The following is a 144,179-nucleotide window of genomic DNA, read 5'->3' as shown; positions in this document are numbered from 1 at the left end:
GAACTGAAGGTAGTGGACATTTTGGTTGACAAACTGATAAGGTGTCACCTTCAAAAATATATTTAAATATGTGTAGAAGTCACAGGAAAAAATCCTCATCCTAGTTCTGCTTTGGAAGATAGGAAGTATAGTTCTGCTCTGCAAGGGAATATGAGCCGTGAGCTGAGCACAACAATAGCATAGGTGGGAGTAGTGACCTCACTGACAAAGCAGCAGGGCACATAACAGCCAGTCTGGGTCAGGATAGAGTCCACAGACTGATCAGCAAGTCTGCAGCGGTGAGGCAGGTCCAAGGCCAAGCCAGGATGCCAAACCAGTGAGTCTGGATCAGGTTCGCGGAGGTACAAGATCGGGCACAGACATAGGTGCTACACAGCTGTGATGTAGTACAGGCTGGGGCAGTACTAAATTCTCAGTTTACAAGCAGCTCCCAAGGGAAAGGAGGGGCGGGCCCTTGCTTCTAGCTTTCTTCACAAGAGCTCTTATCACCGAAGAAGCCAACCTTGGACTCAGCCAGCTAAACTCCATAACTTCTCCAGCTGAACTCCTAGAAGGGAGATGTGCTCTGGGACCCAACAGTCAGAATGCAGGAAGGCTTGGAAAAAATCACAAAACAAGTATGAGCCTAATCTACCTCTGGGAAACAAGTAATTTCATCTAAAATTCTGAAAAAGGTAGCACTTCCTCCACAGAGTATGCAAAATTTCCAAATATAATCTGTGCCAATATTGTAGCTGCTTCATTAAGGAAACATTTATTCTATCACAGTGAAAACTTATTGGAAACAAAAAGAATAAGGGTGACGGGGCAATGAAATATTAGTAGGTAAAGGGTTAAATCCCAAGGAAAGGCTATTGGTTTGCAATAGAAAGATGATAAAACAGAAATTGCAGGAAAGCACAAGTGGAACAGGATGCACATGTGAGAGTAGGAACTGCAGGCTGGGAGTGTTTGCTTAGCAATTGGCTACCATGTACAAGGAAAGAATGGGGAACATACAGATTTTTCCTTTGGGCCATTGTGCTTGTTAAGTGGAATAGAATGGCTAATAGCATATGTTTTGTTTAATAGGACTTGAAAGAGCAGGAAAACCCTGGTTACTATTAAATTATGACAGAAAAAAACCCCAACTTATGTCACTGCTTAATCGCTTATCTTTAAACTACGATTTAGGTTGATTGCTCCTCTGGAAAAAAAATATCCATTTCTCTAATACAGGCTGATGTGATCATTTGCCAGCCCAAATTTAGCCTTTTTGTACAATGGTGTTTTTCTTCTGACAACTAGAAACAGATTATTTATTTGACAACTTGGCTTGAATATCTGTTGCCTTCTGTTTAAATCTACCTTTGGCCATGCAAATTGCTCTTTGTCCTGGGACCTGCACAACTCTCCAGTTACACCCCCTCCTGAGTTCTTGGAAAGGTAAAGGAGAATGTTAGGGGTGTCTGCATGTGCTCTTGACTCTCGTCTCCAAACTGCTCTGTGTTAGAAGCAAGCAGTTAGTGCAGTTCCTCTTTAGCATTTATTTTCTCTCCAGCCTCTACTTCTCTTAGTAAGTGAGTCAGAAACATGACAGAAAAGTCCTGTTGCTATAAAGTTATCACAAGAAATGAAAGAAAACTCAAACAGGAGTTTTCATTCCCTCCTTTCATCCCTTCCAGTTTTTGTTTGCATGGTCTTCATTATGTTTTTTGAAAGATAGGTGGAAAATGTAATTCACTCTCATATCTAACGTGAAAGGAAGCTTTCAAAAGGCTAATGAAACAGAGAAATTGCTTTAGATCAGCCTGTTCTTGCAAAAATAAGACCACCTGTAACAGTGCTAAAGCCAATGAAACTAGGGACCTGCTGCAGAATTTAGCTGCACTGCTCAAAAAGTCTTCATGGTGTGTTTTATTAGCTTTGTAGAAGCTAACATTAGAGATGCTGTTCACTGCTTGTGTTTGAAAATACAGGAACAGCCACATTAAAATGCTGCAGATCAGACTGCTCTTCAGGGCTTTACTGAAGAATTGAAGTGGTCTTGAAGCACTTTTGTGCCTGTCCAGAAATCTGTCTGCATCAACCTCTCATCCAGATGACAGATCCTTAACATGGTCTCCTTCTTGTGGTTTAGAAAATCCATGAAAAAAAGATTTTCTTCAAAATCAACATGCTTGGAGCCTGAAAACTGAAACAATTTCCTTCTCATAGACACATTTTTTCTCTAGCCTTAGGAAAAGAGATTGCTCTGTTGATCACAATAACGAACAGCATATATGCACAGAGAAAGGCATCAGCACAGTGACTTGAATAACACAAGCAAGGGAAGGTTTCCTGAAGTTCAAAGCATCCTTGTCACCTTGCAGCTGTGCCTTTGTGATGGGAAGCCACCAAATCGCTGCTCAGGATAGCCCCAGTCCAGATGCCTTAGAACAGCACCGAAGGGGAGGGTGCCAGGGCTCCCTGTGGGCCTTCATATGGATCCCCATGAGGCAGCAGGGCAGGACCTGGCAGCCTGGGCCTGTCCCACCGCCCCAGCCAGGAGCAGCGCTCCGGGGGCACCAAGATCAGCCCCAGCCCCGGGCATCGGGCACCTCCCTAGGGATGGGGATGGGAAGGAGGCGAGGACGCGCTGAGGACCTGGCTCGGCAAGGCCCAGGGCTGGGCAGGGCAGGACTGTGGGGAGCTGGAGACCAGCCCTCTGTGGCATTGCTGTGGCAGGGGCTGACGGCCCCAGGGGACTGACACAGGGTCCTGGGCCATGGGCAGGGTGAGGGAGACCCTGAGGAGGCTGGCAGGGCCAGTCAGACCCATCAGTGCCCTCAGGGCCCTGGCAGAGGGAACGCCAATTGTTGTCAGTTATCTGCAATATCTCATCACTATATCCCTGCACTCTTACTGCTTTATAAAATCTTTGAATCCCATACTCAGTTAATATTTGGGGTTTATGATTGAGTATTTTATGGCTGGCAAGCTTTTTTCCAGGAATGCTTGTGGGGAACAAGAAGAAGTACAGTCAAATAAAACTTCTATATAAAATTGAGTAAGTATCTGTAGAAAATGCTTTTCAGCATTCGCCCTGTCCTAATAAAAACAAAAACATTTTTTTTCCAGAGTTAATTTACTGCAGAAACAGAATTGTACAGAGTCTACACTAAAGGATAGAACAGAATGTGGAGATGAAAGATGATAAAGACAAGATATATATTGTAAGTTTTAAGGTAAAAAATGAACAGAAGTTCAGACAAATGTGATACTTTCAAACACAGAATGTTCAAAAGACATTATATTGAGATATGACACATAGTTGTGACATTTGGGATATTCAAATATATCAAACCAAATTTATGAATGTCATATGTATCTTTAGGGCTGACTAGAGACTATATTCCTGCTTTAATAGGTAAGTGTTTCTTACAGGAACCAGGGTGAGTGAATGGTAATTAAGAAATATCCCTAGCACAAGTAATATTTCTGTAAGCTATTAAGTAATACCTCTCTAAGTTACATACATAGGAACGCATGCATGCTTAACCACACATACATTTTGCTGCCCTAACGAAATAGCATTTTGGGGTTTGACCTGTTTCAAGGAGACTGGTGTGTAAGAGATTGCTGTATCATAAACCAAATAAACTGATTTATGATGAAAAGTCACAATACAATGATGCAAAGACCACAAGATAGAGCCACATGCAAGGCATTTTAGCTGCATCAGACCAGTGGTTGCTGGGTAAGCAACTACAAATTTGTCCATATTTTAAGATAATAATATTTTTGACATTATTAGATAGCTCATAGGAAAAAGAATAACAGAGGAACTTGCCAGATATATTAGATATCTATACACTAGCGCAAAGTGTATTGAGAGCAAACAATAACGACTAGAAGTCCTAGTGCACAAACAAAGCTTAATTGGCCTCTCAGAGACTTGATGGCCTAAATCAGAGATACAGAAAGACAGGTAGGGAGAAAAGAAACCTTTTTACTGTATAACAAAAATATTTATGTTTTCTCTGAAGCTCAGAAGTAATTGAGAAGCAAACCTGTTAAAAGCCTTCAAATAGAGATAAAAAGGGGAATAGAACAAAGTAGCATCATAGTAAGAGAGAATAAGACTGATGCACCTTATTTCGGATGTCTAATACCTGAAGGACAAGGCCTTCTGATAAAAGGAAAATGCCTGCTGAATGAGCATTATAAACAGGCACAGCCTACCAATACATTATTGAGGACAATGCTGAAAGCATTCTTTTTTTATAAATACTAAGAGAACTTAGGCTGTGCTATGTGAAAGATGCACCTGAGTAAAGGGAAGGAAACATTTTTAAGTAGGTATATGGGTGAAACTGTAAAAAAATTATCAAGTTAATAATTGTCTGCAAATTAATGTAAAAGCGGAGCAGAATAATAGCTATAGATTAAAAATGCAAACTTCAGCCAGGAAGATGGGCTTCCATAAGAAGGACTTCTAGAGAGGAAGGAGATAATATTAAGTACAGAATGAGACTGCAAATCAGAAGGGCTTATTCTGCAACTGGGATGTGGTTTTATAACAACAAGCAGATAAACTGGAAAAAGCACAGAGGAGAAAAACAAGAGTGATCAATGGCTTACAAGTTAGACTTCTGAGGAACTGCTGGAAGAAGTTGAATTGTTCTAGGAAAAAATCTAGTAAAGAATAGTTAAATCTTCAAGTACATAAGTTTTCTCTAAAAAGGATGTGTGATGAGTTCCTCTTCATGTCTACAAAGGGTAGACTAAAAAGTGACCTGCTTAATATGTGATGGGAAGATTCAGAAATATGTTAGTTAATCAGTTAGGTATTACGTAGTAAGACATTAGAGAATCTTTTTACCGTTTAAGTTTGGGGACAAGTTTTCTCACTAGATTATGTAACCCTAAGCACTTCAGGACTACACAATAAAATGGGTAAATCAATTTTATTGATTTAAGTCATGGATAACCTCCCATTTTTTTCCTGCATCTGAAAGACAGGTCACTTTATATTGTGGATTTTGGGGGTTTGGTTTTGGTGGGGTTTTTTTTGTTTGTTTGGGGGGGATTTTGCGGGGGGGGGGGGGGGGGGGGGGAGACACGACAATATTTGCTGCATTGAAGCTGAACAGTCCAAGATTCAAATTCTGATTTCTCTGCTGGAAGAGTATCATCGGTTTTGTATCAAAATCAGACATTCTAAGACAGCCTTATGCAATTCTTGAATTCTGAAATGCAAATTTTTGGTCTCAGAAGAAAGCCAAATATGAATTACATCCATGGAAAGTGTAAAAGACTTGAAAATTAGTACAGTCATTTGAATGGAGTGTAGCTGATGATGTTCTCATTTACTGTAAATCAGTGTATTGCCACAGAAGAAAAGTTACTCCAGTCAAGAATCTGATTCAGACATACATCCTTGGGTTTTGTCAAAGTAAAAATTAATAATAATTTAGTAAAACAAGTCATTATCACACTTCAGGTAGAAGATATTCAGATTCTATTTGGTTATGCTTCTATTAATATATATTTATGTATTATATGATATAAATAAACCCACTGTGCCCCACTCCCTTGTGTATCACACCTCTCTTTTCCTTTTCTTTCTACATTCCACTTTTTCTGTTCCCCTGTCCTTCACATGCACATACACACCAATGCACTCTCTCTGGCTCACTCTCACATTTATATATTTCTGGCATCAAGATTATTTTTGAATGGAAGAGGAAACAGCAAGGCAGTTGGAACCCGAAGGGCTGTACCCACACTTCAGCTACCCAGAGAATTATAAATTCCTGAGTCATGACAATGTCAATATTTTTAGCACCAAATGCACTAAAAAATATCAATAGAAACTGAAAATATGTCATGGCTGTGTTTGGCACAGTCTTTAAGCAGGAGACTTACACTAGTGCTAGCATTTTGCATGAAATCCTGTTTTCTAATCAGAAATGTCAGACAGTGGATGAAGATTTAAATGTTGTCACATTTGACTTTACCTCTATAAACCTACTTAAGTGTGCAAGAGTTACATTATTTCTTTGTTTATACATGTATAAACACTGCCTCACTCTCAACACTTAGCTGTTATCAAATAGCTTTTAAGATGGATTTTAACATTACAACTTTGATTGCTTCTTGATTTCCATAGAAGATTGTATTTTTATCCCTCATGATTCACAGATCAGAAAGTGATTCACAGATCAGAGAATAATTTGTGATGAACCTTTCCCTTGATTCATAGTGAATTAAAATGAATAAAAAATTTTGGATCCCAGAAGGCTTTTCTGAAAATGAAATATTTCTAATTAGATTCATCTCAAGCTGCAGTCTGTATTTTAAATTGACATCTTTTGCATACTCATGTGAACAGTACATTTGAATATGATAGGGATTTGGTAAGCATTCTCATTATTTTCTTTCCTATCTAAAATTCTCTCACTGTTTAATTTTTGCACTCCTAGAGAATAATCAACACTACGAGCCTCATTTAAGATTTGAAATACTCTGACTTGCATTATCCTGTAAAAAATAATGAAACTTGGAAACAGAAAAGACTGCTAGCCATCCTTCGGTCTAAACTTTAACGTACAACTCAATTCAGTCCTAACTACAGATCTACAAGCAGTATATCCATCATTGCATGCTAGGACTTTTGTTCTTCATGTTGGTTTGTTTCATTTCTGAGAATAACATAAATCATACTGGGGAAAAATAAAGACTGGTTTGTAAGATTCTCACTCTATCTTCAAAGAGTTTTTGAAGAATATGAGATGTGGGTAAATAGATATTTTTAGTGACCTTGCATTCAGTTGACATGAATAACTATCTCAGGCAGAAATTGTGTTCTAAAGTCTTCCACGAGATACAAACTCAATGAGATATAGACATCAGGCTTTATCTGGTATTTATGTAATTTTCCCAATGGCAGCCAATCATATATCAAGACAACTTCCAAAAGAATTCAGCATGTGCATAGCTCTTGCTTCTCAAAATTTTACTCAGCTAGTTTAAAATAAGAGGAAATTAGTGTTTTGTCAATGGTTAGTGGTTCATCATCTATTTGCTCAAATGAGGATATTGCTTCAACATCTTGATAAAGTTGTTCATTGTCTGCTACAATATTTATCCAAGCCTTTTTTTCTAACCATTTTAAATTGGCTTCAAGTTTTATTTAAGTCCCCAGACTAACCATGATTAAATAAGTATTTTGAAAATATATTGAAGAGTTAATCACATTCTAAATAACCTTAGCCAAGGGAGAGAACTTGTTTCTTGCTTTGTGGTAAACAACTAAACAGTAATTTTTTTTTCCTAAAATCCCTTTGTATGCCATTGCAGAATTGTGTGCATATATGGAGACAGACAGAGAGAGACACAGATAAACTTTTCTGAAAGAAAAAGTATTAAAAAAAAAAATATATTATGACCCTGATGAACACTAGAGTAGTAAATAAATTTTTATTTGGTAGAATACACTTATCTGGGTAATTCTGAAATGAAACTTAATGATAAGTAAAAGAAAACTATTGAAAAATGTAATTCTTGTTGAAAAATATTCTGGAAAGGCAACTCAGAAGATTTCTGTTTTTCAGATAGATTAAAATTTATAAAAAAGATCTGCCTCTGAAAAAGTTTTTTCTTCTTTAGATTCAAACACTTTTTAGTTTGCAAAAATACCTGGTTTTCTAGATGCAAAACTGGATCTAAGGGCGGAACACCAATTATAGTGGTGATGAGGTTATAGTTCAAATTGCAATCTCAAATTCTCAAAGCTACCCACATAATCCAGAAGGCAGTAGAAATGCTAAATGCAAAGTCACAATTCTTACTATTCATGACACTTGTGTAAATTTTCTTTCCAAATTGCTATGCAGGATGTAATTCCTTCAGGCAGACTTCCCCTTCTAGATATTTTGATGTAAGCTAGATTAATGCTCTCCTATTTCTGTTGCTGACATTCTATATCACTTATCTTGTATTCAGTGTCAGGTCCCTAATTCAGTCAACTACCTCCTTCAAGACTTGTCTGAAAGCCCTGTTGCATTCCAGATAGAGGAAAACAAGAAAAAGAGAAGGTTCAAAGCAGCTTTCCTGAATTAGTTCTGAAGAGACAACCACTTGACTAACTACAGGAAGAGTCTTTGTTTGGGTCATGGTACTAGAACAGTTATTCAATTTGATGAACAAATGTTTTTTGAATGAAATAGCACATATCAAATAAACAATTTTCTTAATCTATGGAAAAAATCATAGATCCTTTTAGTGCTTAAATGATGAGCTATATAGTCTGACAAGAGAGTATGTAATAAAATTAAAATGAATACAAAGGTATGAAGAATCAGATGTATTAGAAAAGAAAGACAAGGATGGAAAAATCTTGCCCATTCTATCTATTGCTAAACTCAGAGTTTTAGGATCTAGCCATTCAGACTTGTTCAGGATTCATAGAACTAATACGATTTCATACCTTTTTTCTGATTTCATTGTGGCAAGACTAAATTAGACCAAATTTGAGCCGAAAAAATAATTTGAGCCAAAAAATATTTTTGGCTTTGGAAATATTTTTTTTAGTTATGCTCTTATTTTACCTTCACTCTCATTCCTTTCCTTTACATTATCCATAGGAGTTTGAAGGTGATAAATACTCTGACAGGTATTAAATTACTAGCCAATATCACAGTGCCAGAAATCCTGTAAAAGTGCTTGTGAAAGTAGGCTTCCAGCCCAATTTTGTCTGTCAAAGCAACTAGCATGATTTGATTTTTTTTTCTTTCTAAAATTCAACTTCAAACTTTGTCTGGAAATAGTACAACTAACAAGTCTTTGGTTGCGCCCTGCTGTTCATCATCCAGTGGTTTGGGTTTTAAAATATTCTTAGTGCTTTTTCAATTTAGCTCACTTTTTTTTGTCCCTACATAAGGATTCAGAGTTGAGAGGAAAGTTAGACATGTCTGTCTGTCTTTAATAAAAATATCCAGAAAAAAAATCTGTGACTGCTCAATGAAACATTACTGTTTCACTAAATAATTGTATTTGGTTGATTTCCAATGAGAAAGAAATGGTCTCCTTCCAACCACAGAAGATACATGGTCTTCACTTGTTGAGAGAACAAGGACTTTAACTTTCACTGAGTCAAAGCAGAATTTTAATTTGAATTTCTGACATCACGGGCAGACATCATAATTCCTTAGCAATTAGCTACCCTGGGCTATGTGGGTTTTTGTTTTGCTTCTGCCTCCTCAATCTCACTCATGCTAGTTTTCCACAGAAAATACTCCAGAGACTGAAAAAGGTCATCAGAAAAGTTTTAGTGAAACTCATGCATTTTCATTAATTATTTAAATTAAAAATTTCTTATGTATTTAACTATTTGATCAAGTGTAGGATTTCTTTTGTTAATACTAGTATATGTGTTTAAACCATGAAAAGTCTAGTCATCTTCTATATACTGGCAAACTAGTAAGGATCTACAGCAAAAAACTCCAAGCAGAATTGACTGTAGATGTCTAAGAAAGATACGGACTTTGGGATATAGTTATAAAGCGAGTGACTGGACAGTGTCCTCCATATCTTTGGAAATACTCAGTTCAAATCCCTTTTCTTGGAAGTCTTGCTCCTATATTAAGCAAAAGTAACACTCTTATTCTTTTGAGAGTTACTTTTCACTGCTATTAGCTGATCAAGTGCAGCTTGACATATGTAAATGAAAATACTTGTATACGTACACTGCTGTGCTGACATTCATTACATATACATTCAATGATCAATTTTGATGCATCTCTATGTTAAGAGAAAAAAAATGAAAGAAAATGCTGTCAGCTTTGAGGGGTATTAGGTTCCAAAAAAGTACCTTAAATTTGATGAGAGTAGTGTTGATAAACTCAGAAAGATTGGCTCCCAGACATGTAAAATAGGAAATGGATAGGTATAGAAATTTATATTGGTATTTTTTTTCTTAACCTAAAGTTCAGCATCACTAGAATAATTTATGCAAACTCAGAGTAAGATTAGCAACATTCCAGAGGTGTAACTCACCTTTGGGTGAATTGCTGTAATAACCTTCCATGGGTACTCTTCTTGCTGGAGTGCCACAGTCAAACTAGTCACAGCGCTCAGGAAGGACAACAACTGCAAATGAATGCAAATGAGTATGAGAACTTTTCATAAAGGGATTTCAAAATTAAGTGCTCCTGAACTACTGCTAAGTGTCTGTTCAGAGAGCTGCTGTTTATTCCACTAGGCAATTTTATGTCCCAAATGAGTGTACTAAGAGGACAATGGAAAAAAAAGTCTGCATTGTAATTTAGTGGTGAAATAGGATAATTTATTGTTTCGATAACCTCTTATAAAAGTATTACATATTTTATTCTCCATATAGGTCATGAGGAGGAAATAGCAGACAGATTTCATGTTCAGTAAACAAAATATGTATCACAGACAGAAAAGAAAATGCTTGTTTGCTCTGTTTTTCAACAGATGCCATTATGAAACCTACACACACCCTTTACTGAGACCCCTGAACTGAAACTTTGCTGACATTCAAAATCATCTTCATCCATTCTGATTAAAAAAAAAAATTCTGCTTAGTTCAGTTCATTCACTTCTGCACCTGTTGCTTTCTATTCATTTCAGAGAAACAATTTGATGAAACATCAAGAAGTATATCTTTCAGCATTTTCCTAAGATTTCAGTGTATCAGGAACTCTGGGCTGATTTTACTTGAAATTTCCCTGCCCTCTGAAATTTAAAGGAAGTGGTTTCAGATCTCCTTTCGCTTAAATTTCTTTATTAAAACTACCATTCCCTTCTCTGTTCATATATTCAAATGATTCGTAATGGTTTTGTCCACATTATCTTTATAAGACTAGAAAAAGGAGAAAGCTACTGGGGGTATAATTCCCAGTGTAACTCCTCCATGTTTGTGTTGCTTCCTAAAAAACATCCATCATTCACGCTGCTTGTGTACTTAGCCTGCCTTAGAACTAGCTGGATGTCGGCTGCCAGCACTTCTATCAAAGCACGACTCAAGAAGAGTTGGTCTGAATGCCATACTTGGAATATGCTGCTTTTTTAATAAAAGTGACCAGTAACAAGAATCAACTATTTGGGGGGATCGGTTACAGAGGTTAGACTTTTATTGTGCAGAATGAAGAAAAACTGAATTAAACTTTATTATATCATTGTTGGTTTTTTTTAATTAAAAATGATGGTAGGGAAAAGGGAAAATGTTTTCAGCTTTATACACTTTCATATGAAAATTATTTTAATATTACTGTCAGTTTAAATATGAATTCCATGTTGACTGACAAAAACATACTTTAAAATAAAAAATTATTTTTTTGTCAAAATTGCATCATTTATAATTAAAATCCACAATTTTAAAAAGAATAAATGCTGAACATATATGGTAAAAATAACTTTAGTTTTATATTATTTTAGCATTAAAATTGAATTACTAGAGTTTTAAGGAGGGGTTTCTTGACTGTTCTCTCTCTTTTAAAAAAAAAAAAAGTGGTCTGCATTAGTTACTCCCAGTTTGTGGGAGTTTATTAGGTATTGCTGATAGAAATATACCAAGTAATTTTGTATTTTTTATAATACTTTTCTATTCAGTCTCATTTTATTGTTTATTCAGCTCTGGAAGTTTTAGACAGTTTATTACACACCGTTGCTTCGCATTTGATAAAATCCAACTACTTGTTACCCAAAAGAATTTTTAGGTCATGATTTTCTTGTGAACAGATAGATATGACAATGTGCTTTATGGCCAGGACCCTCCTTAAATGGCATCAGAACAGATAATTCTAAAAAAAATACAGTAAAACAGAATAAAAAAAAATATTCATAGAAATATCATTACTTACTGGTTCTGTTAGTACAACCATAATTTTGCCTTTTCTTGAATCTTATTAAATATTCATAATTATTTAAAAATTCATTATGTTTAGTTAATGTATTCATATAGCTATAGTTTCATTTCATTGGTTGGGACTGAGGGTTTTTTTGGTAAGTTAATTGTTTATTCTAATTCTTGAAGTCACTGCTGAATGTTTCTGGAAAATATCTGTTCCTGGTTTCTTTCAAGTACCAAAAGTATCACAGAAGGTAGTATAAAAAGACATTTATTCAAAGTGTGTATATATTCAACTTGAAAAATTGCTTCCAAACTTCTGTTTTACTTTGGCATTCTATATTAGTTATTTTTACTCCATGTATTAAAATGTGCATATAAATATTAGTTATATTGATTTTTGTCTTTTATTTAATATCTTTTAGGAGTCCTTTACTGTAATTTGTAAGAGTAAAAATTATACGCTGTATATGTAAGAACCATTTGACTAAAGGGTACATAAGCTACAAAAGAGTATTGTGAAAATAAATAAATCTCTCTCCTTATACAACACTAATCTGGTAGTCTTACCTTTGCCAGGTATTTACAATTTAGAAAGGATCTCCTCAATTAAAGAAGTGTAAGAAAACTGGTTTGAGGAAGTGAATTCACAGCTAGAAATTAAACTATTTCATGAATATGCCTTTAGTAGCTTCCAAAAAAATAGTAAAAAGAAAAAAAAGGAAAAAGTCTTTGGTAAAAGCTCACAGAAATATTTCTAAAAATAATCTAATGTCATAATTCTTTAAACACTGAGTTTCTATGGCTTGTATTTTATAAGGACGGAATATTTTGCTCTTTAAGTGTTCTCTGCTCTTTGGGTGTAAATACTTTCTATCTATGTGCTGAAGCACTGCAAAATTAATAGTTTGAAATTTTTTTATCTGCAAGTATAACAAGGTTATTTGATTCCTGGGACAGAGTGAACACATGCACTTAAGGAAATATAGGTAGGTGGCTCAAATTAATCCTCATTACTGGAAGAGGATTGTGGCATGAGACATATCTAAGAACTGTGAAAACCAAATCCAGCTCTTCTTAGAGGAAGAAGGGGTGTTTTGCCTGATAGAACAATTTTTTAAGATAAGTGGGAGACTAAATTAAAATCTTGAGAGTAAGGTAATGTGCTTGAGGATAAAATGGGTCTAACTGAGGCTTTTTTAGAACACCTTGGAGGTGGTGGAGGAGTAAAAAGAATGTGAGTTTGTGGGTGTAAACAAGTGTTTTGTGTTGGGAAGAGATTGCTATTTTGTTAGTTTTATGTGATGTCCTGCCTGAAGAAGTTTATGAGGAAAGGGAGCTGTGAGCAGGTAATGATTTTTTGCTTTATCTTGATTTCTGATTGGTGTCAATTCTTAAGGCAATTTACTTTTACAAATTTCGTTCTGGTGTTTTTTCCTAATTCCTGTGTGGGGATTGACCATGTGATATCTGACCACTTCTTATGTGGAAATTAATGGCAGGATGTTTTGCTAAAGACACTCAGACCTGTTTTACTCTTCCTCGGAAAAGGCGATCTTTGAGACAGAGGTGTCTTTTAGATCTGTAATTTGGCAGCTGTTATTGGTGTCAGCACAGGAGCTTGTATTGAAAAAAGGGAAATAAAATTATTTCCTGGATTTTATTTTTTTTAATTGACATTCCACTTCTGCCAAGGTGAGAAGTAAATAAAGTAAACTTTAAACTTTTTTTCTTCTGTCTTGGCTATGTACTGCCAAGTACTCCTGGAAAGGAGATCGGTTTCTTCCTTCAGGAGGGGAAAAAGGAGGATATAATCCATGTATGAAATATATTGATGTAAAGTAACTGTGTTTATATATGCAATATTGAAAACCAATGTTGTTTCCTGGTTTGGTCTCAGCAGCAGGTGTCTAGCAAGTGGAATTTGAAACAAAGGTTTAAACATCTGATATTCCAGGAGGAAATATAGTGTATCTGTTTCTGAAGTGCCTAAGCTGACTTCTGTCAACTAGTTTTTGAGCTCTAAGGAGGCACGTATATGTGCTTCTGTCCTTTTTCTTCCTCTCCTGTTAATTGTAGCAAATTTGCTATGGTAAAGTATAGGAGAGGCAGATGTTTGTAATAAGGAAAGTTGAGCCAAGACAAAATTCCTTCGTTAAAATCTCTTCTTCATAACATCACTAGAGAGATTTAAAAATGAAAAATAAACCCAAATTCTACTAAGGAAGAAAGTAAGCAATTCCTGTTTTTAATTTAATTATAAACTTAGCTTGAGCTTTGTCATTGGACTCAGATAGTCCAAATCATTAAAATGAATCCACCACTGAGGTGTGAGGCAAATCTATTTACAGTGTCCAAAGCAGTTAGTCTTTTTCTTCCTAACCCATCAAACGTGCCAAACATTAGACCAACTCTTGTAGGCTTCACACATTCAAAAATGTATAGAACTATTTTTGTCAATGTGGGTAAAATAGTAACCAGATATGTTGTATGTATACTGTTTAGTTCACAAGTGTCATCAAATATGAGCCAGGATATCTTTGCTATCTTTCAGAAAAAAAGAACCATTTTCTTTTTTGCTGTGTTGTTGACTTTTCCAACAAAACTGGATCTTTTTTCTCTGACAGCATGTTTGAAAGGTCAGAGTTTGTAGTGGCAAGGCTATGGACATACATTTCTGTAACTGAACAGTAGAGCAGCATGCCAAGCATATGACATGGAAGCAAGTTTTTCAAAGCAGGGAAAGCATTCCTCTCATGAATCCCTGATTTATCTCAGTGATATAGCTATACTATCTCTCTTGGGATTCTAGACAGCATTCCCATTATCCACTCAACTTATACAGTCTTGTTAACGTGCTTCTGCTGCTGTTAGCTGTCACTGAATTGGTGATGTGTAAATTGCAGAGATTTCACAGCAAATCCTAAAAGTGAATGTTTAGGTAAACCCTTTCCCCCCTCCCCTTAACATAAACACAGATTCTCCTCATCACATAATCACCACAGGCTGTGCTCAGACTGCAGATTCTAATGGCAGTGAAAGAATGATAATTCCCCCCAGACATGCCTCTCAAGAAATTTTTGCCTCCCCACCCCTTGTTTGTTTACAGATAGAAAAAAATATCATTGTGTGACTGCATTTAGAGCTTGATATACCATGTTTGTATTGTAATCACCAGTCTGTTCTCATGTCATCATCTATTTAATAAGGAAAAATTGTGAAGACAAGAAGCAAGCTATCTGCAACTCAGACAGTATTAAACCATATTCTCATGGGTTGTTTTGTTATTTTTACCTATGATGTGTTTGTCATGATTAAAGATATTCTCCTGAATATGTTAAAAAGAACACAACTGCTTGAGAATCATAGTTGCAGGTGTGTGTCCTGTTCCTATTTCCCACTTCTGTATGCTTCAGAAGAAAGAACTGGAAGATGCTGGAAGAAAACAAAAACTGTCATTTTGATATTATGTGTGTCCCGAGAATCCACTGGAGAGGAGCAATATTTAATTAGTTTTACTCCCTCCATTTTGTTTCTATTTTTGTGTGCGCCTCTGATGATTCAGAACTTTGTTTCTTCAGGCTTACTTTCTAGAAAGAAAGCTAATTTAATTAAACACCAGGTACCTTTAGACTTCTATCTGGATTAATAGAGCAGAATGGATTTTAAACTAAACAGGCATCCCATGTGTCCACTTGGTCAATCACTGAGAATTTGTCTAGCAAGCTGTTAAAAAAAAAAAAAAAAAAGGCAGTCACAGGATTCTCATTCTGTGCTGATGCTCTTGTCCAGCATCTTCCTTCTGACTACAAAGAAAGGTCTCTGTGCCCATTTCTGGTGATTCTTCTTGTCACATCAGAGAAAGCTGTTCCTATTCTCAAATCTCACAAGGTGACTGTACAGTTTTGCCCCTGGTCTCAGCAAACTCCCTGTCTCTCACTGAGGAGAAAATAATATTAGCTGTTGAAGTAACTCAGCCTCCGTAAGTATCTGAAGCTGCTCACTTAAAAAAACCCCTACACACACACATATTCCACGCCCCCCCCCCAATAAATAAATAAATAAATAAAAAAAAGTATGAGGTAAATCTGCTTTAGATATTAGGGGATTTTACATCTAAGAAATATTGTCTTTCATTTTTACAGTATAAATACCACCATTTATTTCTTCCCATGTTTTTCTTGTGGCACTTGGCAAGTCATAAGCACTTAATGAATAATCCTTCATCATTCTCCACCACTCACCAAGAGTAAATCCATAAGATTAAGTCTTCAAGATTATCGTCCAATCATTTGCAGATAGTCATCACATGTCAAACTTGGAACACTGAACAATTTGATAGCCTGTGTAAAGTTGTCTCAGCCGTATATTACATGTTTTAATTTAATGCTTGTCCCTGAAAAAGTGAGCCTTCCAGTTTTGGACTGGGGCATTTCATCAGAAGTAGGAGGCTGTTCTGGTGGCAGTAATTCAGAAAACTATTTTGATCTGCAGAGCTGTTCATCTGACATGTCCTACAAACATGAAACTGACTTTTAAAAGCTTTTCTTAAACAGTTCAACATTTTTGTAACCCTCGAGTACTTAATATTTCACCTTTTAAATCTGTACAGAAAGAGGAGTGTAGAAAAGTACTGTCTGGGCAGACATTTGAAACTCTGACTTTCTAATTGCACCTCTGCATGCCCTGGCAATGCCTTTGTATTTTTCAACAGATATTCATCTGCTTTTCCATCTCTGGTATGCTTCTCTTTTGGGTTTGAGAAGACTTAGAAGCTTGCAGTTAAGCCAAGGGGGTCTCTTGCTCCGCCTACTTCCCTTACCTTTAAAGGGGATGAACTGGTTTTGTGCTTCCAGGAGCACGTTCTTGGAAAAACTACCAGCACTCACTAGCTGCTTTATCCTCCATGGAGGCTTCCCACAGAATCCCTCCCAACTGATCTCTGAGTGAGCTGAAGTTTGCTCTTCTAAAATCTAAAACCTTTGTCTTTCCTAGTACCAACCTTCAGTGTGCTCAGCAGGATCCCAGACTCCACAATATTGTGATCACTGCAGCCAAGGCTATCACTAACAGAGATATTACAAAGCAGGTTTTCTTCGTTTGTGAGTAGCAAGTCCAGCAGTGCCTCATTCCTGGTTGGCACATCTAACATTTGTATGAGGAAGCAGTCCTCTACACATTCCAGGAACTTGATGGATGACATGTAAGCTGCTGTATTGTTCTTCCAACAAATGTCTGGGTAGCTGAAGTCACCCATAATAACCAGGTGCTGTTGACCCAAATATTGCTTTGTTGGCCTTATCGTCTTGGTTTGGAGGTCAGTAGCAGATGGCTACTGTAAGATCCGCCTTGGAGATGACCCCACTGCTCTTGACCCAGAGGCATTCAACAGGGCTTCCACAATCACCATAGTTGACTTCTATACATCCAAGTTTCTCCTTAACATAGAGCACAACTCCTTCTCCTCTTCTTCCCTGCCTGTCTTTACAAAACAGCCTATAGCCATCCATCGTGATCCTCCAGTCATGTGAGTTATCCCACCATTTTTCAATTACTCCTATGAGAACATAACTTTCTGACTGGGCACGGAGCTCCTGTTCCTCCCATTTGTTCCCTAGGCTGCATTGGTATACATACAATTGAGGTGGTTGGTCTTCTGGTTCTCATCTTGGGAGGCAGCTAAGGAACATTTGTCGCTGCTCTGGTTGGCCTGGCTTATTCCGCAGTTGGTTAAAATGGCAAGAGCATTGCCACTTTGGACCCCTCTCACTAAGTCCTTCAGTTTAAAGCCCACCTCAACAAGGTGGCCAGCCTGCTGCCAAAGATTCCCTTGTCTCTTCTAGACAGGTGGATCACATCCCTCTCTAATAGGCTATAGTCATCAAAGAATGTCTGGTTGTCATAAAAGCCAAAACCCTCAGAACAGCACCGCCACAAAGCCAGAAGTTGATTTGCATTACATGTCTATTTCTGGCTGCACTCTTTCCTCTAACTAGTAAAATGGAAGAAAAGATAACTTGGGCACCAATACTTTTTGCTTGCACCTCTGGGGCTTTGTAGTGTTCCTTGATTCCTTCCAGGCTCCAGCTTGCGGTGTCATCTGTGCCCACATGAAATAGTAGCAATGGATAATAGTCTGTGCTCTTGACAAGTTGTGACACCCTCTCAGCAATATCTCAGACCTTAGCTCCTAGAATGCAGCATACCTCTTGTGACTCCCTGTCAGGCCAGCAGATGGGCGCTTCAGTGTCACCCACTTCAGAAAGTCACCCACCGTGAACACCCATTTCTTTTTGAGTTATCCACTGTGTGCTGCTGGTACAGTTTCTTCTGGCAGATATTGCCTGTGGGTGTCTACAGCTGTTAAAGCTTCATATCTGGTTTTGGCTGTAATGCTGGAGGGTGGGGACTGAAGCAGGGTCCTGCTTTTGTGGGTCACCAGGGTCCAAGGTGCATCATACTCTGTGGTATCTGCCACAGGAGCATGGTTCTGAAACCACTTACCTATCTCCGTCTCAACCCCTCTAATACTGTGCAGCCTTTTAACTGTTTCCTGCAACTTATCCACTTGATGCAACAGATCATCAACCTGTGCACATCTTTTGCAGGTACTTACCTTTTCTTCAGGAGAAGGTTCTGGGCACTCGTTGCAACCTACCATCTGTGCTGAGTCTCCTTCCTTACCAGTTCTGTCTGGGTGGAAGTATCAGACATCTCGGGGGCTTTCTCCGTGGAAACACTGGTTTTAACTCAGGTGAGCGCCCACCATCCTGGCAGAGACTTAGAGCACTCCCCTGGGCTGTGGGCCTACAAGCAGGGTGCACAGCCCTTTCAGGCACCCTGCTGTGAGAACTGCTGCACAAACTGCGGTGCCGTCTCTGTGCGGCCTCTTGATCCCTGTTTGCAGGCCCTGGTCGCAGCACTCCTGGTGGCTAGTGCTCTCTAGGGCCATCTAAACCTCCTGCGGCTGCTCCTCGCAATGCCCAAGGGCACCAGCCTCTCTCATGAGAGATGTCAGCTCCTGGTGGGGCTCCCTGCTCTTCCTCGGGTTTCCTTGGCTCAGGAATCCCCCTGTACACCTCCATCCAGTGCCCAGCCGCAGGACTTACTATTGCCGCTTCCAGGGATGAGGCATCCATGACTTCTCTGGGCAACCTGAGGATGATTCACCACCCCCATCACAAAGAATATCTTCCTTATATCTAGCCCAAATCTACCCTCTTTTAGTTCAAACCCATTACCCCGTGTCCTATTGCTACAGGCCCTGCTAAAAAGTCTGTCCCCATCTTTCATATAAGCTCCCTTTAAGCATTGAAAGGCCGCAATAAGGTCTCCCCAGCACCTTCTCTTCTCCAGGCCGAACAGCCCCAACTCTCTCAGCCTGTCCTCATAGGAGAGATGCTCCAGCCCCTGATCATCTTCATGGCCCTCCTCTGGACTCGCTTCAACAGGTCTATGTCTTTCTCATGTTGGGGACCCCAGAGCTGAACGCAGTACTCAGGCGGGGTCTCACAAGAGCAGAGTGTAGGAAAAGAATCACCTCCCTTGACCTGCCGGTCACACTTTTGATGCAGCCCAGGATACAGCTGGCTTTCTGGGCTGCAAGCACACATTGCTGGGTCACGTTGAGCTTCTCATCAACCAACACCCCCAAGTCCTTCTCCGCAGGGCCGCTCTCAATCCAATCCACTGATCACCCAGCCTGTATTTGTGCTTGGGATTGCCCCAACCCATGTGCAAGACCTACTCCTTACAAAAAGAGTAGAGCAAATATTTCTGAAATATAATGTATAAAATGCAACAGTAATAAGGCTTGAATTCTCTCCTTTTTAAGTACTAAATTTTATCCATGGGGCTTCATTGAGGAGAAAATCAGTATATAAAGAAATTTAGAAAAGCAAATTATTTTTGTCTTTGAATTAAGAGTACTAATATCCCATTTCCTATTATATTTTTTCTACTTTAACTAATAACTCATGAGCCTCTCCTTTGACTCCCAATTATCTCCCAATAATCTCCACTTTTTGTTCATCTTAGGACTTACAACTACTTTGTAAGCTTTAATGACTCTATTCTCTGTCATAAATTCTACCAGAAACTCATCATCCATACTGCCTCATAATACTTAATATTTATATGATTTACAAACAATACCAGTACAAGGTTGGAATACCCCATCTTAGTGGAAGACTGTATTGGTTTTGTGTGGCAAGATTTTGGTAGCGGGGGGGGTTACAGGGGTGGCTTCTGTAAGAAGTTGCTGGAAGCTTCCCCTGTGTTCGAGAGAGCCAATACCAGCCAGCTCTAAGATGGACCCGCCGCCGGCCAAGGCCGAGCCAATCAGTGATAGTGGTAACGCCTCTGTGATAACATTTTTAAGAAGGAAAAAGTTGGGACAGGCGGTATTCGGCAGCCGGAGAGAGGAGTGAGAACATGTAAGAGAAACAACCCTGTGGACACCAAGGTCAGTGAAGAAGGAGGGGGAGGAGATGCTCCAGGCGCCAGAGCAGAGATTCCCCTGCAGCCCGTGGTGAAGACCATGGCGAGGGAGGCTGTCCCCCTGCAGTCCATGGAGGTCCACGGTGGAACAGATATCCACCTGTAGCCCGTGGAGGATCCCACGCCGGAGCAGGTGGGTTTCCCGAAGGAGGCTGTGACCCCGTGGGAACCCTGCGCTGGAGCAGGCTCCTGGCAGGACCTGCGGATCTGTGGAGAGAGGAGCCCACGGAGCAGGTTTTCTGGCAGGACTTGTGACCCCGTGGGGGACCCACGCTGGAGCAGTGTGCTCCTGAAGGACTGCACACCATGGAAAGGACCCATGCTGGAGCAGTTCGTGAAGAACTGCAGCCCGTGGGAAGGGCTCATGTTGGAGAAGTTCGTGGAGGACTGTCTCCCGTGGGTGGGAGCCCACGCTAGAGCAGGGAAGAGTGTGATGAGTCCTCCCCCTGAGGAGGATGAAGCGGCAGAAAACAACGTGTGATGAACTGACCGTAAACCCCATTCCCCGTCCCCCTGTGCCGCTGGGGGGGTTGGTAGAGAAGCCGGGAGTAAAGTTTTGCCCGGGAAGAAGGGAGGGGTGGAGGGAAGGTGTTCTGAGATTTGGTTTTCTTTCTCATTACCCTACTCTGGTTGATTTGTAATAAAGTGAGTTAATTTTCCTCAAGTTGAGTCTGTTTTGCCCGTGACGGTAAGTGGTGAGTGATCTCTCTCCTGTCCTTATCTCGACCCACAAGCTCTTTGTTATATTTTCTCTCCCTTGTCCAGCTGAGGAGGGGGAGTGATAGAATGGCTTTGGTGGGCACCTGGCAACTAGCCAGGGTCAACCCGTCATACATAGCTAATGAGAAAGCGAAGGACCAATTTGAAAAAAAACTATGCTCTGCAGACTGAAATTCTGATTTTTTGTAATAAATATCAAAAGATATTTTTAAACAACAGCAGCTATGTACATTTGGCCTGAATTTCAACTGTTTTTTAAGTGAGTTCCTAAAGGAAACAACAAAAAAGGATATTCAATTTATAGATATTTATAAAGAACACTTTGCAAGAAATTATATGAAAATATTGTTCCTAAAATAATTCTTGTCAGATTTCTTGGGCAAGACTATAGTCTAATTAATACAAAAAAAAAAGGTATCGAGATATGGTTGTACTGTGAAAACATAACATTTCTCTATTCCATTTGATTTAATACCCAAATCAATAAACTGTGAAATCCTTTTTTTAAAACTTGGACTACAGGCACATTTTGAAGAAGATTAAAATTAGCTATAAACAGATTTTTAGTTAGCCCTTAATGATCATTTTGGACTGATCGTACAAAAACCACCTGCAAAATCAGTTGCTGGGCAATACTATCCAATATTTTATCAGTCTTGTGAGTATAAGATCTTTTTTAGGGCTTGCAAGATAGACTGCTCTGGGCATACATACGTAAAGTACACAAAGAGGACAGAACTTAAATGGTGGAAGATGAAAAGATCACAGCTGAATGAACATCTTCCTAATATAGCCATAGTCAAACCAGCTCATCTTGGAATAAAAGAAATTACTAACTGTACAGTTTGGGACACTCTGTAGTAGAAACCCAGGGCTGAGAGAAGAGGTTCAAGGGAACTTTTAAGCACATCTTCCTACCCCTAATGCCTGCTTTACATCTCTGCTGATTGCGTGCTGACTGAAGATAGGCTGTACATGCACTCCTGGCAAAGGTAATCCAGCAGATAGGCTCAGGTACATTTAGTCTGGCATGTTTCAGCCACACCTAAATTTGCACTCTTTGATTCTCTATTTACATGACAGGTTAATCTGACCACAACTTAATCTTTCAGTATAGAACAGGAAAGCCCAGTGACATGGGGGCTGGGAGTAAACATTTAATCATAAGCTTTTAAGACAACAGATAAAGTTAAGATCACAGAAGGAGATCACAGAACGTATGAGAAAGGAACACATCAGGTAGCAACAGGAAACTCAGTTTTCTTCTGTATATAGCCTTTGATAAAACAGCAACTAGTCCAGTTCTATAAGAATATGAAAACACTAGAATTCAATAAAAAGTAATGAAAATATCTGGAAAAAAATACAACACTGGAGCATACATATATGTGTGTGTGTATGTATATCCATGGTCTGTACAACTTTGCACTTAAAACTAGATGAAAGTCTCAGAATAATAGTCTTAAATTTCAGAACAGCATTATGGCAGATGGGGTAGACTTGTCATGTCAGGAACCTGTGGCTGTAGTATATGCTGAAGAGTCATGCTATGTATTTTCTGTAAGAAATTCTATATTCTCTGCATAGAGCAAATCAGACTAAAACAGAGTATTAGTCAGTTCTTGGCACCTATGAAGGAACAGGGCAACTATTTCTTACTTGCTAAGATTATTTTGTTGCCAACAGAAAGTAATAGCTAGTATCTTATAAAGAAAGGGAGAGGAGAAGAGGTGCTGATTTTGGATCCATATATCTACTTGTAATTGCCTGAAAAGCTTTAATATAGTTTAGCAAATGTTTAGTAAAAGCAATATATTTTCTTTTCCTTCCTTCCTTTCTTTCTTTCTGCACTTTTGCCTTTCTTCCCTCCTTCCTTCTTTCCTTCTTTCTTTTTTCTTTCTTTCTTTCTTTAATAAAAGTACCAGAATAATGCATTCTTTTTTTTTACAAGTTAATATAATAACTGTGGTGTGTCATTCTTGTACTGCTTTGCTACTATACTGCATTAAACCCTTGAAAACAAGAATAAAGTAGCATTTCTTTAGTACACACATTACTAATTACATTAGTGTGTACGTTAGTCTTTGACTAAGCAGACTCCAGTCACCTCTTTTGTAAAATATAAGTCTAAATGTGTTTATATCTGGCTGTAAAAAACATTAAAATGTCAGTCATTAAGGAAGTATTAGTTGTATTCCAGGAATTGCTACAATCATGCTAGTCAGCTTATTCATTCTTATGTTTTTATTATTATTTTATCAGCTCTTATTTCAAGTATTTAACTTGCACATTTATTTAGTTGATAGCATTACATTCAAGTTGATGAAAATTTTACCTATTTTATGGATACTATGTAATTTTCAAACTGTATCAAGTAGGTCCATAAATGAAAAATATAAAATTGCAGGAAGGTATCAGTCTAGAAAGAATTTTCAGTCAGATTCAATGTATTTCAGGATTAAAAACAATGGGTAACAAAGTTCCAAATGTGCAATATCGAGCAACGCATTTCTAGAGCATGTTTCTCTGAAAAAAAAGCATCTCTGCTGGTTTCTCTTTACAACAGAAGTATCTCTAGCATATTTGTGAAGAGTCAAAAATAATCTGTCAAAAAATTAAAGCTTATGGTATCACTAAAGAAAGGTCTGCAATTCTTTCACTGGAGGAGATCAGTCCACTTTCCATTAATATAATGCTGCCATAAAACACTTTAATGAACTGGTAATCCAAAAGACAGAGATTTAAAATATCTTATTTTAGGTTGAAGGTTCACTTACAGTATTAACTGACAAACAAGTTTCTGCTAAGTAAATCGATGTGAATTTTAATGATTCACTTATAGTCAATTCCCCAGAGAATGATCATAACTTGTGATAGTCTATTCTCAGTTCAGGATTGCTGATATCACAGTGCAAGACCATGCACACACAGATGCTACTTTCCTACTGTCGTGGTTTAACCCCAGCCAGCAACTACCACCACACAGCCGCTCACTCACTCCCTGCCACCACCCGGTGGGATGGGGGAGAAAATCAAGAAAAGAAGTAAAACTCATGGGTTGAGATAAGAACAGTTTAATAAAGCAGAAAAGAAGAAACTAATAATGATAATGATAACACTAATAAAATTACAACAGTAATAATAAAAGGATTGGAATGTACAAATGATGCACAGTGCAATTGCTCACCACCCGCTGATCGACACCCAGTTAGTCCCCAAACGACCACTCCCCTGCCTCCACTCCCCCCAGTTTATATACTAGACGTGACGTCACATGATATGGAATACCGTGTTGGCCAGTTTGGGTCAGCTGTCCTGGCTGTGTCCCCTCCCAACTTCTTGTGCCCCTCCAGCTTTCTTGCTGGCTGGGCATGAGAAGCTGAAAAATCCTTGACTTTAGTATAAACACTACTTAGCAACAACTGAAAACATCAGTGTTATCAACATTATTCTCATACTGAACCCAAAACATAGCACCGTACCAGCTACTAGGAAGACAATCAACTCTATCCCAGCTGAAACCAGGACACTTACATTAAGTTTTTTATCTCCCGAAACCCAGATTACCTTGTAATTGCATCTTAGTTCCTATATTGTCAGCCAGACAAAGGTCTTTCCCTTTTTCCCTTTAGCCTTTATTATTAAAATGGGCACTAATTTTGTATTATATAATTTTTAACTGGTTGTAATTATTAAAGTAATACCAAAAACCTGAGTTTATGGAATGTTCTTTTTTTTTTTGTACTTGGTCCTGGAGAAGTAGAATCATTATTAGTTCCAGACAAAAATAATTTTTATTTAATTACACATGGTATCTGTACAAGTAGAGCAAATAAAATGATAAAAGCAAATGTCTTGAGTTCCTCACATATAAAGGAGAGGGAGAATAGGAAGACTTAAATTAAATTACATTAAGGTCAAGAAAAAGCTTACTTTATTAGACACTGTCTTTGGGCCACACAGGGTGTATCCACAAATGCAAATAAATATGACACTGCATAATGAATAACTTGCAAAGCTAGCTACAGACATCTGTTTCTGTGGAACCATACTGTCAGCTTCACATATCTCCTGCCGAGACAGGTAGGATGGAGTCAGTATATATTTACTCAGAGATTGCTTTTTACTTAGGACTGTGTCCTGGCATTATAGAAGAGCCAGAATGGTTCTTCACTTTCAAGTGGTCTCTGAAAAACTCTGTGGCAGAGAGGGTTGCCAAATATCTCAGATAACATGAGTTGTCTTTTTCTGTTGCTATCTTCACACTTCTAAAGTGTCTCCTCAAGGGAGAGAGGATGTAATGTTATGATTTGTTTGCTGTGTGACTTCAAATATGGTAGTAGGCTCACAGGGTCTTTTTAGGTTTCATGGCTTGCTAAAGTTGTTCTAAAGGTCTCTGTATGGTAGAGGAAATCAAACTTGATATGACCTTATCTATGTAGCCTCTTGGAGAAATCTCTAAAGTTCATCACTGTCTGGTTAAGCATCATCTTGGAGTGACAATCCTAGACATGAGCTATTAGATATGCAGTCTGCATATTAATAGATCAGGGAGCAAAGAGTCAAGTTAAATTATTTGCCAGTTGCAGACTTAACCTGTATGGTTGGTGCCATATCCTATGTGAAAGACTGATAGGATACAGCTATGGCTCTATATTCATGACAACTGCCTGTTTTAAAAACGCTCAGCAACCAGTAGGAAAAATGGCAACTGTGCATAAAGAGATAAATAGAGTCTACGCAGTTGACCTGCATATGTAGGGAACAACTTCATGTAGCACATTACATGAGCTCAGTACCTTGGATTTCCTGGGTATACAAAAAGCTGACCACACATGATTTATTTGGCTATGACTATCATAGATATCAACACATAAAATGAACGCTGGTTATTAATTACCTATGTATATAGTAGTCCATAATCACTGGTCATTCTCAAATAAGCGTGAAGGAATCTGAAGTCATTTTTACAGAATGCATTATGCCATGCACATGACAGATTACATAATCACTATGAAGACAGATTTTATAAAGGAATAAATGTTAATTTCTTCAGGGACAGAGGAAATAATTCATTTTATTAAATGGCTTGTTAAACCTATTCTGCCAATGCTTTTATCTGTTTGATTGGCTTGGCAGTAGAGCATGCTAAAAACACATCTAGAAAGGATTTTAAATAAGGACTGGATTTTGCTACTGTAATACATTCAAAGGAAAGCCTTCTACTTCAAATAGTCCTACTCTTTACACTGACCCTTTTCACAGAGAGAGTTGATACACAGCCCTTGTAAGTAGATTACCATATGGTCTTAAATTAATGAACAGTATGGACTCTGATAACAGTGGGTGAAACTCAGATGTTTGGACTTGTAGAAGTACCTAAATCCTATAATGAGAAGTCAAACTCTATTCAAATATTGTCTGATTTAAATACTAGAAGAATAAGATTTCTCTGTTTTCTTCTTCTAGTACCAATAAGAGTAATATGTTTGTCTTTAAGCTGCATAACAAAGGAAAAAGAGACAAGTAGAATTTCTCTTTCTCAGGCAAAAATCCACACTTGAAGACATTACTATACTAAAAAAATTATTATGCATACATAGGACAATATGAATGCTAAAATGCTATGCTATAGAGATAGCCGATTCATTATTTTTCAACAGTGCATACATATTCTAGTGAATATGGTCTACTGTAAAATCAAGCCAGTGAAGAGTAAAGAATGTGTGAATGATCCCTAAGTATTCATGAAAATGTTTACCAGCTTTACAGTTTGATGGTATTGTAGACCATTGACCTGATTTTGCATGGAGGTCTCCATTTAAAACCACAAAAAATTTTTGAACCTGGACGTCCTATACAAAGTAACTTTAAGGGGAAACTTTGGGGAAAATGTTCTTTTTTCTTCTTGTTTTTTTTACTTTTGGAACAGTAATCCTATGGAGTATTGATCCACTAAGTGAGGTAATAAATTCAGTTGTGGATATAGGGACTATAGCACTCAGCTGATCAGGTCTGAATCCCACCAATGGAGTGCAGCAGTTTGCCCATCAACTTGACTGTATTAAGATATCCAATTCACTCATTCTGGAATTCTTTGATGCACACTTATATAATACTCATTAACCTCAGTAACATCCCACACTATATTCCTACTTCATGCTTATCTTGAATATGTAATTCATCAGAAAATTATCCCTTGCCAGAGCAATATAATCACATTACACACAATGGCATCCCAGGAAACACTGCAAAAGCTACAATTGCCACTAAAAATGCCATGTTAGAGTTATCAATTTATAGATTTGGGGTTTTCTGAGAAATACAATAAATTTTCATTGCAAGACCTAGTTTTAAGATTCTTATTTCTCCTGTCCAAAAGAGCAGAATGCCTAAAAAAACTCAGGCAGTTTTAATACACAGTGAATGTCAGTCCTTGATAGAAAGCTGTCCTTAGACAAGCTAATCAATCTTCTAATAGGGCATCAGTGACTACAGGGTATTTCCTTGTATGTATTAATAATGATATTCAGCTTGCCAATACTTATTTTTACGAACAAATATTGAAGTTCTTTGCGAAAGATATCAATGTCATTAATCCATTTTGCAGGTAAAAAAGTGCCAGCCAATACACAAGAAAAGTGACTTGCCATGGCCACGCAGCAACTGCAAAGACAGGACTGGAACTTAGTCCTGGTCCCCACTGCAGATAACACTGAACTCTGCTCATTTCTTGTGTTTTCACTGACTTTCAGCTAGGAGATATGCATGTTTATTGCACCACAGATACTTCTAGAAGGAGAAATTAGTCCAGAAGGAGAAAACATTATCCCGAAGTGGAGTCAAGATGACAGCTGGAATGCATTCTTCCCATGCACATTTCCTGATGATAATCAGTTTAGCATGTGGGCACACTGTTTTTCAAAGAACTATTTATGAAGCTAGTTCTCTCTGCAAGTGTTTCAAGACAAGCCCCATCAGCCAGTCCTGCCCTTCAGTGTTACTTCCAGAAATGCTGAGCCTGAACTACTGGGTTTCAAAATGGCTTATCTGGAAATTATTATTGTGAGGTGAATAGAACTAAATTAATACCACCATTGCGGCTTGGAAAGAATGTGGCAGTGCTTAATAACTGCAGTAGTGCCTTCCAAATTCTCTCACAAATTGTTCCAACCAGTAGCTGTTACTATTACTATAATTGCAAAATACGTTCACTGTTCCATTAGTGGTATTTCAATGTCACTTTGGAATGACATGAAATGGCATGGGATAGAATGAGTCAGTAACATTATATTATTGATTTTAGTACAGACTTTTTTCCTCACAGTAGCATAATAAAGAATTAGGAGACATTGAGTCGGATCCTCTGAATTATATTTAACAGAAAAAGGGTTAGAGATTACAAACATTATTTAAATACATCACTGTAGCTACTGAATTTCATGCGTATTTACCGACACCCTCGGAATGAGTTGAGTGTAGGTTTGACTTAAATCTATAGTATCCAACCCTGAAATAAAAAAGACATAGTAGAAACAGCACTAGAGTACTGGGAAGGGACAGGTAAATATAACAGCCACTGTCACAGTTCTAGTTCAGTTGAGTCCTCTTCCTGGGCACAGTCAACATCTTTGAAAGATACATGTTTGGGCTAAGTAGAATCAGATGGGTTAACTCAAGCCTTGCTACTGAACTAAGTAAACTTTCCAGATTTGGCTTGAAGCAGTAGTGTTCACACACATCTCTCCATCAGCAATAGCGTGGGAGAAAGAGAACTTCTCACAGAGGAATGGATAGCAAGCTGAAGGTTGTTAATACCTTCAACCACCACAGCTGTTTACAGAATGAACATCTGCCTATAGCCTTGTGTTCCAAACTTTTACAGTAATGAAGAAACAGTTAAATTGCTTTTAGTGTGATTTTACACAACAGCAGGAAAAGGAGAGCCAAGCTTCTTTTAAAACCAGGAAGATGCCATTTTTGCTCCAGTTCAGGGAGAGCTTTTGGAAAAGATACTGAAATCTTGCATTTACTTTTTGTAGCTGTGTTGTTCACCTTTTTCATGATCCGGCTGGTTTAGAAGGTAAACCTGGACTTGTTAGTTTTCTTTCTAATTTATTTGTAGATGAGGATTAATACCAACTATAAAATTACTTTATTATCAAATTATGCTCACTTTCTTTTTTAATTGCATAATATGTCCTAATTTCAGTCTCCCAGAGTAACAGAGTGCTTTCAGAGAGAGTTTTATTTTTGTGTGTATTCCAGCCACATGCACATCATGCAGTCTTGATGGGAATAAAATGCACCTTAAAATGTATTAGTCACTTGACTGAAGAAACTGGAATCTGGATGGAAATGATAAAATCTTCCTTAAGAAAATGATCTATCTACAAAGTAACCAATGTCTTATGGAAAGATAGGGTAAATAAATGTCCATAGTCAGAGGAAAAGAGCACCTCAGTATTTAACCAGTCAAACAGATCTCTGGTATTTCCAAACCTACTGAAATCAGAATAGATGAATGTTTGACTATGTCAAGCTTTCATCATACTGTTGCTGTGAATCAGGGCACTACTGCTACTTTTAACTGTCCAAAAGTTGCTGAGAAACGTGTATGTTCAAAACAGATGGGACTCTGCATTATACCAAATATTCACAGAGTCAACTTTTATTTTCCTTTGTTTTCTTCTTCTTTTGGGAGGAGGGGGAAGAGAATGGAGATAATTTTTTTTTTCCTTTAAGTAGATTGTCATGGTTTAACTCCAGCCAGCAACTTCACAACACACAGCCACTCAGTCACTTCCCCCCCACCCACAGTGGGATGGGAGAGAGAATGGAAAAAAAAAGTGAAACTCATGGGTTGAAATAAGAACAGTTTAATAGAACAGAAAGGAAGAAACTAATAATGATAATAATAATAAAATGACAATAATAATAATAATAATAATAATAATAATAATAATAAAGACTGGAATATACAAGTGATGCACAATGCAATTGCTCACCATCCACCAACTGATGCCCAGTTAGTTCCTGAGTGGTGATCCCCCCCAGCCCCACTCCCCCCAGTTTATATACTAGACATGGCATCACATGGTATGGAATACCCCTTTGGCCAGTTTGGGTCAGCTGCCCTGGCTGTGTCCCCTCCCAACTTCTTGTGCCCCTCCAGCCTTCTTGCTGGCTGTGCCTAAGATGCTGAAAAATCCTTGACTTAGTCTAAACACTACTTAGCCACAACTGAAAACATCAGTGTATTATCAACTTTATTCTTATACTAAATCCAAGGCGTAACACTATACCAGCTACTAGAAAGAAAATTAACTCTATCCCAACTGAAACCAGGACATAGATCCTTTATCTCAAAGGAGATCCAGTTCCTTCCATTCAGACCAATGAACTGATGTAATCATTTCACTATCATTATGGGTTCTGGCTTTATTAATTATTGTAAAAAATTGCTTACTGGCTACATTCCATCCTACAAAATAATTCTGGGTTGCTTTATTAAAAAAAGTCTTTTAAGACAAGATTTTTTTCAAATTATTATTTTTTTGGTTTTTTAGATATTTAATTAGTGGGTTATCTTGACACACACTTTTAACTTGTAAAAATACAAAAATACAAACCAGGGGCTACCTTTAAGTAACCCGCTTTTAGAATTTCTTTTTCCTTGAATCAAACATTTTAAATTAATGGTGTTATATTTGCACACCCTTCTTTGAAGAAGTCTCTGATGTTCCTAACTGAGAAGCCCACAGAGACTCAAACTGTTGTTGTTACGAGGTCATTCTGGTGCACATTTCTCTTCTGAGGTGGGCAGAATTGTTTTTGCCATTCTCCACCTATGCCTTTTGTTTAATATTAATGTTAAAGATCAGTTTCTGCATTGCTTCTCTTTTTCTTCAGTTTTGGCAAACAGAGCAAAAGTTTATTATACACATATGAGATCATTTATTGAGTGTTATAAGAAGCACATTCTGCCTGTAATTTGATACAGGGGCTACTACGGTAGATACATTTTGATTTTAAGTGGTAAATAAGTGTGGTAAAACCCACAAAACTTGTCAGTGTGTAAGTTCAGTTGCTTGGGAACGAGACAAGGATACACACTGTTGGGGTTTTTTTCGGTTATTTTTTTATTGAACTGGTAAATTAGCATGTGAAAATCCACATAACCTGTCAGTGTGGAGGTTAAAATTACTTGTGAACAGGTCTATGATACACACTGGGCTATTTAAGTTATTTTTAAAAATAGTGTTGGTAACGGATAAGTCTATTTTGTACACTGGAGCTGTTGACTGCTTATCCTGTTGACTTTGGCTCCTTTCCTCTCACACCACCCAGGCCAGGCTGTGTGATGAAGGAGCTAGCACTCTCTCAAGGCAAATGAATCATAAAAGGGGTACTCCTAGAATTTTCAGGTTAAACATGTTATTCAAGGCCCCACATCTGAAGTTGAAGGAGACATAAAGAAGGAACTACATCCAACTTCTTTCTGTGTAAGAAAGCTTGAGGCCTCCATGTATCTTGTTGTTTTCCTTAATCTTCTTTAGAATTTACTTTCCGCATAAAATAAATTGGTGAATGTGATGTCTTCATGGTTTTTATCTCCTCTCTCATCAAAATAAAATTTCTGTCCTTATGATTGTAGGATTGGACTCCAAATACAACACAACTGCACTTTAATTAGAGTTTTAACTACCTTTAACTAGGCTTTGAGTTTTTAATTGTACTGAATTTCATCCTCTTATTAAGCAGTTATTCCCCTTTATTTTCTTTTTTTTTCTTTCTTTTCTGTTTTATAGCAGATTTATGATTCAGCAAAAATCCAAGATTGATAAGCCTTTGGGGAAGAAGTAAGAGTATGTAGAGCATAGAAGTAGTAACGCAAGCCTCTCCAGTAGCTGTCCTACCAGAAGAGCTCACGTGACCTGCCTGAGATCGCCTTAGAGTTACTATGATCTCTCTGCTGAGACAACCAAACCCTGACTGTTTGACAGGATCCTTTTTTTCAGTGTGATGGGGATACAGCTTCACATCTGCAAGCTAAGCCACTGTCTCATTCGATACACTCCACTGCACAGTCAGATTGATAGACATTATGTTTAATCATTAACAACCCAGGCTAGAATTAATTAATTAACAGTGATAAAACTTTTTACCCCAGTCAGCTCTCTACTCCCTCACCCCAACTTTTCTCCTCAAATTTTATGGAACACCTGTCTTATTTAGTTGTTTTTCTTTAATAAAGTTTCTGTATTTTTTTCCTAGCAGTTCTGGACAAGAATATGGTGTAGATCTGCACAGATGGCAAGGGTATTCTGGATACGCTGCAGTTGCTGAGTAGGTGGCTCTGGACTCTACATTACACATGTGGTGAGGTCAGCATGTCCAAGATGCCCACAGAGAGTGGTCGTTTCCCCGTGACTTTCAGACATCTGTTGTTTTCATTGGAGCCGCTGGTACTGTTTCTGCAGGAATGCTAGATACCAGAAAACCTATCCAAATTCATTCTTTACCAGGCACACAAAACTGTCAGGCCAAAATGAGGAAATAATCAGGATGCATGGTAGTACAGTCTGAGATGTTAGATATGGGCACAGGTCTAGCTAGCACTTTGAAGGATTCACTCAGCACTATGAGAAAGCTGCATGCTGTAGAACCAAATGTATTCTCGCTATTCTTTTCTTAATTCATCTGATAAATACAATTTCTGTTTTACTCATCACATAAGGTTTCCTTATCCTAGTTTGACACCACATTGATGATGAAGTGTCTTTGATTTCCTGCCCTTCTACACTAACATCTTTCAGTTTTTAAAGTTACAGTACATGCACTATTTCCTCCTGATGTTGAGAGAAGGCTAGAAGCAGTTTAAAAAACACCCCTTTTGGTCTATTTATAGAACTCGTACAAAATACACTTCACTTGCTATTGATGAGTTATACTTATGAATCTAGTGTGGCCAGCAGGAACAGGGAGGTGGTTGTTCACCTGTACTCAGCACTGGTGAGGCCACACCTTGAGTACTGTGTTCAGTTTTGGGCCCCTCACTCCACGAAGGACATTGAGTTGCTGGAGCGTGTTCAGAGGAGGGCAACCAAGTTGGTGAGGGGCCTGGAGCACGAGTCTTATGAGGAGCGGCTGACAGAACTGGGGCTGTTCAGTCTAGAAAAGAGGAGGCTGAGGGGAGACCTTATCGCTCTCTACAACTACCTGAATGGAGGTTGTAGTGAGGTGGGTGTTGGTCTCTTCTGTCAGGTGGCTGGAGATAGGACAAGAGGAAACGGCCTCAAGTTGAGGCAAGGGAGGTTTAGGCTAGATATTAGGAAAAATTTCTTTACTGAGAGGGTTGTTAAATATTGGAATGGGCTACCCAGGGAAGTGGTTGAGTCACCATCCCTGGAGATATTCAAAAAGCGAGTGGACAGGGTACTTAAGGACATGGTTTAGTGGGCATGGTTAATGGGTGGACTCGATGATCTTGAAGGTCTTTTCCAACCTAAATGATTCTATGTTTCTATCTTCATGTTGTCGTCGTTTAACCCCAGTCAGCAACTTCACAACACACAGCCGCTCACTCACTTCCCCCCCACCCACAGTGGGATGGGAGAGAGAATGGAAAAAAAAAGTGAAACTCATGAGCTGAAATAAGAACAGTTTAATAGAACAGAAAGGAAGAAACTAATAATGATAATGATAACAATAATAAAATGACAATAATAATAATAATAAAAGGACTGGAATATACAAGTGATGCACAATGCAATTGCTCACCATCCACCAACTGATGCCCAGTTAGTTCCTGAGTGGTGATCCCCCCCAGCCCCACTCCCCCCAGTTTATATACTAGACATGGCATCACATGGTATGGAATACCCCTTTGGCCAGTTTGGGTCAGCTGCCCTGGCTGTGTCCCCTCCCAACTTCTTGTGCCCCTCCAGCCTTCTTGCTGGCAGTGCCTAAGATGCTGAAAAATCCTTGACTTAGTCTAAACACTACTTAGCAACAGCTGAAAACATCGGTGTTATCAACATTATTCTCATACTGAACCCAAAACACAGCACTATACCAGCTGCTAGTAAGACAATTAACTCTATCCCAGCTGAAACCAAGACACATGTCAATTCATCTCATGGCCTCTTGTTGTCTACCAGAGGTTCATGGTGTTTGAGGGAGACAAGCTAAAGCCATGGGAGAGCATACAGGCACACAGCTACCAATCCTGCTCTTCACAGGGAAAATACTTCCTTCTTTCCTTCTTATTTTGGTGTGTATCCAGTGCACTTCAAACAGCCAAGCCATCTGCTGAATTTATTTACAGTTTGGCAAAAGCGTATCATTTCATTACATTTGCACAATCAAAATGATTCTCAGCTTAAGTTTAGTGAATTGTCTTTGGCCTGCCAAATGTGCCAAGAGTATTTATTCATTCATTTGTTCATTCATCCATTCATTTGTATGTATGTACTGCAGAGCGTCTTAGTCCGAAGTACTTACTATTCAAGTAAATACAAAGTAGCTGATGCTCAATTACTGAGGTAGGTTGGTTATTTTTATTGGATATTACAGTCACAGAGTTTGCATCAATTCAGGTTTCTAATGTGAATGCTCTCATTTATGAATTTTGACTTTCTGTACACGTAGTTTGCTTCAAAACCTATCAGTAGGAACATAAAAACTTCTCTTAATTTCAAAGAACTCTATGATGAGACCCCAAATGCAGTTTTTTTAAAGACAACCTTTGGTACCCTTCCAGAACTTTTTTTCAGAAGCCAATGTAAGTAAATATGAGCTGGATTTTTAAAATATTTTTATTGCACAAAGCATTCAGAAGTACTCCCTTATTTTCAATACTCATGCCTCAGAATAACTGACTTTTTTTCATTCTGTTGCAACTTTTCTGACTTTTTTAATGAACAACGTATATAAAATATTAACATGTCAGAGATGAGACATGAATTAGTGTGCACAAATTGCTACAAAAGGGTACAAATTTCAGCTACAGTAAATTAACATTATATAAAGCAGTGGAACATTTGACTCCTAAGATTTTTTTAAAAAGAACACTTCGAACAGGAATTCCAGAGAAGGGGAAAATTAGCCTAACCTAAACATTTCTCTCAGTGGTATTGATGTAAACATGAATGAACTTCCAGAAAAATTGATTGAGGGCCAACCCTCCTGACTGCTTAAGAAGACCATATGAGGAGAGGTGTTCCTCTTTCCTTTACTGCTGTGCAAGTACCCTGGGCATGCTCCGGTCTTCTTCTTGTGTATTTATGAGCCCTAGTCATGCCAGTGCATAGGACAAATGATTCCCATGGGGCTAATGACATCATTTTCCTTTTGGCCTTCTAGCTTGTATCTTCTATCAGTTCTGTCATCTTGTACCAACATTTGGCACTTTCATTTAGCCACCCCAGTGTGTCCTCAGAAACCCTGTATGTGTGCAATGCTCTTTGTTTGTCTATCAGGGTCTCAACATGCCTGTAAAAAGTCACAAACTTTTAAAATAGGAGTCTTCTGTCTGATATCTAGGCCAGTGGGGGTTTTGTTTTAATTCTTTTACTTCAGATAGTCTCAGCATTTCTTTTCAAATGTTAGAAAAAGACATAAAAGTGAAATATTGGTCATCTGAAATGCAAAGCTGACAGAAGTAGGTAGAGAATTTTGAGCCCTTCATGTTCACGTGAAATTTCATCAATTCTGCCAATTTTGTGCTTGTTTTGGCATTATTTATTTATAATAGAATATAATTTTTATAAGGAACAAAAGAGCATGCAATCAACAGCTCATACAAATTCTTCCTTGCCCCTGGCCAATATTCTGGGGTAATCTATGATCTGCCCTTTCAGCTGTTGTAGGAGGGAGGTCCAAAGAGACCAGTTGCACACTAACTGGTAGGTAGGACACTAGACTAGGAAAAAGTATTTGGGTACAGACTGTGTTACCAGCCTATAGGCTGACCTTGGTCCTTTGTTTCAGTTCCTTACCTGTTAAGTACAGTATATGTTACCTATCACCTCTGCAAGTTGCAGAAAGCTCCATATAAAATGTTTTATATTATTAGTGTGCATGTAAAAATAAAAGGTTTCCACTTGTTCAGCCAAAGACAATGCCAACATTTAAAACTGATCAGCTATATCCCTAAAAAAATTAAGCTTTCTTTTCCTGTTTAGTAGAAGGGGAGGGGGAAACACAGGCAATAAGAAGGGTCAGAAGAATGTGTTCTACAGAACAAAAAGAACCCTATGTAGGTATTTGCAGTAAAAGATCTCCTTTATTCTCCCAGCAAAACATCAAACTCCCCATAAATATCCCTGTAGCAGCAGCCAGGTCCATTTTTCCCTATTCTCCCATTGAGTGCTGCTCTTCCAATTTCACTCATAAAAAATATTATTATAGGAAAGTGTAAAATCAGTTCCAATTTCAAGGTCTCTAATTCCAAGGCTGAAAAAATCTATCCGAATATTACATGTTTCTGTTTAAACCAAAAAGCAAAGCTTGCAAATCCACCTGGGTTTTTTGTTTCTACTCTCTGGCTGAGATTGATGAAAGCATAAAACAAGAGAAAGAAAAATCAAAGAGCAAATAATAAAACTGGAGTAATCTTATTATTAAATTCTCCTATGGAATGCCATGACAGGGTATTATATATACCTGTATCATTTAGACATCAGTAGTGCTTCTTAAAATGGTTTTTGGTTTATATTTCAGTATTATCTACACTAAATTTAGACTGTCAAATAAAACATACCACCATGTGAGCTTCAAACTCTAATTTCAGTAGAGGGGAGTGATGTCATAAATTCTGAGCATAAACCTAGAGATGAAATTACAGCCTTTATACTAATCTAGCGATTTATGCGTGTGTGTGTGTGTATGTATGTGTGTGTGCACATGCATGTATGTGTGAGTTTGTAGGTGTGTATATAAGCATATATACACATAAAAACGTAGTCATTGGCTGTCACCCCCTGCTGTTTAACCTGCAGCATCAAGAAGACAGCCCTGTAGCTACACTTACTACAAATATATGATCACAGTCAGGACATTTTAAAGTCATAAAGAGAAATTCTAATGAAAATGGTGCTAAATGGCCTTTTTGGAATTCTTAAAGCTAAAAATAACCCACAAAATAACACAGTAGAGGAAAAAAATTAAAAATTAATTTTAGGGAAATGAGACTGGTCTATTTCAGGAACGTTACCCAGTCCGATGGAAGAATTATGCATTTTTTAGTAGAGAAATATATTCTTTAGTAAAGAGATTTTTTTCAAAGGTCTTTTCAATATAATTGATGAGAGATAAAGTTCAGTGGAATTTTGTTCTGACAGACAAAATGGCGAAAAAACTCCAATCTGAACAGTAAATGAGAAATATTATACAAAAAAACTTGTCTAGGGTAGGCCATTGTGTTTCTAATTTGCTAGATTAATCTTGCAGTTGAAAGTTGACCACCTTGATCCAGAGGGGCCAAACAGTGTAAATCTCCTTCTTACAGAGTTCTGACCTTGCCTTGACACTAGCTTATCACCAGCTGACAGTTAAGTCCTTTAAGTACTAGCTGAAGTTTATCCTTTTGTTTTTACTGTAATGTTTGATTAAAGCAAGCACAAGTGTGGGGTTTTTTTTCCAAGACATCTAGCATTTTCTTTATAGATAGAAATGAAATCAAATATTAAATCTGCACACTGAAAAAAAAAATAAAATCAATGAACCTTATCTAATGACTCCACAATGTAGACACCTGAGAGAAAATGATGCCAGCACCAGACAGATATTTGACTGCAAGATCAAGTTTTGCAGAAAACAATAAAGTGGTATGGAACTAAATGTTATAGTTTTAAAACAAAAATTAAGAAATATTTTAAAATTTCATCGTATTTTTCTGATCATATTCATTGCTTGCTCTACATGGCAAGGATATGAGAGAGTTTGCAACACTGAAAGTTTCTCCCCTCAGTTGCACATACACACGTGTAAATACCAATTTTTTTAAATTATGAAATTCATAGAAGTTGTTGGAGTTTTAAAAATACTAAAACCATGCTTGGTCACAATTATTTGGCTATACTTATCATATTGGTAATAGCAAAAATGAAGCAGACATCCATAATATTTGCTGACAAAACTACGAGTGTAATTCTTGGTGAGTTTTCTCACTCATATTTTAAAAATCATTGTTTGTCACCCAAACTGGAAAAACTAAATACTCTCTGTGAAATGGTAGCATGGTGGAAATGGCAAGAAATTGCTTCTTACTCCTTTTGGCTATCAGTCCTGAGATTAAGAAAAGAGTCCCTGGACAAAACCTGCTTCTCTACGTAACACAGGTTTTGAATTTAAATCTTGGCTCCAGCCTGATCGGAAGACAGGCTAGACGAAGCCTAGCCACAGGCTAGGCTAGGCTAGACAGGAAGACGAGCCACATTTCACCTGAAGATCAAGCCAAACCTTAAGGGGAAACAGTCTAATTTCAGTGGCTTTAAAGAGTGGCACTCTTTTTAGAATATGCAGCAGACTGATGATTGCTGATTATCTTAATGTGACTAATTTTTTTATTAATCACTTTCTTTTGAAAAGAGAGCTCATAAACAACCTCATTTATTCATCTGATGGTTAATCTATTTTACTGTAAATATAACAGCAAACTGGATTCTAAAATTTCCTCTCAATTGGGCAAAGTCCCTAATTTGTGGATGTAAATGCATAACATGATTTGGGCACATAAGGAACATCTGACCACTAACTCCAAAAAACAGTCATCAGCATTATCACCATTATCATCAAGATATCAATATATCTTTTACCTAAATTCCTACTCTGCCTGAGTATGAATGTGTTTTTCTAAAACACAAAACTTCTATAGTCATCAAAGTGCAAGTGAGACAAAACCCTCCTCCTTATGTGTGAATTCACATTAAACCACTCTGTTCATCTTTTTCTGCCACTCATTTATTCAGTCAAGAAACAATAAGCAAAAAGAAACCTTACAGATGAAACAAAAGGCAAATGTTTGCACCTGCTGGAATGCTGTTTTTCTAGAGGGAAAATTGCTGATTCTTTGTCCATTGAATTGCCTCATAAAACAAATGCACAACCACAAATATTCATACCATATCTACAACACTTGTGCCTCTAATTTATTTATTAAAGGGCTTTTTAGTAAATACTGTCAAATGAATCCAGACTGTTGTTTACATCTCTGAAGAGTAATAAACAGCAGACAATTAACTGCTAATTATTTCCACCTGGTGAACTCTATTTTGAGAAGTTTTGATTAATTAACAGTGGGGATCTACCATCATCATTTGCTGGTGAGAAGGGAAAAAAATAACAATTTACATCAAATTAACATTAATCTGAAGTGAGGTCTTTGTCCATTTTCTGGGTCATTGCCACTAAACTCATTATAGAAATAATTGGAAAATGCAGCCACTGTTAATCAATATAACAATATGATTTCCTTTATGAAGCTGATGGCAATTACGAGGAGGTCTGAAAAGAAATTTTAAAGAAGGAGAAGTATTTTCTTTAACCATTAATATGGCCTTACTCTCATCCAGTCATGGAGTAAAGAAAATTAGCTTTTCTTTGCTTTCAAGGTAGAAAAAACCCTTTTCATTTGTAAGGTAAATTTGGAAATACTGGGGATGTTGTTTCAGTGCTGCTTATTTCCTCTTAAATTGGCACCTACTCATTTCACTGAAAACATTCTGTAGAAAGATTTTAGGCTACAGTATTTCTCTAGTCTTTCAGATGGCATCCAAGTTGCCTCTCAGTTTCCCTGGACCAATGCCTAAAAGATTATCAGTTGTGCCAGGGTTTCCTTTGGCAGTGTGCAATAATCCAAGCCAGTTAGCCCTCAGTAACACATCTTACCCACCCTACATTTGCCTCAGATCCCATCTTACACTTTCTCTTGAGATCATAACGAGATGCATGTTGGCCAGCCCCACAGGGAGGTTGGTTTAGGATCCTTGAGGGGATTTTTTCAGGCAGTTAATTAACTTGTTTGTTGTATTTACACCACTGAGGAGTGAGTTGGTTTGAACACAGGGATAATTGACAGAAAGGTTAGTTAGTATATATTTAATTATGCTGAGAGTGCCCAGGGCATTGGATGAACATGCTTTTATAGCAGAGCAGTAAAAATCAATACAAAAATGTAGCATGATAAGTATGATGTGTAAAAAGAAAAAAAAAAAAACAAACAAAAAACGGGTGGGTGGGTGGGGAGAGCTAAACACTTTTTTTCTCCTATTCTTCTCAGTGTACTCTTTTTCTTAGTCATCTTGGTTGATTTTCACCTCTCAGCTTTGTGACCTTCAGCTGTATATATGTGAAATTTACCCCTGTATCTACTGACTTGCTTATCTACTGCTACTATTTTAAAACATATTTGCTCTTGAGCATATGTGGGTGCCAGACAGTGCCTGTTTGCTGTTGCACCAATCAGGATTTGAGGAGAAAACACTAGATAATTCTTCCCTTATTATTTTTTGCCTTTTTTATGTAGTTGATAAATATAGCAGGGAGCTAATGGAGATATATGGACAGTGGACTGTTCTTAAGACACTCTTTGTTCTGTTAAAAACAAAAATAATGAACAACATCTGCAGAATTTTGCAAGAAACGTTTCATCATTTCCATATGAAATTAAGAGAATCCTATATTCCTGCTTTCTTCTGTTGTTCAAAAAAGTCTTTCTGCTTTGACAAAATAGCACCTCAAAATTTCTATGTGATAAGCTTTGCCTGAAAAGCAAATTCTACTGTCAGCTGTCCTGTAGGATAGCTCATTCTTTTTTTTTTTTTTCCCCAGTATCTTTAACTGTTTAAAATTATGAGTGATTTTTTAATTACACATTTTTACTAATAAATAAGTTTAACATTTTCCAAACCATTCAATTTTGTCTTTGGTAATAGACTATTTTTCAAGTATATGACAAAGAACATAGAGGCATAAAGGATAGAATTTTTTTTATCAAAAATTAAGTGTGAAACCTATTTTTAAACTAATGGGAGAAAAATTAAAATATCAGAACCATCCGGTAACTTTCTTCTAAATATTACTGGTTTTTTGTTGTTTGGCATTTTTTGCTTATTCCCATAACTGTCCATTATGCTAATGCAAAGATTGGGCTACTTCCTAATTCAACTCTTACATTTTCCTGGAGACAATGGTCCTTCTTAAGCTCCAGGGAACAGATTTTGGTATTCTTCTTGAAGAAAAAAAAAGAAAAGAAAAGAAATAATAAAAACTTATAGTCTTTTCTAAGCTTGAAGCAGTATGAGAAACAGGGCGTGAACACTCAGGGTTTGGAGAGAAGAGTCTGTATGAGTGAATTGCCACCGTAGAAAGATTAAGGAAATTTATGATATCTTGCTAATTGTTTGTACTTCTTTCTTATTCTTCTTATTATTCTTAGAGGAACAGTTTGGAACTGAGACATTCTAAACATGATTTGGTCCTTCTTACTCTTGTTGCTGTAAGACAAGAGTGTGATAATCACATGAAAAAATTCATATTAGAACATTTTGCCCATATTAAAAAGGTTCAAAATATTTTCCTGCCTCTACTGCTAAGAATTATTGATTTTAAGTTATTATTAGCTTTGTTTTGGAGAAGAAAAAGAGAAATAGAATGAGAAAGACAGCTAATTGTCTCTGTGCTCTATAAGATCCCTGACCCATTCTCAATTATTGAGCTAATGGATAAATTTCAAGTTTCAAGCAAAATGTGGCAGACTGGTTACAGTAAATAAATTGTCACCATTCATAACAATGTCTCAGATAACATCATTGTTATTTTTTTCTTTAATAGGTAAAATGCAAATTCTAGTTCTTGATAGGATTCAGATCAAGGAGACACTTGTAAAGTTTACTTATTTGATTTCTGGAATATATGGACTTACCTGCACAGAAATGTTTCCATTTACTGTAAGTTTCAGATTTGTAGTGCACGTGCCTGACACTTTTCTCACTCTCAGTTGTCTTGAAATGCACCAATCCAAATGTGACTATTCAACAAGTTTAGTTGTGTTAATAATCAGTGAGGTTTGGTACTAGGGAAATTGTTAGATGTCGTCATGATCTGTAATGCAAAGGAAACACAGATACTGTACAGATGTTTAATTATCTATGTATATTTTAAGTATTAAAAAAAAAATAATTGAGACATTAATCTTTGTCCATATGGGTGTGTAACAGTGCCCCAATATTTTAAAAGCAAAGCAAAATGTCTGACCTGGAATCCGAACCAGCTGTATTCCAGCCTCCTGAATCCAAATCAAACATTTTAGTGTTCTTTTTGGAAGGTAAGATGCAATGATGATTACATTACAGAAGTCGTCAAGTGATATTACTGACTGTGGCCAGGTACAGGTTGGAATACACTCCTTGTATCAGAGTCTGAACATTGCTTTTATATTGCCTAATTTGTTGATGTTTTGATGAGTTATTAAAATAATTTGGAAATTTCAGCCTGGTCACAAAGGCAACTTCCTTATTTATCTTATCTACCATGTATTACGAAATACCTCAGACTATGTTTTGTATCCATATTTTCTAATTTTAGAAAGAAATGTCAACATTTACTGGATGTACTTTTTTTTATTAAAATGGTTATTTACATATTAAAATAATCCAGTAAAACATAAAATACTATATCACCTCTAAATTCAAGATAGAGTGGATTGAGGGAGCAGATTGGATTTTTCAGGGGGTTCCAATGCCTTAAAGATCTTTAAGTCCACCAAATATAATGCTCTGAGGGTTATGTTTGAGAAAAAAGGACTTTTTCACTTAGCATTCAGAATCAAGATCAGGAACTGCTGGTTGAGCCCCTGAGTCAATCCTGTTACAAAGCACATCAACTTTTGGTGTCAATAATGATGTACAGTCCCACTTTATTTCAGCATATCTTTAGCCTTGATCTTAATGATATCACACCACCCACAAAAAGTGCTGGTAGAGGAGGAAGAAACTGTGCATAGAGTGGGGATTGCCACAAGACACACACAGCACAGCTAACAGAGAAGAGTTGAAATACGGTTTTGCAGGGGTTTTTAGTGAGTTGGTAAATATATACTCTATGTTAAGATCAAGTTCTTGTCACACACTGATATAGGAAAAAAAAGTAGAGATAGAGAGATGTCAGGCATAAGTCAAGTTATATGACTGAAAACTGAAGAACTAAGGAGAGAAATGTGACTGCATTTTCCGTAACCACAATCAAGATTAATTACCCTTTGTGAGAAAAGACAGATAAAAAGCATCTCAAAGAAAGATAAAAATGAAGAAAATGCATGTCAAAATTTTTGACTGACCTTGTGTTGTTCCTTCACCACCACCACACATATGCATACACATGCACGTGCGCACACATACTCAGAGTTATCATCTTCAGCTCAGTTATTCCAGGAAAAAGGGTTCAGGGACAGATTCTCATTTAAACCCTTTTACATGACTTTGGAAATGTAAAGCATGAAGGGAATCTGTCCCTTCCTCTTGCCTAAGACAGAAGGTTTCCCAGTGTAATAAGGCAAAATTCACACTGTGCAGCTACTGAAGAAGAAGGGATTAGATCAGCCACATGTTGGGTGGAATGTGGCAGCTATTTACCAAAACACAGCAACTCTATACAACACGCTAGGAAAGGAAATTAAGAAAGCTGTCTCCATCTGAAACTGCGGGGGGAATTTAGGGAAGCAGAATGTAATTAACCTAATTGAAATTTGTCAGAGTACAGGATTTTTCCAGAGCCTTACTGTTCAGAATGACTTTATCATGAAACAAATGAGCCACTGACACAGACATTCACTTTTAGCAAAGCAGCAGCTCTGATCTTTTGATTATATCTACATTAAACTCCAAAGACTGTTCATGCACTGAGCATTCAGTCCTCTGTACTGTTTCTTCTTGGCAAACAATCAATAAAATCCAGTTGGTGTAACAGGACATGTTGAACAAACAGTCTGTAATTGTAAACATTTTCACTAGTGACATAAATGAGAGAAACTGATTATTTTGGGGGTCTTGCAAAAAGGAAGATGTTGATACTGCTGCTGTAAAGCAGAGACACTCTACAGAAGACAAAAAAGAAGTCAAAACATCACCCATACATTTTTCAAAGATTTATCCAGCAACATTTTTATAAGCTGCATTCTTTTTAATATCAATAACTATTGGACAGGAAAGATCACCGTACTCATTAGCTGCATCACCTTTGGATGTATGGTATTTCCTCTTCACGTCACTCCTCTTCGTAGGAAAAAAAAAAAAAGATTGGGAATATTTAATATACTCATTGTTAGATAGATAAAGATGGATGATGGAGTTAGTGACTTCTAAAATTTATATAGCATTTCAGCAGTAGAGTTGAGAATGCTGAAGCCAGCTTTAAACACCTCCTTCACTAGTTCCCTAGATGTGCATTATTGAACAATGCAGTTTGGATACACAAGCCAGCTATTTTGAATTAATTTCAGTCCTGATTTCTCCAACCACACATGCAGCTCAAAGATTTATCTACAAAATCTTCCACGTCCATTTTCTGAGCCATGGACAGAGCAACATTGTGGTTCTGCTTAACACATGCTCAGATTCAATTCCTTGCCCCAGGCTAATAGTTTTAGTGTTCCCTAACTCATACTGCCTTTTCTGCTTACTGGTCTAGCCACCTTACTAAAAAATTTAAACCTTACTGACTCTAGTTGCATTGTTCTTTTTTTCTTAATACATCTCTTGTCTTGGTATTATTGGAGACTATAATATCTTAGTGGGGGAGGAAAAGAAGTCCACTATTATTGTATACACAGGTTCCCATGAGAGACTCGTTTGTGTTCTGTAACTTTGCTGTCCAATAAAGTATGGTCTCTAAGGCATAACATAGAATCCTTCATGTCACACAGTGAACAAGAATGGGTGCAAAATGAGCAGTAAAACATTGTTTTACAAAGCGTTTAGAACAGGATTGCTTTCACCAGAAATTTTGCAATGGTAGGATTATCAGATTTTAAAAGAGTTCAACTAAACATGTCACAACGTATAAGATGCAGATGTTAACAACATCTGTATCTTTAAAAAAGTAAGTTAATTCCTCCCAAGAAAGTAGGCTATCAAATGACAGTGGGGGAGAGGAGCAAGAGGTACTGCACTCCAGAAGGCAGCATGGAGGCAAATGCCTCCTGCTGATCCCATGATGACTGGAAGGGATTGTCAAAGAGTTTGTTATTGCATGCAAAACTTGTGTTGTTTTGTGCATGCAAAAGTTGTGTAAAGATAAATATTGCAATGTTCAAAATATTGACTTACCAGTTCTAGAAAGTAGATGGAGATGAAGCCAGAAAATGTCCCTTCAAGAATATAATTTCATTTCCAGAATAACCAACACAATTGTTTTATAATATCAAATTCCATAATTATGAATACATTTGGTTTTTTTCTTAAAATTCTGCTTTTCCTTTTATCTCCTGAACTTGATCAGAGACTTTCAGCAATAAATTCTGAAACAACTGAAAGGTCTTTAATATCTATTTTGCCTATGTTACAGATAGTCAGTCTTTTAAAAATCCTTCTCAGTTTTCATCTACACATCAGCTTGTCTCTTCCCCAAAATGTGCTTTCCATAATATCACTAGTTCCTCAATAAGTTCTGCTGACTCAATCGCTTTCTTCCTTTTTTTTTTTTTTTTTTTTTTAAATTGGCAAAGGAGTTCAAGATTCTCTCTATAAAAAGAGGAGTGAGAATCCTTAGGAATATCTCTCTCAAGCTTTGATTGTTCTTTATTGCATTGTTCTTTATTGCATTCTATTTCTGACCCCACAAACTTAACTATGTTAATTCTTTCACAACTGATCTCCCAACCAGGATCGATTCATGCTCAAATCAGTGGAAGATTAAAAATGCTGAAAATGGATTGTCTGGTCTGTAAACACTAACACGTTCTGTATGCGTGAACCAGAATGCCAACAGAAATAGACAGTTCTATATATAATTTAGTGATTTTCAAACATATTTTTCCTATACAACCTAAACTGGTAAATGTCAACCTGTAAATTCCCCAGTTTCTTGAAAAGTGTCTATCAAAATAGCAATTGCTCCATCAACAATAATTTTGCCCTTTATGAGTTTGTTTGCCAGTCATGAAGTCTTCAGTTACACAATCATCTTGTCCATTATATCAGCTATAATGCCCTCAACAATAAAATTTGATGCTTGGACCATTGATCTTCAGCACACAAAAGTTCCCTGAATTTCTAGTACTTCTTTTAGAGAATTCATTATTAGAGTTTGCTATAAGCTGTTATCCACAGCGTACCAGCTGCTAGTCATAATGCATGGAAATAGTGGATTGCATATGCATACATAACACAGGTCAGGTTACCAATTGCATTAACTTTCAGAGATGCTTTCTTAGAGGCAGTGCAGTTAACAGAAGGCAACCTGTGCCCATCATGTCAGATATCTAGGTTCTAATCATAGATTTTTTTTTTTTTTTTTTGCTGAGGTATAAGCGTCTGATGCATAAAAATGTCACAAAGAGCACATTATTAATATTAATACAATATTGAATACAAGGTCTTCCTGTTTACTGCATTTTTGCTAGTCCAAAACAAGTTAGGAAACAGATGACAGTTGCTAAACATGAAGTTAGCTTGCCTGTGTCTTTTCTAGAAACTCAGTTACATGCCATACAGAAGTGAGTTCTCTAAAGCATGCTCAGTTTTTATTGAGCAAAGAATAATTTTAGCAGCATTTCTATCTAATCACGCTAAACAAGGACTTTAAATGACAGTTCTGATGGTTGTAAAAATCTGGGTGGATTTTAAAAAGGATACACTATTTCTTCCCTGAGCTCCTTGTCAAAATCTGAAGATACTTTGAAAATTATCAAAATATCAGGATGTTTCAAAAGTGATCAGGCAGAATGAGGAACCACAAAATAAACACTGAAAAGTAGCAAAGAGGCTTAGTTTCAGGACCACTATTGTGATCCCTGTAGTGCTGCAAAGTTACAAGAAAGTTATATGTATAGCAGGGGTCTGCTTCAGTTTTGGAAACTAAACTGTTTTGGAATTTAAAAAAATACTTGTTTTTAATAACATTTTAGTGATGCTAGTACCTTAATGATGAACTAATCTGTGGAAATAAAACATCTGCTGGAGCTATAAAAATAAAATTAATAAGGTACTTAAAGGTTTCTTTTTGAAACAATAGGGTTTGGTTGTTTAAATCCTCTTATCACTTAAACTGTCTGTTGTGTATTCTATCTGTGAAAAGTTTGTTGCTGCAAGTTTGTCAGTCATTGTATTCTTAGATAATTTCTTAGCTGAGCTGGGAGATTTGAAAGCAGTGGTATCAACTATTATTCTGTTTTACACACATCATCCATGAATAGACATTTAGGTTCATTTCCATGTTGTGTAATAGGGCTTTCAAATTTTCCTTTTTGCTTCAGTGTATTAGTACAATATATTAGATGCTTTTCTGCTTACACTTCACTCATTTTATGCATAGATGAGAACCCAGCATGTAGCATCCTTAACAAAACACAGCAAAACAATAGTTTAATGTCAGATGAGACAAATAAAGGATATCCAAATAAAAGGATAATGTGGTTATATGACAGTATGGTTTATACAGTTATATTGTTCTAATTATAGGAAGTGCTTTTCGGGTTTTAAAAGTTATCTGTACTTTGCTGACTTTAGAGATAGCAAATGCCTGGTCAACCAAAAATCTATTTAAAACATTAGGTATACTGTTGCTCTTCGTGTGTGTTCTTCATGCTTTTCATTACTCCAGCCCTTACCTCCTCCTCTCAGCAACTGTGCTGTATCTCAGGCTTCAGGGAAAGAATCCTCCTCGTAGCAGAAAGAATCGTTAGGACTCCATGGGATCACTGCATCCCTCACCAAAGGGGAAATTTCATTACATTTTACAGCTCTCCCCTGGAAGTTGGAAAGAACCTCCCCTCCTCTCTGTGGGCACACTGCAGCAAGGCACTGTGCTGCTTGCAGGCATTCTTCTTGCGGTTGGTTTGCATTAGAAACACTGTTCTCGCAGGACTTCTCCATTATCTTAAGAAAAGAAAAGAAATAGTGAAGATTCATAAAACAAAAAAATCATTTTGGAAGAATAAACACTAACAGAGGATAACTGGGCAGGTGATTTTCCCTCCGTCCTGTTTTAAAGGACCAGGGAAAAGTAGATAGGCTTTCATATATTTTCACTAGTACATCCAAATGTCCTAAGTCCCAACGTTTGTATGAGGCACTTGGAATCTCCTGCTTTGGGAGAGGAAGACTACAAGCTTTCATTTTTGTTGTCTTTTTAGATTGATGGCTGATGTTGAATAGTTTCTAACCTGAAAAAGGCCTGCTTTCGTATGTTACTTGCTTGATGTCTAGCATTCTTGATGAACAGAACTGAATTGGATGGAGATGTATTGCTAGGGAGCAGAAGCACTAATTTGTAAATGCAATGCTAAATCAGTAATGTTAAGGACAGCTATCTGCTCCTGCAGCTTTACAGATTATGAGATGTCATCTCCTCTGTTGTTCCTGGTTGAGCCTCATAAAGAACAGAGAAACTGGGAAACAGAGAATTAAGCTTAATTTCAAACGCTTGCCCTACAGTGCGACACAACTAATTTGGTTCATTGAGGTGGAAGAAATTATCAGAAGCTTAATCCATGTAGATTTTAGTTAAAGCTGTTACACTGTAAAATCCTGAATGGTTATTTTTAAAAACATCATTTCCATTGTAGCTGTAACTTAGTTCTATTTCAAAATATAAGAAAATAATTTTGGGAATGGTTACTTAAATTCTATTTTTGCTTTTAAGAGTGTCTTAAAATGCCCCTTTTTCTCCCTATTCCAGCCTTTAAACAAAATTGAAAAAGCTTCTGGGAGAGCAGAAAAAGGGAGCAAATCTGATGCTTTCTGCATGCATTTACAATGCTGATAACGAAACCAGAAAAGCAGACCCCCCCCCCCCCCCCCCCCGTTAAAGCACAGTTTTTATAACAGGAGTTCAGTTCAGATTTCTAATCCCCTGGAATTTGTTTTCAAAATATACTTTTGATCATAGATAAGCAACACTTGAGTCAAGTGGGATTTGCTTTTTTTCTAAGTCTGAAGTTTTCTACAATTTCATCCTTGCTTAAAGTTTAAAGCCAGAAAAGACTACTAAAAACTCAGGTATGACTTTTTTTTTTATTACAACAGCCATTATATTTTAAGTCTTACATTCAGCTAAATAGTTGGCATTGGCAAAAACATTCCCATTCTCAGAGGTCATTCTGTTTGATGTATTTGGAGTCTGAGGTCCATCCAATGATACAAAGTGACTGATACATGATAAACCCACTGACTGCATGGGGAGCCATGTTTCAGAGAAGGTCAGAAGATTTCTGTCTATCTGATGGGTTTTTCATTTATTTCTGTAGTCATTACCAAGGCTCATTGGTTTGATTCAGGCTGTGGAACTGGAGGAAGTTTGAGTAGGATCATCCATTACTTTGACAGGCTCTTGTCAGAGTTAATTATCTGTTCAGAAAAAAAAAAAAGAGCAAAATATGTACCGGTTATTGGAATACACATGCCCTGATGTTTGTCTTTATGAATGCACTATGGGTTAGCCAAATATGGCCACTGAATAGAAAATCATAGTTTTTTGAAAACTGGACAAAAGGATGACACTGTAAATAAACATGTGGAAGAGCTGAGGTGGATTTATCTGGGATGGTGATGTGGCGTGGCTCTTCCCCTTTCCCTAAGTACACTGTTAATCACACGATAGGGAAGCAGCTGCCCACTGCCTGGACAGCTGTGTCCAGCTTTGGGAAAGGTTAGCTCACATAAAAGGATACTTACTGGTAGGTGAATGGAAACTGCTTTACACCATCTTTTGTGCCTGTACATTTTTTTTTTTCCTTGGAGTTTAGCACTGAGGTGCCATACCGAGAAAGAACTACTCCGTTATACATCCACCACTGTGACTAAAGCTGGGACAAAAATCACCTATAAAGCTGCTGATTAAAAATTAGTTCCCTCATTCTCTTAGGGCTAGATTTTCAACTTCAAAAGACATTACTTCATTCATCTGAGGATTATATAGTTTAAGAGAAACACCCAAAAGGAGAATTAACTCATATTAAACTAATAAAGCATGCAATAGAAATCAAATCAGTTTAAAGATCACAGTTGCTTTGAAAACAATTAGCATTAACACAGATCCCATTAAATATTATATATTACTCACCTAGAGGGTCTAAATCAAGAAAGAGAAGAAGGGAAACAAAGGAAACTTCAATGAAAATTAAGTAAATTGATTAGTTTCATAAAGACTGGTGTATATTTTTCATTACTTTTATTTTAGCAATGATTTTCCCAGTTCACATGAACACTGCTGTGATGTTCATACGTCATGGGCTAATACTCTTTGTCTTGCAGCAATGTGACTTTTGCTTCAGGTCAATATACTCTAACAGAGAGGATGATCCATTTGTTTGGTTTGCTCTCTGGGCTCTCCCCCCACCTTATCCCCCCCTGCTAAATTAGTTTTGTGTTATTTCCCATATTAAAAAGAATTCTGAAGAGCATGATGGTTTTGGCTCTAAGCCAGACTCCTGTTTGAGGGTGGTGATGGCAAGTAATAACCTATACCAGTTTAATTCATTCTTCTTTGTTTATTGCTTGTTAAATAAAGGAAGATCTTCACTGAAGATTTCCTTTAGACACAATATAATTGTCTGCAATATTTTAAATTCTTAAAAGAATTGCGTCAGATTTCTTTTACTCCTTCCAACCATCAGACATAGCCCAGACTGACAAGCTTTTCCGTCTTTCTGTCACCTTCTTACTTAGCTTTAAAAAACTCACTTGAGTGCATTTGCCGCCTTTTTGCCTTCCATTTGACAATGAAGGTTATCACGCTCTCTGTGGATTTATATTTTTAAAGTGTCATCTTGCAGTGATCAGTATGACAGCATGTTTCATACAGTGACCCATAAAACCTTTGGAGAAAACCCAAGAGGGGATTAGAGCTTGTGAAAGACAAAGTTGGGGGAGGGAAGGAATTCAAGGATTCTTTTTTTATTTTGTATTTCATACAGGAAAAAAAAGGACAAATCCTCCTCTTCCCCCTTGGAGTTTATTTGATGATTGGTGCCACTTGCAGTACTTCCATAATCCCCTAGATAGCACAACTTTTCAATCAGAGTGAAACACAATATCATTTTATTGCACAGAAGCTTAAACCCTTTAGACAGGCAGACACTACTGCTTTGTATAGAAAAATCTGAAATGAATATGAATTGCTTGGATTAATGGGACAGAAGACATTAGTAAATTATTTTATTGGAGATTAAACAGTACCAAAGCCCTTTAGCTGGTAATGTGTGCTATATGATGATATGGCAAGTATAACGCAGGCTGAATATTTGACACTAAGATGTATCATATCATAAAACACAATATTTGATGAGGTGGGTTGACCCTGGCTGGATGCCAGGTGCCCACCAAAGCCGGTCTATCACTCCTCCTCCTCAGCTGGACAGGGGAAAGCATATATAATGAAAGGCTCATGGGTCGAGATAAGGACAGGGAGACATCATCCACCAATTATTGTCATGGGCAAAATAGACTTGACTTGGGGAAAAATTAATTTAATTTATTACCAATCAAATCAAAGTAGGATAATAAGAAAATAAAAACTAAATTTTAAAACACCTTCCCCCGACCCGTCCCTTCTTCCCAGACTCAGATGCACTCCTGATCTTCTCTCCCTCCTCACCTCAGCAGCACAGGGGGCTGGGGAATGGGAGTTGGGGTCAGTTCATCACACGTTGTCTCTGCCGCTCCTTCCTCCTCAGGGGCAGGACTCATCATACTCTTCCCTTGCTCCAGTGTGGGGTCCCTCCCACAGGAGACAGTCCTCTGCAAACTTCTCCAGCGTGAGTCCTTCCCAAGGGCTACAGTTCTTCACAAAGTGCTCCAGCATGGGTCCCTTCTATGGGCTGCAGTCATTCAGGCACAGACTGCTCCAGTGTGGGTCCCCTGCAGGGTCACATATCCTGCCAGCAAAACCTGCTCCAGCGTGGGCTCCTTTCTCCACAGATCTGCAGGTCCTGCCAGGAGCCTGCTCCAGCGCAGGCTTCCCATGGGGATCACAGCCTCCTTCGGCACCCACCTGCCCCGGCGTGGGGTCCTCCACGGGGTGCAGGTGGATATCTGCTCCACCATGGACCTCCCTGGGCTGCAGGGGGACAGCCTGCCTCACCATGGTCTTCCCCACGGGCTGCAGGGGAATGTCTGCTCCGGCGCTTGGACCACCTCCTCCGCTTCCTTCTTCACTGGCCTAGGGGTCTGCAGGGTTGTTTCTCTCACATATTCTCACTCCTCTCTTTGGCTACAGTTGCCTAGGTTTTTTTCCCCACCTTCTTAAATATGTTATCCCAGAGGTGCTACCACCATCGCTGATGGGCACAGCCTTGGCTAGTGGCGGATCCATCTTGGAGCCAGCTGTCATTGGCTCTGTCAGACATAGGGGAAGCTTCCAGCAGCTTCTCACAGAAGCCATCCCTGTAGCCCTCCCACTACCAAAACCTTGCCACGCAAACCCAGTGCATTTGGTTTACATAGACTACTTCAAACTCATTTGTGTACTATCTGTAGACATAATATGCTACATTATAATAAAAATATTTTTATATATATTGTTTCTTTAATTATGGGAAACTGCAAAAAGCATCTTGAGAAGAGTTAAATTAGTCATTGCTTTCTGACTCATGGGCTTTATTGCATTTGACCTCTGTGGGCATTATTCTGCAATGGTCACCATGGTTATTGCTGGGATTAAGTAGCAGGAGCAGGCATACAGAAATTCGGTATGTATTTTCCAATACTTGAGCCTCGGTTGCAGATTTTCAATCATTTCTGGTGTCTGGCATGTAAATATCTCCAGGTCAAATTCTGTTCTCTGTTACACCAAAGCCTATCGAGAGTCAACCAGAGTCAGTGGAAGCTGAGAGGTAGTGCTGGTTAGTTTAGCCTAACAAAACAGAGAGGAGAATCCTCCCTGCTGCTGTTAGTGAAAAGGTTCATTTTATTCCTCTTGTGAGCTGGATGGAGAAGTTCATCACATTTTACAGCTGTTTTCTAGCAGGAAATTGTAGTTCCCCATTTTGGAATGATAGTTGAGTCAAAGACAGACATGGAGTTCAAGGGGTGACAAATGACACTACAAGGGACTGTTACTCACTTTGTCAACCTGGCTGAGTAATAACTTCTGTGGATGAACCGGCTTGGAGGATATGTTTTGTTGACAGAATTCCAACACAAAGGTACCAGAAAGAGGGAAGACAGACTCCAAACCATAGGCAGTTAAGCCAGTCTCTCAGGAATTTCTGTAAGAAACTAAAGCTGACTACTAAGTATCTCACATCCTGACTAACCTGAGAGGTAGCTCTCAAATATTATGGAATTGTTTTGGCATTTTTGTACTCTCCAGTACCATAAAACCATCTTTTTAAATCAATGGGCTTAGTGGTAGGATAAAGTCTGCTCACTGTAAATTTAAAGGGCAAGTTTCTGAAGCAATGGCTAATTTTCCAGGCATCTGAAGGAGGCAGCCCGCTGGGTCATTGGGTGTCACTGCTGAGAACAGCAACAAATGTGAAGAGAATAATGATCAATGCAGAGCTCTCCCAGCCAAAGTATAGCTCAAACAGCTCTACCATTAAACTTAAACCATTAGTCAGACTCATTCTGTTTTCTGTAGGTTACTCAGCAAACTGTAGCAAATGTTGACATCCCAGATAGAGTCAGTGTTTCGTAAGCAGGATTTTTACTCATTGTTTTTATAACATAATTCATAAAATAAAGTTTTCTTCATCTAATGGTGTTACTGTACTGAGCCCACTTGGGCTTTGTCAATCTAATGTCACAGCAGTTCACAAAGGAATTTGTCTTCATATGAGGAAAATAAATAGCTGTATTTTATTTTTAGTGGGAAAGAAATGACAGATGGAGTAATTACAGGAGAAAACCAATGAAAGAAAATTCTGATCATTTTGTTTCCATGTGTATATTACAGAACATCAGAGGTGCTCATATTGTACCTCGCTTTTCTGTTTAGTCTCTTATAAAAGTGACATCTCTTTATAAAATCTATTTCTAGTCCTGCATCAGATTTTACCAGCAAAAAGGGTAACCATTGATTCGTTCTTATGGAATGATAATATAGTGGAAAAGTCAGGATACAGAAGAAAGCCCTGGTGTGTTACCATCTGTCTTGAGGAAGATTGGACTCCTATACTTGCAAGTAATGGCTTCCCTTGGATGTCATCACAGATTTGTCTTTCAAAATTTAAAACTTGCAGGCATTTTGAGAAAGACTTAAAGTAAACTATCTCTGAATCAAGAAGCATTGTTCTTTAAGATGTGGAAAGAGCAACCTTTTAATGAAGGCTTAAGAACTTTTCAGTTTTGCATATGTTCTTCCACTTTTTTTGACAGATTCATTAAAACCTTACATGGGAATAGTGTGAAATGAAAAATATGAAGTAATGCATTATTTTTCAAAGATGCCTCTTCTCCTAGTATGGCACTTGAACAGTTCCAGGTCAACTGATGAGGACAATTTAATTGCTCAGTTCTTCTTTGAAATGATCAGCGCAGGAGCAATAAAGGAAGCACTCTTGCAAATGCAGTTTGCATGGCTTATTGTTTACTATATATCTTTATGATTATTCCCTTTGTACAAAAAAGAACTGTCTACTGGGCATAGCAGATGGCTTGTATTATCAGCTAAAAATAAATTAATAAAATAGTTTAAATTCTGTGTTGAAACCATGAAGGGTGCATAAAACTACCTGTGATCCAACAACAAAATCTCCTAGATTCCAAGTTTAGGTGTTTTACCTCCCAGCAAGTGGTTTAAGTATTATGTTGTCACGTCATGACATCTTCCTTTGGGACTTTAAAAATGTACATTTTATATATTTCAGCCTTTTAAGGGATCTTCCACCATTTACTCACAACACAAAATTTAACCATCTTCTATTGAAATGCTCATAAACATATTTCAGTTTTATGTAGTGTAATTTGAACTAGAAAGAACTGAGAGAAATGATCAATGAGCTTCTGTGTCTATTTGTGGCTGCAATAAAGCCATTTTAATATTGCAGACTTGCACAATGCATCACATAATAGAAATGGGATCACCTAACAATGAATGAACACACCAGCAACATTAACACTTCAGGGAAGGGCAGTGAAAATTATTAGATTCAAGGGATGCTATTCATGTGGGGAGTTTTCTCATGAGAACAAATTAAAGCCAAGGCATCCTCAAAAGGAAAAAAACTTTGCACATGAGGAAACATTGTGTAGTGCTTGAAATTAAAAGAGCTACTGCTGTAGAAGAGAGCTCACAGTTCCTCTTCATATGAAAGAACTAAAGTGATGGCCTCTCCTGCTTCAAATGAAGGTACTTCATTGTTTCACTGTTTTTAATTCACAAGACATTGTGGCTGACATGTGCAAAGGATTTGTCTTCTCTAGCTACACAGAGATGATGCAACTAAACTGTCTTTTTTCTGTCTTTGATGAATGAAGTTGCAAGTGATTTACTTTCTCTTTTCACTGTGAGTGTTGTCCAATTTTCTCCAAGACTGTAGGGCTTCTAGTAGGTGGAAATCTTCATTTAGAGAAAACATTGCTTTGATAGTCTGTTTTATGTCACTATGTAATGTAAAACCTAGTTAGCAGATCAAATAATAGTGTTGGGAATTAGATTCTTGAGAAGCAGGAAATATGCCACCATCTTCTTCCTTCAAAAAGGGCCAGTGTAAGTGAAAGGCAACTGATGGCCATGCCAAAGAAGAGTCTGAACACCAAGATAACACAAAATAAGTTTAGCTTTTTTGAATAAAGCTCCAGTGTAAGCCAATCTCTTTTTTTTGTTTTAATCAGTTCTTTTGCTAGATTTTAATTGTGAAATTAACATTATTAGAATATGTTCCTTGAATCTGAGGTTATTTCCTTTTTGAAAAATTTGCTCTTGGTGAAATTTTTCCATGGAATTTCATTTCTTAGAAAATCATCTTCAGTGGAATGGTTTGGCATAGGCATTCGTCTGATGTGAAGTTAAAAATTAATTCATGGGTAATTCACATCCTGAGATAGAATACTAATAAAAGCTTTCCTGTGAAGTTTTCAGTGATTGCCTGATGTGGAAGGAAACATTCTGTTTAATTTCTGATAGTATTTTCCTATATTATGAGCATTAACATCTTAATTCCACCTGTGAAGTAACAAATAGATTTTATATTTATGTATGCAACAGTTTACATTTAAAATTAATCTCCTGCAGCACCCCTGCAGAGATTCTTGTCCCTGTATATAAAATTGATCATCTTAACTGCCCTATAGTATCAAAGCTTTTATGTACATGATACTCTGAAGTGTTTCTGTGAGATATTGTTTTGATGTATTTTTACAAAAAGTTTTCTTTTGGAAGTGTTCCTCCACTATAGCTCAGACTTTTCATGCAAATGTAACTATTTCCACAATATTTTCTCAGGAACAGACTGTTGAATAGAAATTCTGGTCAAAGAGGAAACCACGCAGCCTGTTCCTCTGCACCCTCCTCTTCAAAGGACACACAAGCATGCATAAATACATCTATAAAGTCACCTGTATCTCTCTCCTGTAAAAATGCTACCTACTAGCTCTGGTAATTATCTTTTCTTACAAGCAATGATTTAAGACTTAAATTCATCTTCCAGTAGTACATATACTATGTGAATATTCTGAGTTGTCTCATTTTTCACAAGCCTTCCTTCTTTTTCCCTCTTTTCTTCTTCTTCCTCTTCTTCCTCCACAACTATAAAACCCCCACACTGAGAAAAAACATTCCCTGAAGAACTGCTTTGAAAAATGTGCTTTGTTTGGATGTATAGCTGGGAAATAGTTTGGAATCTTTATTACTATTGAAGAATAAATAACTTTGTGGATTGCTTTGATTGTTCTGCTTTCTCCTGAACATACAAGCCAGCCAAGGTTTATGTAGATATATGACAAATTTTTAGGGGATATCAAGGAAGAACAGAGCCCCGATGCAGTTCAAACTAGTTCGGTGGAAGGATGTGCGTAAAACATGGCCAAAGAAATTAGGCAACCAACTTCATATGAAGGGAAAGTCTCCAGCTTCCATTCCACCTATATGGAATTAAGGACAACATTATGAATGAATGAAATAAATCAATTTTTAGAACTGAAGAATAAAAATATTGTATGTGTTTGTGATGGGTTGACCCTGGCTGGACGCCAGGTGCCCACCAAAGCCGTTCTATCACTCCCCCTCTTCAGCTGGACAGGGGAGGGAAAATATAACAAAGGGTTTGTGGGTCGAGATAAGGACAGGAGACATCACTCACCAATTACCGTCACGGGCAAAACAGACTCAACTTGGGGAAAATTAACTCACTTTATTACAAATCAACCAGAGTAGGGTAATGAGAAAGAAAACCAAATCTCAGAACACCTTCCCTCCACCCCTCCCTTCTTCCTGGGCAAAACTTTACTCCCGGCTTCTCTACCAACCCCCCCAGCGGCACAGGGGGACGGGGAATGGGAGTTGGGGTCAGTTCATCACACGTTATTTTCTGCTGCTTCATCTTCCTCAGGGGGAGGACTCATCACACTCTTCCCCTGCTCCAGCATGGGGTCCCACCCACGGGAGACAGTCCTCCACGAACTTCTCGAACGTGGGTCCTTCCCACGGGCTGCAGTTCTTCATGAACTGCTCCAGCATGGGTCCTTTCCACGGTGTGCAGTCCTTCAGGAGCACACTGCTCCAGCGTGGGTCCCCCACGGGGTCACAAGTCCTGCCAGAAAACCTGCTCCGTGGGCTCCTCTCTCCACAGATCCGCAGGTCCTGCCAGGAGCCTGCTCCAGCGCAGGGTTCCCACGGGGTCACAGCCTCCTTTGGGAACCCACCTGCTCCGGCGTGGGATCCTCCACAGGCTGCAGGTGGATATCTGCTCCACCGTGGACCTCCCTGGGCTGCAGGGGGGACAGCCTGCCTCACCATGGTCTTCCCCATGGGCCACAGGGGAATCTCTGCTCCGGCGCCTGGAGCATCTCCTTCCCTTCCTTCTTCACTGACCTTGGTGTCTGCAGGGTTGTTTCTCCTACATGTTCTCACTCCTCTCTCCGGCTGCCATTTTCTCTCTGTCCCAACTTTTTTTCCCTTCTTAAATATGTTATCACAGAGGCGCTACCACTATTGCTGCTTGGCTCGACCTTGGCCGGTGGCGGGTCCGTCTCAGAGCCGGCTGGTATTGGCTCTCTCTCGAACACAGGGGAAGCTTCCAGCAGCTTCTTACAGAAGCCACCCCTGTAACCCCCCCCCCCCGGCTACCAAAACCTTGCCACACAAAACCAATACAGTGTTTCAAAGCTGATCCCCATTTTGTGAAACTGTAGCAAACTGGACATCAGAATTATTTATTCTGACATAGGTCACATTATTCCTTACAATACCCATTTCTTCATTTAGATATCTACATTTGTTGTAGATGTTGTGAAGCTTCTTCTTTTGGGTATTTTTTGGCAGGAGAGTTGTGGGTTGTTTTTTGTGAGGGAGTCTTTTTCTTCTGGGAAAGTCATTCCCAGACAGACTGGTAAATTCCACTTTGTGCTTTTCTGCTTAAAAGTGAGATAATTTTCTTTCAGCTCTCTGAAACTACTTCAGTTGCCTCATTGCACAATTCCTACAATGAAAGTATCAAATATTTAAAACTAAAAATTATTCAAGACTGCAACTGTGAATCTTCTAAGTCATTTTGCTGCTGCACTAGGTCCACCTTTTTGTCTCTTTTGCAGTTGTATTTGTGTTCATGCATATGATGACATGAATGGGACTCAGTAAGTCACATATCATTCACTGTGTAAATCTTAAATAACTGCTCTTACTTCCTGTGGAGCAGTTATGAATTTGTATCTACTAAGTCAAGACCACAATTAGATCCTGTTCTGGGGAATACCTCCTGCAGCCAGATAGTCCATCTGAAGATTAACAGAAACCTAACTAATGACATAAGATTAATAATGAGGAAATTATTTTGTAGCACACTCTTCCAAATATCACTGAAAATTAGAATATTCTGGCTATAGGTTTCCTACTTCATAATTTCTATTCTCAGCAGCACTGTGATAATTTCACTCAGTTTCATTTCATTCTCTTTAAGGGAAAACATTCAGGTTCCTTTGATGTTTTCCCTGGAGAAATTGGTGGTTCAGCTGACAGCCCATAGAACAAATCTGTGCCATCAACACATTCCCTCCAGTTCACTCTGTCTTTCTTACAAGCAGACCATAGTGCAAGATGCAGTGGTGGTCTGCACCATGGAAGGAAAAGCAGGATACCCATACAGCCTATGTCTAATGAGGTCACCTCATTCGTCTCTAACTCTGCTCTGTTGAAATTGCTTTAGTCTAAGTCAGCAAAGGAGCTGTGGGAGAAAACCAAGAAGGTCTATCTGTACCTCCACGTCCATCTGGTTTTGGTAGGTACCAGCATCAATTTAAAGTGTTCTGTCCACTGCAACAGAAATGCTCCTGCTGCATCCTGGTCTTGTGGCCATATGGATTTACCTCACTTTCAAAGGGAAATATGCATTGCCAGATGCAAAGGCTGAAGCATTTCACCCTGTGTCCATGCAGGAGAACTAGCACAAGGTTGCTGGACTGCTTCACTCCTGACCCCACTTGGTAGCTGTGGCTCAGAGGGGCAGGAAATAGGTGAGAACCTCTTCCCCCTACCATGAGACACCTTCACAGGCAGCAGAATGGGAATGTTCCCAAATCCTTCCACTCAAAGTGGCGACTTACCTTTGGATGACTTTTATTTAAGACCTTCTTCAACAGTCTTTGAACGGTTTGAAGGAGAATGTTATACTCTGTGAAAGAATATCTGTTCTTAGACATGCATGCCCGCTGCAAACCTGCGTTAATGTTTGGGCTTTTATACGTGTCACTGGCATCTGATTTCAACTTCCTGTAGGTGAAGTAGCCACTGTTTCTGCCTATCAGAGATCAAATCTGTCGCCAGTCTTCAGCAACTCAGTTGCTTACATTCTAGAGCACCAACTGCCCAGGCTGCAGCTACTGTCAATTCCTCACAGCTCTCACTAACCAGGAATGTCTGATAGAGCTTTTGGGGAATGCTTCTCTCAACTCATTCATCTATGATAAAAATATATTCCAAGCCACAAGTTTTTCTTTTGCTGTGGAAAGGTGTGAGTTTTAACCAAGTAAGTAAAATATGAAAGAAAAGGTTTTTAGATGTAGGAAGGATTTTTTTCCTGATAGCATTAGAGATTTTCTAATAGTCAGTATTCTGGTGGTTAAAGAGTGGTCCCAAAATGTGGGAACCCTCAGTCAGAGAGTTAACAAAAGGACTGGAATCCCACCTCCCCACAGTCAGGCAGGTTGCCCTGACTGCTGCTACTGGGTTGTTTCATGCCAGCACCATCTAGTCAGAAAATGTGGGTTTTGTGGAATAAAATTTTTGGTTTCTGACAAGTACTACACATGCAATCCTCTTTCCCTGTTCATCTAATTAACTAAAGGTTTTCTTTGCCGGTTCAAATAAGCATTAATTGGATGTTTTACACTCCCCCACACACCCTTGCTCTTGGAAGAGGAAAAATCAGTCACCTGTCTTGTGTGGATGGACTTCATAGAAATTGAGAAATACAGTAAAGAGCTTCTGACAAATTTATAATGGAGGTAATCATGTTTTAATAGTTTCTGAACCTAGGGAAATTTTCCCAGTCATGAATGTAGTTTGTAGGTGCAGACAGGAGCTCATTGGTCTCCAAATGCTCTGTTTTTCAAGTGTCATGCTCCTTCCTCAGACAAAATATTCAGAGGTCTCTGTTATTTAATAAAATTAAAGCTGTTTTTCTTTTAGGTCCTGAACCTTGATTTTAATCCACTTCAAGAAAAATGAAAAAGTTGTCCAGCTTTGTATCTTATATTAACTTCTTTAACCTGGAAAAATACCTTCATTGAAATAAATCCTCCTCTGATTATTCTTTCTCTGTATTATCTGTCAGTGACTGACCCTCTTGGGTGGCTATCTAATGAAGTGAAGGTTGCTCTTTTCTTCTTTTTCATAGAATTAATTGCTTTATCAAAGTTCCAAGAGATTGTCTTTGCTTGATTTGACCTGTTGCTTGCCCCCTTTTCAAGTGAATTTAACACATCGTAGTCATTCCAACAAGGAAAAAATAAAGTTCTCTTAGACTTTGCCAACTAGCTGACTAACTAGCTTTAACTAACGAACTAATTAATCCATTGTCATGTTTGAGAAGGTACAAAAGCACATTGTGCAGTTTTTGCTATAATTTTATTCTACTTGATCAATATCTTTCAAGTATGATAAGAAGCTATTTTATCAAAATTTTGTAGGAGGGATTTTGATTGGATGTTTGCAATTAAGGTAAGTAAGAATATAAATATGAAATTAGATGTAGTCAAAATGAAAAACTGAAGATAAAGAGATTAAGACTAAACTATATTTGTGGTAACATGATCAGTGCCTGTCCTAGTTTCAGCTGGAATAGAGTTAACTGTCTTCCTAGTAGCTGGTACGGTGCTATGTTTTGAGTTCAGTATGAGAAGAATGTTGATAACACCGATGTTTTCAGTTGTGGCTAAGTAGTGTTTAGACTAAGTCAAGGATTTTTCAGCATCTTAGGCACAGCCAGCAAGAAGGCTGGAGGGGCACAAGAAGTTGGGAGGGGACACAGCCAGGGCACCTGACCCAAACTGGCCAACAGGGTATTCCATACCATGTGACGTCCCATCCAGTATAGGAACTGGGAAGTGGGGGCGGGGAATCGTCGCTTGGGGACTAGCTGGGTGCCGGTCGGCGGGTGGTGAGCAATTACATTGCGCATCATTTGTACATTCCAATCCTTTCATTATTGCTGTTGTCATTTTATTAGTGTTATCATTATCATTATTCGTTTCTTCTTTTCTGTTCTATTAAACTGTTCTTATCTCAACCCGTGGATTTGCTTCTTTTCCCGATTTTCTCCCCCATCCCACTGGGTGGGAGGGGGAGTGAGTGAGCGGCTGCGTGGTGCTTAGTTGCTGGCTGGGGTTAAACCACGACAGTGCCATTGACATTTTTAGAGAGAAAAAAAAGCAAAATCATTCTTCTGTTTTATATTTACTAGACTATGCATATGAATTTTATACAATACACATAAATATACTATTTTATTGTAAATTTTAATGTTTCAGTGTTATTTTAAAAATGTTTAGTTTTCCAGCACTTTTTGGTTTAACATAGTAATTTGATATCATCATACCAAAACATTTAGATGTTTCTGCATTTGTATCTAAAAAAATTTAGACATGTCAACTATTCAAAACAGTATCAAAAACTACATTTTGAGATGACAGGTGAAATAGAGCTTTCCATTGAGCTATGCCTGAAAAAATGATAGGAAGAGTCAGTATCCCTTCTCTCATTTTTAATACATTTTTTCTGTTCAGGTGAAGATTAGACAAAGAAGTTCAGGTATTAGAGTTGGTCTAATTCTTTGTCCATTACTTGGCCTCGCACAGATTATCATTTAACTTTCTTCCTCATTACTAGCTAATTTTTTTTTTTTTTTTGTCTCTCTTGTCTTGGTCACTACTGTGACAAAAAGTAGATCTTTTGATATAGAGTAACAGTAAGTCATTATGAGAAATTTTATACTAATAAAATGCAAATAGAATCAAGAATCTATTTTGTTAAACTTAATTCTCATAAATTCTTAGACTCTTTATTCCAAATCAAAGAAATCCAGAAAGTCTGTCCAAGCTTTGACTAATTTTTTTTTCTCTGAAATACATCTGTGTTTTGTTATATAACTTTTCAAGTTTGTCCCATGCCTTTTTGATTCTATAAATAATGAATTTTTGAACACTGTCATGAAACCTGCCGAAGATGCTGACTACCTTCTCTGGCAGGTTAAGCAATGAGAAGGAAATACCAAAAGAAGGATTTTATACCTCTTTCATCCTTAATTTTTATTCTGTTTTGATGGGTTTTTTTAAGACTTTAATAATTCCATTATTGAATCCAACTTATTCATGACAGTCCATAAAAAATAACCAGTTTCTCAAACTTGTCACTGGAACTCTGATCTGCAGACAAGTACTTTTCTTCCTGCTTTTTTACTGGAGTAGGCAGTGGAATGATGTGATAAGGACAGGGAAGCCATGATCCTCATAACCTAACAGTATTTGTTGTTACTTAACATTATACTGCTTGAAGTCTCCCCCCCACTATATATCAGAACGTTTTTCATCTACATGCCTCTCAATATCTGTATTAGGGTTTATAAGGTGAAAATGACATTTTCTGCATCCTATTTTACCTATTTCTTTTTAGCTCTGTCAGCTGAATAGTTAAAGCTAGTGTAACCCTTTCATCTCAATCAGATTGTGAATGTCAAATGATTTGCTTTAAAAAAAATAAAATTAAAAACTAATTAAAATGGAAAATCTACTGATATTAAGAATTGGATGAGACTTTACTAATATATTGTAATCTGTATCTGACCTTTTCATTATTTTGGATTTTTTTCTTCTGAAACAACCAAGGATGATATGGCAGTATTTCTGAATTCATGTTTTTTGGTTTTAAGACTGCTGCATTAAAGTTAGTTGGTGTAATTTTTTTTTTAATAGCTAATCGATGCAATTTTAAAAATTTTTCATTACATCTCTTACTTCAGTCTTTAAGTGAGAGCAAATTTAGTCCTGACGTCTTAGACTTTTTTTCATTTGCACACATTTGTGCTTATCTAGGGCTATTGTGTTGTTTATTCTCTAAAAGTGCTCTCTAACTCCTTAGGCTTGATGAAACTAGTGTCTGATCTACACAGGCTTGTTTCTTTGCAGTGCTAACCACTCCAGCTTTACTAGAGACTGCAACTAAGAACTGATATCAGCTTGCAGGGACATATAAGGTCCTGGCCCACGTTGTATTGTTGTATATTATCCTTTCTATAGAAATTTTATTCCTGAGAAAAGGACTAGCGCCAGCAATTCTGCACTGTGTAAAAACTTAAGTGAAACTTAGCAAAGATTCATAGTATATAAAACAAGAACTGAGAAATAAATTGCCTTTGTTTAAAGCATAATTTGTCTTATTAAAAAGCATATTGTGTTTACAAGATAAAAGAAGAACCATTCAGTGTTGCATTTGGTAATGTATTAAAGCACTTTTAATCCTTAGCATGCAGTATAATTTTTTTTTCTTCAGTGAGAATTTATATGGCTTTATTTTCCATCCATAGGGAAATATCTTTAACACCTTGTTCCCATGAATGTAAATTTACTGTCTGATCAACTAACATTTCAGTTCTTTTGCAGCATTTCATTACAAGTAATTTTCTCTAGAATTTTATTAATTTTTAATTTCTTCCTGCACCATCTGAAAGTTTTCTGCATCCTTTTAAAACCTGAGAGTCAGAATCAGACATTTCAGTCTGGCTTTCACAAAATTCTGTATACAAAATTAAATCATTTTCTCACTCAAAACCTCCCTGATTTACACAAGGTTCATATTAGCACCTTTTAGCTACTGTATTGCCTGGGAATTATTCCTCTCTTGCCACATAGAGCACAAAGTCTGTTCAAGGTGACTTCTTCCTAGGATAGAGATGGCCATGAGAAAGGGATTAACTGGATTTTTACCTTTTATTTATATGATCATGCTTCAGTTATATTAAAACACAATTTGTCTGACTTTTAGATAACTGTATCATATAGATTATGTAGTATGACTTGCTTTCTGTCCTTGTTTTTCACCTCAGAAAACCTGGTTTTTTTCAGTTGACTACGTGTTCTAGTCCTAGTGTTTCATAACTTTTTAATAAAAATGCTGTACCAAATCAAGTTCCAAAATTCTAGTACAACTAATTATTTTTAAAATTTAAACTTGTAACCTGAGCGCAGCATGAAATCAGAACTGTTTGAACACATTAATTCCTTAGAAAGCCCATGTTGATTATCATTAGTTACATTACTGTACTTTGCTATATTACATTTTTTATTATTTTGCCTCAATTTTATTTCTGGCCAGCCCTGTGAGTTCTCAGTCTGTTCAGACTCTGCAAACAGAAGCCTACATTTATTCTGAGGTTTTGACTATGATAGGTTGTCTTCTTCAGGTGTCCTGAGATTAGCTTGAGGCAATCACTTTGCACAGTGTGGAAGGACTGCATAAAACAAACAGCAAACACAGCTGGTCTTGGAAAGACTCTGCTGCATATCAATAACTAGTATAAAAGTTGAACAGGCATGATGAGTTAAGCATGTGTATCGCTGGTAGGTATTTGAACCTGTCTCAGTTAATAGAAGACAGGAAAACATTGCTTCACGTGAAAGAGAAAATATCTGTTGAATATGTCTTTCTGTCCTGAAATATTAATACTTAACAATGTTAGCATTTTAGCTTCTGCCTGGAGTAAAGGTCTGCTCCATTGTCCAAGTTTCCTCTTGTTCTCTTCTTCTTTGCTGTCCTCTGAATGGCCAAGCACAGATTTTTATTTTTTTTTCCATTGGATACTGTTACCTTCTCTTGTTTATTTTCTGTATAGCCTCCATATTTTATGTTTAACATTTCTCTTGCATTGTTTTCTGGTTCTAATTTTACAGTGATCTATCACTGAATCTGGATCGGTTTTAAACCAAAAATGGTTCTTTTTCCTGATGAAGAAATCATGGCTTTGGTCATTTAATAAGTAATTCTATCTGATTTTTATTTATGTTTCCTACTTGATGAGTTTTGTTCATAATCCCATCTAGCTCTGAGATTTTGCACCCTGAAGTAATAAGTTTTTAATAACAGTATAAGACTATTAAAACATTTGCAGACCTCTCTGTTTTTTCATATTTAATATATTTTTTCTTTAGTTCTCATTGATTCCTGTTTCTAGCCCCACACTGACTGATTTTTATTAATAATAAGACCCAAGATAAAATTATATATTATTAGTTTATTTTTTAGTAGAAAAAGTATTAGAAGATCAAGTAACACTCGATTATTAGTTACATAGGCATCCTGCTTATATTTTCCAAATTTCAAATAGCATCTTTGGATTTTTTTGTTTACTTATGCTTTTTGTTTAGAGATCATCTTCTGTTTATTTATTTTCTCTCCTGCCTCGTAATGATCAAAATTCAAGTGTTAAAATTCTTATGGCTGATCATGTTTCCACATATGTCAGTATAAAGGAGGAGTAAAATCAGCACAATAAAAAACATAAGAATTTGAATTAGATATTTTTATACTAACTAGGGAATAAAGGAGCTAAGAACTAGGCATAAATATGAATATTCTGTATTGCATATCTGTTGTTTGATATAACTTAGGCTATAATTTCTTCTGGGAAAATACTTTGTTTATTCTTTAAATATTATGCATATCTCTACTCCCTTCTACCCTTACAGATTCACAGTATCTCCTGTAGGCAGTTAGTGGTACCATATAATAAACAGGAAAAGGAAACACTCTTGTGAAAGAGCAGTGACTTAATAATTTAAAGCACTTTAAACTACGTGCACTTAAAAACACTATAAGTAGTAAGTGAGCTATATCTGCTTAAGAAAATAATTAAAGTTTGGAGGTTTTTTCAGACTAAAAATTGCTACTAAGAGACATATAAATGTGCTTTTACAGCAATATAACGTAAAACCAGTAAATAGGAGGATAAGCAGGTCACATATGGTCATTAAGAGGATTTTTAAATATTTGGAAGAAAATAAAAATTAGGTTCAGAAAAGACAACATGAAACATGAAAGAAGGGATTTTATCCAAGTTAGGTCATATTTTTGTATAGTGTGTAGATCCAGGAGAACAGGATCTTCCTGGCTCTGCATTCGGATAAATGTTGGAGACCTGCACAGCTGAAGATCATGCATACAGTATTAAAAAACTAAAGGACTGCTGAAAGGCTGACATGTACCTGTTACCATTATCTAAGAGCAGGAGTCTTTAAATGGTCTGTATTGGTCTACAGTGGTTTGCCATGAAGGCCTGTGCTAGACCACCATCACAGAACTACTGCTCTTGTTTTGTCACCGTACCCATGGTAACAGAAACCAAATGCAGCTCCGTAAAGATTAAAGAAAAATAACTTGTCTGGATCAAGTAATAAAATGAGTTCCTGCTAAATAGAAAAGTGCTGAAGCATAATGACCCCAAAACAGATTTAAGAAATATTGCCCTCAAAACATCTCTGAAGAATTCAGCTGAAATTGAAGTTACTTTGAAGAAAGCAAATAAGATAGAAGAACAATACATTTCTGGAGCAGCGATCAACAATATAGATGTAAGCCAATGTATTAAAATACACAGGATGATTTGTTTTCAATCTAAAGTGTTGCAAAACAGATGACATGTCAGACAGCATACAATTAGAGCCAATGGCTAAGAAAATAGATCATCAGCTTCAAAGATAGTGGTCTCAGGTGGGAAAGAAAAAAGCTCTGGTTCACAATTTTTTTTTTTTTTTTTTTTTTTTTTTTTTTTTTTTTTTTTTTTTTAGTAGCACCTGATAGTGCAGCATCTGACAATCAGCAAGGTCACACATGGAGGGAAATGTGTGCCTATATTCAGCAGTGGTTAAGATCAGCTGCGAAGACAAGTGCCAAAAGCAGGGACTAGAGCTTGTCATTGAGGGGAAGGAACACCAAATGGCACGGCACTGCTCACCACCATTTATCCACCATTAAGTGGATCAAGCAAGGGCTGTCTCTCTCTCACACGCTTACACTCACACACACACACATTTACTCCTCCAGTGCATCGGCACAGTCCAGCCTGGAAGATATGTGACAGACCAGGTCTGTGCTGGTCTGTGCATGCTTGGCATGCACGTGTCCTCTGCTTCTGCACTGTGGCAGATATCTCCCTAATAGTGTTCTCCCCAGTTGCCAGGGAGTTTGTAGCCAGATCTCTGCACAGGCTGCCAATCAAACCCGTTGTGTGCACCATCCTGTCTGTCAGTCATGGCTCATTGCGTGCAGTTACTCAGCTCTTGATGAAGGCAAGGTTGTAGTGTTCCCACAACACAACCCAAGGTCGCTTTCTCTCAAAGAAGTAGATTACAGTGACATTCCCTTTTTTCCCTTTTGGGTTTTGTTAGTTTTGTGTATCCTTCTGAAGAGGTTAGGCAGGTGAAGAAAAGGCTCTCCCCTTCCTCCTTGCCCAGCCCACATACACAGACACATAGACTATGGCTGCAACAGTATTTTATGAGGGTCATCATCTATCAGTGAAGCATAGACATGTGAATGCACCTGAACTGGTGAAGACAGATGAAGAAAAGGAATTTCCAAATACAGGCAAGATTTAAGCATACCAAGCTGCTAAGACTGGTGATATGCAGAAGTACCCAGTGAGCTGTGCAGAAACAGTCACACATGAGGTTTCCTAGAGAGTTCAGGAGCTCTGAGGTTTGAACAGAAGCTGGATATATATTACTAGATTACATTTTATGATTTAGATACCTAAAATCTTGCTTTGGCTAGCTAAATCCTTTGACTGAGACAGAAGGCATTAAGGCTACTAGTAACTCCAATTTGTACCCCTTTTTCTCTTGTAATTGGAGGGCCTTCACACAGACATGTATTCCCACTTCAGCCTCCATGCAGCAAGATGCTCAAACATATGTTTATCTTTCAAGTGGTCATTGACTTCATTAAGGAGTACTCTATCATTAAAACCAATAATTTATTTAAGTTACTTGCTAAACTGGAAAAGAAAAAAAAGCTTGTCAATCAATGGATGCTAGATTGAGTGCCCATCCTTCTTTCTGCTAAAATCTGGCAGTCATCTTCTCCTATATGCTCATACAGGTTTGAAAGTAATCAGATCTTTCTTTGGGTTCTCCAGAACTGACTCATACTGCATTTCCTCATTCTGGTGCATAGTGGCTTTGCCAGCTGAAAAAAACAACAGATATTTTTTATGTAGAGAAAGTAAGAGCTGGAATTTGAGGGAAGCCTGTTAAAAAATGATCAGGGCAATTAAAGTAAAGAATCAGATTTTTATTTTGTTTTTTCCCAAAAGAGTCTATGCCAAGTATTTCTGAGTTTTCATAAGTATACAATTTTATTTTACTATTCAAACCTTGCTAATATATACCTGCTAAAACTGCTAGAAATGCATCCTGAATGGTTTAAAGTATTTTTTAAATTAGATTTACTCCAAAATTTTGGTAGAGCTTTGGTGGGACAAGTATTTCATACTTAAGAAATGTTGTTCAGTGTAGATACGCTAATGTTAAATTTTGTTATCATCCAGATTTTCTTAAAATAGAAATGCTCTGTGAGGTATTGTTACGGGTTTGTGTGGTGCAGGTTTTTTTCTTTGGTAGTTGGGGAGGGGGTTGCAGGGGTGGCTCCAGTGAGAAGCTGCTAGAAGCCTTCCTGGCTCCAAGTCAGACCCACCCCCAGCCCAGGACGACCCAATCAGTGATGGTGGTAGCGCCTCTGGGAGAACAGATTTAAGAAGGGGAACCTGCAATGAGTAGTGGGATTGGAATGTGAGAGGAACCCCTCTGCAGATACAGAGGTCAGTGAGGAAGGAGGGGCAAGGAGGTGCAGTGGAGGAGGGGATGCCCCTGCAGCCCGTGGTGAGACGGCAGGCTGTCACGGAGGGGAGTGGGGGAGCGGGGGAGCAGAGGCCCCTGAAAATGGCCGTGACTCCATGGGAAAGCCCGCGCTGGAGCAGTCTGTGACTGAAGATCAGCTCGCGGAAGGGACCCACGCCAGGGAAGTTCGGGAAGAACTGAAGCCCATGGAAAGGACCCACATTGGAGAAGTCCATGAAGGACCATCTCCTGTGGGAGGGACCCCCCACACTGGAGCAGGAGATAAGTGAGGAGTCCTCCCCCTGAGTGGAAGGAGCGGCAGAGACAAGGTGTGATGAACTGACCCCTACCCCCTCCCCGTCCCCTGGCCCCCTGCGCCGCCGGGGGGAGGAGGTGGAGAGAACCGGGAGTGGATTTGAGCCAGGAAGGAGGGAGGGGTGGGGGAAGGTGTTTTAAGGTGTGGTTGTACTTCTCGTTATCCTTGTTTTGTTTTGATTTGTAGTAAATTAAATTGTTTTTGTTTCTTCCCCAAGTTGAGCCTTTCTTTTGCCTGTGACCATCAGTGGTGAGTGATCCCTCCCAGTCCTTATCTTGACCCACGAGCCTTTCTTTATATTTTCTCCTCATCTCACTGGGGCTGGGGTGGGAGGAGTGAATGAGCAGCTGCCTGGTGCTTTGTTATCGGCTGGGCTGAAACCATGACAGATACATACTAACATTTAAAAGATTTCAGTAAAAATTGGAAAACAACTCTGAGGAGAGTAGTGCTCCAAAAGGGGTAGATACCTCTACCTTATTCATTTGTATAAAGATTATGAGTGATTTTCAAATATTTTTACTTAATCTCTAAAATATCTCTGAAATTCTTCAGTAAAGTTGAAGACTTGCTCCCAGATAAGTTTCCAGATCCATTGCAGGTCATAGGTGGCATAAACAGTTGCCCACAGCTCCAAGGCGCTCGTAAGGATGAGCGTCAAGGTCTGCCATTTATTCATTTCTCTGAAGAGAGATATGCCAATAACCATCCCTTTTCTCTTCCCCTTTATTTCCCTATTTGAAGCATTATGGCTAGAAAATTACTTAAGTCTATCGGTATTAATACACTGCCAAAGGATAGGGCGCTCAGCTTCTCGTCATGAACAGGCCTTCTTCATGCCCTCACGGACTCAATCTTCTTACAGCTTTAGGGCAAAGGATTGTCTTGATTTCCCCTTGTGGTGCAAACAGAATCTAACTTCAGAAGCAGCTGGAGGCCATATCCTTCCCAATACCTTTTTCCTTGTAAATTGCCCATGGCGAAGAAGTACCTTCTAGACTGCTGGTGAGGGGGGTCCCTTCTGAAAGCCCTGGGTCTCTGCACCTCCTCCCTCCCACCACACAGAGCGCGTGGTGGCTTGAGTGTAAGGGCAGGAGTGTAAGATAACAGAGATAGAAAGAGAGAAAAACACTCCCCAGAAACAAATTCCCCTTAATTCTTCTCCCTCATTCAGAGATCACCTTCTTCTTTTCCCTCCACCTACATCCATGGATACAAAAGTTTCCAAAAGATTATTGTGAGTAAAACTTATATTTTCCTCAAATTTCAAAATTCAGTTTTGTCTCCTCTTTTGGGAAACCTTTAGTGAGGTCCACTTGTTTTTAAAATGAGTACTTTAACATGTATCAACAGCTTTATTTGCATGAGTGTCTCACTGGTTTCATATATGAATGCTCTCCTGCAACTGAAGGATACACAATCTGAACCTAAACATTTATTCTGAAGTACAGAAGCGAACCATTTCTCAGTGGAAAGCATAAATTTATGATTTGTGTCTGCATATTTCTCTTGTTCAGGCATCCCTGGAAAAACTATTTTTCCATGTTCAGGTAATTCTATGTTTAGATAATTGACTGGGACATGGAGAATTCAGATCACTCCAATTAATCTTCCTAAAGGCTGCAGGGGATGGAAGGACCTGAGTCTATGTAAACTGGATCTATTCACTTTGAGTTTGGCATTCTGCATGACTAAAAGAAGGTTTCTTTCGGGAGAGAATGGAAGAAAAAGTATGTAAGGAAAAAGATATTGAACTGAACATAGAAGAGAGGGAAGGCATGCTTGAACAGGAAGAGAAATAATGGGGAAATGGCCTTTGAGTAACAGTGATGATCAATTCAATGTTGATTATCTCCTTTTTAAAATCCACTGTCCTTATCTGACTTCATCCTTCCTTCCTTCCTGGCAGTGTCTGACTCGTATTGGCTCACAGGGCTATGACTTCTAATACATCTAACATATTTTTTACTAAACTTTCAGTTAACAGATTTTCTGTTGAAAACCAAGTGGTCACTGATATGAAAAATTATAAATTTCTGAATCCCTTTATCGATGATCAGCTGAGATCTCAGACAGCTCCAAAGGTGTATAACGCTAAAGAAACCCAGGTAATAAGATTCGTAGGACTTTCTAAAAAAAGACACACAATATCTCCCCTGAAATATTTTGTTTAAGATGACTGAGACAATTTGGTTGGTACCTGAGAAACAATATTTACTCATCCAAATGGAAAATGATGGTATTCCTAAAGATTTCACATTCTTCCCATGTTTTAGCACCCCTATCTTTAGAAAAGCTAACTGTGGTGAGTTGTCCCAGCTGGCAGCCAATCACCCACATTGCTGCTCATTTCCTCCTTCCCCATGCCTCCACAGGATGGGGAGGAAAGAGGAAGAGCGGGAGTGAGAAAGAAAGACAGATAAAATCGAGATAAAGACAGATAAAACCAAGATAAAGACAAGGAGATTGCTTACCAATTCTTGTCCCAGGCAAAACGGATTTGACTTGGGGAAGTTAATTCATTAACAATTCATATATATGTATATACACTGATTTGAGTATTAGGAAACAAAGCCAAAATAGAAACAAACATTCATACACTTAGGAAAAACACCTTTGCTCCCCCTTTTCCAGGCTCAACCTCACTCCAGTCACCTCTCCTCCTGCCCTGTTATCACCGCAGGTCTCAGTCCCTTCAGTGTGGCAATGAGTGGTGCAGGGGTTGGGGTCAGGACACAGTGGTTTCTCTCTGCCTCTCCTTCCTTCTCACTGTTTTCTGCTCTGGCATGGGTCCTCTGCAGACTGCAGTCCATTTGGGAATATCTGCTGTGTTATGGAGCACCTCCTCCTCTGACCTTGGTGTTCCCTCCACTTTTTCTCACTCTTTTTTTCCCCCTCCTCCTCTGCCTCTCTAGCATTTCTCTCTTTCTTAAATATGTTTTCCTAGAGGCACCACCAGTTCGGCTCATGGGCTTAGCAGTGTCCTGCGGTGTGTCCACTGGAGCCTTCTGGAACCAGTAGAGTCCGTCAGGAGGCAGGCCCTTGAGTCTTCTCATGGAGGTCACCCTGTAGCCACACTGCTGCCAATACCTTGACACCTGTATCCCATACATGAACCTACTTCCTCCTTTCAGTTTTAAATATTCTACTGCTTATCCTGTGTGACAGGGCTTGGGTAACAAATCCTTCCTGTCACTTTCCAACAGCCTTCTCAAGTGGCTGAAGACTGCTATCATTCCCTTCTTAATTCTTCTTCTTTAATTTAGGAAAAACAATTCAAGTTTTTTTGACAATTCTTTTGTGGTTTTAGTCTCTTTTGATTTAGTCTTTAGCCATGGTATCCCAAACTAGACATAGTAGTCCAGATGACATATTAGGAAATCTAAAGTGTAGGCATAATTGGTTTTTTTAAATATCATTTTCTGAATATGTCCTTCAAATCTGTTGCAAAGGGCTATGTTAAAAGGCTTTTCAAGAAATGGAGATGCCATGAAGTAGAACATGTGTGTTCTTGGACTTACCTATCTAAAAGATTTAAACAAACAGTAGATGCAACAGCTTGGTTTTAACATGGAAAGGAGATCAACACAGGCTGTAACAACCTGTGTTATTCAACTTTTAAACCATCTGAAAAAAGGGATAAATAGTGAAATGACAAGGTTTGCTGCTGATTAAAAACTAGAAGTTATTCAGGATAGCTAAAACTGTAGTTGACTACCAGTTCCAGAATGTTCTCTCAATTTTAAATGGAACTCATCTTATTATTTTATCACAGTCAGTGTTGATAAACAGAAAATAATTCACATGTAATAAAATATATTCTTACAGAAATCTAAATTAGTTATTTGGAAAATGTCTTAAAATTATTGTAGGCATTTTTTTTGCATAAATCAAAACAGAAAGGTAAATAAAAAGTTGAGATTCATTAGAAATGAAATGAAAGTAAACTACAGAGTATTATTGTATGACTCCCTAACATCTATACTGAATATTGTGTGCAGTTGTATTGAAAACATTTTAGGAAAACAAAACTGGAATAAGTGCAAAAAAGAGCAATGGGATGATTGAAAAATAAACAAAATGGGTAGGACTTTTCTGTCTCAAAGAGATGGTTGAGAGGAATATAACAAAGCCTTAAAACCATTAAATGCCTGAAAAAAGGACACTTATTCACTTTTTCCATAAAACAAAGACCTCTGATGATCACACAGGGCATCTCAGCAAAAAGTAACCGTTTTTCCATGCCATATATATTTAACTTGTAGCAATTGTTTCTCTAGTGTCTTTCAGCATATACCTATGTTCAGAAAGAGGTTGACTGAGTTTGCTATTTGACTTCCATATTTTCTTAGTCCTGTCTTCAACTGTGTCCCACTACTGTAATACTTTCTGTTGTAGGCAATGCTGTACTGCAATTTCATCTCTCTCATTCTAACTTTTTGTTTGTCTTATGATAATTTGACTTTATACTTGACAAGTTTCAAACAGCTATTTTTATTGCCTTCATACTTGTTATCTGCTTCCTTTAACACAACTGTTTCTAATCCACAATAGTAAAGTTACATTCATGAATTTCCACTTAGCAGCAAAGTGTAAGGTTTGTGATCCAGAAAAAATACATAATTTTAACAGTACCTGTGTTTGTGGTGAAGACATGTCTTTTTACTCCCTTGACAGTGCTCTTAGTTCTGGTTTATTTCCTAGACACGTAATAGTCTGATTACTTCACTACTGCTACATTTCAACATTTTATTTTGTCCTTTTTGCCAGTATAATAACTTCATTTTATCATGTATTTGTCAGTGCGAGTTAACCAAAAATTTTCTAGAACTGTCACTGCAATTAAAATGTCAGTGATGTTGTTTTTATAAACTAGGTAATTAAACTCTTCCATCCTATTACATAGTTAATGAGCATTCAAATTGAAGCAAATAATTAAAAGATGGCAATTCCTTAATCCCTTTTCTCATATTTTGTTTGAGATAATATTTTGTTTTTCACATATTCTTACAATACAGCATAACATTTCTGCAATTATCTTATAAGTGACTTGTGTGCTTTTATTACTTCATATAAAACTCCCCTCCAAATGTATCCAAGCTCAATGGAAAGAAGAAATATTTTTAGAAACTCGTTTTCTTTTTCCCCAATGACTTTACAACCTGAGTATTTGATCAATGCCACTTCACACTGATATGAAACAGTAATGTTACTCATTTAACAATACTTTTCATTGTGTGTTTGCCCCATACTGCCACAAAAAAAAGTTCTGTCATTTGGATTGCTGCTGTCTTCATTCCCTAAGATGGGTATTACTATTGCTTTTAGTCATCTAATGTATCTTATATATAACTTCCTGATATCTGAAACTTTCTTAGGTCTGCTGTTTTTTCACAATTTAGCCATTTTACTGCCAGTTTTTGCAACTTTCGCATTTTTGGCTGCGCTGCTATTCTTTCTCTTTCTTCTTCTGTAGTAGTGCTTTTGCTGAGTGTGCCCAGTGCTACATGCCTGTACCACAGACTGGCGTCCAGCAGTCTGTCAAAGAAGTGCTGTCTCCATACTGCCACCCCCGCTTCACATTTATGGACAAAAAAGGCAATTTTGCAGTTAATATAAGGGGACAGTCCTTTTATCTTCCTGAGAGAAATGAAATTTTTACAGCAGGAGCAGAAAAACACATGGACTTATAATGGTCCCTGAACCATATGGCAGCCACATTAAAATGAAGAAGGGAAGGAAGAGGTGCTTGAAAGGGACCTTTCAGGATCATTTTTCCTTCACATGTTATGCTTAGCTGAGTTTAATGTGATCTCAGACATGCAACCAGTGTGGTACAAAGGAATAAGCAGCAGACTTTGAGCAGTGAAAATATTCACATAGGCAGTTACTATGACCAGGTTTTGACAAGGCTTTCTTTTGAGGTCATAGTTGTGAGATATAAGGGGTGGTTACAGTCTTGCACATCTAGCAATCTTTACTTGTTGAAACCTCTCAGTGAACTTGGACTTGCCTCAGACTTTTTAACTCTTGGATCTGTACGATACACAGATTTAAAGGAGTTATCCTTGTTTGCTAAAATGTATTGATATTCTTCTGCATAAAGAAGTGATTGTGGGAAAATGTACCATTTGCTAACAATTACTTCAGAAACATATCCTCTTCCACACTTATTTTTTCCATTTTAAAAGGAAATTGGTACACAGGTCTGACTTCACAGCTACAGATGCTAAGAGTCCATCAAGTCAGTCACGGGCATGTCTGATACAATTCCCATAGATAGGTGAATGTATGCTGCGAATTGGAAGGTTGATGAATTATGTATAGAGTGAAAACCTGGTGTACCTGACTAAAGGTCTTTAAAGGGTTGTCTTACAGGAAAGAGATTCAATCTAAAAAGAATGTATCAGCTGAGCAATATAATTAGTATTGTACACTCTGAAATTAGATTTGTGGCATTTGCACGTTCCCTGTGAGAAAACTCGCAAAGAATAGAACTGGAGGCAGAAGACAATCAACAGAAAATCACCACATCCATGTATGACAAAAATTGAGAAACTGTATTTCTACTGAATAAGTAAACTACAGAGGAACTTAAAATACTGGTATGGCAGAGGGCAATGTTTTATCAAAGCTGTGCACAGCAAACTATCCTGAAGGAGAAGCTAAATATAATGCTAAATATAGTGCTCCTGCTGTCCCCACTAAAATAAGAGAGATGAGAAACTGATGCAAGAAGGAGGAAACCATTGGGTGCAGGATATTTGTAATCAATTGATTAACCCTTTCTTTGCTATAAGATAACTTGGCCAAACATAGAAGCTACTAAGCTCTGAAGTAGACTTGGGTACATCTTCCTTTTCTGCTTCATTTCCACCCTCTATAGGCATTACCACTGCATGCATTTCACAAGATGTGGCACTAAAGCAGGCCATATTTTTAGGACAGGACAAAACCCGTGTTGCTACAGATATGTAGGTTTGGCTATTGATCTACTCAGGAAGGTAAGACAGGTTGTAGGAGAAAGATAAATAGTCTACTAATGTCAACGAGAATTTATATAAAATTATGAGTTGCAGTTCAAAATGTACATTGTCACTTATTTCTAACCCCCTGGACTGGAGAATGGAGAATTGTAGTTGAAACAAAGAGTGACTTATTGACTGGCAGTCAGTTGAATGTCTTATAAAAATCCATCTACAGACAAGGATAGTAGAAAAGTGAAAAACAGAACTGGAAAAGAAATATAATTGCAAATTGAACTCAAACAAAGACTTTTTTTTTTTTTTTTTTACATCATCAAACAAGACCTTCCTTTCATAGTTGTCCTAAAAGAATTTATATTTGTTTTATATACCTCCTTTTATATTTAGCTTCATTAAAATTACATGACTTGAAAAGAGTAAGATTTATTTAAACTCATACATTTCAAAGCTTCACAAAAACAATTAATATAACAGACTAAAAATTGCCTCTATTAGTGGGGATCTATTTAATAAAACATTTTTACAAACATGTCTATTTTCTATTTTAACACTCCTGTCAATCAGTCTAGTTGGTTGTCTCCTGCATATGCATGTACAAAGCTTTGAATATGTAAAATGTATTGAAACTGTTGGATAAAATGAGTCAATAAATGGAAAGTAGTGCAGAAGTATAAGTATCTACATTTTTTTAAAAAAAATGAAACTTAGGAAACAAATTAAATTTCTTTAGAAAAAAGGAGTGAAGTCAGCTAAATTTTCTCCTATCATTGAAAGCTGAAGCCCCGGTACACATATGATGTTGCAAGTCATTCAAGACATTGTAGAAAGTACCTGCAAAGAGAATAAGAGAATCCTGCTGACTTCTCAGTTGTATGTCTTCATCAAATTCAATTTCTGGAGGTTTCCCTCTTCAGAAATCTGGATTATAAATTGGAATCCACTTTGGAAATGCTCTCCAGAAATAGCATACTTTGAAAAGTTGTTAGACACTCTCTTATTTCATGACCTTTCTGAAGACATAAATACTGTTATAGTGGTGCCCTAGAATCCTATCCACTTACCACAGTGTCTACATGCTGGTCTGCCCTTTTAGCCCAGTCTGGTGTTGCCACCCTGCGATATAACAGAAATCCACTGCTTGCTTGCATCATCCTCTTCCACGCAATATAGATACAACTCTACCAGGTCTGGCTCCCACTGGCTTCTCCTGTATCTTTCCAACTTTCTGTCAGCTACAAATCAACACATACACATTTCACCTATCTTCATCTCTGTACATACAACTCATATGAGAAAATACCAAACATTTTTAGCACTTTGCTATGCTACCCTGGCAGGAACTCAGAGGGGAATAATAAGGTGCTGTTGAAAATTTTTGGGTCCATATGTTTCCAAAAGGTTATAGCAGCAGTCAATGCCAATTTAAACTTAGACTAAAAGCTGCCTATGTCTATGCCATCAAGAGAAACCAGGCTTCAAGAGTTGCTTGTTATACATATCACAATTATAAATAATATAATGTATAAAATATATAGATGGAAAGCAATCACCCAGCTTTGGTGTTTTACTAGCTTTTGTGATCAGTGCCAATATTCCAGATTTACCAGTAAGAGCCAAGTTACAGTGTCTTGGCCACTGAGACAGGGAAAGAGAAATTGGACCAGATCAGACTTCAAGGGACTGCAAAAAGCTGAGTGTCAGGTGTTTTATGCATGGTTGTGCTATATATGCTGTGTAATACTGTGAGCTGATAGAGGGAGCCAGGAGACATCTTTGGCTGTAGATGACATCATCAGATGTAGACTTTGGGACAAGGAAAAAGGACAGGAACAGCCTGTCCTCTGAATTCAGAGTTGCACACAGGGAAGATCCTGAACTGTTGGGAAGCAGCAATGGCCAGCAATGAAAGCTGGCTTGCAGCTATAAATACAGACCTGTAGACTCTGCGTGACCATCAAACACAGAAAAAACAGTCTGACTATTTGTACTTACCTCTTGAGGAGTGAAGGCCTTTCCAGGCATCCATACCCAACTATGAACATAGCTGTTGCTTAATTAAACCAACTGCTGTAGCAGAAATTTCAAAAGTATCACACACACTGTGAATGCAACACAATGGATCTTTTTGGAAAAAATTACTCTGTTGGAATTGTTTAGTTTCCCAATATGACCTTGGAGTTTAGTGGTAACCTTTTCAGTGGAAGTCTTGTTTAGAAAGTATAAGCAAGCCAATGCACAAAATGGCTTTACCAGTCCTGCTCTTCCCCCTTTTTCTTCTGCATTGCTCTGTCTTTTCAATCCCTCAAAAATCTATTCAAAATTTCAACTGCATTCTAGGAAGTTTCCTTGTTTGATATAATGCTCTCTTCAGAAAAGATATGGCACAGGGAAAAATAGTTTTATTGAGTAGTTGATCATCCAGGGAAGGAAGAGAAAGAAAGGAAACAAGATGAAACAGGACATGACTGCTGGATGCTTCCCTGTGGGACAACATTACACCAACGCCTTTCACAACTTCCCTGACTGCCAAGATAGGCAGTGTTAAATGTGCTCAGGACAGGAGATGGACAATCTCATTCAGTTCCAGATAGGAGTCAGTGTTGATAGGCACTGTGGTTATAGTACCTCTGCTAGTCCATGGCATTTTCTATAGCTTTTTGCCAATATACTTAGCTTCTGATAGAGAGATGGTACCTGACACCATGATTTGCAGTGGATTTTGCATCACAGGACAATCTCTAAAATGGAGACAGCTGGGGAAGGTAGGCAAGTGTCAGGGGAGAGAAGCAATGGGTCATGCAAATATGTCATGAAAATCCCTATTTTTTTCACTTCTGGATGGTTCTGGGACATTTGGTGACATAATGCTGATAGGAATTGTTTTACTAGCAATGTTCTATTCCTTTTGAGAAGCAACAGGATATCACTCTTAGAAGAGGGAGATAAGCTACCCATTTGAAAAGGACAGATGTGGGGTTTTGGTAGCTAGTGGTAGTCAAACGATGAGGAAGCTTGTATTCTCCTTTCCACTGACAGTTGCTGGCATGCTGGAAAGAGGACTTGATGAGGGTGTAATGCTTATCTAGAACAATACAGCTGGAGCAACGATTGTTAGGGCAAAAAGCGCACTTTCCCCCTCCTTTAGGAGTATAGCTGGCTGCACAAGAACAGCTGGTGGGAAGACCCATTGTGAGGAAAGCATTGGAAGATGGGACTCCCTTCTCCTTTGCTTGGAAGCTTCGTAAGTCTATCAGTCTTCCAAGACTGGGAAACAAGTTAGGCAGATCCAAAACCAGAAATCAGCACATATACCCTTGGGTGTTATGCCAGGACTATGAACTATGTAAGATTTCTCCTTCTTCAGTAATAATATTTACTTTTTAATCATTAAATATGTCTAACAGCTGTGCTATAAAAAAATCAGGGTGGAGAGGAAGAGTAGTGAAGGGGAGGGCATTGTTTAGAAGAGCGTAAAAAGATGAACTGTGTAATCTACTATGAGAAGACGAAGACATTAATCTGTGAGATCTGAATTGGCTCCTCATCTTATAGAATATCCTTTGAGCCAAAACAACAATTCTTTTTAAGCATAGAACTTTCAGAGCTGGCTACTATGAGGACTTGCTGTGAGTTTTGTTTTTAATAGCTTCAGAACGGTGCCATTTAGACCGGCTTTTAACATGTTCTTAAATTGCCATTTTATTACTCTTGCTGACATTCCAGAGGCATGAAATTACCAAATCACAGTAAGAAGACAGTAGGTGAAGCTAGAAAGTTAGTTAAATAACACCAGACAGGCCAAAAAATTGAGTCCTCATCTTTAACTTTCAAGGACATGCTTATTGAAAAAAGAAAATTCCTGTTAAATTTTTTAAACACTGTAAATGCAAATAACTGCAGATTCCTTTATGATATAAGGTAATTTGTCTATAGAGATTGACCTTGATTTGAAGTTTTTGTTTGCTTCTTTGTGGGTATATTTACATACCTTAATTTATCTATATATAGAAAAGATTTTACTCATATAGTGATTTTACCAGTGACACAAATACCATTGCTAAAGACAGTGGTTCATTTGAACATGCTCAACATTGGCATAAATCTTTACCCTCTGAATTTCATGAGCATATTCTCAGAAACTGAAATGAGAGCATTTCTCATAATTTATGGAAACTTCAGCTGCATAACAAAAGCAGAGATGGATATTGCAATATATTACGTGAAGATAAATCATCAAGTCGTGATGGCTCAAGTCCTTATTTTGTAAAATGACTCTCAAGTTTCTTGGTTTTAAGTAATTTCAGGAAAATCTATTACTGAATCAAACCAGATAATGAGATGGAAAAAATAGTTTATAAAGCAAGTTGCACAAAAGAATCATAAAATCATAGAATAGTTTGGGTTGGGAGGGGCCTTCAAAGATAATCTAGTTCCAACCTCCCTGCCATGAGCAGGAACGTCTTTCACTAGATCGGGTTCCTCAAAGCCCCATCCAAGCTGGCCTTGAACACTTCCAATGATGGGACACCCACAACTTCTCTGGACAGCCTGTTACAGTGTCTCAACACCCTCATATCATAAAAAATTTCTTTAGAGAATTCCTACGGAATGATAATAGAATTTGCCTCCAAATATCAGATTATTTTACAAGGTATCAAATGCAGTAATGCTCGACAATATACATGTGCCTGGAAGTGCAGTAAGTCACCACATATTTGCTTAAATCCGTATATTTTAAGACGCAGCAACTAGTATCAGGCAAGTTCAAGATGAGTCATAAGTAGTATATGCTTGACAATGAGTTATAATCACAAGTTGTCTTACTCCTGAATTTATGGGGCTCTCAAATTCTAGTCACTCAATCAAAAGCTCTCTCTCTTTTTCACCTCCATCAATGCAAATGACAATCTTTATAATACTAACCTGCTATAAGGGAGCTAAATGGTTGGGTTTGAAATATAAATTATTTTCATAGAAGAGCACATACAATATGGTAACTCACAGCTCACCAGCTCTTAGTACTCTAAAAGAATTACACTGCTCACGTCTTTTTAGCAGGCTTGTGTACCGCTCTTCCCAGATAAAATCACTATCTCCTTTTAAAGGCACTTTCAGTATGCTTCAAGTCTCCACAGTATCCCTGGTTTAATCAATACAAACTGCCAGTATGTTACTAAATCTGTAGTTACAATATAATTAATTTTGAATGAGAAATGATCTTTTTTAAGTGTTGCTGAGTGTTACATCCACACTGTGCAAGGGTACGTACAGTAAACACTCATCTCCAAGTTCTGGACCTTGACTTGTCTCAGATTTACTGGGTTTTATTAATGTAAATTTATTACACCTTTATTGCACATTCCGTTCAAGAGAGACTTACATCTTACAGGCTGCAACGTTACTGAGCAAAGAGCAAGGAGGAGGGACTCAGAAGATGGTGAAGAAGAGATATAAAATGGATGAAATACAGAAACTGATAACATGAAGCATAAAATTCTTTTTTTTTTCTGTCATATTTCTTTCCGCTTTTTTATGGTGGGTTAAGTAAATTTTACATAGAAGGACATTAAATATCATGCTGAATATCAAATAGCCTTGTTTCTGGAGAAGCATCTTCGTTTCTTGGGGAGGGTGAGTGTTTGCAAAGATAACAATATTTCACCTAGTGGTAGAATACGCCATAAAAAAAAATGGAAGGACCTTGTGCTGGGTCCTCTTTTTAGAGTGGGGAGGAGCATAGAAGACTCCTTTACAGATTGCATGTACATTGTTAACAAGGACAATTTCTGACTGTTGAGTACTTTATTGAACTGCATATTGAGTTTTACAATACATTTACAAAACTAAATTAGCAACAGAAGCTTATTCTCCAAGACCTTTTTAGCTTTTTGTGGCCATAAGGACAGAATATCATGTAGTTTATATCCACCAAACTTTCCTGTTTCTCAGGGTCTCCATATCCCAAGCAACTAGCATTTATTCAGCCCAGCCTACTCTCTGTATAACTTCCACTTTTCAAGCTGAGTTATATTTGGATGTAAAACACAACCACTCTTTATATAAAACTTTATAAATGTAGAAGAAATTATTTGTGAGGAATGGGTGTTTACATGCAGACCTCATTTTTTCAGTCCTAATTCAGGGTAATTAATACTGGAACACAGACAGCCATGTCTCCTCTACATAGACTGTTTGGATGCCAAACGAAATCTCGACTTTCTATTAACAGCTTTTCCAGCTATATAGCTGTTCAAGAAAATATTTTTATAATAGAATAATATTTTTACAATAAAAAATGATGTATTTTTAATCCTTATCATGTGTAAAAGTGGCTGGACCATTTGCATTCAGTCTTTCCAAATAAATTCAGATTTGGTCAAGAGCCCTGGGGGCAAAAGATACAACCAAGTAAAATAGAGAATGTTTACAATCAAAGCTATTATGAATTTTTAATTAAATGCAGCTGCTGCCTTTTCCTTCACCAATAATGACATTGTGCAGATCTTCATTTAGAGACTTACCCTGATGGGAAACATACTCTCAAGACTCATCAGCTAAATGTTAAAGTAAGCTGGCTGATGATCATCCACAGATTCAGTTACTTATTCTCCACCTTATTTTTAAATGATGTCATGTATCAGTGGTGGCAGGTAAAGAGGTGGCAATTAGCTGCATACAGAAACACATGCTTAAACCAGTCACACCTTGAAGTTCAGATCTAAGACTGAAGTGCCAGAGGGCTAGACACTGTACAGAGACACACTAAAATCCAGTCCCCAGAAGCCTGCATGTGTGGAAGGGAAATATTCACTCCCTGTGTATGCGTTTGGAAATGAAGAGGCAGAGCTAAGAATATCTCTTTTAGTTTAATTGTGCATTTATACTACTACAGTGTCCTACATGTAGTGCATCTTAATATACTTGGGAAAAAAAACGCAAAAACTACTTAAGGGTTGGAAGGTTACATCAGGGGGAGGAGAACTTAGTTAAGCAGTGACTATTTGACTATCCAGCAACAATCTGATTTCATAGCTCTTCTCTGAGGCTGTAGCTGGTGGTGATGACAGCCTCATCAAGTGATAGGTGTGTATTCAGGTTGAATCACTGAGTTACCAGGTGCGGGATGCGATGAGCTCACTACATAGCATAAGGGGAATGAATGGGAGATCAAAAGGTTTTTTGCAAACACCCAGGGTGGGAGAGGGAGAGGAGGAATCCAAGCTTCTCCTCCCATGAGATCAGGGACTGCCAGCAGCTACAGTCAAGATAGGTGGATTTTCTCAATGGTGCAAGCTGAAGGATGGTATGTTCTGGCCACCAGAAGACTCTTTCTCCACCTGCAGATGTGGAAAAACTATAGGGCTCTGGCAACATGAGTGAAAGAGCAAGTTCTGGCAGGGCAGGCATCTGGGAGAGCCACACTTGTCTGGCGAATCAGCTCCAGCGCCACAGGAGAAGAAGCCACAAGTAATAGTAGTCAACGACACTCTTTTGTTATGGGAGCCAAGGACAGTCATCTGCCAATGACAGCTGCTGTCTTAAGAGGCTTGCTGCTTGACTTCCACACTGGTATTTCTGCTTAGTCTTCTATTGAGCATGAAGTTCAACAAAGATAAACGCAAAGCCCTATACCTGGGACAGAATGGCTCCCGGCATCAGTATAGGCTGCAGAATGGTTTGGCAGGGAACTGCTCTGCAGAAAAGGACCAAAGAGTCCTGGAGAACAGCAAGCTGACCAAAAGACAGCAGTGCATTCTTGCTAACAACACACGGACCTGTGCTTGCAGTATTTTAGTAAACTGAGGTAAGTGCCTATTCCCTGCTATTCAACATGCAAGGGGGCCTTCCCCAAGTACAACAGAAATATTGTCAAACTAGAGACAACCAAGTGGAGGATCATTAAAATGTTTAGGATCTAAGGACACTGGGTTTATTTAAGCAGGAAAAGAAGACGACACTACAGAAAGGCTGTAGAGAAGAAAGAAAGTAAGGAGGAAACCTTTTCCTGGGGAGTGACAGGACAAGAGGTGGACAGTAAAAGGCCAAGAAAAAACTGTCACCAGTTACAATAATGGAAACTTACATGTAACTGAATCTGGTGGACATCTGGAAGCAGAGGATTTCTCTTTCCCAGACAGCTAAAGCCAGCTTTGTTGGGCTGTAAGACCCAGGGGTTATTCCCACCCTGTCATTGTTCCTCTGACCCTCACTGAGTATTTGTGTTTAATTTGATTAGCCTTTAGTCAGATAACCTCCTGTTGAATGTAAGAATAAAAATCTTCACAATGAGAGTGGTTAAGCACTGGAAAGGGTAGTCCAGGGAAAATATGAAATCTTCCTCCTTGGAGATCCTCAAAATTTGGCTGGAGAAGAACCTGAGCAAGCTGGTCTAAATTGGAAGTTAGCACTGCTTTCAGCAGGAGGTCTGACTAACTGACCTCCGAAGGCCTCTTCCAAACCCTTATTTTTCTATCTCTGCAAAAAGTGGCTGTTTGTAGCAGTGACTGTGTGCTGAAAGGGAAGCACTTGAATTACACCATATCTTTTCAACCCTATTGAATCACTCCTGCAATATAATAAACTGCAGTTAAGTGCAAACCTGTAGTGCCTGAACTCTTTATTACCTGATTTCATAGTACTACAGTCACTCCTCAAAAAAGCGGACTCATCAGTCAAACAATAATGTTTACCAGTGCATAGCATGCTGTCGAGCTTTAATGGTCTTTAAGTATCAAAAAAGCCATAAGGGATAGTATTCCTATTATCATTGAGGCACAATATTACGAAAGGCTGCATTATTGAAAGGTGAATGTGGGCTTCCTCTTTATCGCTTCCCTGGATATAAACTGATGCAATCTATCACAATTTAAATGAATAATTTCAAAATGTAGTGGCCACTAAAATGATTTAAAGTCAATGAGCTAATAGTGGAATCAACTTGGCACTCACATTGATGCGCAGAGTCTATGGTCTGCTTGCTGCACACACAGCTGTGCTTATGTTTCTCTTTAGCCATTGGCATTACACTAAGAATGCTGAACCAGAAGCTCCCAGCAATACAGGTACAAAGAGCAAGTACGGAGCATCTTTCTCTTTTTTTGACTGCTGAACAATCAGAAATCCTAACAAAAACTGAGAGCTCCTTCTTTTCTTTTTTTTTTTTTTAGGACCAGTTGCAGGACAATAAAGCTGTTTAACCACTCCTCAGCTGCACTGTGCTGAACCAACGCACACCACTCTGATATTTGCTTCTATCCAGAAGAAAGAAAAAATTAAACTTTCTTTTGGAGCAGCTAAATATAGTTCATCTGGCCAAAGCAAAGGGTTGCACAAGCTTTTATTTCTTTCCTTGTTTGGCAGGTATTTTTTATTCATTTGGGGGTAAATTGAGGGTTTTTTTAATTCCTGACATTTCTTTCCCTTCCTCATTGGAAATAACCAAAACTAAAAAACTACTTTTGTCCTCTTTCCCTCAAATCTTTTGTGTTTGTGTGTGTGTGTGTTTGGGCATGCACAAATTTAGCCTTCAATACAAAACCACTGACTTTTGTCTTAATTGGTTTTCCTCATTGCCTCCATCTCCCGCCCCCCCACCCATCACTTAGATGCTGCATTTTTATTCCCTTGTTATTGTTTCTTTCCTATGCTTCTTTACAAAGAAATCCCTTTACAAAGGGATCGATGAATTGTTTAGGTCCTACCAAGTGCTTTTGTTTTGCCTGAATGCTTGTTTCTTAGATACTAGGAAAATCAAGGACAAACCTATTGCAGATTCTGAGAGTGTTTTAGAACTGTGTCAGTTTTTTGAAAAACAAAAGTTGAATGAGTTCACTCGGTGGTTCTAACCAAATCCTAACACATACAGAAACAGTGAATGAAACTATCTCAAAATGATAAAAATTCTGCAGATGGGGAGGCCCAGTAAATATTCAGTGTTGAAATGAAGACAGAAAAGGAGTGTATGAGGCCTGAGTCAGGGTTATTTGTAAAAAAACAAGGGGAAATGTAACCTTCCTCCTGCTGTGGGAACATTTACATTTCTTTGTTTCTGTTTAGATGTTTTTTCTAAGGTAGTTATAAACCCATCACTTCATTTCAGACAGGCACAGGCAGTTGCCTACTGTCATTCCTGTCTGGCCCACATTCTTGGCAGTGTGGAACTGATTCTTTTTTCGTTCTCTCAAAGTCTTTAATCTGGGCTCTGATTGCAGGCAAAGTGCAGGAGCTTTGGTCTCTTTCTGTAAACTTCCACAGCATGGCTTCTCAATAGCCACAGTTATACTGCCAGATAGTAAATCTTCAGACCTCACTTACAGAAAGATCATGGTGGAAAATAACTAAATGGATTAGATGGCTATCTTTTCATCGCCTCTGGCACTGTATTTTTCTAGTACTTTAATTAACATTCAACATTTCTGGCAAAAAAATCTTCCAGAAGTTAATGCATTTTTGCATATTCAGTTGCCCTGAAGTACATGTATAATGTGTACAGAGATTCATACTTTCCTGAACTCTGGTACATATAGATATAGCTATGGAAACTATTTTCCCTGTTATTGAAAAAAATACTAACACGTTTTGTTGCATTAGCAGATGGAAAAGTGTTCACTATCCTTACTTAATCTAATATTAGCTCTGAATCCATTACCATTAAGCAACAAGTTTCAAATACTTATCTAATACAGCTCTATTTAAATTTGAGAACTTTAAATGTTAGAATGTTAGTTCTTAATTGTTAATATGGCAAATGCTGTGATTTTCAAAATCTGAAGACCACTAGAGGAGTAATCACTGAAATGAAATAAATTATGGACAATAGAGGGTCCTTGAACAGTGACCATGCTTCACTGTATTGATAAATATTAAACCTAGAACAAAATATCAACACTAGGAAAAGCAAATACAGATTTAATTGATTTGAAATTTACCAATTTCAAATTACCAAGGCAATTCAAGTTAGCATAGTCCTCAGCATTGCTCAGCTATCCCTGTAACTTTGTGTGCTGTTTCCAGAAAGAAAAACAGATCCTTACTCATCACTGCTATTAAAAGACAGAAGTAGATCTTGAAACTCTTTCCTTTCATACTGTTTCCTGAGGATATTTAATGCTTTGCTAGTTGGCATTGTCCACGGGAAATTCTCAAAACAACGTTAATTTTAGTTAAAAGAAATTGAAAGAATAGAAAGAACAGAAAGAATGTCTGTAGAACAAAATGAAGGCTTGTTTAATAATTCCAGATTTACATATCTCACAAATTTACTAGAGAAAGGGTCTTCATAATAGTTATAGAAAATACCTGACATTCTTGCCAAAACCCAGCTTCTCTCATCCATAGAGAAAGCAAGTGGTTGAAAAGAATTTATGAAACTCCTGAAGGTAATTGGTCTGCCCATCTCCTTTAGAAGTTCTCACAAAGGCCTAAACTGCTCCATTCTAAAATAATTAACTAAAAGAAAAGCCTGTTCACTTTAGTAAAGAAGCTAGTGGTACAAACTACAGGTCATAAAGACTGCTTCAACAATTGCTGAGCAAATGACAGGAAAACAGGAAAGAGAGAGGTTTAAAAAAAATTAATCTATGAACTCTCATGAAAGACCATGCACTTTGAAAAGAACTTCCTGTCTCTCACCAAACAACTGATAGACTAACAAGCACGTGATTAATATATTTCAGACCAAATATAGTAACAATAACACCTTTAAAAGAAAGAGGGTTAGGACTTTCTTCAAAACTCTTTCAATTCCCATTCCAAACTGCTTTCTGTACTGACTTGAACTCCCAGAGTTTCATTAGTGTAAAAAGACCTTGAGGTTCTCTTTTTCTCTGTGAACCTACTGAAATTTTTAAGATCTCCTTTTTTCTTCCTCTCTATAGGCCGATAAAAAAAATAATATATTTTTACCACACAGTATAGGAGGGAATGAAGACCGAGATACAGATCTTAAGAAAGTTGACTTTCTGGAATCAGAAAGTGCAGTGCAACAAATGACTTTATAAAGTTTTCTCACTTCCAAAAGTGCTCATGAGTCACCAGTTTGTAAATATTTCGTTTATTCACTTGCATAAATGCATCAAGGAGGCTTCTTATGAAAACTTCATTTCATCTCTGTTTCTCTCCCCCTTTTCCATCATGCTGTTTTCTGATGCAGTACAAGCCTTGACCCAAAAGAACTTGATAAAATGAGATAGAAGAAAGAGGTGTATTTCATGCCATAAAGCTAGCCCTCACAAAAGGAACAGGAAGTACATATTTATCCCAAAGTCTTACAAAGATCTGTGATTATTTGCATCTCTTAGAAATCGGTCCTTTAGCTCTGAGAATAAAAAAAATGGTATGTTCAACTGATGTTAACTAAATGTTTCTAAGTTATACCAGCATAAAATATAGGCCATTGAAAAGACTTCAGTAGATTCAGCTCTCTCTAGAAGGCTGGGTGTAAGAAGGATTTTATTCCTCATGTATGTACGGATGCTGGTACCTGTGCTGAGGATCACTAAAAGAATCCGATATATATAATAACAGTTGGCTACAGAAACAATAATCTTTGTCTATCAGAAGCTTGTCTAAAATTACCCGCAAATTTGAACCACATTAACCAGAAAATAGAAAAAATATCAGAAAATATATTTTAATTGCTAAGAGATTGAGTTATTAAAAGATAGCTCTTCTGCTCAGTAACTGCTTTGATGCTTAGCATTACCTGTGTTCTCTAATAGAGTTTAGTAGAAATGACAGCCAACTGTTAGTGTCATCCTACCCCCAGGAACCTTCAAAATACTTTTCACTTTTTTAACTATTGACAGCATGACTTAATTTATTACAAATTTATTAAACTTTTTTATTTAGGTAATTGTCCATTGCCCCCAAAGGAGTTTTAGCAGGAGTAGGCCATTGATATGCAGGCAGAGATTTTCATCTTGTATAGCTTCTTAGTGTTGTTTAAGTATGCATTGCACCACCAGCCTCTCAATGACTTGTGGCAAGAACCATGAAACTTTATCCTATTTGTAATTTAATTTGCCAGTTCCTTCAGCAGCTTGAAGATTCCCCAGACTTATTTCATTACATCTTGAAGTTTTACTTTCATTTGCATTTTAAAAAAACCAAATCCATTTCTGTAGTTTTTTTGGTTTTGTAAGGACCAGACTGTCTTGTACATATAACTTTTTAAAGGCAATTTTTGCTTTATATTTACATTCTTTATCTTAGATCAGGCCCAGTGTGAGATGTCTTTCTTTTTTCTGTATGTTTCATAAGAACCAGACTGGCATGATTTTTTTTAAAGGTTATTCTTGTTTCATACCTATATTCTTGATCTTTGATCAGGCTCAGTATGAGATGTATTTCTTCTTTGGTTCTTGTACTAATATCCATCTTTGGAATAGCCTATTTCCCATCTGCACTGGTAAGATCTTGTCAAACAAGCCAACAGGAGGCTGCAATAGCTGCAGGCACCCTCATCTCATCCTGTCTTTCTCCATTTTTCTTTAAGCAGCAGGAGCAAATTCTCTGAAAATGAGCAAACACCTTTTAAATTTGAAACTATCACCAAAGGCTAATTGAAAGAACAGAGTCTCAAAGAGAATTACGTGTTCTCCCTTTAGATAGGATAAAAAAATTATAAATCATTCAAGGCTAAAAAGTAAGAAATAAATTGGAATGCAATCAGATGTCAGAATTAATGATGGTTCAAGTTCTTTCTTTTATATAAACTTAAATGTTTTGGGCCATCTAGAATAACAGCTTTGTCTTAATCAAGATTATAGCTGGCTTTGCAAAAGAATGTTCAAGTAACTCAGGGGAGTCACTCATTAAAATAATGTAGTTGCCGTTATCCATAACATCTTGGACAGTGTTTTATCTAGATGATGAAGTACAGAAAGCTACCTTGTTATCTTTAAAACACTGCTTTCCATAAACAGCCTATGTCACTTTGATTCGTAATGAGTATGGCTCATTTCAGTCATTTGCCAGGTGCCTTTTTCAATGAGGTCTGATTTGAACAAACCTTGGCTACAAGTTTGTATTGCAAAGTACAGGGAGCTATAGATAAATTACTTGTACTTGTTGAACAGTCGACTGTTGGGATCGTTCTCTATGCTATACCAATAGCAATTATTCACTTGACCCCTGTATCTGACTTTTTCCGGAGTCACCTTGAGTGTTACAGGAAATCAGTGGCAGATGTTTTAATATTCCTGAGAATACTATTGTTAAGAAATAACATTAAAATACCACCAGATTCTCATCCAACCAGTCAGCTAAATTTGAATGTGGATGGTCATTACCAGGTGGTTCCAGCAGACGATTCCTGTGGAATCATTTCCTACCTTTGTTTTTGTCATTGATTCCTTTCTTCCTCTACTTTATAAGTTTAAAAAGCCAAGTAGAAAGCTACTTATATTCTAAATAGGCTGAACTCCCTTCCCCCTACATACTCTGCAATGTGCCAAATATATGTGTGGTCTCTGTAGAAAAGGTATTAATAAAGGCTATACACAGTAGCCATAATTGCTTAGAGGCTTTCTAGAAAAACATTTGACTGTTTATGTCACGCTTCTGAAGCTACTGATATTCCTGTCAACCCTATCCAGACTGATCCCTAAACCTAACCAAGCTCAGTGCCATAATAAAGCTCTTTATCTGTAACAGCACACTCTATATAGAATAAATAGCATGAAGAAATACTTACATTACAATAGACTGGTATGCAGAGTCCATTGAGTCATCAAGTTATTGTTAAGTCAGTCCAGCTTTCCTCTTTGTACTGAAAAATAATAGGCAAAAAGCACTGGTAGGTGGTTGATCTACATCAGAAAACAGTGTTATGGATTTAGAGGGAAATAATTTGATGAGTTGGAAATCTGTTGATTTAACAGTAATAAAGGTGGATGAAGTTCCTGGGAAGAATTGGTTGTTATCATCTTTATCTGTTGATGGTTACCAATTTCATATTGCTAAAGAAGTAATCCATTCTGAATTTTTTTTAAATTTTTAAATAACATTACAAAAAAAACCCCACCCCAAACCACGCACGCACGCACACACACACACACACACACACACAAAACCAATCAAAAACCCAGCAACAACTAACAACCAAGCTTTTAGTATCATCTATTTGTAAAGCCTTTTTTTTCTTTTGAATTACCAGCATCCTGAAATTTAAAAAAACAACTCTATTTTATCCTATATATAGGTTTTAGAAAAAAAATCTTAACATTTTCATTAGTATATTTCTTATTTCATAAAGCAAAAGATGAAGACCTAAATTACCAACAAATATGGGTTTACATTCTTCATTTCTTTTTGTTTGTTTTTACAGCTTTATGTACCTGAAGAAGGCTGGTCTTGTTAATTACTTACAATGATTTTTTTCCTGAAAGTTAGGATGCTTTAAGGATGATCAAATGCCTTTGTATAGTAATTAGCAATGAACTGAGGAAGGAGGAAACCAGAAGAGGAATGGAAAGAACTGTTGCTAGAGCTCTGCTCCCCAGTGTGTTTGTGGTTTTGTTTTGTTTTTTTTTAACTGTATGTGGGATGGGAATGAATTTACTCACATGTGTTTGAGTTAAAAAACAATTGATAACATATTCCTTCTTTCTCTTTATTTTTTTTTGTGTGTGTGTGTGTGTGTGTGTAAATTAAGAGTACAAGAAGTAAGATTTATTTGGAAGGAATTTAAAAACTGAGTTATTCAATGAGAGAAAAAAATCTGTATGGAAAGAATAGGCCAAAAGAGAAAAGGTAAAGGAAAAAATTTTGTCTTACTGACACTATGAAATATTGGGAAAGCTGCTAGAGGGAAATGCTGTCATTTTCATATTTCAGGGCTTTCATTTCACTTTGATGAAAATTGAATAACATTCAGTTTTCCCAATATTGTAAAGCATTTCACACGACTTTGTCATTTTAAAGTGACAAGTAATTTCAAAAGTCAACAAGTTTAAAGCTGATACTTGACAGAGGGGGTAGTTCTGTAAAAATTGAAGAGTGGTCCAATGACTATAGTGGTATCCTGGGATTTAGAGTTCATAGTTTTGCCATAGACTGTCTGTCTGATCTTGGACAAGGCATTTGAAATTTATGCAGCATTTCCTCATCTGTAAAATGGGAAAGCGTAGCATTTGCCAGTCTCAGAGGAAACTGCAAGGATAAATATATCAATTGTCAAGAAGAAAGTTCAGGAAAAAAAAAAATTCATTTAGGCATACAAAATTGCTGATTTGAAATGTCATTGAGGTTCAACAGTTGAAACAATTGGTCGTAGATGCTTAATGCAGTGTCTTATGTGGCTTTAAATCATTGGAACTGCAAATAGCTACAAATAGCTATGAAAAAATCTTCAGACCTCATAAAGCACTAATACTGAATTTTCCAGTTATCAAATTTCCACTACAAACTATACTGAGATTAACAACATTCATGGAATATTACATATGCTCAAAATCTCCAAGTGGGATTGAATAATGTGTTAAAATACCAATACCTCTGAATAGAGAAATTATATAAAATGAGGGAAGGTCTCTCTAGCTAAAGTAAAATAAAACTTGCTTTAAGAGTTTGCTGTACACTTGTCAAACACTGTCCCGATCCAATGTTGGGGAAGGTTTCGATATGATCCCAAGGGCGAGATTAAGACACAAATGAGGTGAAATGCCGTATACCCAAAACAGTTTTTATTATCAAAAGTATCAAAAGTAGAAAATAGTAGCAATAGGATAGAATGGAAGAAAAGGCAGAAGTCAAGCAAGCAGTGGGGATAGAGTTGCAAGGATACTCACCACCATGGATCCAGGGGCGTCCCGGTGGTCCTCAGTCTTCAATTCTTTGGTGGTGGGTGCACACCACAGCTTGTCTTCACGTCTTTTTATAGGGCATAGTTCGATGATGCATGCACATACGTACTGTTCGTGCACTGTTCCTGCGCTGCAGGATTTGTCTGTCTCATGACCTTCATGTGATCAACACCAGAAACCAGTATCTTATCTCAAAGACTACAGTTTCCATGAGAATGATAGTCTCCACATTCCTGCAGTCTTTGTTGGCTCCAGCCCATTTCCTCCCCTGGATGCCTCAGTGGCCTGGTAATCGTCCTTATGGACAGAGGAGTGTCCTGCTTAAACCGGCCATCCCAGAGACAAATGGCTTGAGGTAAATAGTTCACAGTTCAGTCTCTCACATCAAACAATCCTTGAGATGAATGGCTTGAGATGACAGTCCAGTCTCTCACACCTAACAATCTTTGAGACAAACAGCTCAAGATAACAATTCAGTCTCTCACAAACACGCACATTCTCTACAAGTAATTAAATCCCACAATTTTTTTATAAATTTTAAAATAGCCATCAAAATGTGCACCACGAATTCTAGTCACATGTTAGGTCATGGATTATAAAGGCCTGATGGTGTTTTGTAGAAACAAGGAGATGAAACATGGCTTTCCATTATTCTAGAAGATTACATAGAATAACTGTACACTTTGTAAGCTGATGCACTAAACAGAGAACTCTGTGTCAGGAAAAAGACAGAAACAGCTACCTAGCAGAAAAGTGTTCAGCAGCCCTGCCTGTTTCTCCAGACATGTGTTTGTCCTCTATACAGCCCACGCTGTTTCTATTAGAACTAGAAGCACTCTTATTTTTGCATCTATATCTATGTCTGCACCCTCTTTTTGCCAGTTAATGTTAAAATACAGCTGTACGAACTGTACTGTACAGAACTTAATCTTGGAAGATTTTGGCACAAAGTAGTTTAAGTTAAGCACCTCAGTTTCATGTCGTTCATTGTTGAATTATGTAAGCTCTAAATGTATAATACTGAGGTGGGGGAATTTAGCCTAACATAATGATGAAACATATTTATGGTCATAAAAGTATTCCAGAGCAGTTTCTTCTTATTTCATATCTACTGCATCCATTTCTGAGCAGCTTAGTTTAGCTCCAACCTGAAAGGTTTTCTGCTGCCAGCATGAAGGCATGCACATCACCTGCTCAAAAGGAAGCTGGATTCAGTTCTACCATGTGCACAACTGGCAGCTTTGCCAGGTAAAAATTCTTATTCACTCTGTACTCTTTATGGTTCTGGATGAAGAAAACCTACAGAATGCTTTTTCACATTAGTTGACTGTGACATGGGTGGTAATCACTAAATTGTGCTCTAAAAAGTCAAGGTAATATCTAAAGTTTGCCTAAAAGAAAAAGGTGATGTGTAAAATATTATGTGATACTTTTAGCTTAATACTGTAAAAGTAAATATGTAAGTATTGAAAATTATACTTTAATATCTTTGTTCCCATGTTATTAATGTTAAGAATTAAAATATATTAAATTTTTCATTTCAAGTATGAAAATGACTGTCCAGAGATTTTAAATTACAACAATTCATGACCAAAAAAATGTGTTTCAAGACAAAAGAAAGGATTTGCAACACATCATGACCAATTGAGCAAGAAATATGTATAGGCCTAACAGTATTTCAAAAAGTGTCTACTTTCCCTGTTATTGTAAAAGGCCAAGAATACGTGGAACACACTGCATTTGAAATTTGCTTCAGCCTGATTAGATACTTAATGTGATGTAGGTCTCCAGCCATTGCTGACAAGAAGTAATACTGTGATATTCCCATATGACCTCTTTTCCCTCTGGAAGCTTGTAATGCCACTCACATGGTATTATCTGCAGATGTGCCTTCAGCTTTGTCTTGAACATAAGGCCCAGGAACAGCTTAGTTGTAGTGCCACAGGTTCTTTCTGCATGAAATAAAAATATGTGCATTAAACTAATTTTAAGACCAAGGCTTGTTTCTCCACCTGTGAACTCAAAACCGCCTACTGCATGTCAGCCAGTACGTACCAACTTCCTACTGCATAGAACAGACACAATAAGTATGTGCTGGGCTCAGATGCAGAGATAGGTTAAAACTTGTGTAGTCATTGCTGTTGTCCTAGTTCAGCCCAAAGGTTGAGTTTATATAGGGAATCTGACAAGGCACAGGAGTCACAATCGCCTACGTTTTGTTCTTGTTAACACACTGATACATCATTATTAAATTGATAAGCAGTGCAGGTACAATCATAGAGTGGTGACACTGAACTTCTAGCAGTGTGTGCAGTAGTCCTTTTTCACATGCCTGTTTCCTTTCTACCTCTGGAAAAGATAGTTTGCTCTGTGGTCCATTGACTTCTTGGCTGCAGTAAGCCTGCTAATGAGCTGAGTCAAAGCTCCCAGATAACTTCACGTGCGTTACCAAAAACAGATGTGGCAGAGATAAAGCAATTATACAAATGTGAGTGGCATCTTGTCTTCTAAGCCACTTGTGTCCTCTGAACATCCATTTCAAACATTCATTTATATAATATATGTAATAACTGTAAAACAGAAGCAGAGCATACTTAGAAGTGGAAGTTGCAGTAAAGATTTTTTAAGAGACATTACCCTTTTAACAATCCTTATTGATCTCTCCACTCTCTGAAAATGTAAGCTTTTCATTTTGCCATCATGTTGGAGAAGGAAAACAGACCAGACCTGACTTCTCTTCATTGTTTCTGACATGGTTCATTTCAAGATGCCTATCTGAATTTTCAGTATGCTCCTTTGCCTGTTTTGGCATCTCCTGCTCTCTGTCCTGTGGATTGTGAATGCCATTTATGTGCATAATACAGCACTCTTTCATGTTTTGTTACTGCCTGTACCTGCATGATCTGGCTTTAAAAGAACTGAGAAGTACACCTTGTTGTTATTTGTTCTGTATCTGAGTTATCATATCTGTGTTTAATCAAGCCACTTAATCTTGTACTTGTCCATTCCTATTCTACCATGGCACATTCCATTACTTTTATCTAACTCAGCTGTCTAAAAATCTTTTCCTCTTTGTCTCTTATGGAAAAGGGGGCATTTCTGAGCTAAATACTGATGACATCTAGAATCAATGGGAAAACTCTGATGAGTTCCATGGTTTTCGTTATTTGCAGTTCCAGGTTTTTGCTTATTTGCTCCAGGTTCTTTCTTATATACTTATCTGTAATTATTAGATTTGTTTATTTTTAGTTCCCCTTCACTGAATGCCACATTCACTCATGTTTTGGTAATTAATGTATTTCAAATGATGATTCAGCTGTCCTGCTTACTGGATAGGAATAGATGAAAACATGCTATTTGCAAAAAACCACATGCCACCTAAGTTCAAGAAGCCCCTCTTCTCCACATAATACCACTGTAACTGACACTAAGAAGAAGTGGAACGGATACTGAAAAGATCGAAATGTGGTTTTTTGTGTCCATAAATCTATTGTTGCTGGCTTTTGGCTTTGTCTGTGTCTATATTCAGGCTGAGTGCCTGCGTGGTTTAAGCCCAGCCAGCAACAAAGCACCACTAGGCCGCTCGCTCACTCCTCCCCCCTGGTGGGATGGGGGAGAGAAAATATAACAAAAAGCTCGTGGGACGACACAAGGACAGGGAGGGATCACTCACCAATTATGGCCACAGGCAAAAAAAAAAGACTCAGCTTGGGGAAAAAACAAAATCAATTTAATTAGTTACTGATCAAATCAAAACAGGATAATAAGAAACAAAAACAAATCTTAAAACAACCTTCCCCCACCCCTCCCTTCTTCCCGATTTTCTCTACCTCCTCCCCTCAGTGTGATAGGGGGACGGGGAATGGGGGTTACAGGGGGACAGGGAATGGGGGTTGGGGTCGGTTCATCACACATTGTTTCTGCCGCTCCTTCCTCCTCAGGGGGAGGACTCCTCACTCTTCCCCTGCTCCAGTGTGGGGTCCCTCCCATGGGAGACAGTCCTCCACGGACTTCTCCAACATGGGTCCTTTCCGCAGGCTGCAGTTCTTCACAAAATTCTCCAGCGTGGGTCCTTTCCACGGGCTTCAGTCCTTCAAGCACAGACTGCTCCAGCGCGGGCTTTCCCATGGAGTCCCGGCCATATTGGGGGGCATCCCCCTGCTCTGGCGTGGGCTCCTCCCCAGGCTGCAGGTGGGCATCTGCTCCCCCGCTCCCCTCCATGGGCTGCGGGGGACAGCCTGCCGTCTCACCACGGGCTGCAGGGGCATCCCCTCCTCCCCCGCTCCTCCTCCCCTCCTTCTTCACTAACCTCGGTGTCTGCAGAGGTGTTCCTCACATCCCACTCCCCTCTCTGCTGCAGGTTTCCCTTCTTAAATCTGTTCTCCCAGAGGCGCTACCATCTTTGCTGATGGGCTCAGCCTTGGCCAGAGGTGGGTCTGACTTGGAGCCGGGGAAGCTTCTGGCATCTTCTCACAGGAGCCACCCCTGTAGCTCCTCCCCCATTACCAAAACCTCACCACACAAACCCAAAACATTGCCTTTGAATATTTTACTCTTTTATGCTGATAAACTGGTTGCGTATGATAGTGACAAGTGTGCTGTTCTATTCAATTGCAATTTAACACCATGTGTTGACAATAACTGACCAAAAGCAGTACTTTTGCCCTTTAATTTCTATATTCACCCTTTCTTGTCCTGTTTCACTCTTCTCTGCCTTTTTTTTCTCAGCAATAAGACCCAGTGTCCCATATAGTCAATATCTTACGAAACAAAGTGTTTCTTTAACTTACATTTATTCAATCCTTTTGTCACACATGTCTCTAATTTCAGGGTGCTATTTCCACTTGACTCAAGCCTTTTGTTTATTTTCCCTGATTGTATCCGTTCATTGTATGTTTTATGTTTCTGCCTTTGACTTTTCATCTAGGAAATTCCCACACCCTTTTTATTTAAAATTTTTTCTTCTTTATTTTTTCATCTTGAAGATGTGACATGACCTTCTTCCCCATCTCAGTTCTTGTGATCTGGGTACTGAATTTTTTTCTATGCTATTTCTACTTTGTTTTTCAGCTCCTGTCACTTAATTTTGCCTTGATTTTCTTGCACCGGCCAAATATTCATGCTAGTTAACTTGGTCGAGCTAGTTAATTAATTCAAGCTAGTTAACTAATTTTGATTCAAACTGTATCCCCACCTTCTCTTACTTTAGAGACTGCATACACCACTATAGATCTTGAATTCTTTGCCCTAGGGTTCATAGATTTACAAAACAGAAAAGAAAGTTAATTTGTCTATCATTTCCCACCACCATTAATTTGGCATTGGGGAATTATCTAAAGAGCAAATAAGGTACATTAGGTTTTTATAACATAAATAGCAGCAGATTAACTGTAATGAAAAGACAAGAAATAAACTATATTGCTGGCTTACTCCCAGTTGGACTGGTGTAATTTACTGTCTTCTCAAGAATAAGTGTGTGCATTTCCCGAAGATGTGTAAGTAAGGATAGATTCCCTGCTGCCAGAAATCAACCTGGCTTGACTGATGGAGGGACAGACCATCTTTTCTGTCAAGCTGATGCCTTACTAAGGAAGAGCTCAGAAGACCTCAGTTTGTATCCAGGAGCAGCCTCAAACTCAAATTTACTGCTTAAACTTGAGAAGACACAATACCATGTAGTTTCCTGTCATTGAAAAGGAGATAGCACTGCTCTTCAGGACAAATAGATTTTAATGGCAGGCTCTGTTTCTATTTCAGGGGCTCAGATGCTACACAGACTGAACATCCACAGTTTAGAAAGAAAGTAAGAAAAAATTTCAGTATTTGATCTCATTAGTTTCTTGAACTTGGGCTGGTATTTGATTGTATTCCTTGGGGTTTTTTTCCACTTCCTGATTTTTTCATTGTAAGCTCAATTCACATTGACATAAATGAGAGTAGGATCCAGCTTTTTGAATTATTTTCCACCTGCTTTTCAAAGTCCCAGAGGCTGTCTTAATGTCTTCCAAACAATGAAAATCCCTATTAATTTAAAGGTTTCTGTAGGGTAAAATAAATGGCATAATATCAGTTTAGAATAATAATCGAAATTAATCTATAAAGATTAGATAATTCAACATTTTAAAAATATTATTCTTAATTTTTTTGGTGTGTTAAACATGTTGCACTGTAAATAAATGTTCAGGAAGCCAAAGCATCTCTGAGAGAAGGAAAACTATCAATAGAAGCAACAAAACTTTTATTTTATAGTTTTATTTTGACATATAAAGGAAAGAGATAGCATTCAAAATAGATTACATAAAATGGAGCTGTACACAATGTATTTCTGTACTCCTAAATTTCTGCTTCAGTCTCTGTAGTTTGACAGCTTCACCAGTCTCTGTATTAATTAAAATTCCATAAATGATGTCAGACAAACCTCAGATTCTACTGTTTATATCAACCATAATTTGATCCAGGTTTTGTTTTGTTTTTATGCCAAAGACCACACAAAAGCTTTCTTAGTTTTTTTTCCTGAAGCTTCTGTTGTTCAGTAAGTTTTAGATTTAAAAAATTACTTTTAACAGTTGATATAACTTCCCACTGAATAATAATGTATCTTACTATGATAAAAGTTATTTTCTTCTTCTTGTGGGTAAGATACTTAACCAAAGTATCACACTTCAGAGGTTATGTGCACACTGTCTCTTTTTCCAGTCTTTGTTTCAGCTAATATTTAAAAAGGGTGTATCTCAGCAATTCTCCACCATTTCTCATTTGTATAATCACAATAATCACAGCTCATCAATATGACTTTTCACTGCTATTTGATATCTTTTATGTTCTGGTAATAATGTAGAGAGCATAATGTCAATTTACAATTGAAAACAGTGCTAGTATCTCTCTTGGTTAATGAAAATTGTCCAGGGCAGGGGGGAAGGGATGTGGAAAGTAGCAGAAGTGATCTTTTCAGTCATATTGTTAGAGGCTGAGGAATGGCATAAACCAATTAAAAATTTACAGGCAAAAGCTGAGATTCCCAAAGTTATAAAGTTTGTGAAACTAATGAAAAAGAGTTTTTAGATATAATCATGTGAGACGTATTCGGGTTTTAAGTGGGATAAATTCCCAAATATTTCTGTGTATTTTAAAATGAGGGCATCAAGGCTTAGACAAAAAATATTTTTTATTTAGGTAAAAGAGAATGGAATACACATGTAGACTATAGTCTATATAAATAGACTGTAAGTAGATTATAAGAAGAAGACTCTAAGTAGAGTGACTACTTCTGAGTTCCATACTTCTAAGCTCTTATATTTGAGACAAAACCAAGTGGACCTTAATATTAAGAAAGATATGAGGCAATCTCATGGAGTGCGGAAGAATAATTTTCTTATTCAGACAATAGCTATTTTCCCATTACACTTAATTGGATAAGTCTTTGCTGAAGTACAATCAGAAATCTCATGAAAGCAGATGGTGTCTGTTCCTATTGCAAGATGAAAACCTAAATTCTAAACTGAGTCAGATTTAAAAACAGTTGAAATCAAGGAGATTATAATCATTGAAATTACTAGAATTTGGATACATGGGGACTGTTTTCTCCATTGAGAGGTGAAATTAGAAGAATCTGGTTCAAATTTGGGATTTTGGCTTCCCCAAGTCATAGCTACAAAACCAAAAGCTGAGCCAGGGCCATTATTCCTGAGAATCACAATTTCCAAACATTTTTTGAAGAAAATATTTCTCTGAAAAAATTCTTAAATACTTGACCAGACCTGGCTGGTGATACCGGTTGGGAGTGGTCAGAGACCATGAATAATGCTCATACCTACAATCAGGAAAGGACTTATTATAACACAGAGCAAACGGACTAAAAAAACAGATTTTTCAGGTCTTATCCAAGCTAGTTCAACCAACCTCATATCTGAATACCACCTGAAGGTCATGATTTAGGGAAATCTAAAAATTAAGTTTTAATCTAAAACAGAACATTGCTGTCTGTATTGTTATATCTTTCAGTACCTTTCTGCTAGCCAAACTCGTTGCCTGGCTTTATTGATCACTTCCAGAAAAATTTTATTCAAGATCTGAGAGAAGGTCAACCTCAGAAAGTTTTGAGTTCTACATGTGTGGCAGACTTTGAATTTCACTAGTGTTCTGGCATGTTGAACATAAATTTCCACGGAAACCATAATTCCATCTGTGGGACCAGTTTTTCTCATAGCAGCTGTAGCCCTTAAATTGTAGCTAAATTACCAACTACAAATAATAATAAAATGCAGCAACACAAAAGACTGAAGCCAGAGACTCCTGCATAACTTGGTCATCAGTCCCTTAAATGGTGGAGGAATTCTGTCCCCAGAACTGCATCAGCTCTAGTGTACTTAGAAGCATTTGTCATGGACAGAGGAAATTTACTGCAAAGTCTTTAGAGGGCAGAGAGGCAAATCAGTCTCCCAAACACCATCCTCTATCTCTGGAAAATGCATCTAAATATCCTGTTTCCAAACTAAGTGGAGGCTTTTAATCCATTAGGAGATTCTCCTCTCCCCTTTCCTCTTCTAGAAATACTGCACCAGTAGTCTGAGGTTTTTCACTGTTAAGGTGGGCTAAAAGATGAAAGATCTATTTGTCATATCAAAATGAGCCCCTTTGAATCATTAACATTGTAAGATATAAAAATAAATGTAAGTTTGTTTTTCTCTCTTCTCCCATGCTGCTTCTTCCCCCTTTTTCATGCCAGTTTTTCATTCTGAGAGGTATACAGTACTCAGAATATTATAATCCCTTCTGGCAACAGAACAGAAACATGGTTTCCATTACAGTTTATTACTTTTTTCCTTTTTAATTTTTTTTATCAATCCATATGAATCCCAAAGGACTCAAGCCTTTGTTAGAAACTGTCGGCAAGATATATTGTGGGTCTAGATCTCCCATATTTCTATATGACTTAGACTGTGTATTTCGTTCCCTTGTGCATAGTTAAAATTAAAATATAAGTCCAATATGTATCCATTTAGTATTCTGAAAATGAATTCTTTTTGTTCTGTTCTATTAAAAAAATACCCTCTTTAGGTCTGTGTATACAGCATGTTTGGAAGTGTTCTAAGATGAAAAAAAAGAAAATTCTCTCTTCTTCATTAAGAAATCTATTTTTATATGAAAAATATAATGTTTTAAAGCAAGTCATTTCAGCTACTCTATACAAGCATCTTTAGGGCAGTTTCTACTCCCCTGTAGCCCAGGCCAGTCAGTGAGGTCCCACCTGTAATCAATAGAGGCAGGCAACCTATTGCAAGTTGTAATTTCACAATCAATTCACAGCAGCAGCATCTGGCACTGATGCCAAGAGAAGTGTTTCTATCACTCCCCTTTCACCTCCCTGCCATCTTCCCCCTCCTGGGGAAGCTTTGTATAGCTGCACAGTGAACCAGGTCAGAGAACTGATCTTGCTTAAAGCTAACACGGAAAAAAACCCAGCTGTTTAGTTTTAACTGGAAGGTAAATGCTTGTGCTGACACAAGGGAGAAATAGAGCTACAGAAGAACAATGGGGCCACTTCTTTCTGCAGCCCTACCTGCTTAATCTGGTTTAAACTGATTGTGAAACTACAGCATTGCATACCTAGCTTTGAAAATGGGTAATTGCCTTTGAACATGCTCATTTTTATTCCCTATCAATGGTGCTTGAATGACTACTTTAGCCTTTTAAGAGTTAGGCAGCACGTCTGAAGTTCCAGGAAACTAGTTCCCTCAAAGTGATTTACACAAAGACAGTAAGGGTTGGCACTCCTTAATTCTCTTCATGGTGCCAATGACTGTGTTGTGAGACTGAAGGAGAAGATATTCATTTTAATCAGCTCACCTGCATAACCTGTATTACTGTATTTACCTTTATTTCTGTATTTGCTGTAAGACAAAAACAGAGAATGTGGTTCAGTAGTACATACTTAGGTGCATTTTTAATCTGTTGTTTACTGCCTTCAACTGTAGATTTCACTATAGTATTATTTAATTCTAATGTTTGAAAGATGAACAATCTTCCTAAAATATCATTTCCATAGCTCCCTCGTAACAATGGTTTGACCAGTTAACATCTGGTACTTTTACTAAGGTGTTGAACAGTGTAAGTCTCAGATGTCTTTCACTTTCCTAGGAGAGAAAAAGAGTAGTTAATCAACAGTTCAGAGATTTAAAGAATCAAAAGTAGTTGGTTCTCTTAAAGGCCATTAAAAAATTAAACTAGACCTAAACAAGAACAACAGGCATTGTGAAAATCTCAGCTTAGCACGCCCATATCAATTCTTAATAAGGGTAAGACAGGATCAACAGCTAAATAACTACATAAGTCAACAGAATGGCATTTGCAAAGTGTTTTATGAACCCAGTATGGAAGACGATGTGTGTGGGTGAAGTATTCTATATTTCTTACTTGAAGTCGAGAAAGGAAATGAGGGTGGTCTTAAATAATTTGAAATGAAGCATAGATCACAATGCAGCAAGTCTTGATTTTGAATTCTTTATTGAACAAAGAAATTAGGAAAAGTAGTATGAAAATAAGTGCTTAAAAGGAGTTTTTAGGCCCAGAATTAATGCAGCGAGCCTGGGAGGCTAAGCAAAGTAGCCTACTAGTCTACCAGGAAAGACTGTGAGTAAGGGCTAATAATCCAATGTACCTCATTTATATTTAGGCATTTAACACACCTTCAGCAGCCAGCAGTGGAGGTACCATGGATTCACACTGTCTTATGCAAAGTGATTCCAAAGGTTGTTTCCAATTCTAGAGATGCCTGTTTTTTCTGATTGCTTGTAGGAATCTAATTATTTGATTCTTAAGTTAAACAGTGTAATTAAACACTGAATATTTGTGAGGATTCTTCTGGGTCTTGGGGCCATGAAACCATACTCTCAAAGCAAAATTTCTACTACTTAAATATTGTTCAGTGAGAAGTCTTAAAAGTTCAACTTCTTATCCCAATATTGGAATTTAACATTTTGTTTATTCCCAGAATATATTGCACTGTGTTGGAGTACACCCCTACTTTTTACATCATGTTCTTTGTCTTTCACTATTTATAACTACTATTGCCAGATGAATGATATAAAATAGGGTCAGAATTTTGTAAAGATTTCATTTGGATTGAAAAGGAAAGATGAAAAGGGATAGCAGGCACTGATTTTATGGTAAGTATATGTGAAAAGTATAAGAAAATGTAATTTACAACAATTCTGCTCTCTTATCTACATGGCTGAAGAGTTGAACTAATAAAAAAATCTGTCACACTCCTCTTTATCTCCTTTTTCTCCCAAATATAGCAGTCATCTGTATGGAACAAGTGGCCAAACCTCTCTAAAGCTGTTAGGCAAGCAAACACTGGCATACCACATGGATTGCTGTAGGTTTAGAACTGTAGCAAATGTCACCCAGTTTGGGATTAATTCTCAACAAATGCACAATTTGTACAATAAATCATGCTGATAAGTATTATTAGTACAGTAAGACTCATGCCAGCCTTTGCCTCTCTGCAGTACTGCATTGTCAAATACAAACTGTTTCATATTACAATCATTAGAGAAGGAATGCTTTCAGTAGAAGAATGGTTAACAAGTAGTTAAGTGTCTAATAGAGAAGCTCCTACAAAACTGCAGTTTGCTTTAAAGTGTGCAGACTGTGTTGGTTTCTGAAGTGTTTTCCAGGGAGAATCACAGCAGAAGTTCATTGCTGTTGTTCAGTCTTTGGAAGTGCATTTGGTCCGAGTAGCTGTGGAATAACAGAAAGACATTTTTTCACTCTGTAGGTCTCTCTTTCCCATAGTTAGCCTATGGCTCTTCATGTGTGTTCCTGGTGGGCACATTCCATGGCAAAGCAAAGATCTGTGGTGCTCTTTGATTCCCACCTGCAGTACAGCCTAGCGCTGTAACCTGGAGTCTACATGAGGGACTACAGAATAGCATATTGATTTCTATGCCAAAAATGAAGCCAGGAAAACTACACACGCTGATGAATCCTAAACAGCAAGAGGTGTTTCTTTTCTTTTATTAAGCTAATGCTCTGGCCCGGAAGAGAGGGCCCAGGCTTGAGGTCTGTGAGTTTTTTCACCGTTGTCTTGAAAGTCATCTAGCCCGAATGACAATTGTCTGACTTCCACATACTCAGTATTATTTACTCTGCACAGTGCCCAAAAGAAATAGTCCAAGAGAAATAGTCCCTGAGGTGCCTCAGGCTAATATTACACTAATACATAAAATAGGCGAGAGCCCGTTCTCTGTGTCTGAGGGCAAAGGACACAAGTTCATGCTCAGACAGGTAATGCTGTTCCCCTTCCTTGATTTTTCCCAGCTGGTGTAGTCTTACCCAAACTGGTGCCAGGAACACGCCGTGGCCCAGCTCTCCCTTGAGCCAGTTCCAGATATCACCAGCTGAAGCTGAAATGGAACCCTAGGGCTGGGGCAGAGGGTGCCGGGGGGTGGTCCTGGGGGACTCAGCAGGGTAGTCAGGCCCTGTGGGTGCCCTCAGGGCCCTGACAGCACTAAGGAGGAAGAGGAGGGTCTCCTGACTGTCTTCCAGCCTACATTGCCTATGAATATCTATTGTAAGGTTTTGATCAGTCTTTTCTTAGAAATGCTTGGGGTGGTAAGGTTTTTCCATGACGATTTGCTGTGTGATAAAGAGAGAAAATTGGGCCCTGAAATTCCTAGTGCATTACTAAGGAGGACACTTCCCATGGGTCACTAGCCAGTTTCGACCTTTGGACTGGAGGCCAGATCAAAGGAGCTCTAAAATAAATAAGGATGTAAAAAAATCATTTACTTCCCTGCTTTTTCTTGCTTTGAGGAGCTTGCCTTTTTTCTTCATTAAGGTGTTCCATTTTCTACAGAACAAAGCCTGTTAATAAGAAGATCTGTTACTTTTTAGCAACAAATTCAGAGGGTTATGGTTTTTCTTTGCTATTTTTTTTCAGAAAGATAAACTTCCAATTAACATGTTTCATTATCAAGTGACATCAGAATGAAAACTGATAGTACAGTGTTGTTTAATAATCCTTTTTTGCTACAGAAGGCTTTATTTTTCATGTCTTTACTTGCATAAGTTGAAGGCAAAATTTTGTTATTTAAAAAGTTATAAAAGTTTAATTCCAGAGCACTCACTCCAGAGCCTTCTAAACAGAAATTGATCTTGGAGAAATAATTATTGACTATTTAGACCACAGACTGGGAAGAAATGGCCAATATCTGAAGTTTCTATGTCAACATTTAAAATTCTAAATGCTCCGTTTCAGAAACAGAAAGATTTACTCATTTAAAACTGATTTTATTTTTTCTTTTAAATTTGAAACTGTATTTGCATTTAAACAGTACTCTGAAAAGAGTGTATTAACAACAGTATTTTGTTAGTTTATAGGAAATAGTTTGTGATTTTCAAAATGAAATTCCCATTTTCATTCACAGAAAAATCAAACCAGAAAATAACTTTTTCATTATTGTCCAGTAGATACTTTTTACAGTTTCCTCCTTTTTTTCTTCTTCTTCTTTTTAATGTTCTTTATCCACAATTAGGAATAATGCTATTGCCATTCAGGTTAGAAAAAACTAATTTCCTAGCCATATACTTATGGCTATTTATCAAAGAAAACTATTATTTTGAAAACACAAAATTTGGGGTTTTTTTTCAAAAGTTATTTAATAAAGTCTTTTAGTAAAGAAAACTGTAGGGTTTTTAGCAGACAGAATTCACATATTAAAAGTAAATTTGATTAATATTGTCAGTTGTGAAAGCTGTGAAAGTTATAAACAGTGATAACAAGTTCAACAAGTGCACCTTCTATCATTCCACTAAGATGTAGATTTATTTATAACTTAAGTATAATGGTAACATTAACAAGTAATCACCTGGTAACTTTATATTGTTGCTCTAATTATATTAAATGTGGGATATGATTCCTAATATAAAAGGACATCTATGCTTCTGCATATTTGTTAAGTTGATCTCTAGATGTATGCCTAATTAGTTATTATTTTGGACAGTCTAATATATGAGTACTTGCACTGTTGTAGGAAAGAAATTTTGCAGAGATAGGTTTCTACTCAGGTTATACTCACAGAAAAGTGAAAATCTATTTTAGAGCAGATTGAGAAGTATATTTAACATTTTTTAATTCTATCCGTGCCCTTTCCTATTGAATTACACAGTGAAATCATCAAAGATATAAACAAAAATCTTAAAGAAAAATTAAGCTATCATATTACTTGGTCAATAAATTGAAATAACCAGATAATTCTGAAATGTTTGTTTAATCTTTACAGTTTATTTTAAAACTACCATTCATTCATATGTTAAGAATTTCAAAGTGGAGCTGCTTTGAATTGAAGATTAAAATTTCTAAATTCTCTACTCCACTTGCTTCTTTTTACCCTCTTCATTCAAAGTTTTTTCAAAATCTAAGTAGTCTTTTAAATGAAACAAACCAGCCTTTCTCTCTGTAGGAGAAAAATGAGTAGAAACAATATTTCCAGACAGTTCAACTTTATATTAATATGCACAGAAGGTATATCAGAATTTCACTGAGCAGATATATATTTTTCTTATACATATCTCAATACCAATAATTCTATGTTTCCAAAAAAGTCTTGTTTTAGTGAAAGTATATGAATTTTTTTCCCCTCTTATATTTGTTTTCTGTTTTGAGAAAACTTAGTCTTTGTTGAAAAATCATCTTCTAACATTCATTACTGACAATAAATAGTTGTATTTGGGGATTCAAATTATTTGATGTTTTCATAATGCCTCTTAGCTTTCAGACAGTATATAATGTATAATTGAAAAAAAAATGATAGAGTTTCTAATCACACATATAGCGAGAAAAGCCAAGAACCTGAAAATAGTCTTGTTCCAAAATCACAATATATGTGTATATATATGTATGAAATTAAAATATAAATACAAAATATACAATGACATACAAAATTAAAATTATAACATAACACTTCTGGTATAAAATATGTATTTAAAAGATAATAAAATAATTATGCATGTATAAAGATGCACAAACTTGTTAATCCTTCCTGCAGAGGGACTGCAGACATATATTGGCATGTCAGAACACTGCAATGGCATGTCAGAAAAAAGAATAATTCACCTAATCAGGAAAAATATTAATTAAAGAAAGATGAGAAAATCTAGAGACATTGTCTAAGATGATGAAATACAAAGCAAAAAGTGTTTTTGAATACTAAAGCTCTATTGCATACTAGCAATAAATTTTCCTCACATTTCACACAGAAACTTTATCTTTCCAGTGTCACTTTAAAAAAAAGAAATAATCAAGTCTAGCTTCTTTCTACTTTTTATATCCTTTCATAGGACACAGGTCATTTGCCAGGAGCAGAACATTAGTTTAATGAAACACAAGTAGCCTGAGCAATATGTAACTTTTAAAATTATTTCTGAACTGGAATAGATAAAGAACAGCATGTCACACACACTGATTTCGCGTTTTCAAAATGTATCTTAAATCAAGCCTGGAAACGAGGTGAGAAGACCGTTGAATGATACACTGATTAGGATGATATCATGCATGCCAGCCACGGAAAAAGCACATGTAACTGTGCTGACTTCATTTTCTCTTGGCGCACGGTAATAACCGTCAACCTGCAGAACATCTGATAACAATGCTATAGGGGAAACAATAGCTGAGCATGCTGGAACTGAATGCAAAATAGCAGCCTTTGAAGTGAAAATGTAGGTTTAGGCAATGAGAAAAGAAATTTGTGTCTCAAATGACAGAAGTATATAGGTTTCTAAAAGTGGCTTTAAGAGGCTTTCCATTTAAGAATTATAAATATATTTGTTTAGTTTAGCAAATGTGAGCTGAGAATTTTGCAGTACGTACTAACAGTTTAATTTTTGTGGTTTAAGGAAGAAATCTTCTTGTTAATAATGGAATACTATAGGAAAAGAAGCTTGAGTTATCTACTGGGAAAACGTGTGGTACTTTCTGGTTGTTTTAGAAAATGAATTACATTATTGCAGAGCTATGCATCTTTTGTGTTTGGATAACTTCATGGTTATTCCCATGACACAGACCTTTGCAAACAGAAAATGTTGAAAACACTGAGCCTGACCTGATTGGAAAAAAGAGCTTGTGTGTTTCCTGACGTTCAGCCAGAAATCCTACTTTTTGGTTCTCTCTGAGACTTTGGAAGGACCAGAAGAGAGAGTAATTGAACCCGTTTTCACAAACTCTACGTGCTAATTAGGCAAACCCTGCAGAGGATCTCTGCATTAAAATGCAAGTGATGCGGTCACTGGTGAAGGCAAGGGCAGTGGCAGACGGCTGCCGATGTGTTTGCATGGGTCTGAGCATTCAAAGCAAGCACGCATCTCTGAGACTGGGCAGAGCACTCGTATTAATGCAGCACTGCACGTGTCCCCCCAGCCAACACTTTTTTGTCAGATTTCTACAGAGCACCAGAACTGAGCCCCACTTTTCTTCACCAGTGAAAGAATAGACCAGTTGGGACCCAAACCCCAGTCTGTGCTTTTTCGTTTAAGGCTTACAGAGTGCTTGTTATGGTAGAAGCACTGTGGAATCTGTAGTTTCAGTGTTCATCCTCAAAATATTTAAACTAAAATTTAAGCTTCCCATGTTACAATACAGCTGTCTTTATGGGTGTTAAAACCTGACTGCATCCACACATCACAGTGTGCTAACAATCTGACTTACGGCTCATCAGTCTGGAAAATAAAAGATATTATTATTGATGAGTCTGTTTATCTATTCACGCCTCATTCCTCTGACCTTTAGGGGGAAGTCTAACACAGACGGCATCAACCTCATGTCATGCCAGCTTGCTGACCGCACCATTGTTGAATCACCAGGCAAAGCTGTGAAATTTATTTAAAACCAAATAAATGAGAAAGATCACCATTGATTAAGGAGGACCTCTGCTCTCTCCAGCCATTTGCAGTTTACAATGTAGAGTGAACAGGCTCACTCACCCGCAGCGGGAAGCGCCGTCACGTTGTCTGCTGGAGGAAAGATTTAATGTTCTCCCCACTAGACCCAAGAATATCTGTTGTGTTTAAGTTAGGTGGCCATTGTGGATCATGCAGAGTGAACTGACTTAACTGGCTTTAGGGGAGCTGCAGATGTTCAGGTCCCAGCCTCTCACAGCACAATAATCACTCAGAGGATGCAGAGCATGAAAGGCCCTCAACGTACACAGAAAATGCCGGAGGTAACTGTGACTATTGCTAATGAGTGGTAGAAGTATAATTTCTTCTGCTCTATGTGTGTGTGAGTGTGCATGTGTGTATGTCTTCCTTCCTCCTTAAAACAAATCACAGCAATAACTTTCAACCCAATAACCTTTATAAAAACTCCATGGTGACTAATTATAAGAGAACTAGGAGCATCTACTATTAGCAGAAATAGGATTGTTATTCAATAACCTTGGGAGGCTGCACATCCAATGATGCTTTGAATCTGTAGTTATTAGATGGGGGGTCTAGTGAAGGTTGTTTCAGATTGCTGCTGGCGTCTTGCTGCTGAGCTCTGTATATTCAATGCCACAATGTCAGCAGCTTGAAATTCCCCGTCTGGATTTTATGCAGCTAATAATCTTCAATTTAGTACTGTTTGCAAAGAAAGAGAACGAGAATGAGGTGTTTTCAAAGTAGGGGCGTTCTCTGTAACTCTGTCTAGGGGCAATTCTGACGGTACATTCTCAGGTGCTGCTCACTTGCAGCAGTAAGTCATGTACTGAAAAAACAATTTGCTTAAGCTGCTGTGATGTGTACTGATGTTGATTAACAGAATGCAGACATTTGAAATTGCCTTTGTATTGTATACAGGGCTTTGTTTGAACAAAAGGTAGTAAGAAGTAAAGAGGAACTGGTATGCTGTTGACACACCCCGATCTTCGCCTCCTCCCACTCCGTGAAAGCAGGAACACTGGTGGATTTCAGCATTGCTGCAGCAGGGAGAATATGTTTCATTTTCACGCTGTGTGGATGTTGATGAGGGAAGAACAAAGTAGCAAACAAGAAAACCAACTAGTCTTTACAGAGAGCAGTCTTCAGGGCACTGGTTTAATTCCATTCCAGAAGGTGACAAAGCTACAGAATTAATTTCCAGTCCCAACATCTGTGTTTTTGTAATAAGACTTACAACTCCCGGATGATTCTTGGACAACTGACTTTGAAAGGCTGTTTTCACTAGAAAGCAAGCCAGCCCTGTCCTTCCACCCACAGAATTTCTGCTCCATGAGCCATGAGTTGTTTCACCAGTAGTTTCTTTAAAATTTGGTCGTTGGAAGAAGACCAGATAGATTTGGGGATTATTAGTAGCAAGTGCACCAATTACAACATATGTCAACCTCATTAGGAATCTGTACTTAAGTTAGAAAAGCAAGATGAGGGCAAAACACAAGTCAGAGACCCATTTTCTCAGAGAGTAGAGACTCTTTTTTCACATAAGAGCAATGTGTTTACCACACATAGCATAGCAGTGTTCTGAGCAGACTGACAGGTGTGAGGATGTAGAATCTGCCTTGTCCCATCCATCCAGAAAGGCTTCGGTACGATTTCAGGGAGGTTTCTTCAGTTCAGTGCATATTCTCTGGCAGTTTTTAAAAATCTGCCCCTAAGTTGCTCTGTAGACAGGCAGCCTTGTTTCATGGGAAACTGATCTCAGCTTGCAAGCAGAGGTTAGGACCTGCTTTAGGATTTGCTTCTTTCTCAAACCATTTTCTGCATCTTGTCTGTCTTTAGACAGAATCAGCAATTCAGAACAATTCTTCGGAGATCTTCATACTCATACTTGCACCCTTTCTTTTTTTTGTTGTTTTTAAGTTGAACAGTCATAAGATCATCATGCATATAGAAACCAATCCTGGATTTTTATACAATTTTAAGCCTGTTTTAAAAATTCCAAGCTTTTTCATTTTCCTGCTATAAAACTATCTTTCATTAATCCTTCCTAAATAGACAAAAACCTCTTATCTGTAACTGGAGTTGAAAAAAATGTCCATCTTCACTCAAATCTGTTAACAAAGAAAATTAAAATCATACCACAATGTTGGAAGTACAAATAGTGTAATACCTCCCACTATGGGTCATTGCAGTATATTGTTTATAACCTGACAGAACAAGTAAAAATATATAAATACTAAAAAATATATAATACTAATTCATTTACCTGAGGAACCAAAACAGGCTGCTTCTGACTATGTCTACATGGCTTTAAAGAATAACTCTCAGCCCATTCTCAAGTCTGGATTTACCCAGTATCCACACTGCTTGGAGGCAAACCCACATTTTGGCATGAGGAATGCTTGAGATTCAGAGGATGCTGATACTTGATCCTCTACTTCTAATACAGGCCAAAACAGACCATCATGCACTGTGAGCAGATGGAAAACTGGGGGTACACAGCTGAGATACACAAAATGATGCCTTTACTTCCTGTGTTCACTACAGTTATTGGCATGGGTGCAATCTATTTCACACTATATTGCAGAACGGAAAACTATTTCCTTCTGCAAAACTGAAATAATGTCCCAGCTCTCAAATATTTGGATTTTATACCTAATTTACAAGCTGAATCTGAATTAATGAATGTTTCTCTTTGTGAACAAGGACAATACAAGCTTGAATTCAGTGAGATTAATCGGACTTTGTGAACTGCACTTGCTGCAGAAATTCAAAGCTATTAGTTTAGTTCTGATCAAATTAGCCTGTTTTGAAACCAATGTATTACTAGCCTTTTTCGCTCCAGCTGTGCCATGATATTTGGTAATCTGTTTCTATGCATGTGTTGTTCTAGAAAATGTTCCAGTCAAGAATTAATCAGTATATTTTAACTTCAATATGACAGCTTTGAAGAATGTATTTAAAATAGTTTGGGTTTACTTTATTTCTTATTTCATTTGGATCTGTAGCAGACTTTTGCAGCTGACAGAAATAAGAGGAAATAAGAACACAATTACAAGATATCTTTGCAATTCTAATTAAGCTGTTAATTGGTACCGGTGATTTTTCATACCTGACATTTAGCATCAGTGAATAACAACATAGTAAACAGCAACAATAAAACCAGCATTATTTTTCCCTTGCAAAACTGAAACCAATTCAGCTTTAAATACTGCAAGCACATTTGATGTCAGTATTAAAGCATAATTTGTTCAAAAGTCTCCAGCACTCTGTGGGAGGAGAACTGTGTTCGTAATTAGATATTGCTGCAGGTAGCAAGTGCATATCATATACTGCCACACAAACAAACTCTAAATAGGATATGCTGAGTAAAGAACAATACTGAATTTGATAGTTTAGCCATGAAGCTAAATGCCACCGCTGTGACTGAATTCAGAAAGCGTGAAAATAACAATGTGCACAATAATGTGAAAAAGCAGATAAAGAGTAGCAGAGCTAAAATTCAGGAAAACCTCTTTTACCAAACAAGAATAAATACTGTTTGCTAACATCTCTCTCTCCCTGCTAAACTGAAGATTGGTGTAAAAACAATCTGGATGTGCTGAATATGCAAAAATGCTAGCATCTAATCCATCCTTGAATCAGCTATAGGGCATATGAGAGCTAGTCCTACAGAATAATCTCATCGTGTAGTTTGTTTACAGTTGCTGATATCAGTGAAGAGAATTTGTTCTTCCAGGTTGTGAAAGGAGATAATTTCTTGCAGAAACTTCTTCTATCTATCATTCTCATTTGGGGTTTAAAATGAAGATGCAGATGAATGTCTGTTAATATTGTTTATGATAAAATGGAGAATGGAAAAGTATATTTTTGTCTCCATTTTACTTTGAGGCAAAACATTATGATTTGTTTCAAGATGGTACATAGAGAAATATAACAACAAAATGGAAGAATAGCCCAAAAGAAGAAAATAATATGTTTATACCTGTCCTAATCCCAAACTGCACGTTATTACATCTGATCATTTATGATCTGATGAACCAACCTCAGCATGGACAAATTTAGATCCAGCTAGTTCCTTCACTGTGAAAATTATTACGTGTATTTTTATTAAATGCATCTTATGCTGTAGCCTAATATAATGATAAAAATTATGACCTGAGATGTTCTACCAAGCCTATCATCTTCAAAGGAATAGTTGCTGGAATCCAATCATGTTGCCCCTTCTCATTTAAGTAGTCCTGCTCAAGACCCTGGGGCTGCTCAAGTAGCCAAATATTACTTGAATACAAAAAAATTACAGAGTTTTGAAATTATTTATTAATAACATGCATGTTTACCTCATTCAGTACAGCTGCATGTTTTACTTTTCTTGACTGATTGCAATGCATTTCCCTAACTTAAAAAACTAATTTGGTTATATTTTCTAGTCAGATAGTTTTTTGCATAAAGCTCACTGAAAGCTTATATTGCATTTAAAGTTCATTTCCACCCCGAATTTGGCAAGCAGTTTTTTAATACAGGAAAATCATATTTAAATCATCCATGCTAAATGACAGGTTTTAATTGCACTTCATACTTTTCTTTCCTCTTTTACACTATAGGTGATTTGGAATGTTGAGCAAGCATGTTAAATCCCTGACATGTAGCCAGTCTTCATTTAAAAGTTAAACGGTACTGGATTGGAATATGCCTACTTTTTTCATCAAAGTCTGCTTTCTTATTCTGACAGGGCACAATCCTGCATGATACTTCATAGTTATAAATGTGACTGACTGAGTTCGCAGCACTTTCAAACTATGCTTTTCAAGGACAGAGCCATAATGCTTATTTACACATTGATTTCAACTTACTCACTTGAGTGACTAAGGATTGTTTACACAGGTATGATATTACGAGACTGAATTTGTCTCATTTAACGTATCAAAAATCAAAGACAGATGAAATATTGAACAGAACAGATTTCAGCTCCTCTCTAAACCTCCTTAATAATTCTGTTAACAAATTCCCTGATATTTTAAATCTTGCTTTCCCCCTGCTTTATTTTAGGATAAAGAAAGAACTTTTCAGCTATTTTATTCTCAAACAGTAGAAAGGCATCAAGGTAAATGAAATTAGTTTCACAGAGCAAATGAGATATGCAATGGTCTGAAATACTATAATTTCTTGGGAAGAGAAAAAGAAATATAAGGAAATGAGGAGGGGTAGCTATCATTTTACTGACATCACAGAAATCTGCTGCATTAAAAATCAAGTGACCTTAAATGCCACAGGGCCATTAAAAGTAATGGGATGTGATCTCAAGCCAGTGAGTGATGTGAAGCCAATTCCTTCTCAGGGGCTCAAGCTGTAACATCCACATTAATGTATTAGTATCAGTAGATGAAACATAACGAATACTACATCTCATTTACATAATGGATGAGACTAGGGAAGCAGTTCCAGATGGCTGATGAGCACCTTGAGCCAAAAGACAAAATTTTTTTTGGCATATCAGCATCCACAAGTCTAAAGTGCTGAGATTAGATCAGGCTGATGAGAATATGGACTTTGAGTGATTTGTTGCCCTTAAATTTGAAGAAAGTGAAAATACCCCTCAAGAACAACAGCATTCCATGCAGCTGTGGGACCTCTGCTTATTGTTGTCATTTGCTCATAGCTGTCTCAGGTAATTCAATGGAAATTAGATGTTTAAACTTCAGGAATAATCTTATTCTTTGACCAGTCCTGCTGAACATGTCTTCAAAGAGTCAACTCACGTGTTCAAAGTCAAAGTCATATTTATGCATTGTACTGGGTTTGTACCTCAATGCACATAATGCACATTGTGTGGAAATACTGGACTATTCATGAACTCAGTACAAAACTCAAACATTCAAACAGTTTAAAGACAAATGAGAATGCAATGTCCTTTTTCACAACCATAGGCTTGCTTTATAAATGATCTGTCCAAGCCTGGCACAGGTATAAAATCAAGTGCATTGGATCGGCTTTATCAGTGCATTGAATCATGTGTTACTGGAAGAAGGAGTCTGTTTTGCCACTGAGAGGAGGAACTAATGTCCTTGATGACTTATTCTTGGAGAAGGCTGGTTTTTGTGAATGAGCTGAAGAAGGGCAAGAAATATTTTCCCCAAGTCATCAACACTATAGGTGTTTCAAAAATCCCGGTCAGTCCACAGGTAAGATATTTCTGTGTACCTACTAGTACTGAGAAATCTCAACTGGACTGACCAGTGTGCTTTGCTCACTATGTTAGAATTATATTATGGTTAAACCTACTTTCATTAAATCAGTATTATGTCAGAGTTAGACCCATTTCCAGATTTGCAGTCTTTTTTGCCTTTCTCTGTAGCAGGCAGTGCAATCTACTTCCTAGGATAACTGGCATTTTAAGTCAGTGTCTTTGCTGTTTCAGAAGGCTATACCATTGGCAACATTATTTTTTGGGGCACATTAAATTACTCTAATTTGTTGCTTTCATGTATTAAAGACACTGAGTATAAAAGTGTATTTGAAGGAGCGATTTAGTCATTGTGAAGAGGTAGAGGTGAGACAGAAGAGATGCACTTAGGGACCTTACAGGCTTCACATGGTAGCCTGACGCTAATTCAGTGTCTGGAAGGTCCTAGCTAGACTTCTGTTTCATATCTTCTTCTATCTTAAGTAAATATTGGAACACAAAATATAAGAGACTTGGAGAATGTTAATTGAAACATTATAAATTTGTGTGTGAGTGCATGTGTGCGTGTGTGTGTGCACTTTAAATATATGTATTTGTAGGAGTAAGGGGCGGGAAGGAGTTATGTAGACCATTTGGTAGAAGGTCATTTTATATTTGGAGAACAAGCTCAGAAAGTTTGTCAACAGTTTTTGGATTTAAAAAGCTTATCAACACCTGTTCTTTCTCAAGAAAAAGTTGCCAGCAAATTCCCACCAAGAAATTGCAGGAGGAAATATTTCTAAATACAGGAAAGCTTCACATGGAATTTCCAGTCCTCAAAGACCTGTGTAGGTGAAATGTTGCTGTGCAGAATTTAGGGCATTTGCTGTCTTGCAGGATTATGCTGTACAGTGAACAAGAAGTACAGAGGGCTATTGGATTTGGGAGGCTTGGAAAAATAGATTGCCTGTTTTCAAAGTTCTGTTATGTTACTTGACTTTGTTTCTGCTGTGGTTCTAAGATTTTCAGGATAATTAATATCTATGTTTTAAAAGTCTTTTTCTTTTTTTTAAACATTGACACTAATGAATGTTTAGTTACAGCTGGATAAGAAATTGAAATAGGAGGATACATAGAGTTATGAATCTGTTTCTCAATCAGGCCTAATATGCTAACAGAGACTATTGGGGGAAAGTTATGAGCAAGGGGGGGAAATTAAATACAAATCTAAAAGCACTGAATTTAACTTATATCAGAATGTAACTCTATAAAGAGAAATTTTACTACACAATACAGCAAATGTTTTTTTTGATGAAACATTTCTAAAATCTTAAAATTTAAAAATGGTAATGGAATTATTTAAAGAAGATTTTCTTTCTACTTCCCCACCCCATTCTTTTCCTTTCTTAAAAATCAGTAACAAAATTGCTGTTAACTTGATGTATTTTCCCTCGCCTCTGGACCTTGAGCACAATTATGGGCTGTGTATCACTGGAAACAGGATAAAAAGTAATCAAAATGATAAAAATGTTGGGAAGTGAGGTGAAATGAGAAAGGTATGATGCAAATGCGTCCCTTTGTGCTATGTGAAGCATAAAATGAAAGCATCCTTCATTGCAGGGAAGTGGCTATGAAACACATTTGAGAATAGCAGCTAGATTTATGTTGACTTAATATTAAGTTAATATTGATTAAGATTAAACAGCCAAAACATGAATAGATACACTAATTCATATTATTATGTACTTTTGGCAACTCTATTTTTTTGTAATCTTAATGAAAGATATAGTCAAACTAATTCATCCGTAGAGGTTTGCTTATTTAGAGATCTCATACTGTCTGCTTTGTCTATCTTCTCTTAATTTATTCAAACAAACACTTTTTCGATCCTTAAATTAAGTTGGCTTTTTGCTTCTCCCTCAAGACAATTGCACATCATTAGAGAGGTGGTGGAACAAGTACAATTGCAAACATCTGCTACTATGGTACAGTGATGCCGTAAGCTGATCTGCAGTCACTGTGACTGTCAGGACTTCAAGTTTATGTAAAGGTCACATTGTTTGATTGTGGATAAAGGACCCTGGGATTTCATGCCATCATTAAGGGCCTATAAACCCATTTTGATTATTCCGTAAATTTGTTACATTAAGGGAGAAATTATATGAAGTCAAGTAAGTGTCCAGAACTGTTTTCTTTGTGTGCTTTTTTATTAGTTATGAAATATTCTTGATAATTTATATCACATAGTATTTCCAGTGCTGACACCTAGACCTTTGCAGATGAGAGAAAATAGTACTGTAATAGTATGATATAATGAATTATTGAATTGTATTGCTGCTAGGCATGGCTATTTAAGTTCATATAGAATGTGAATACTGCACATGAACAAACACTTTTCTTGAGTTTAAAACTCAGGATTCTTTTTTTTCTTTTTACTGTCAATATAGGAAAGTGACTTATTTATAATTGCTAGCATCCTATCTTTTATAGCCTGGCAACTTGGGTATGATCCTACAAAGACAGCTTTCCCTAACATATGGAAATAAGACTTCACCACTAATTACAGAACTTAGTTGTACAAATAAGCCACCTCTGCCTAAATCCTAAAATGTTCTCACACTCCCAGCTATCACTGTAGTCAGAGAAGCTATGTACCTACTTCCCTTTAGGGATCAGATTCTTCGTTTTGTTTGGACAAACCTTCAGTTAGTGTAAATTGGAATTGCTTCGTTGCCTTCAGAAGGGTGATAACAATTTATGCCAGCTCAAAATGTGGTGCTTAATCTCAGAACTGAGAGAGGAAGGTGAAAAAAAGGAACACTCCATATCAACTTAAAAAAAATAGCCTCCGGTCTTAACACAAGATGATGGAAAATTTAATGCAAGTTATAAATAGGGCCATTAATTTGATATACAATGCTCTAGCAGCATACTCCATTAAGCATACGTATTTACTTAGCTGCTACTGTGCTACCAACATGACATAGCAAAGTTACTATGTGAAACCCTTCCATCATATCATATCAGTCGTGTGTTTCAGACTTGGTTAAAATGCACATAGCTGTACAATAAAATTTCCAGATTTGCCAAGTGGCCACCTGTTACATAATACCTTGTGTTAAAATAGGGATGAAGAAATCTCTTATGTCTGATTCTGAATCTACTTGGTCTATGTGAGTTTAGAAGCTTGACTCAAATATTATTAAATTTAAATTCTACTTTGGGTTGAAAAACATGAAAACCTTGTGTGAAAATCATGGAATTGATTAGAAAATGTTTGCTAAAGCATAAATTAAAAAAAAAGGAAAAAAAAGGAGATGAACATATGAAAAATCAGTCCATAGGGAAGTGAAAAAAAATCAAATGATAGGGTTAGATGATTGTATAATGAAGATAAATTGAGTTTCAGTCTCAGACAAGGGCCAAAGGCATGAGCACCCTTCCCACTGTTGTGATCAAAAAGACAGACACAGAATATAAGACTCACAAGAACCTCCAAGGTCAGTGAATCCAATTCCCATAAAAGCAGGCAATTATTTCATAGTGCCTTATACATGTAATTCATAATGTCACATTATACTGCCTACAGACGGCTTGGGAGAGGGGTTTGTTCTCACTATTTTTTCCTATTGGAAGATGGTTCAGACCTTTATTTCTTTTGTGACTAGAAACAACTTCTAATTACTATCCTAAATTTCAGTCCCTCCTAAAATTTGCAGGTCCTCAGAGTTACCCTACTTTCCTCTCAGTTCCATAAACAGTACACAAGGGTCTGTGTCAAGGAATATCAATGTAAAATTATATACTGAGTGCAGAGGGAATCAGGCTAGATTCTGCAGTGGTCCCTTCTGGCCTGTTTTCACTTTTCCCATTGATCAACTCAATAGCAGCGTTTGTACAGAAAGTAGACTTGAAATAGCACAAACAGCTGTGATAACGACGTCACAGTTAACTTGCCCAATACCTTTCCCCCCTTCTCACTAAGGATTTTATAAAATGTTATTCACTGTATCCTGGGGTTTGGGTTTTTTTGTTTGTTGTGGGGTTTGTTTTTTTTTTTTTTTTCCCAACACTTTTATTTCTTTTGGTCAGCTTTCATTCATTGAGTTTCCATGAAAAACAGGCCATTCTCCAGCTAAAGATGCATCTTATGTTCCTAGGGAAGAATGAGTTGTCTGACAGATAATATAAAAAATCTTGCCTTGATGCTTCTTGAGTCTTTAACTTTTATGTAGTTAAGTAAACTAGAGGGCTTCAATCAATAATACACATAAACAATTACATTCACATAAACATATTTTTTAATACTTAAAGAAATATGGATATATTAGGAACATCTCCAATAGATCCATAGAATAGAATGGAATATTTCAGTTGGAAGGGACCCACAATGATCATCTAGTCCAATAGCCTGACCAATTCAGGGCTGACCAAAAGTTAAAGCATGTTGCTAAGAGCATTGTCCAAACACCTCTTAAACACTGATGGGCTTGGGACAGCGACCACCTCTCCAGGAAGCCTGTTCCAGTGTTTGATTACCCTCTTGGTAAAGAAATGCTTCCTAATGTCTAGTCTAAACCTGGTGCAGCTTTGAACCATTCCCATACATCCTATCACTGGATCCCAGGGAGGAGAGATCAGCACCTCCCTCTCCACTTCCCCTCCTCAGGAAGCTGCAGAGAGCGATGAGGTCTTAAGCATATGTCCAGTAACTCCACGCAGCACACCACCTCTTCTGTCCTGAGTGACCACCATAACAGATGGAACCCAAAGTCATGGATAAAATGAACTCAATGAACATTTTGTGGACATTTGTGGACATTTATGGATGTTTTACAGGCATTTCACAGGGGTGGTCCATAGACTAAGGCAATGATATATGTATATTATATCAAAGAATGGGAAGGATGGTAGTGGGTAATGAGAATGTCTTGGATAGTGTGAGACCTGAGCATGACATAAATGGTATGGAATAAGGGGTGGAGAATGTGCTGGTTTTGCCTGGGATAGAGTTAATTTTCTTCACAGTAGCTAGTATGGAGCTATGTTTTGGATTTGTGCTGGAAACAGTGTTGATAACACAGGGACGTTTTTGTTATTGCTGAGCAGTGCTTGCACAGCATCAAGGCCTTTTCTGCCTCTTAACCCACCCCACCAGTGAGTAGGCTGGAGGTGCACAAGAAGTTGGGAGGGGACACAGCTGGGACAGCTGACCCCAACTGACCAAAGGGATATTCCCGACCATATGACGTCATGCTTAGCATATAAACCTGGGGGAAGAAGAAGGAAGGGGGGAACATTTGACGTGATGATGTTTGTCTCCCCAAGTAAGAGTTATGCATGATGGAGCCCTGCTTTCCTGGAGATGGCTGAACATCTGCCTGCTGATGGGAAGTGGTGAATGAATTCCTTATTTTGCTTTGCTTGTGTGCAAGGCTTTTGCTTTACTTATTAAACTGTCTTTATCTCAACCCATGAGTTTTCTCACTTTTACTCTTCTGATTCTCTCCTCCATCCCACCAGAGGAGAGTGAGCGAGTGGCTGTGTGGGCCTTAGTTGCCGACTGGCGTTAAACCACAACAGCATAGTTAAGAGCATAAGCATTTTCACATATAGGATTTAGATACATATCATTTACTTACCTTTCTGTAGATGCAACTTTAATTCACCCAAAGACTCGAAGATAGTTGTGGTTTGTTGTGGCCTGTGAAAGTAATTAAAATGCTATTGATGAAAGATTGGTGTGTTCTGACCAGCAGTTGCCTTGTTTACAGTAAGAATCAAAACTCTGGGTGTGCTACCAATACCTCAGAAGAATAAATCAGCTTGGTCCAAAGGAGAAATTTATTGAGGAGATATTTTACACTCAGTACATCTTTTGTGATACAATTACAGTCACATAATTGGAGATTTTACCCTTAACATTTTTGTACCAAGATCAGCTCTGTCTAGCCATTACAGGGGTTTGTTCCCCCAACCACATGCTGTACTTTATATACTGGTATTTGTTGACAATAAGATCATGCTATTGCAGATATCTGCAAATATTTGATGGAAAAATGGTAAAGCCAAATGGATCATAGCATGTCTCTTGCAGTGACTGAAAGAAAGTGCAGTTCCTTTGCTATACCTATTTCTCCTTTTTACTTTCTTCTTGCAAGTTCTCCCAAACCACTAATCAATTTCCCAATCCTTACATGTTCCATCCAAGACAAATAGAAAGGAGGAAAATAACATTTCTTATACCAAACGGCCACTGAAACATTTTTCAGTGAACCATCAAAACAGTTTACATCCACTGTTTCAGGAGACCATGATTTATGCAATGTTTCAAAACCTGTCTCCAGAGGTGTTTGCTCTTCATACTCAGTATCCCTTAAGGATATAGTGAAGTCGTTGAATTAATTGCCAGACTTCAACCATAAGAAAAATGACACTTTTTCTCTTTTAATTGCATCTTTAATTTAGATATTCCAAATATTTGAAATCTTTTAATTCATATGCAGAAGAAAGAATACAGACATGCAAAGAAAAGCACATAATATCTATATCCTTCCACGCATTCCACTAACAAGAAGTAATGAAAATCAAAGTTCACAGCTTTAAGGAGCAAAAGAATCACTTTATAGTGGTGCACCAAGCTTTGAGATTTTCTTGACTGCATATTGGTAAATCCCACCAGCTGTTTTTAAGAGAATCTCAGTGATCTAGAAATCACTCTAAACAAGCTTCAATTCTTTGAATGCTATCTCAGTCTTTGGTGTGTAGTAATTGAACTAAGAAAGCTTTATTCGATCTTAGTGAAACTTAACTCAGCTTGAAATTAGTTTTTGATCATAATTCCTGCTTGGAGAAATCAATAAGAGGTTAGTGAGCATTGTGTCCATTCCACAAGGTTTTTAAATGCTGTATTCCTGCTGTATTCCTACTGTATAATAGCCTATTTCATATCAATATAATTTGTGCTACAAAGAGTCAATTAATTCCAGTCTGGATAATGGAGGTATGTTCTGAACACTTTAGAGTTACCATCCAGACACAGTAGGTTTGAATGCAGTTATGTTGCCAAGACACTCTGAACGCTCAAGGGTCTAGGAAATAGATGAAAGTTACAGAGCAAACAAATAATAAAATCAAAGCTAAAACTGGGGGCTAAAGTGGTAAATCGGCTATATGCCCTTTATCTCTGGAGATTAGTGCTCCAATTCTGCATTAGGACCCAAAATGAAAATAATTTTAATGGCTTCAATCTGATCCCTCAGGTGCAGTTTATCCACATTACAGATTTCACTATACCATTAAGAATGACATCCATTTTTCTCCTAAAGAAAGGTGTGGAACAGGAATAACAGGGGACACTTCACAGATCAGGATTGATGTATGTTGGCAGAGCAATGCGTGAAAACTGTAGGCCTGTAATAGCCAGGGGATTAAGTATGGATTAAGGTGCACTGAAAGGGGCTATTGAGAACTCTGTATGACCTCTGTCTGCACAATAGTGTTAATATTCAGACCTTAGCTTCATGAACACCATTTTCATCAGTATAGTTATTAACTATAATAAATTAATGTATATCTGAAGATCAGGAGCCTATGGTAGCTTATCTCCTACAAGGCTGGGTGCTGCAAATCATAAAAAGACTGCACTTTTCACTTACCCTGATCTAAAAGTGTAATAAAAATGAGAGTAGGCTACATTTTAGAAATATTGCAATAATAATAGTAAACTAATACAGTTGTAGGTTTTATTCAGTATTTGTTGTGGAAGGTGTACAAAGCTGAGGGTCATAAACATGAGGACCAGCTTGATTTATCACAGGTAATAATCCAAACCATTTTTAGGGGTGTATTCTTGATCAGTGTTTTATACATCATGAAGTGGTTTTGGAGCATATTTCTCCTTTGCTCTGTTTTGGCATTTAGTTAAAGTTTAAACTTCTTGTACCAGCTCCTTCACTCCCATGGGCTGTTCTATTGTTCTTCAGATATTAATTTGTGTAGCTGTCCTTTACAATTACATTAACTCTCACTGCATCTGAGATCCTCTAAACGATAGAGGATTTATCCATTTATGAATGTAACTATAGGAATTCCCAGAGGCTGAACATTTTAAAGCAGCTGCCTCCAAGCTGGTCCCTCAGATGTCATTGGTACCATGTTGCCCAAGAGACCCTCTGACACTGCATGCAGCTAGAAGCAATAAAACAAGTTAAAACCTGACATTGGCAACAAGAGCAACCTTATGATATTGCCTGTGGTGTATCAGCTACTCACTGTCATTTCCGGCCCTTCCGTGCTGAAAGGATTTCTTGGATGCTCCAGAAAAGCTCTGTTGGTCAAAACAGCAGCAGTGAAGCAGTAAATGTCCCTCTCCCAAGTCCAGTGCTGTGCCTTACATCAGCTAGAAAATTATTCTTAGTGAAGCACAAAGGGAAACAGGGAGAGCTGTAGAAAGTTCCCACTACTTTTATGTCCCATTGGGAGTTTCTATGCCAGTTAGCTTGCAGAATACTCTTAACAAGATAACAACAGCCTGCAAATACTTGCAGAAGCCTTAATTTTTCACATTTCTTGCAAGGAATAACATGTCGTATACAATGGATTCCATAGAAAAAACACTATTTTGGTTTTTCTACCAAAAAGCTTCAGAAGTCTTGAGAGATCACCTCCATGTGTAGGGAAAAACAGTTTTGGTATATTTACTATGTGGCCATAAACTCAAGGTGAAATACTGACCATATAGAAACTAATCAAGTTCTAACACTGGCCTCCATAAGGTCAACAGCCGGTGCTCTGAAAGCTGGAGCTCTTGTTACCATAACCACTAAGCTGGAGCACTGCATAAAGATAAATTTGGGTGGATGCTTTCTCGTATACCACCTCACCCACCACTCTGAAGCATTACTAGTTTCAACTTGGAGAAGATTCAAAGAATGAATCCTGTTTGCTTTTGATAGGCAAACAGGATATAAGACAAGAGCAACAGCACTGTAGTGGATTTGGAATAGAGAGGATCAGGGGAAGAGATGGGAGGAAGGATGGAACAGGAGGAAGGAGTACTATTGATTTCCAAGTCCATCACTTGCTGATATTTGATGAATTTGGCCATCAGCAACAAAAGTTGATCTTTTCCATGTCTCTTGACTTCTGCACCCAATGTGCTCTTCCTTTTAGTAAAGAAAATAAAAGCAATTTACTCGAGGGAAGAAAAAGATGAATTGAGCAAGTCTATTAAAGGAATCAGTTTCTTTTTTATACACTTATAACCAAAATATTCTCTGTAAACTCTTCTGTACTCTGAAACAAACACCCCATAAAGAGAAAAAGCTGTTAAAATGAAACATTTTCCTTGGCAACAAGGTTTCGCACTGAGCATGCTTCTGCTGAAATACCAGCTGTGAAATGTTTTGCATGAAGTCAAGAGAAAGCCTAAATCTTCCAGTCGCTGGCATTTTGCTTATGCATTCAGCATATGTTATTCTCATTCCTATTGTTATTATAGAACATGGTTTTAAAACTAGTTTTGTCTTTGTTCAATGACAATGGTTATGAACAAATTAGAGTTTGAAAATGCATTTTCCTCCTTTATTTGAAATTCAAAGACACAATCTTTCATACAATGAGAGATTTCAAATGATACTTGGAAAAAGCATAGAAGAAATACATACAGTAATAAAAATACCACAGTATGATTTTTTTAATATATATATATACACTCTGGTTATTGTCAGTAAATTGCTGCAAAATTTTCATAACTTAACATTAGGGTAACATGAATTTTGCTCTAAGCACAAAATGCAGCAGAAGGTATCAAAGGGCAAAAATGTGGATCCTCTTTTTGTTAATCCCAGGCTGATGTATGTGCTCTCATGAAAACCACAGGAAGCTTAAGGACTTGACGTTAAACCAGGGGAAACTTTGTGAGTTTTGACTGGCCTTGGCTTCATTCCATCTTGAAACTTAAAGACTTGTGGCAATTTTACTCTTAAGCCCAAATTCATCCTTAGTGCAGGTCTATGGATGTCAGAGATCTTTTATCTGGGATAAATTAGATAACTAGGACCTTGTGTTATTTCACAGGGAATTTGGTACCTTTGAGTATCAAGTTGTTTCCATCATTCTCCCATTAAGAAGTAAGAATGCAAAGGGGTTTTTTCTCACAATCAGTGCAATATCTTACATTTGTCTGAAGCATCAGAATTAGAAACTGTCATGGAATTTTAGCTCCTGCATGATGAAATAAAAATATATCAGAATGGCTCAGCTGTGGGAGGGCTTTTCACTAATGATGGCAGTAGGATGCAAAGTTAGTTTACTGTCTTGTGCATGGATACGAGTTGGAACACTGTGCCGCCTAACTGTGAGAAAGGCTGCTTTCCAATGTAACTCAAGTGAGATCAGGTTTAGGCGATTACAGATAGCTCATAAAAAAATCTATTATTGTAAGATTTCAAGCAACCTTAGCAGTCTTATAGAATCTACTTAGTTACAAATGCACTCCAGTCAGATATGGACATACTTGAGTGGTTATGCACACTCCTGCTCCTAACTATTATAGTTTGTCCTTGAGATACTACCTAAGCAGAATAACTGTAAGTATTGCAGGTAATAAGCAGTAGTGTTATATTTCTCAGTTACACATCCACAGAGAACTTTTTAAAAGGTCATTAAAATTTGTGACATAAAATTTGAAAGATCAGAATCCAGGGGGCGGGGGGAGTGAAAGTGAAATTAACGGTATTTTTTCTTTTTTTCTTGCATGTTGCTATAAGTTTTCTGAAAAAAAACCACCAAACCTCAGATGGTACTACACTGAATTAATAAGAGAAAATAAAACTATATATTTTAAAATTTAGAGATTTTTTTTGTATATTCTGACCAACACTGTGGCCAGTTACCTAAAACAATGGAAATTTCTGTAACCACAGTCATCTCTGCTGCTAAGGTTATATGTCTTCATTGCTGCAATGTTTCACCAGAAATAAATTTAGGTTAGGAAAGTTTGAGGATGTATCCAGGTTTTTATACCCTCCCTGTCATTGATTCTGTGGGAAAAAAATTTGCTTAAGTTTACAATTGTTTTTGCATTCTCCAAGTTTGCTGTAGCTACATGGACTCTTGAGTCTACTCTCAAGCTTCAAAGTATGTTGTAACATGCCTTGCATCTACCTGTAAGGATGTGTTTGTGCTTGTGCAGACATGACGATTAAATAACAGTACTCAAGGTGACATCCACTACTGCAGGTTTGCATCCCAGTCCTGTGCTTCATTGTTGAGTGTCTGGAGGAGGGGTTGTTGTTCTTGTGCTAATTAACTACTTCTCCTTCCCTTCCTATTGGCATAGCAAATTGGTTACAGACCTTCTAAATAGTCTTTTTATAACAAAATAAACCGAATATGTATGAATAACTGCAAAACATTTAAAATACGAATTTTGAGGCAGGTGGGAGACATCAAAATTGTTGCAGCAAATGCGTTCAGTTGGTGTGAAATCATCCTGTCTGCCAGCATTTTCACTCATTGCTTGTAATACACCGACTCTGAGGTGGAAGGGACAGACAGATTAAGGAGGAGAGGGGAGTGCTGTTCACAAGTCATTTAATTCACTGCCTTTAAGAAGAGGAACAGCAGTGATTACTGCCTGACTGACTTTCATGTGATTAGGGAAGGCTCCTCAGGATGCAACTCTTGGCTATGGGCTTTTATATGAGCTGAAGAGGTTCCTGCTCAGGATATAAGTCTTGATTACATTTTATGTCCACCTGGCACGACATAAAATCTGCTTGGAGGCCAGCTTAGCACAGAGTAAACTGTATGATGCAAAGGCAAAATTAATACACTTGGAAAACTGTAACAGATGAGGAGTTGTGTAATATGGCTGTGTAGTCATAGTTAGCATCTTTCCAAAGAAAAAGGAAAGGTATTTATACGGTTTAGTTTCAGACATGCAAATGCAGGTGCTTACCTCAAGAGATTTATTTCCCTAGGTGCTTTGTAATCAATGGAGCTAAATAGATCGGATGCAGAAAGATTAACTTAGTAGCTAACATAGCACAGCTAGGTTTCATGGAGTGTTATTCAAGGTGGAGCTTGCTCCAGTGTCCTCTAGGTAAAATTCCTTGATTTTACATTGAGTTCTCACAACTTCTTCCTTTTGTTGTCCTTCTGGCTGTGTTATCTCTCCTTCAAAGAGCATTTGCTAGCCTACTGTATCAGGACTGCCATGTGCTTCCCTGCCTGTATCATTTGTAAGAGTAGTCATCTTTCTTTCATATCCTTTAAAAATGTAAAATGAGATAAGGTAAATGTAATATTCATGGGAGGAAGGGAAACTTTTAAAAGAATTTCTGAGTAGATGCCTGTGTATTGCCAACAAAAATAAAGAAAATTATAGCACTAAAGAAAAAAAGAAATCACATCTGTGCAAGGACAACACTGTATCAAGGAAGAATAATTCACTTTGTCCTACCTTGGGGTTAAATGCTCACTGCTGCTTGGGAAAGCTTGTGTTTCTTTTGTGCTGTGTATGTCTGTGAATGTTTTATGAATCTAACTGAGCTTAGGAATCAAGTTTCTTAGACAGACACAGTTTATTCAGAAGAATAAAGATACAGCAGAAAGTTATTGATTTTTGAGGAATCTACGCCTTGTGAAAAATTAACCAGACATTCCTTCCAAATCAATACTATTACCCTTGATGTTTCAGGACTTCTCAATCTGACCCATAGAGTGTTTGCAGTGCAAAATAGTCTGTACCATCATTCCTTTCATAAAAGCTGATTTCTGCTGTCCCCTTTGTCTATGTTCATATCTCCCACTAGTTTTTCCGGATATGCATACATGCATTTCCCTGTATAGGAGTATTGGTGTTCATGAGAAACTAAGAGGCTGTCCTCCCATTTTTAACAAATTTAGAGGTGTGACAAATGCAAGAATCTTTGTCATAAAGACCAAGTCTTCTTTTACTGATGGAACAGAAAACACAAACATTATACTTTTCCATGATGCTTAAATGCTGTTTTGGAAGAAACAGTACTAGGAGATTAAAGTTCTTTTGGTCTCCATTCCCAAGGATTTCTCTTGAAACCAACATTAAAGCTCACAGCTACGGGTACTAAATCTTGGTAGGTTTTGCCATATCCAAAGCAGAAGCATGCTGCAGTTGCCCATCCACTAAAGAAATTTTAGTTAGCAACTACAGCTTCTAGTCAGGGGACTTGCTTTATAGACCTCGAGCAATTATTTTCCCGCTGTTCATGAACATTGTTCTATAACTGGTCTCCTGTTTCAAATTGACTTCTTTTAAAAATTGCTTTTATTTTATTTTCCCTCACAGTCATTCAGCATTAGCTTTCCTGAACTTGAGAAAGCCTGAATGTTGTTGGTTTTGAGAAAACTTCATCAAGTTGACAAGAGTAAATTTTCCATGAAAAGACTTTGCTAACCAACATTTTTGTTTAATACCTTCCGTAACTGTGCAACAGGGGTTTTATATATCCTCATTTCTCACTTTTCTAGGACTAGTGATGCTTTCTGTTTGATAATATACATTGAATAAAACCTCTCTCTAATGAAAGAAATGAATAGAATTACTAGCAGCTATCAGTGATGTGGCACTGAACAGAAAAAATATATTGTCTTGCAGTTAGCTTTTTCAGTGATAATTTACTAATCATGAATGGACTTGCTTCTATCTATTAGCTATCAGAGGAGTGGCACACATTTCTGAGAACATACTGGGGACTGGTTCCTCTACGGGCTGTTGCATAACAGAAATTTATTGTAAGTGACCAGAATGTACCTTCTGCAAGAACCTGCAGGACTTGGCCTGTGTAAAAATAAGCATTTGTGATGATCCCTTGGTACATGACACCAGCAGGAACACATGCAACCTGTTAAAAGACTTAAACTCTTGTAAAAACATGCTTTCCTGCAATTTTTAGGAACCTACCACTATCAGAGCTCATGAGACAAAAAAAATTACACCTGCTTAGATCAATCTCTAAAGATGGTCCAGTTCATTTTGAGACGTGACGGAAGTTCCCAGGGGAAGATTCACATTTATGGTGGGAGAAGTCCAGCCTGACAGGACACATTTTTATCCTAAGTGAATTCTTGAGCATTTGAAATTTTTACAAAAATTTTGGTAAGGTGCCAGCGTACAAGTGCTGCTGTTTGAACTAAACTCCTCCTTATTTAGTTAAACACCTATTTCACAGAACTGATGAATTATTTTCCATCTCTGTAATTTGCTATGATGTAGTTTAAATGGTTAGCAAGAGCTGAACCATTCCACTCATGAATGGCTGTGTTCCTGTTAGACATAATTTGTGAAGTGCTTTGGAATCTATATCTGGATGAAAGTTTCTCTGTTAATGGAAATTATTGTAATTATAAACAATGAGAATATTAGATCAAATGAATTTTTTATTGTGTTCAATGAGTCCCTAAACTGCTTTAGGAAATAAATTACCTCGTAGCATAGAAGTATAGGTCCTGGTCAGGAAAGGCCAGAAAGATCCAGGAGAGTGCAGCTGAACTGTAAAGGTCTGATTTTCCTGGGCTGGCAGGTTGTATGTCAGTACCTGAGGAATTGTCTTAATCTGTCTGGAGTACTTTTACTCTATATACATAATGTATGCATATGTGTGCATATGTATTATGTATATATTTATATGGACTACAAACAGACACAGGTGAGAAGCTTCAAAATATAAAAAAAAGCAGATGAATATTTTAGAGCACAAGGTATTCTCATTGATGGTCTGCACCAGGAGTATAAAATTGAAAATGTCATAATTCAGAAGTATTTATAGCCTTCCCAATATTAAAAACCATGAATAAGTAAATAAATAAATAGGAAGGTTTAAACTGGAGCAAGTCTTCTCTTAAAATGGAAGGAGAGATTTCAGGTAAAGGAAAACAAATGTTCTAATATGAACTGATCTGAGATGCAGTTACTGAGAGGCTTTTAAAGGCCTGTCATTCTTTTTTACAGTTGTTTCACTGTAAAATTGCAATTGAATTTTTCAGTTTAAATTCAGCTGATGTTTCATTTTAAATTGACTTCAACTCTTTCTTGAAATTACCCCAGGGTTTACAGAATTTGAACTGTTCCGTGCAGATAAGGAAGATCAGTTCAGTATCAGCTTTCCCAGGTTCCCTGCCATAATACACACACATACAGTACTGAATGTGTGGATCTTTGGTAATGATTCTACAGCCATTCAAACATAATGACTGACTGAAAAAAAAAAAAAAAGTTTCAGTAGAGTAATGATTTAATCATAAGCATTTGGAGTATCAAAGATTCTCAGATTCCAGATCATAGGGAAAGATATATTACAAAACAAATTTTGTATTAAATACTCACAGTATTCTGCCAGGAGGAAGGTTTTTTAATAGTTTATGCACACTGTCTTTTAAATAAGAGAGGTTATGACATGATCAGCCAAGGTTGACAAAAGGTATTTGTTTAATTAACCAATGGGTTAAAAAAATTGAGTGACATCATGTTTTCCACAGAATAAGTCTTGACACTTTTTCGTCCTGCACTCTGCCATTTGCTAAATGATACTTCACAAGCAGCAGTCTCTGTGGAGCCACAGTGATTACAGCCAGGAACACAGAAGCACAATGACAAAAAGGGCCAGTCTCTTGTACTTTTAAACTTGTTCAATGATGTTATAAAGGTATTCATGAGAAATTAAAAATGCAATGAATAACAAAGGGGAAAGTGGAAAATAGGAGGCAAAATATTTTAAAAGCTATGAAGTGTAGAAAGCTCATTAAAAACACCCAAAACACAAAAGATGTTGCTGATTATTAACCACAAAGAAAAGTTGTTTTCTAAAGCAGAATGGAAAAAAAAAAACAAAGCATTGTTGTAGGTGTACTAAATGGAAATAATGAAATTGTTAAAAATTGATGCAGAGCTGGCAGATGTGTTTGATAAATATGTCTGTACAGCATGGAAAAAAACCCAGGATGTTATATTTACCTTTAAGAGGATGAAGTATGTTCCAGACTACTAGAAACTGAACAGATTTTATACTAAGCATAAACATCAGAGCCAGCTTAAAAAAATTTCCCAGTAATGTTAATTTTTAATATTCTTCAGATATTTGGAATATTCCAGAATAATAGAACAATGCTATGGATGTGCCAGACTGCAGAAAGGGCAGGCAGGATAACCAGGGTATTTACAGACTGGTTAGTCTGACACCCATCTGGACAAAATAATAGAATAGGTAATACAATAACCAGTTAATAAAGAATGAGAGGATAGCAATATAATTAATGCCAGTCAAAATGGTTTTATGGAAAATAAACCTTGTCAGACAAACCTGATTTAATTCTTTTATGGGATTACATGTTTAGCTGATAAAGATATTGTTGCAGACTGAATATATTTAGATTTTTTGTGAAACTTTTGACTTAAACTGTCTGACATTCAGATTTTTTAAAATTACTTTATACTGTATCAAAATAAAGCACATGTTAAATGGAATAAAAAGTGATGGATCTCTAAAAGTAGCTGTCAATTAGGATTCATCACTGAATGAGAATGTTTTCAGGAGGACCTGGTATTCAGTCTGATACTACTCAATTTTTTTTTTTTTTAACCAGCATCCAGGAATAAATATGAAATTGCTGCTAAAAAAAAAATAATTAGTAGATGACAGGCAAGAAGAATGGTAAATAACAGCAAGGGACAGGCTTACACTAGAAAGGCGCATCACTGAGCAGCCTGGGTTTATTAGGATGACAAAGCTGTGCATCTCCAACAAGGGATTCATACCACCACCACATTCCCTACCGCTACATAAAGATGGTTTGAAAAGCCCTGATGCTAAAAGGCTATGTGGGCAGTACTGGCAAATGAGTTCAAAGTGAAATGGTGTTGTGGCCAAAAAGCTTCTGAAATTCTCATACAGAAAAGCAAAGAGGTGGTGAATTAATCATGGCTAATACCTTTGGAAGAGTTTTGCTGTCAGTATTTTTTATCAGATATTCAAAAATGAAAGAACAAGTACAGGAGTCTGTGCTGGTTTTGGCTGGGATAGAGTTAATTTTCTTCACAGTAGCTAGTATGGAGCTATGTTTTGGATTTGTGCTGGAAACAGTGTTGATAACACAGGGACGTTTTTGTTATTGCTGAGCAGTGCTTGCACAGCATCAAGGCCTTTTCTGCCTCTCACCCCACCCCACCAGTGAGTAGGCTGGAGGTGCACAAGAAGTTGGGAGGGGACACAGCTGGGACAGCTGACCCCAACTGACCAAAGGGATGTTTCAGACCGTATGACGTCATGCTCAGCACATAAACCTGGGGGAAGAAGAAGGACAGGGGTGTCATTTGGAGTGATGGTGTTTGTCTTCCCAAGTCACTGTTATGCATGATGGAGCCCTGCTTTCCTGGAAATGGCTGAACACCTGCCTACATCCCATTAAATATGACCAGTTCCTTTATTGCATCTGCTTCCCAGTTGATCTTACCACTCTCTTAGAGAGTGAGCTGAATGTCCTGGAAAGAAAGGTGGTCATTGGCGTTGGGAGTGGGCACCTTCATCAAACCTCATTGTTCATTTATGATGTTTTCTTCCCTTACCCATCCCTTTTGAAATAAATAAATATGTAGTCTTGAAACTATCTAATTTATATGGTCTTAGCCCAGCTAACAGATCCCTCAAATGCATCCAGACACACACATATCACCTCAGGATTTTATTGGATCTGTTAGCTGTTACCTCAAATCTCAATCTGAACTCATTTCCAGAGTCAGATCTGGGTTTGGGGGTTTTTTGGGTTGTTTGTTTGTTGTTGTTTGTTTGTTTGTTTTATATTATCGAAGCAACTCACTTAAAAGGAAATGGAAAAATTTATAGATAAATGAAAACCTACAAACTCATGACTCAACCATAAAAGAAGTTTCATACCATACGTTCAAGATCATTACAATGAAATTAGGCAAAGTATTCCTGAAGGATGATCTCCAATAACAAACATAAAAGGAGATAACCAGAAACATATGGATTAACTTTGAGAATAAAAAATACATTAACTTCCACTGCTCCCAGACTGCTACCGCTTCTCCCCAAATTCTCCAAACTATAACACAATCTGCAATTCTCTATGATTTTTACTTTCTCATTATGAATTAATCCTATTTTAGTCTGTAAATCTTTTTAAAGGAAAAGAATATTTCAATGGGAAGCCCTTTAGATTTCAAATAATCACTGCAGTTGGAAGAAGAATTAAAAGGTTTTTAAGGGTAGAAGAAGACAGAAGAGTGTTACTGCAGCAGCTTTTGTGAATTTGTTTGAATATTACTGAAAAGAAAAACCAACACCTAGAATCTATACAGTAGAAGGAATTTAAAAAAAAAAAAAAAGGTTATTTAAATATGTGGTGTTTGTAACACTGGTCTCTGCTGCTTGCCAACCACTTTTTTTGTGCACACAGCTCAGAGGGAGTTGCAATTCATCACTACTCTTACATGTAGGTAGCTTGTGAACTACTTTGACAAGCCTTATCTAAATGTAAAATATTTTTTACCATTCTTATTCCATAGTAAATCTTTGTTCCAGAATTACTTACAAGTCTACTTCAACTGCATTTAAAGAAAATAAAATGTCTGTATTGCATAGAGACCAAAAGGTATTTTCTAAAGTTAATGGAAAAATTGTAAGAACTGAAAAAATTCTTTATGTTGTCATATGTATACATATGGATTCACAAACATAGACTCACATACAATAGTAAAAAAGGCCATGAATGACTTAATTTTAAGACATTGAACCTGAAATGCAAAATGGACCTGCGTGCAGCTAAGGAGAAACAATGTGCTATCAGCAATAGTAAAATCAATGCTGATGCAAGAATGATGTATTACCAATGGATTGTAAATAACAAAGGTATAATAGTTGCTGGGCATATACTGAGGAGAAGGCGAACTTATCAATCAACAAATTGCTTTGTTACTATTGGATATTCTTCAAACATGTGGCTTTAAACTGCATGAAATTTAGCTAATATTTAAAAGAGTGATTTTCAGTCTGCTGTCCCCTTACTTTAGCAAACTTTTCTATTAAGTGGTTAAGACAAGCAGGGGAAAATGCATTAAAAATTATAAAAATAAATACATTAATAAATGGAACAGAATGTATTTGTTCAGTGGCAGTGGTTATAACCCTTTGCACTTCTGCAGTTCTTCCATCTTGAAATCTCCATTTACTGACTCTGGAACCAATCTAGCGGTGCACTTAAACATGGATTTGACTTAATGCATTAGGCCAATAGTATTGCACATCTATTCAGGTGTTTAGCTGGAGGAGGCATAGACAAATCATCACCTTGGAGTAATGAACTGGGTAAACTTGATATAGGTGCTATTGTCCAGTTTTACTTCATGAAAATACTGATGATTTCAGTGGAGATTTGGTTCAATTAAGTCATTCTTAACAAGAAATGGATTAAAAAAATACTGATAGTAACACAAGCGAAACAGAGGTACTTCTGAGGTGCCCCAGAAGGAAATAAAAAACATGCAGTGCTGCCCAAGACACTAACTAGACCAAAAGAAAGTGAGGCTGACATCTGGAAAATGTTTTAAATCCCATTTCTCTTTGGGGTTTAGGCATCTGACTTGGAAGTTCCCAAAGGTGTCACTCTCTTCACATGACTCCCAACACAAAACACTGCCCTGCCCTTCAGCATTTCAATTTCTATTTCAGAGCAACTTGTCTAAACAGTGCTCAGTCCAGCAATGAGTGACTAACTACTCTCTCAGGATCCAAGACATCCCTATTTTAAATTCACATCCATGCACTCTTCCCACTTTGTACTTGACTTCTCTACAACCAACCCAAGAACAGTGTTCAGTAGGGGTATCTGTGGTCTGCCTTCTTAATAGCATCCCCAAAATGCAGTGCAAACATTAAACTAAACCAGTCTAAAATATAGGCAGATGAAGCAGTAATGCCTGTGTCCTTTGCGTTGGGATGGTTCCCTGGAAGTGAAAATTATTAACAATCATTGGATAAAACACAAAACCAGTGCAGATTATGATCATAGTCTTTCTGAAGCTGTCCTGATTTTATTTTTTTCCTGGAACACATTCCTTCTTTTTCTGATATGAAAGGACTTAGATTTTCTGCGTGCATATTCTGTTTGGTTTTCAATTCCCTGTCAGAAGGAGGAAGACAGATAATACCCTGTAGCATATCTCGAAGACTAGGTGTTTAGCTGCCCAAAGAGTAGGTGTTTAGTTGCCCAAAGCTCCCTGTGGTCAGTAAGGACAGAGTTACTTCTATGAGTTGATTCACCTAGCAAATAGGGAAATATCTATGAAATTCAGCTTCAACTGAATGTATGTCACCCTAGCACTATAACAGGAGCCTTTGGACAGCAACTGGACCTGCACCCTCAGTTCCTGATGCTTTTTCAGAACAACTCGTATCCCACTTGCCAGTTAAGAAAAAGTATGTCCACATGGACAGTAAGTCCCACATGAACTAACACATACTATAAGAAGCTATTGCAGCAAGTTTTGTATTCCCTACAGTACCTGGAAGCCTAGCACTTATAAAAAGGTCAGCAGCAAACTCCTGAAAGACTTTTGTTTACTGTTGCCTAGATACCCTATGGGGATTTTATTTTGATAGGGCTGTAAGCAAATTAAATGGTCTATTTGCATATTGTTACAAAAGTGTAAACCTTTTATAGTGTTTAATAAAGATTTACGCAGTACCATAAACTTGATACATATCCAGCACTTGTATAACTGAGATGCTAGACAAACTGCATTTGCAATATCAATTTCTTTCATTATTTATGATTTTGAGTAACACCGTTAGTCATGAACATATGTTGTTGTAAAACATTTGGTAATATTCTCCCTCCCTCACACTTCTGGATCTAAATCTCATTGCAATTCACCTGTTCTAGCACTCATGTGACATTTGTCAAGGCAAACACAGGGAGAAGGATACATTCACAAGTGGCCTGTAGCCAAAGGAAACGCCCTGGACTTTTCTTACCTTGTTGAGGTAATTTTATTATTTATCATGACAGCAACATTGATTTCTGAAGAAATAATTGTAATGTCAAATTTACATTATAGCAAAAGTTTACAACTGCAGCTGCAAATAAACCATGTAAGTAGAAATATTAAAACTGTGAGGAAGTGCAGACTGGTGTTCATTTTATGTTCATTTCATTTAGGATATGTATCTTGAGCCAGAACACTTGGATCCCCAACATCCAGAAACATAAAAGTCAAAACCAGATAATTATGTGTCCATACACAGATTGTTTGTATCAGCAATTAACATAGTTCTCCTCTGGGAGAAGGCAAGGGGAGGAGGAAAAAAAGTCACCTATAGATACAGATAATATCAGAAGGAAAAGTGGGCCCAAAAAAGAGAAAACAGAACAGGAGAAAAAGACTTTGTCAGTAAGTTAATGGCAGTGACCAAAAAGAAACCCCAACCAAAATCCAACAGAAAAAAACCCTGTATAATGTTATTGGTAAGGCCACTACCTCCAACTATTAAATTAGCTAGTACCAGTCTGTATTGGTACCATAAGTGGTGTTAAACTGAATGAAGTGCTTCATGGATGTAGACTTACAGTCAAGCTTGGAGTCTAGGTTTACAGCAAAGCAGGCAGATAGTACAATCTTTTGAGCAGTCTTTCAACTGCTTGTAAAGTTTTTAGTCCTTGTTGTGCAACAGACGATCTCTTGACTTGCTTGTGCTTGGTCTTCAAATCTGTAAGATGGTGGCAATGATACATTCTTTATGACTTGCTGCAATGACACGGAATTTATTGAGAGGCACTCAGAGTGATTTGTGCTATGAAGATGTCAAATAAACAAAGACTGTGATTCAGACTGAAAATGACAGATTTAACTTTCCAAAATAATACTAGATTTTTTGGTGTTAAATAAATTTGTCATGAACACCTGCTATGCCTTTATGTTTACAGAATTGAAATCCTGCAAGAAAATCTGTTCTCCTCCTTTCTGGTGATATACTTCTGTTATGTCTGGAAAAGTGCTGCATGCACCTAAGTGCAGCTGTATGTGCAGTAAAATGCTTTAAAATGGGCCACTTGTGCTTGCTGAGAGATCTAATGTTCCAGATTGGATCCTCTTTCATTTCCAAACCAAAAGGAAACCTCATTTGGGTTTTGTTTACATAAGATCTTTGAGAAACTATAAGCTGTTTGTTTTTTACAAATCCAAAACCATGGATCTAAGCTACCTAAACTAAGTGTCTCTGACTCGAAACATAAAGAAAATCTAATCTCCAGGTATTTCTAATGCATTCATTACTGTGGTATCAAGGCTGCACCTGGGTGATAAAAGAATTACTTTTATATTTCTCAAAGTATCATAGAGGCTTTTTTATATTCTCTTTGAAGCTTTCTCAAAAACAATAAAATAAAATCTTGAGTTTAAAAAAAGTGAAGAGGTCAGTTCTGTTCCTTTCCAAATTAGTTGTTACCGCCTGCTGAATTACTGCTGTTCACAGAGCTACCTTAACTGCCCCGACTGTGGTTTCAATTACTTTGTATGTTATAAATGTCAAGGGAAAGCAAAAGGGGCATGCATTTTTGAACAAATGACCCTATCTCTCCTTAGTAATGTAATTTTTTAATTCAGCCTTTAAGAACCTTCAGCTGAACTTATGAAGTTCTCCAGAAGGGCTGCTTATTAGCTTTCAGGCTTCAGCTGTCTTCCTGCTTTTACAATCCTCTATGAATGCCATGTCATTTATACATGTAGAAGGGAGAGGTGACTTGAATTAATTAACTGTTAATATTTAGCTACTCATTGACACCTGGCAAAAGTAATAGGGCCACATTTTATGTGAGCAAAAATGGCTTGTATGTCTGACTGCTGTTCAGGAACTGAAGTGATGAAGCATTTGGTTGGTGCCATACTTCTCCTTCCTTGTGGAGAATGGAATAGAAAATCTGAAGATTAAAATGCTTTCAGAATGACAAGCCATCACATCTAGAAGAAATACAAAGTAGTGTTGGTGATCGGCTGATTCATAAGTGTTTATTAGGTACCATGTCTTCTTATTCTTTTATTTCTCTTTTCCTTTTAATGTGTTGTTGCAATCCTGCCTTCTTCTTCCAGGAGTTTATTTGGCACCCTTTCTCACCTTTGCTGTAAATGAACACAGGAGACATATTGAGGTAAAGCAGTATTCTTCCTATGAGTAGTCTGGGGCTAATACTGAACCTAAAGAAAAATGAAATATATAAAACAAAAATTGTTTTTAGTTTTTGCTTCCCAGTGGAACTGTGATAAATCAAGCTCAATTATTACCTTGTCAAATCATTACTTTAAAAGCTTATTAAATTCTAACTCAATTCTGCCTTTACCTCCCCTACTTTAGTCAGACCAGGAAAAACTAGCGTGTACAAAAGTGAGGGAAGAATATGTTTGAACTGTACAATCCACAAATAATCCCTTATTTAGTGGAGGTGGGTTTGAAGTTGAGGTTAAGTTTGCAACATTGTAACCTCTTAAAAAGCTACATTCCTATTTTATTGTTATGAGCTACATCTGGCTAGAGGCTTGAAATTGCAGAAAAATCCAAGTTTCAGGTTCAATATAAAATTATATCCTGTTCATAGCTGTTACTAGTTGTAGCCTACCTACTATACAAGAAAGAAACTGAAAGATCAAATGAAAACAAAATGATTCAAAAAGACTGACAACATATTTTGATTGACTCAATCAATATCTACTCCCCCCTTTTTTTTTTCCTTTATTCAACATTTCAAGACCAGTTTGGGGCTTAGAAATAATTTGTCTATATTTGAGCAAATGTATAAACTCCTCAAACACTTTTCCAGATGGGAAACTGTTTCCATGTTCACATTATTGAAGTCAGCAAAATCATGGTGGTCTGCCTGTCATAAACCAAAAGCAGTACTAAAGCTCATGAAGATGACCTAGTGAACAATGTGGCAGAAGGTCTTCCTTTTGCACAATTTCAAATGCCCAAGAATTGGTGTTTTTATCTGAAGACAGCCTTTAAAGATAAATGTTTTTGAAGCATCATCCAATGAGGAATGTGAGGGGACTTAAAGCAGCTGCTCTTCATGGTGAAATTGTCAGCCTTTGGCATGTATTTTCTCTTGCAATTATAAATGGCTTAGGGAAATGGTTTCCCTGAAAAAAAGACAAGAAAGGAAAAAAAGAGGTTCTATCAATTTTATAGGCTCAATCTGTCATCAGGAGAATATATTAACCTAGAAAATTAAGAAACAGTCTCCTGAAATCATAGCAAGGCCTACAGTAAAACAACTCTAAGACTATTAAATATGTTTTCAATGCCATTTACCAATTGGGATTTGAATTCAGATGTAAAAACTTTTTTGCATGGATGTACTGACTGGTGAGACAGGTGATGGGGACAAGCTGGATGGTAGCTCCTCTCCTGTAAAGACTTACTCAATTGCTGACTTGGGGTGCCCACTATTAGAGGGTTTTTAATTTTTTTTGGAGTCAAATGCCACTTCCATTCTTCATGTAAGGCTACTGTCAAATATAAAAATCTACATCTGAAGAACCTGGTTTAGGTTAACACAAATGCTGGCAAGTTATGAAACTTTTGATCTAATATTTCCTAGACCACTCATGCTCATAGTTGTGGCACAGGCAGTCAGCCTATTAATTTGTGATTAATTTCTTCCTCCCCCACTACCCTCCAAGGAATGTTTGTCTCATGTTCACACGGACAGGAAAGATCTGTGCCACTTCTGTTACTTTCATAACTGTAGCCACGACAATTTGATGACATCTGTGTGTTTCACAACTATTTCCAAGAAGACAAAGGGGGTCCCTTTTGTTCTAGAGTTTTCCCCCTTTCTCCTCTGGTCTTTTGCCCCTGCAGCCTTTGCTGGATATCCATAGCTTCCCAACATGCTAACCACAATGCCCAAGCATAGTTCTATCCATCTCAACACATCCTTATCCTCCTCTTCCTTATGTTCCTATACCTTCATGCCAAAAGGCAGTTTCCTCCACAGGCATCTGTTGCCAGCAGTATAGGATTACTCAGAGTGTAGAAGAAACAATCATCTCTTCTTGCTGCCTCACAATTCTGGCAGAACAAGGCAGTGAAGGAGACCCGAGCTTCCTGCTCGCAGCCTCGGGATGAAGAATACAAAGTCCTGCTGGCAGGTTGTCACACAGGAGCTGTGTGGGGCTGGAAAGCGCTTGATGAGGGTGGCTCTGCAGGCAATAACTCTGCAAGACTTTAGTATACTCCTACTGAGCATTTGCTAACTTCACATTCAAAGGTTTCTTCCAGGCACACAGTTTATACAGGAGCAAATCCACCAGTGTGACATGTCTATCAAATTACACTTTGGACACTGTTATCCATAGTATACACAAGAGTTTCTAAGATTGTAAAGGTATTTTCACCCACCCAAACATAATACTTTCTGTCCTACCAGACACAATTTCACTCTTGAGTTCATCAGTTCAAAATAAAGAGTGGTGTTATGATGAAAAATATAACATCTTATCATTTTGTTTGTAGCCCAACCTATAATGAATTTATTTCTAGTTTAAGGGCTAAGCCCTTGCCTATGTTAAAAAAAATTCAATATAGTCACACAGTATAACAATATCGACTATATCCTTATGGCCTACTGTTCAAAACAAATAACCAAGAAGATGACAATAAGCTTGGATATTTGTGTCAGGATTGATTTTAGTTTCTGAATCACCCCAGCTGAAGTTTGTGTGAAATTTTCAGAAGAACAAAGCTTCCCCTGAGACTCTATTACTTCAAGGCTTCAGCTGCATTGGCAGCACTTGGGAAGCAGCCCTGCCCTGAAAGTTCAGCTCTCATTAAACAAGCAGGAACTGAACGTGCCTATCTGAAGACAGAATTTGACCTTTGTTCTCTCTGCGATTTGGCTCTTGTGTCAAACGAATACCAGAGCAGAAGCAATTTGAATAAATACACTTATAAACATATAGCACACCTGTAATGATATACAGGCATCTTCAAAACAACTCCTGTTGTGAATTCCAGCTTCACTTACTTAACTTGCCTGAGTTGCTTTCCATTACTTTAGCTTTATTTCTACACACAGGTTTGAAGCTTTCACATGGATATTAGCTAACCAGTTTCTCACGCAGTTCGTTTTTAACTTGTTTTATTTAGTTGAAAAGGTACCATTTGTCAAAGGAAAGCAACATTAAACAGCTGCACAACAATGAAATGTTAACTCACTGGAAATGAGCATCTCTTTGGGTGGTAATGTCTGGAAGTAAAGAGGAAATTTATGTCAAGATCCCTACACAGAAATCTTCTAATGTCCCTCACTGACTGCAGAAATATCTCATCCTTCTTCAAAGATGGCACTTTCTGCTTCTACACAGCTCTTTTTATTGCAAATGCAGCACAAGCTTACACCTCCTATAAAGGGCAGGATCTACAATAGGTCCCTGGCAAATAAGCTTTATTCCATGCAATGAAAGCGGGAGCTGCCCACAAGCGGGATAGGAAAAGCATGATCTGGGAATAACTGGATTGAGACAAAATAGCATTCAAATTTCTCTTAGGGGAATCAGATGAATATTTTCCATGGGAGAATGTTTTCTCCCTAACACACTATCGTAAGGGTTTTAACCAGAGGGAGAATGTCATCAGCTCCCATGGGTTGGCATTCAGGGTGGGGGAGACACCTCAAGAGCAGAGGAGATGTGAGGCTGGGGAGGGAAAGGTAGAGAGTGCTGTAATCCTGGTAAAGCTAGGGGAATTGGGTATCTGACAGTGAAGTCCAGGCATTAAAAAATCTGGTGACAGTTGACTTTGGGTTCTGGTCTGGTTTGGCAGTTCCCATTCTATCTGCCCTGCTCTGGCACAAGGCCTTCTTCTGTTTCCCAAAGTCTGCCTCATAGTAACACTTTACTCTTCTGTACAGGGATGTTCCCTGAAGCTCCTAAGGTTTGTTATATGTATTCATTAAGCCTTACTGAGCCATTGAGGAAGTAAATAATAATCCTGTTTGACAGGCAGATAAACCAGGCTATGGAGTACTGATGACTGCCTGCAGTTTCCAAACAAGTCACTGCCAAACATTACACTCAATTTCAGACTTCTTTATTCAAAGCATCAACCATCAGGTAGCAATGGTTTTGCACTGTCCCAAAGTTTATTATGAGAATAGAAAGATCCTATTGTGCTGAGTGATCT

The sequence above is a fragment of the Aquila chrysaetos genome, chromosome 2 (genome assembly GCF_900496995.4).
Source record: "Aquila chrysaetos chrysaetos chromosome 2, bAquChr1.4, whole genome shotgun sequence".
NCBI classification, from domain to species: domain Eukaryota; kingdom Metazoa; phylum Chordata; class Aves; order Accipitriformes; family Accipitridae; genus Aquila; species Aquila chrysaetos.
The sequence above is the reverse complement of the archived record's forward strand: the minus strand, read 5'-3'. Positions refer to the sequence as shown.